A 144179-nucleotide genomic window follows, 5' to 3' on the forward strand; every position below is an offset into this window, starting at 1 on the left:
GGCCTCCCAAAGTGCTGGGATTACAGGCATGAGCCACCACGCCTGGCCGAGGTCTATATTCTTAAGAAGTTATCAGTACCATAAGTGCAATCATTCTAAAGCTTATAACATTGCCACGCTGCTCTGTAAAACATAATATTTTATCGTTTATTTTTTCCTTGATTCAAGTCTCATATATTTCATAATGAATTAAATAATCTTACCTGTTTTCACTTTTCTTTGTGTTCGGAGACAGTGACTAGGGCGCTCTGGCAGAATCAGTTGTTTCCCGTGGAGGTTTTGGGAAACAAGATTGGCAAGAAATGTGGGGTCAGATTATGGAAAGCCTTAAAATGCTTATGTTGGACTTTATCCTTCAGAAGTCATTTAGTGGTTGGTTAATTAACTAATTAACTAATTATTAATTGGGAGCACCATGAGGAAAACTGTTTCTGATGGCTTCTAAGCGGACAAAGACTCTGACAGGGAGACTACGTATAATGATGTAGCTTTTAGGATATAAGCTTGGACTAGACTGGCAATGGTGGGAATGATCTGGGGGGGAAAGGGACAGATGCAGCAAACATTTTAAAAGGAGAATTTGGCTTCTTTTTTTTCAGCCACTCAGGCTTGAGGCTGTTCAGTATTTTTGATTTATTTCTCTTTCCATTTATGCTTTTCTTCCTCCCCTGATAACCTACTTTTTCTTTCCCATTTTTTTCTCTCTCCTTTTCTTTGCTTGCAGTTAAGACATTTTCTTACTACCTTTCTATATGAGATGATGACTAAATCAGCCCAGCAGATATCAAATGGGAGATGTGGGTAGAAATTCACTAACCACACTTTGGGAGGCCGAGGCGGGCAGATCACGAGATCAGGAGATCAAGACTAGTGTGGCTAACATGGTGCAACCTTGCCTCTCCTAAAACTACAAAAAATTAGCAGGGCGTGGTGGCATGTGCCTGTAGTCCCAGCTACTCGGGAGGCTGAAGCAGGAGAGTCGGTTGAACCCGGGAGGCAGAGGTTGCAGTGAGCTGAGATTATGCCATTGCACCCCAGCCTGCGCAACAGAGCAAGACTCTGTCTCAAAGAAAAAAAGAGAAAAAAAAGAAATTCACTAACCATAAGATTTACTAAGTAATTAGAATATGTTGTGCTGGTTTTTTGTTTATTAGTTTTAAAAACTCTTTTGCCTTCCGTTAGAAAGGAGAGAAAAGAGAAAAAAAGGCATTAGGGGGAAAAAGCAGCATAGAAAATGCAGAGACAGAGACCTCCACTCATTCATTAGTTCAAGAAATGCCACGTTTCAAGACAGAAAGAACCAAAGGTACAAAGAGAATACAATATAACAAAATAACAAATTTTACTGTAATTGTATGAGATATTTTCCCTTCTAACACACTGGGATAGAGTAGAGATGCTAGGATGGGTAACAGAAGATGAGGTGTGATTGGTGGCCTACTTCCTTCCCTCTATGCACATCTTGTTTTTCATATCAAAAGGTGGAGTCTAAATCTCAACCCTTTGAAACTGAGTTGGCCTTCTGACTGGTTCAATCAGTGCATTGCTGTGGAAGTGACTTTCTGGGACTTCTGAGGCTACCTTGCAAGAAGCCTGGGTCTTTGGAACATTTATTCCTGGGACGCTTCCTTTTGGAACCCTGCCACCCTACTGTGGGAAGTGCAAGTCACATGGAGAGACCACACATAGGCACCCCAGCTGGCAGCCCCAAGTAAGACAAGAGCCCACATCTCTGCTAGCCATGTGAATGAGCTCTTTTGATGTCCAGCCCAACTGAGCTTTCAGATGACTGCAGCTCCAGCTGACATCTGACTGCTCTTCCAGGGAGACCTCAAGCAAGAAATGCCCAGCCAATTCTAGCCAACCCACAGAATCATAAGAGTTAAGAATAAATTACCTTCTTAAGCTGTCATGCTTGGTGTGATTTGTTATACAGTAATAGATAACTAAAACATTTTTGCTTATTTTACCCTTACACAAAACATAAAGAATACACACGCTTCATCAAATGTTTGAAAGACTCATAATGCAACCCAAAATGCATGTATATTTTTAATTAAAAAAATTACAAAGATCACTTTATTACTCTTTAGCCCTTGTTACTAGAATCTGATTTTACCTATTTTTTTTTTTATTGTTGTTGTTTTTGAGATGGCATTTTGCTCTTTGTTGCCCAGGCTAGAGTGCAGTGGCTCAATCATGGCTCACTGCAACCTTTGCCTCCTGGGTCCAAGCAATTCTCCTGTCTCAGTCTCCTGGGTAGCTGGGATTACAGGCACCTGCCACCATACCTGGCTAATTTTTGTATTTATTATTATTATTATTTTATTTTTATTTTTTTTTGAGACGGAGTTTCGCTCTTGTTACCCAGGCTGGAGTGCAATGGCGCGATCTTGGCTCACCGCAACCTCCGCCTCCTGGGTTCAAGCAATTCTCTTGCCTCAGCCTCCTGAGTAGCTGGGATTACAGGCACGTGCCACCATGCCCAGCTAATTTTTTTTTGTATTTTTAGTAGAGACGGGGTTTCACCATGTTGACCAGGATGGTCTTGATCTCTTGACCTCGTGATCCACCTGCCTCGGCCTCCCAAAGTGCTGGGATTACAGGCTTGAGCCACCGCGCCCGGCCTAATTTTTGTATTTTTAGTAGAGATGGGGTTTCAACAAGTTGGCCAGGCTGGTCTCAAACTCCTGACCTCAGGTGATCCACCCATCTTGGCCTCCCAAAGTGCTGGGATTACAGGTGTGAGCCACTGCGCCCAGCCAAATTATTCTTAACCAGAAATCCTAGGAAGGATTTAAGCAGAACTTTTTCCAACTTTAATTTTAGGTTTGAGGGCACATTTGCACTTTTGTTACATGGATAAATGGTGTGTCGTGGGGGTTTGGTGTACAGTTAATTTTGTCATCAGAGTAATCAACATAGTACCTGACAGGGTAGTTTTCAGTCCTCACCCTCCTCCCATCCTTCACCCTCAAGTGGGCACCAGTGTCTGTTGTTCTCTTCTTTGTGCCTATGTGTGCTCAATGTTTAACTCCCACTTGGGGTGACAACATGTAGTATTTGGTTTTCTCTTCCTATGTTAACTTGCTTAGGATAATGGCCTTCAGCTCCATCCATGTTGCTGCAAGGGTCATGATTTTGTGTTTACGGCTGCGCAGTATCCCATGGTGTATAGGTACCACAGTTTCTTTATCTGGTCCGCCATTGGTGGACATCTCGGTTGATTCCATGTGTTTGATATTATAAATAGTAATAAGCAAGTAATAAATAAGCAAATATTTTAATCACTATAATATTTTCAGTACTAGTCAGGATAAAGTGATGTAGATATGATAAGAATAATTGATGTGTAATTAGAGGATGGTTTTAAATATTAATTTTGTCATTTATCACTGTGTGACCTGAAGCAAATTATTTAACATCTCTGATTCCTTGTTTCCAATGATATCGTGTATAGTCACATGCTGTACAATGATGTTCTGGTCAACAGCAGACTGCATATACAGCAGTGGTACTGTAAGATTACAATGGAACTCTATACAGGTATACCATTTTTACCTTCTGTACAGTATTTTTAATGTGTTTTTAATGTTTATATATACAAATGCTTACCATGTGTTACAATTGCCTAAAGTATATGCTACAGTAAGATGCTACACAGGGTTGTAGACTAGAAACTTAGATAGCCTAGGTGTATAGTATGCTAAACTGTCTATGCTTATGTACATGCACTCTAAGATGTTCACACAATGATGAAATCACCTAATGATGCATTTCTCAGAATGTATTCCTGTTGTTAAGTGACACATGACTGTATTTGAAAGCGTTTAGTAATGCCTGACAAAACACATTCAATAAATTTTGCTTTCCTTCCTTGCTATCAAATCCTGCAATCATGAGTGCAACCATGTTGAAGCTTAACAGGGTTTTGTATGACTCCCTAAAGCTGAATATTTTTATTATTTATCAAATATCTCTCTTAATAAGCTCTTGATTAGTATTTCATGAGCTTCCATAGTGTTGCTTTTAGAGCAGATCTACCTTAGTTTTCCTATGGGGATGACTTAATAGATTTTTTTTTTTTTTGAGGACTCATTTTGTTGCTAGAATCTTACAAAGGCACTTTTGTGGCAACCTTCTTTGATTTTCAAGGACATGACCCTGTTTCACATCTTCAATGTGGTTCCCTTCCCCAGTACAAATGTTAATAAGTTAAGTGACTATCAAATAAGAATTTTAATTCAGTTCATCATATGTTTATGTATTTAAGAGTCAAATTGATATAATTGGTAACATTACACATTTGCTTTGATTTGAGATGCCAAGTGATTGAAAAAATTTTTAATTTAGAAGTGAATTACCTTGCTTATTTGAATTTATCATTTTTGCATAATTAGGACAAACTAATTTAATTTGCAGTTATCCTTTTAAATGACTTAAATGATGTCTGCTGAGATACTCAAGGCCACATGATTAGTGGAATCATCTTGAATATTTCTCTGTTTTACAGGGCTGGGAAGTATTCACGTGCAACTTGTGAAACTCAGAAATAGAGTCAGAAGCTTATGCCTTTCTCCATTAATATACATATTATTTTATTTTATTTTATTGCCCTTGCCTCATTGTAGGTTGTTTTATGTTTTCCAGAAGGATAACACTTTGCATTTAGTAATGGAGTGCTTTCCTTTTTCAATTCTGTTTTTTTGTGTGTGTAATTTTCACTTCATGTTTAGCTCACATCTCAGTTCTGCGAAGGGAAAGCTGGGTATTCATTTAGTGAGTGATGGTGAGACTCTCCAAGACAATGCTCTTGATGGGGACTGAGGTTTCTTCAGCAAATATGGCTTTTTGATGACTCATTATAATGAGCTTTAAAAAATTTGGAAACCTGACTACTGGATAGAGTAGCTGGAATCTATAATCTTAGAATAGTGTTTTTCAAACTTCAGGTCCTGGATCAGAAAATAATTCCGGGAATTGTGACAAGCAGTTAAGAAACAACAAAGCAAACTGGAATAGATAGTATTAGATATCTTACATGTAACAAAGGAAAGGAAAATTTCATGAAACATTAGTATTAGTGTTGTGTGTATATGTATTAGTTTATGATCAGAATTATTTTACTTATTTTTTGTGAGTTGCTGTCCAAAGAGTTTGAAAGCCAGAGTCTCGGATTTAAAGCTATCTGATGCAATTTGATAATTTAGCAGTTTAAAATGACAATATACTTGAAACATAAAAGTGTAGATTGCTTTTAGTTACATATTTTAAAGAAATTAGTATGTTGCTTTTACCTGGGAAGCCTCTCCCTTGCACGATTGGCCATTTTCCAAAGGACAGGGACACAGTCATCCACATGTAACTGGGTCCTGTAGGAGTCCACATGGTATCTCTCTGGGAGGCTCTGAGGCATCATGTTATTCACGTAGCCTGTGATTTTGCTGCTGCCCTGCTGATGTTGTCTGTTGGCGGTATGATACCTTACTCTACCGGGATCAGACTTCTCTAGGTCTCAGTCTGCTGGTAAGACGGCAGCACACTTGTTCCTCATTAATGGGACCTGTACTTTGTTTGGAGAGCTGGCAAATTCTAATCCTGAACCCCTTTCTTTACTACAGAACTTCTCCTTTCTTTCCCACTGGATCTTAAGAAGATAGGAGGCAGCATGGGAGGTTATTTCTCTCTTATTCATAACATGTGAGTTGGGGCTTTTGTGTAAAGGCCTACTCATTTGAGGAAACTTCCATTCCTGGAATTAGAAAATTAATCCTTAATCAGAGTAATGCAGTATCACAATTTCAATCTGCTAATGACCTTTGGAGAGAGACCGCCATCTCTCCAATTGATGGATTTCCCTTTTAGAGGATAAACGACATCCTCCCAGGCTTCTCTCAGCTGGTCCAATACACTTCAGAATCCAAAGAATCCTTTGAGCAGGAAGTGATCCCTTACATTTCTGACACTAGCCATTTAGGTTTCCCCAGCTACTCCCAATTTTGCAATTTACTTTCTCTCCCATTAAAGTGGCTTCCTATTGAACTCATTCGTGGAATTTGCCTTATTGTGTCACTTAACTTTTCCCACTGCTTATTGTATTTAATTTTTTTGCAAAAAGTAGCCATAATCTAATTTTTAAATTCTTCGTTTATAATGCTTTCATTTTCAAGTTATTACTGCTGAAAATCAACTAAACTTCGTTATTACTTCTCCCTGTCCCTGCTCCCTAATCTCTCTATCAACCTTTACCTGTTTTCCAGGTTTTTTTTTTTTTGTTTTTTTTTTTTTTTTTTTTGAGAGGCTCTGTCACCCAGGCTGGAGTGCAGTGCTGCTCACTGCAACCTCTGCCTCCTGGGTTCAAGTGATTCTCCTGCCTCAGCCTCCCGAGTAGCTGGGACTACAGGTGCCCATCACCATGCCCAGCTAATTTTTGTATTTTTAGTAGAGATGGGGTTTCACCATATTGGCCAGGCTGGTCTTGAACTGCTGACCTAGTGATCTGCCTGCCTCGGCCTTCCACAAGTGCTAGAATTACAGGTGTGAGCCACCGCACTCAGCCAATCCAGGTTTTAAAAATATGCACTCTAGACAGCAGTCAACAAAGATTGACTGAATCTTTATCTAAGATTTTTTTTTGAGATGAAGTTTCACTTTTGTTGCCCAGGCTGGAGTGCAATGGTGTAATCTTGGCTCACTGCAATCTCTGCCTCCTGGGTTCAAGTGATTCTTCTGCCTCAGCCTCCTGAGTAGCTGAGATTACAGGCATGCGCCACCACGCCTGGCTAATTTTGTATTTTTAGTAGAGATGGGGTTTTTCCATGTTGGTCAGGCTGGTCTTGAACTCCTGGCCTCAGGTGATCCGCCCAGCTGGGTCTCCCAACCATAGTGCTGGGATTACAGGCATAAGCCACCGTGCCCAGGATAAGATTTTTTCCCCCTCTGCATAGGACATTTTCATGAATAGCTATAACCCCTTTTCTTAAGAACTTTAGATGGATTAAGGAAACAAAATAAGCAAATTTATTAACAGCATTAGAATTTCATTGTGAAATCTTTTCTACAAGTTGAAATGTGGCAGAAGGCAGGTGTCTATTTAAGAAGAAAGACCTTGCTACAAGTTATCTTGGAGACTCTTAGATTGTCCTTAAGAGCAGTGTTATGCTTGAAGATCCAAGGCACAGTTTTGGTCACCACAGTGTTTAATTTAATGGGGAAAGTGAAATGATCTCTCAAAGCACCGGAACTGACTTTCCCTCAGCCTTTCCTTGGTTATACATTCTTACAGTTACAGGATACAGGAAGAAAGAAACTTGGCATTCATTTTATCTGTCTTAATCTACGCACTAGGAAATTGAGGCTCGGAGACGGGAAGTCATTAAAATAATTCATTATTTGGTTACTTGACTAGATTGTTTCAGAAAGGATGCAGGAAAGTAGAAATATTTGAAAGGCATTTAGGAACTGTAATAGTCAACACTGACTGGGCATGGTGGTGTGCGCTTGTCGTCCCAGCTACTTGGGAGGCTGAGGTGGGAGGATCATCTGAGCCTGAGAAATTGAGGCTGCAGTGAGCCAATTGAGGTCGATTGTGCCACTACACTCCAGCCAGGGTGATGGGGGTGATGGGAGTGAGACCATGTCTGAGGAAAAAAAAAGTCAATACTGATGAACTGGTTGGTGGTGGGCCAGGGGATTGGGTGCTGAGGGAGGGGGAAGATTGCAGGATGCTGCTTGGGGCTTTAGCTTTTAGTATCCATACAAATAGGATGAGTTCGTTTTGAAAGAGGATGCTGGAGGAAAGGTATATCTGCAAAGAAAGATGGTGAGTTTAGTTTGGGAGTGTTGCATCGTGGGCGGCTTTGTGAATCCAAGACAACATATTATAATGGAACATATACAGAAGGAAAACCACGAGAATATTGAGTCCTGAAAGTTTAGTGAAGAGAGTTTTTCCAAGAGGGAGTTATTCTCATCTGTAGCCTCTGTGAAGCCAATAATTAAGATACAGATGGAAATGTGTTGGTTAGGTCTAGCTATAAGGAAGTTGTTGGTGACCTTGGCAAGTCGTGTTTCAATGGAGCATGGGGTTAGAAGCCAAAGCAGTGAGCTGAGAAATGAGTGGGAGGAGAGGAAGTGGCAAAAGGGAATGTAAACAACTATCAGAAAGTTTGGGACGGTCAGGGAAAGGGGGAAAGTCAGGTCATACCTGCCCGAGAAGATGCAGAGAAATGGCTTTATTTGATACAAGAGCGAGTTGGGCATGTTTTAGTGCTGATGGGAGAGGGCCAATTTTTCTACAGAAGTAGTTGTTCTCTTTTCTGGCTCCTGCCTTCTGTCTAAAGGTCTGTGTATTTCCTGGAAATTGTGGAGCAGATCTTTTAGGAGCATCAGAATGATCTCTTATGGATCCATTATCAACTAACTTTTGACTACCAGCTCTTGTTATCAGTCCATGTCCCTACATTCCCTTGGGACTCCTTCCTGAATGCTCATACTCATGGTAGAAAAAAAGCATCTTTCAAATTCGTTAGTGGGAGTGAAGAGAGCAAAAGCAATTTATCCACTTTTCAAATTGGCCTGGATGTGAGTTCAAACTGAGAAATTATCATTTTTAGATCAGTTTTTCAAGAAGATTTGAATAACGTTATTTATTATTAATATTAGTCACACATCTAACAACTGGCTGTATATTTACCTCACATATACTGGCTGTGTGTGTGTGTGTGTGTGTGTGTGTGTGTGTGTGTATCTGTCTATATCTATCTATATCTATTTGTTTATCTATATATCTATATATCTATATCTATATGTATGTATCTTTTTATTTTTATTTTTTTGAGACAGAGTCTAACTCTATCACCCAGGCTGAAGTGCAGTGGTGCAGTCACGGCTTACTGCAACCTCCATCTCCCAGGTTCGAGTGATTCTCATCCCTCAGACTCCCAAGTAGCTGAGATTACAGGTGTGTGCCACCACACTCGGCTAATTTTATATTTTCAGTAGACATGGATTTTCACCATGTTGGCCAGGCTGGTCTTGAACTCCTGACCTCAGGTGATCCACCCCCCACTCAGCCTTCCAAAGTGCTAGGATTACAGACATGAGCCACCGAGCCCAGCTGGGTAAACATATTTATTTATTCATTACCTGCTATATAGCAGATACCTGTCATGAACTACTTAAGGATGATATGAAAATCTTGATTTTTAAAGTCATTTTATATTTTGAATGTAAATTTCTGTAGTTTATGATGATTTTCTACACTTTTGATACAATATTCTCTGCTATGTCAAAACGGTGTTAAGTTATAGCTGAAACTTTTTTTTGGACACTTGGCATCCAAATTCCCTTTCTGTTTCTAAAATAGGCCCTGCAATGTAATTTTTAGTAGAAATAAGGGCCCTACTTTCTTCTGTGTAACTTGAAGGAAAGTTAACCTGGATTAGCAGATGGGTTCTCTCACCAAGGGTGTGACACCCTGAGGAGTGATGCACAGTCCCGGGGATGGCTGACAATCACCCTGGTCGTGGCAGCCCTGTAAGTGTCCGTGGCATCAACCTAACCAGGCTGCTCCTGGGCTGGCCTTGGCTATGTCTGCAACTGCCCAGCCTCTCTTGGTTCCTGCCTCTGTATGGAGCCTGCTTCCTGTTTTTTCACTGCACTCTCTAAGACCCTTCCAAGAACTTTCTCTTCTGCTTAGATTACCTGGAGGAAGTTTATGCTGTTTGGCATTGAGAACTCTGACGGTCACTGTGGAATAATAAAACAACCAACAAAAACATCTGGTTTTCACTAACGTTTGTAGACTACAGGTATTTTGCTGAATGCTTGAAATAAATGATGTTACTAAATCTTCAAAATTCCAGGGTGAGGCAGGCACATGGGTCTGTTGCTTCAAGAAGCACCTCAAGGCCTCCTGTTGTGTGAAGGCTTTTCTGACCTTTTCTCCCTCTTGCAAGTACACTTGATTCTTTTGTATCTATTCTTTGTCTTATAAAGAGGGGAGAATGTATATACATATACACACTATATATACATAAAGACATATATATAGTATACATTATTTTGTCATATGTAACATTATCATATAAAGATAAATATAAAATGTAATATAAGTAATATATAATATAATGGAATACATATTAAGTATAACTACTGAAGATATAAATTTTTTGTTTGGTTGTTTTTGAGATGGAGTCTCACTCTGTCATCCAGGTTGGAGTGCAGTGACAAAATCTCTGCTCACTGCAAACTCCACCTCCTAGGTTCAAGCAATTCTCCTGCCTTAGCCTCCCAAGCAGCTGGGATTACAAGCGTGCACCACGATGCCTGGCTAATTTTTGTATTTTTAGTAGAGACAGGGTCTCACCATGTTGGTGAGGCTGGTCTCAAACTCCTGGCCTCAAGCGATTTACCCGCCTTGACCTCCCAAAGTGCTCAGATTATCGGCATGAGCCACTGCGCCCAGCCTTGTAGATGTAAGTTTTATTTCCTTACCACTTATTAAGCTCTTCCTATGTGTTAGACACTGTGCTTAGTACTTGACTCACACTATCTCATGCCATTCCGACTGGAAGTCTATGAATTAGATTTATTATCTATTCTACAGAAGAGGAAATGAGAACAAGCAAGATTAAATAACTTCTTTCAAGATGTGTCTATGAATTGCAGTGTTGAGATTTGAACATGCTTTGTTTTGTTTTGTTTTTAATTCCAATGCCTCTGCTCTTAACGCTCCACACACTGCCTGCATCTGTCATTGTACTTCCATGGGTAATGCTTTCCTCTTGCACTGGACTGAGGCAGAGTCTACATTTTACTTGTCTTTTTCACTGCCTCTCAATTGTCCAGGAGGAAAGGCAAATCTGTCACTTACAGCCACTTCACTCATAGCTCTGTCAACGGCAGACATTACTAGTCAATGATTATTTCACTTTGTCCCAGTAAGCCATCTTGAGAATTCATCTCCCACTGTTCTACAAGAAGTCATTCCCAATTGGTTACAGATCAATCCAGTTAGCTGTTCCTGGTCTAGAACAATGCCTCTTACACAAATGTGCTTAGTAAATTGGTAGTGTGTTGTAATTTTCTTCATTTTACAGATGAAGAAATAATGATTAGAGAATTAAATAATGAGCCATTTACCTGAAGATATTAGGGCCCACCTCATTGGGTTTTTGTGAGGATTAATTGAATCTGAGCATATAAAACCCTTCAAATGATGTCTTGGCACGAGTGTGTTAACTATTATTACTACTTCTCAAAACACACAGGTTGTATCGGAATAAGTAAATCCATTGAGACAGAAAGGTTGTTGCTGGGTGTCAGGGGCTAGGTGGGGAGTGGGAGGGAGAATGGGAGTAACTGCTCACTAGGTGTGATTTTTTTTGTGTGTGTGGTGATAAAAGCATTTTGGAACTAGATAGGTGATTGTGCAACATTGTGACTATGGCAGTTGCAATACCAAATGAATGGTGTACTTCAAAATGGTTAATTTTGTGTTATGTGAATTCCACGTCAATTTTAAAAAGTCACAAATGTTGTAATGGACACCCTGGGAGTGAGTGCTGCCCTAAATTTGGCACCCTAGTTTCCTCAATCGACTTACTCTAGTCCCAGTCCTGGTAATGTAGTCAGAGGTCAGACCTAAGCCTTTGGTCCTCTAAATAAAGGGCCCTTTTTACTTTAATATGTTGCTTCAGACGTCATGGGAAGTCCTTCTTCACTGGTGGATAATGATGTTAAGTGTGTGTTGAGAATTGCAGTGGGAGGCCGGAAAACAAGTGAATTTTTAAAGTCCTTCATAGTTTACAAAGCCATTTAAGAGAACAATGGGTGGCAAACAATAGGAACTTACTGTACATTTAGTAACCTATCCGGTATGCATAATAAACATGACTCAAGAGGAGGGCTTGGCCAGAAGGGAAGTCTTAAACATTCACAGACAGAAACTTCTCTTCCTGTACTTTGAGTCTCTCTTTACTGACTGCAAAGGAAACTCAAGACTTCAGAACCGGGTCTGTGAAAAGCTGGGCGACACCAGTTCACCTCTCTGGTCTGCAAGCAGCAAGTTCCGCCAAGCTTGCTGCGGCGTTTATGGGGCTGATGACTGCCGCAGAGAAGGCTTAAGGAGACTTTAAGGTGTGGTGGGAAGCAACTGGCAGAGTCCTCGTGAGAACAAATAAAACCTCAGCTCTTCCACGGCTAATCTCTTTGCAGTTTGCTTTATTTATAACTGTGTAAATGTGTTGTAGCAACAACCCAGTTTGTAAACACAGCCACCTCAGTGCTCATTAATAAACAGGAAGATATTAATAAACAGCCACCTCTCATTTCAAGGCAACTTGACATACAGAATTTAGCTAAGAAACAAGGGTTGCAGAAGGTTTTATTACATGCTGTTCCTTGTGTTTGTTTTAAAGGAATTTGGAGGTGGCCTCAACCCAATTTCTGGGTCCTTGCCAGAGTCAAAGTGGGAAGCCCAGAAGTCAGCCAGCCCCTGTCGTCCAGGCTCTAAGGAACAAGTGAGCAGAGGAGAGGGCTCAGGGTGATGTCCAGTGCTTACAAAACCTTAAAGATAGCTGGAAAACCTTTTCAGATTTATTTTCTTTCTTTTAGCAGACATTATAACCTTCTCCCTCTGCCACTGGGGATATAAAAATAAATGGCACAGTTTCTGCCTCCAAAAGCTCACAGTCTCATGAGGAAGATGGTCCTATAAACAGCAACTGTCATGTAGGTGATAAGGACCATTCTAAAGCTTGTGGACTAAGTACTAGGTGAGCAGAGAACAGGAGATGTTTGATTATGTTGGTCAGACTGGGGATGGGGGGGTGCAGTATGGGGTAGGACTTGTGAGAGTTTGAGAAAAGAGATGACTTTTAAGCTGGATCTTGATAGTAAGGGTTATGGAAGGTGTTCATATGTGGGCGGGGTCAGGGAAGAAAGTTGTCCAGAGAACACAGAGCTCTGAGTTTCACTAAGTTTAGAGAGCCTTTCATGGTTGGAATGTGGGAACCAGTTGGAAGGGCAGGTTGGGGCAAGAGTTTAATCGACCGTATCTCATGTCCCTATTGCATCAGTGAGAAAAAACAAAGGAGTAGAACACTTAGGGGAACGACTTTGCCTTCACAAAAATGAGAGTGCAAAGAGTCAGGGAAAAATGGCGCGGAGGAGATGATCTTCTGAGATGCTAAGAAGGACAAAGCTTCGTGTTTTCCTTGGAGAATAGATGATCGGGAGATGTCAGAAAACATACTACTGAAGGCCCGTTACAGAAAAACGTTGTTGAGGGCAGGACTTTAATGGTAGATGCCGAGTCACTGGTGTGGGGTGAAATGGGTGCCCGGCTTCTGGCCTACATTTGCAGTCTTACATAGGATCGCGATTTCTTCACTTTCCATTTTCAGCAATTTTGTTTTGAGGTTTTGTTTTGGTGATTATTTTCTATCATATATTTATCCATATTCACTTTACATTTTAGGCTAAGAATATTTTTGTTCAAATACATTTTCTACACTTTGCAGGCTGATTTCATGACCTGAGGTTAACTTTTCTTTCCTTGGGGAATATAGCTCCATTCTTGCCAAGGGACTCAATAGAAAAATCCTACAATTCTACTTTATTCTACAAATTCCTACCAGGTTCAAGTAATTTGAGTATTTCATATATCAATTGAAATTCCACTTGCCAGACTTCAGAAATTGAAATATATGATTTATTACATTTTTTTTAAGAGACGGGGTTTTACTCTGTCATCCAAGCTGAAGTGCAGTGGCAGGATCACAGCTCACTGAAGCCTCCAACTTCCAGGCTCAAGTGATCCTCCCACCTCAGCCTCCCAAGTAGCTGGGATCACAGGCTCACACCACCACCCTGGCTAATTTTTTTTATATTTTATTTTTTTTGTTTTTGTAGAGATGAGATGTCCCTATATTGCACAGGTTGGTCTTGAACTCCTGGTCTCAAGTGAGCCTCCCATCTGCACCTCCCAAAGTGCTGAGATCACAGGTAGGAACCATCATTCCCAGATTAAAATATATGTGCTAAATAGTCACCATTTGCCAATTGAAATGAGCTGTTTATCTCTCTGTCTTCTGCTCTGTGCCCAGTATCTCCTAGACTTTCCTTAACTGCTGATGGCCAAAGCACAGTGAGGCAACCACTCGCTCCAGCCCCCACCCCACCCATCCCCACCCCACTGATCCCCCTAGGCAAACCAACCAAAGATGGTGGGAGCCCCTAGTCTAAGCGAGCCAGGGCTCCTGCTGTCTTTGGTTTGCTAATTCCTTAAGAGCCCCACCCACATCTTTGTAAACAGTCTCTCCATTGAACTCTCCTTAATGGCTCTCTTTGAAAGCCTGGTTTCTTACAGACCCAACTGCTGCATTATTTAGGTGTGCTCACAAAGTAGATTGAAATACATATATGATGCTTTGCATTTATAAGGTAAGCTTATCAAATAAACTGAATTTAGTAGGGTACAATTAGGAAACTGCATTTTTCCTTACATAAAAAAATGTAATGTATTGCTTGATGACTTGTGATATGGAAATTTAAAATAGTAATGTAAAACTTGAAAAAATGTTCCCACAACTAAGGTAAAAAGGACATTAATGCAAAATAATGTCCTTTTGGACTTTTCTTTCTCACTTCTAGAAAACAGCTTTATCAAAGTTTTGTGGCTTTTTTTACTTTTCTTTCTTTTTTTTTTTTGAGACGGAGTCTCACTCTATCACCCAGGGTGTAGTGCAGTGGTGTTGTCTCAGCTCACTGCAACCTCTGCTTCCTGGGTTCCAGTGATTCTTATGCCTCAGCCTCCAAAATAGTTTGGACTATAGGCACACGCCACCATACCTGGCTAATTTTTTTGTATTTTTAGTAGAGATGGGGTTTCACCATGTTGACCAAGCTGGTCTCGAACTCTTGACATCAGGTGATCCGCCTGCCTTGGTCTCTCAAAGTGTTGGGATTATTGGCGTCAGCCACTAACCCAAAGCTTGGGTTCAGCAGTAGGAAGGATGGGCAATACCTGTTCTTTTACTATTTCTCTTCCTCTCCTGTTTCCCCTATACTCCAAGATCGTGGCTCTTGATAAATATCCAGTTTAAGAATAAGATACTAGCTTCTGACAAGTGCCAGCACTCTCTGAGTGATCCATTTAAAAGCCTTTTTCACTTGGCTCAGGGTGAGTGAGACCATCCATCTCTGATCTCTACATATAAATTCAGCTTTGAAAACTTTCTTCCTAATGAATCTCTACTTTTCTATTTTATAGGCTGCTGGAGAGAATTGCGATGGATAAGTATGGCCCCTTCTTAGTAACTGCTGGGAGGGTTTGTCTCATGCCTCTGTAGAGGACTCTGTCACCTGTGTCAACAGCTTTGAGACTTTAGCTAAACTTGTGAGAGATCAGAAAATGTCTAATCTTGTATCCTGTTATGTTTGCTTATATGAAAAAGCATATTAAGAGAAGCAAACAGGACTATAAATGGAAGGAAGAAAGTGAGAAAAAGAAAAAATTATCAACAGAATTGAGCAAAAGAAAAACAAGAGGGAATGGAGAGGGAAAAAGAATGAGAAAGACTCCTAACTTAGATGTCTTGAAATTCTTCCTAATATCTTGCCTTGCATTAGTTGACTCTTAGTTTATATTTCTCTTTGGTAGTTAAAGCATAATATTTTATTTGGAAAGAGTCTAATTTAGTGAAATAAGTTATAATTTTAAAATAAAAAAGGCATTTAGAAACACTGCACTAAGTTGCTAAAATTATTTTTTAATTGTTGCAGACTTTAAAATTTTTCTTCTACTATCCGTTTCCGTTCCCTTGAGTGGCAACCATGATGTTAGGAGGAGCAGACCTCATCTGCAGATCCAGAAGAGGGACCTGATTTTCTAGATCACTTAGAATAATTCCATTTCCCTGTCATAGGGATTGATACAGATTTAAGTCAATCAGAAGATGGCACTTCCCTACCTACAGAAATATGATCAAAATCTATGGCCATATCACCCTGCACATGCCTCATCTCAAGAGTTCACCAGGGTTGGGCCTGGGAAGTGCTTGGATGGGAGAAATTGGATCAGGGTAGTTCAGTCAGAGTGAAGCTTGGGGCTTTTGCATGGCGGTCCTACAAACTGGCGTTGGCGGTAGCTCCGTGTTGGATGTGAATGAGAAACCACCATCAATGCTGTTAGCAGTCATTTTATAAGGCCAGCCTGAGAACAAAGCCAACATTTAGAGGCAGGCGAAACTGAGAGGACTGGAGAAAAAATTGAGCCAGAGCCTGGACCAAACCATCCCTAGATCAAGCCAGGAAAAGTCCTGTGGACTTTTTAGTTACAGGAGCCAGTAAATTCTTTTAATTGTTTAAGCCAGTTGAATAGCTTTTCTGTTACTTGCCACAGAAATAATCTCAATCGATAACTCCTTTCTTGTGCTTGAGTAATTTAGACTTAATTGAAATAAACAGGCCTCATTAAAAGAGGATACATTTATAGCTTCAGAATATCAAATACATTTATTGTTTTCTTTATATGCACATTGTAAAGGATCAAAACGAAAATCCCAAAAGCCAAACCTCACTGCCTCATTCACAAAGAATATGGGCTATGAAATTTTAAGAAAAGCAAACTGTTATAATTAAAGTTGTCTGAAGATAAAGAAAAAATTATGGATGAGCCAAAGCTGAAGCAGTTTGAAAGAGCAACAGCTATTTTGACAAACTTCTGCCAAGCTAGGCGGAATAGAAATGAAGAAAAATGGATACCAGTTTAAGATCTGTGATTTACTAGTTACTTTCATTTATATCATCACACTGAATTCTTGCAATAATCCGTTGAGATTGCAATTGTCCCTTCCCCAACCCCACCACAATTTGTGGAAAGAGGCTCAGAGAGGAAAAGTAATTTTTTCAAGATCATATAGTTATTTACTATTAGAGGCAGGATTTGAGAGCAGATTATGCTCTTTCTACAAACTTGCTGTTTCCTTACGACATATAGCTGGAAACTATAGAGGTCCTTAATGCCAGCCAGGATTGGAACAACTTCACTGAAACTGTCATCCCCTGGTTTCAGATGCATTTAGCAGTTGCTCCATGTTCTAGAGATGCCTTATATTTCAGATTCTAAGCTTTAGCTATTTCGGATATTATTTAATTTACAAACAAGACTGGCCTGTTGCCTTGGGAACTTCAAATGCAAGGAAAGAATTGGACTCAGTAGTGTTTGCCTGCACATAACCTAACCAAACATAGGCTGCCTTATTCTGATGCATTGCCTCCTTCTTGTTTTTCTAAAAAGATTCACTAACCCTCTGCCAATATGATAAGTGTTGGGGGAAATGAGTTTCTGAATTGTCATTCTAGGAATTGCCTTTTGCAGCTGAAACTTCACCACTTAGTTAAGCCCTCCCCTGCCATCTGCTCGGCTCCAAAACTGCTGCAAAGGTTGAGAGGAACTGCTAAAATTACAAAAAACTGTATCTATGATAGAAATTCCATGGCATGAAATCTTCTCATTTTTACATCTTGTTGAACACTGGCTTTAGAGGACCATACTCTTAAGATCATCAAGGATACTATTGCAAGGTGTCAGGTCTTCAAAGGCAGTTCTTTCATCACTAGACGATTGTTCACATAAGTTCTTCTGAGCCAACCTCACAGTCCATGCTTGCTCCTCTCGCCCCCAGCTCTGGGACCAATCAAGTCTGAGAGAATGAGTTTTGACAGCTTACTATTATCTTAGTCTGTTGGTACATATGAAAGTAACTTACACAGTGCTGAGCACGCAGTAGGCATTGTTCCTCGCATCTAAACGGTAGATCTTCCCTCATGTTTGTGAGCAAATTCATTGTCTTATGCCCTTGTTCAAGAATCCACCTCATTATATTTTCTCTATGTCTTCAGTCTATAATTTGTCAAGAACTGAAGTATTTTTTGTTGTTGTTGTTGTTGTTTTGAGATGGAGTCTCACACTGTCATCTAGGCTGGAGTACAGTGGTAGGATCATGGCTCACTGCAACCTCCTCCTCTCAGGTTCAAGTGATTCTCCTGCCTGAGCCTCCTGAGTAGCCGGGATTACAGGCATCCACCATCACACACAGCTAATTTATGTATTTTTAGTAGCGATAGGATTTCACCATGTTGGCCAGGCTGATCTTGAACTCCTGACCTCAGGTGATCCACCCACCTCAGACTCCCAAAATGCTGGGATTACAGGTGTGAACCACCATGCCAGGCCAAGAACTAAACTTTCTTTTATGATCAGTTCAGTCCATTTAAAGGCCTGGCTAGGACTTTCTTACTCGCTTCCATGTTTTTCTAACATTTACTCACTCAATATGAGTGTTTATTAGATAATTTTTGCCAGTGTTAATGCTTATCAAGGAGATCCAAAGTGTCTTAGGTTATGTTCTCTAGAAGCAGATATTGAGATGGAAATTCTTTTTCTTTTTAAGATGAAGACTCGATCTTGTACTCCAGGCTGGATTGCAGTGGCGCAATCTTGGCTCACCGCAACCTCTGCCTCTTGAGTTCAGGCGATTCTCCTGCCTCAGCCTCTGGAGTAGCTGAGATTACAGGCACCTGCCATCACACCTGGCTAATTTTTGTATTTTTAGTAGAGATGGGGTTTCACCATGTTGGCCAGGCTGGTCTCGAACTCCTGACCTCAGGTCATCCACCTCAGGCCTCCCAAAGTGCTGGGATTACAGGCATGAGCCACTGCGCCTGGCTGAGTTGGGAATTCTTCGGCAAGGGATTTAGTGAGGGAATGCTGCAAAGGTAGGAGGGAAACAGGTAGGGGAAGAAGCAAGGCAATGATGTGATTTCATAGGGCACTATGGAGAGTGAATTGTACCCATACAGGTTATTCTCCCATCAGCAAGGGTGCTGGGCTGTGATGCCCCTGCCATCACCAGTCATTGGTTATGGACCACTCCAAGAGCAAGGATGAATGGAAGCCCATGCAGACTCTCCAGCTTCTTCAGGCCAAGTGTATGAGCCAGTGAGTATTAGTGAATACATACTAGGCCAATGCGTATTAGTGAACACAGCTGTGTGATGACTTTTGTGTGCTCTGGGCACTTTTGCCTTTTAAGGGCTCCTTCTGCATTAAACAATATATTAAAAATTAGGGTCGGTGCCTCACATCTGCAATCCCAGCACTTTGGGAGGCTGAGGCAGGGGGAATCGCCTGAGGTCAGGAGTTCAAGACCAGCCTGGCCAACATGGTGAAACCCCATGTCTACTAAAAATATAAAATTAGCCAGGTGTAGTGATGCGTGCCTGTATTCTCAGCTACTCTCAGGAGGCTGAGGCAGGAGAATCATTTGAACCTGGGAGGTGGAGGTTGCAGCGAGCTGAGATTAGTGTAACTGCTCTCCAGCCTGGGCAAGAAGAGTGAAACTCCGTCTCAGACAAACAAAAAATTAGGATGGTGATGACCCCAACATGTCATCTGAATGCCTGTGCTGAAACCCAGGGGCTGTTTCTGAACCACTGCAGATAATAGCTTTAAAATTAAATTTTATGACTGCATCAATATACATATGAATATAATCTGGGATGGATTATATTTATTAATATATTTTTAGATTTTGAAAGAGATTAAAACATTTTCATGATTTTCTAAAAGTATCATGGGACCTTGGCATTGCACCTACTGTGTGTAACGGGTAAACTGGCCCTGTCAGTGAAGGTGGAATCATGTGGAGAGCCAGCCCTGTGTAATTTAGGGATGCTGGAATGCCAGGTGTGCAGCTGGTTCTATGTCTGGTCTATGCTCCCATTTCCTACCTGCCTAATTCCAACTAACCCTATTACTTTTGTTTTCTAAAGTCCATGCTCTACTGAGACTGTACTGGGTTGAACAGTGTCCCCCCAAAATTTATGTCCTCTGGAACCTCAGGATGTGTCTTATTTAGAAATAGGATCCTTGTAGATATAATTAGTTAAGTTTAGGTGAACGTTCTGAATTAAGGTTTTCCATAAATTAAATGACTGGCGTCCTTGGAAGTGGAGAGAACACAGAGGGAGCGCAGAGTCACAGCCATTGACGATGGAGGCAGAGGTTGGAGTGACACAGCCAGAAGCCAAGGAAAGCCAACTTTCCCAGCAACTACCAGAAGCTAGAAGAAAGTCATGGAACAGTTTCTTCCTTAGAGCCTTCAGAGGCGGCATGGGCCTGCTCACATTTTGATGTAGGATTTCTAGCTTCCAGAATGATGAGATAAAAAAATTTTGCTGTTTTAAGCCACCTAGCTTGTGGAACTTTGATATGGCAGCCCTAAAAACTAATACAGAGTATCTCTGCAAAATGTCTTATATGAATCTCAGGCCTCTCTGGCTTTGACTATCTAGGCACAGTTGGGCCCAGACTCCTAAACTCTTTGCCCATTACTTTCTAGAGCTTGCCGTCCACTTTCCAGCACAGATATTTAGTCCTGCAGTACTGAAGAGCAAGCAGAGAATTGTACAGTTCAGAGAAGTTGCCAAGGCAGCGTTCACCCTACCAGAGCATCTCCCTTTCTTCATTGCATCACACTTACTGTCAGCAGTGCTGGATGCCAGAAGAAAATGGAAAAATCTCTTCAAAGTTCCAAAGAAAATTATTTGCTTTTGAAGACAGGAAGAGGAGAGGAAGCGAGGTGCACTTGTTTAATGTCTTTCTCTTATCCCCAATTCAGAAGGAATAGCCATAAATACCCTGTCCGTAAAGCAAGTCTTTTCTAGTTTTCTAGCTATTTAACAACAGCAACAAAATTGGTTGAGAAATACATGCAGATATGAAGATGATATGCTGCAATAGCTCATAGGCTATGTGCTACTTGAGGAGAAGTACCATATCTTTATACTCGATGCTCAGCATCTAGTACAGTACCTGGAACATCATAATTTTCCAGTAAATGTTCGCTTAATGAATTTATCTGCTATTGTGTTGATTGCCATGCTTATTTAGCTCATGCAGGTCACTGGGCAGATGTCTGGTGCTACAGCACACACACAAACCCTGAAGCTGCATCATTTGAATAGGATCTTGGTTTCTTTGGTGAGATGTATGAATGAATGTTATGTTCCAGGTAGTACCTCTTGGTTTGATCTTGAAAACTCTTAACAAGTCTTCAAGATCAAATACTCTCCACTTATCTGTTGATATACTTGTCCTAAACAAGTAACTAAAGATATAGCAATAATTCAGGAATATCAATACAAAGTCAAATTTTGACAAGGGATATTTTTTATAAGTGATTTAACACACTTGGTTTCTAGTAAGTTTTTGGATATGAAAAGAGATTTTAACATTTACTGAGCACTTAGTATAAACCGGGACTATGCTAAGCACTATTTATGCAGCATGTCACTTAATCATCGTAACTAGCCCATGAGTTTTTAAATTATCATTGCTTTATTGGTGAAAAAAACTGAAATATAGATGGATTAATAAATATGCCCTTATGTGGCAAAGCTGTGATTCAAATGGTTGATTTCCTAATTGAAAAACGCTGTGCCGATGAAGCTGAAGCTTTAGTGTACTGAAAATCATCTAAGGGAGTTTAACAAAAATGCAGATTGTTAGGTTTCACTCCTAGAGAATCAGTGAATCTAAGACAGGCTCAAGAATCTATCTACATCTTTGACTATAACCCAGGGACTTGGATCAAGTGGTCCAGGAGCCACACTTTGAAAAGCACTGTTCTGTACTCGGAGATGCCAAATACACAGTGTGAATTATTTTGTATCCAGCAATATTTTATTCAACACAAGTTTTGCCCTTGTGGATATCTAGCTGTTCCAGCACCATTTATTGTAATAACCATTCTTCCTTCACTGCTTGTAGTTTCATTTCTGTCATAAATCAAGTGCCCATATGTACTCAAGTTCTAGACATGACTCTCCTATTTTATTCTCTCTGTGTAATTCCTATCATCATCCATTGTAAACACACTTTGAGAAATTCTTCTGTGGATCAAAGGACAAGAAACCTTGGAACACCCCATGAATCATTTTATGAGTGGGCATAATATCAGTAAAATTTAAGACAGTCATTTAGAAAGCAATGCCCAACATTTCCTAGAATCCTCATTTAAATACATCTGTATGATCTACCAAGTACAATTTCCGACGTTTTCAGAAATCTGTGTATAGTTCAGTAACACCCAGGAATTACTCTTTTTCCCCTCTCCGTTTTCATTGCTTTTCTTCCCCAAAACCTCTTTTGCCAAATCAGTAGTACAACATTTTGGAAAACAAGTCCTCTTTTACTAAGAGCACCTTATCTGACATTCAAACATCGTTAGGAAAGAAAGATAAAATATAGACTTATAGTATTTATCTCTCAGCTGTTCTACTTTTGAACAAATGTTTCACCTCCCAGCAATTTGCTGTTGTCTCATATAGGGTGCCTGTTGCAAATGTAGTTTGATTCAGTTCAATTTAAAAAAGAGAAACAAACCCCCAACACATTATACATATTTGCCCACTGGAAAAAGAAGCTTCTATTTATATATGGTTTAATACCAGCAAAGTAATTTTGCTCAAGCAAGCTCTTTAAAACAACTTTTATTTTCATAATATTATATGAAACAAGTTAAAAATATTGCATTTGTGATGAATTGCAGGTGAGGAAACTGAGGCACAGAGCTGTGAAATTACTAATCTAATACCATGAAATTTCACTGCATTGCTTTTCAGGGAGTTTTGAGGTTGGAGGCAGTCACCCAGCTGGATTCCCAGGGAAGGCAGAAGCTTTCCATTATAAATGGTTCAGGTTGGCAATACCAGGTTTCCATTTATATCTGTAGTTGTGGATAGTGAAGCGGCGACCAAGCTGGTCACAGGAAAGTGTGTGGGCTAAATGAAGGGTTGCTATTCAGATGATTACAGTATCACCACCTCCAATTCTGAACACTAATATCTCAATAGCATAGAACAAAACTTTTTGTTTTGTTTTATTCTTCAGTATAGGGGATGTGATGGCCTTAGAATAAGCCATGTTATGTGGTATATATCATTTCTCCATTCTCTGTCAGTAAGAAGCCCAACAACTAAGTGTTGAAAGAATTTCAATTATTCTGTAGCCAACTGCCCAACACGTGGGACTTCAACAGACAAGTTGATGATCAACTGGAAAGAAGTGAGTAGGTTTGCAGATGTAAAAAGTCACCCATAGCTACCACACTAATGGCAGAAGTGCATGAGTGTTCCTCTGCTCAGACAGCCTGGGTTCTCTACCTTTTTTTATTTTGAGACAGAGTCTTACTCTGTCATCCAGTCTCAAGTGCAGTGGCACTATCTCGGCTCACTGCAAACTCTACTTTCTGGCCTTAAACAATCCACCCACCTCAGCCTCCCGAGTGGCTGGGATTACAGGCAGGCAGTATCATGTCCAGCTAATTTTTGTATTTTTAGTAGAGATGTGGTTTCACCATGTCATTCAGGCTGGTCTCAAACTCCTGGGCTCAAATGATCCACTCACCTCGGTCTCCCAAGTGTTGGGATTACAGGTGTCAGCCACTGTGCCCAGCTTCTCTACCTTTTGAGCATAATTAGCTGAAATTTTCCTCCAGTAGTGTGCATAATCATTTTAATGACCTGTACTTTCTCTGTGCTAGTCTAGTCATATTTTATTGTTATATTGGAAATAAAGGTCATTATGTTGATGGTTGAAGTGGATGTTTTGGGTAGCTATCATCCCTAACAGGGGAGTGAACAGTGCTGGGGAGCAGGATGGTGAGACATATCTGTAAGAGAAAAGGGAATTCCCTTTGAACATATTTCTCAAGCTTCCCTGATAACATGAGTTAGCTGCAGTGTTGGTTAAACATATTGATTTCCAGGCTTTTCCTTTAAGGATGCTGATTCAGTAAGATTGAGATATGTCCCTGGAATATGTATTTTTAACAACCATGTGACTTTTGTCACTAGAGAAGTGTGGGAAGCACTACTCTATGAAGTATGATTTTGAAAAAGTGGTCAGAGACTGGGGGGGGGGGTCCCTGATTCGCAAATATCCACCATCATTGTCTTGGAGTATTTCTCTCTTTCTTACCACTTTCTCAAACCTCTATTGTGTACCTCCCACTAATTACCATTCAGTCCCACCTGGTTGTCTAATTCTTACCTCAAATTTATCGTGTCCTCATCATTTCACCTCTGTTAACAAGTTCCTTTCCATTTCAGGTCATTCCCATTCTACACACTGAGTCACAGTGGTACCAAGTGATTTGCTATTCCACCCTACATCATACTCTTCAAACCTTTTTATGTTTCCTCATTGCATTTTTTTTGGATAGACTGCCTTCTCTCACTATTCAGCCCATTGCACTACTCTTTCTTTTTCAAGAGTTCACACATCATTTCCTTAGGGAAAGCTGGCTAACCATATGCAGAAAAATGAAACTGGACTCCTACCTATCACCATAGACAAAAATTAAGATAGATTAAAGACAAATATAAGAGCTCAAACTATAAAGATTCTAGAATAAAATCTAAGAAATCCCCTCTAGACATAAGCCTTGGCAAAGAATTTATGACCAAGTCCTCAAAAGCAATTGTAATAAAAATAAAAATTGGCATTTGAGACCTAATTAAAGAGCTTCTGCACAGAAAACAAAACAAAAACAACTATTAAAAGAGTAAACAGACAACCAACAGAATGGGAGAAAATTCTCAAACTTTGCATCTGATAAAGGACTAATATCCAGAATCTACAAGGAACTTAAATCAACACACAAAAAAACCACAACTCCATTGAAAAGTAAGCAAAGGACGTGGACAGATACTTCTTAAAAGAAGACATACAAACAGCCAAGAAAAATATGAAAAAATGCTCAGCATCACTAATCATCAGAGAGATGCAAATCAAAACCACAATGAGATACTTTCTCACATCAGGCAGAATGGCTGTTACTAAAAAGTAAAAACGTAACAGATGCTGTCAAGACTGTGGGAAAAGGGGATGCTTATACACTGCTGGTGGGAGTATAAATTATAGGTTAGTGCAAAAGTAACTGTGGTTTTTGCCATTCAAAGCAATAACAAAAACCTCAGTTACTTTTGCACTAACCTAATAGTTAAGCCACTGTGGAATCAATTTGGAGATTTGTCAAAAAACTAGAAGTAGAGCTGTCATTTGACCCAGCAATCCCATTACCAGAGGTAAATAAATCATACTATTAAAAAGACACATGCATTCATGTATTCATTGCAGCACTATTTGTAGAAACAAAAACATGGAGTCAACCTGGGTGTCCATCAATGGTGGATTGAATAAAGAAAATGTGGGACATATACATCATGGAATACTATGCAGCCATAAAAGGAACAAAGTCAGGGTCTTTGCAGCAATATGGATGCAGCTGGAGGCCATTATCCTAAGTGAATTAACATAGAAACAGAAATCCAATTGCTGCAGTTTCTCCAGACTGCTTTATTTGTCGCGTTGCTCAATAAATTCCTAGTTTTTGGAAGGGAGATGAATGGGGAGAGCCCCTCTTGAGGTTTTGGGGTGAGAGTAGATTTTCCAGATTATTCCATGATAATTTGAAATTTTCACTCTCTGCATGATGGGGGCACATTTCCACTGTATGCTTTTCATGATAATTTTTCTTATTTCCCTCCAAAGTTTTCTCCACTCTGCCTTGTGGATTTCTACAATATTACCTTCAGATTTGGCAATTGTGCCTCAATGAATCAACTGGCAACATTCCAAGTCTTGTATTAAAAATAGTTTTTAAATGAATAAAACCATTCTATTAGTAAATGTAACTATTTTATTTTCTCACAGATTCACCGGAGATGTCATAGATCTTATTTGGGATTTCAATAAATTAAAAAATCACCATGTATGTATAAATATGTCATTATTCAAGCCACCACACTAACCAAAAACTGATATGCCCATTTTTTAACCTCTTACCCTGAGAGATGCCAAGTTCTGTGATTCACTGAATAGAGTCCACATCAGGGGTCAGCAAGCAATAGTTCAAATCCGGCTAGCAGAATTTCTCTGTAAATACATTTTTATTAGAAATTAGCCATGCCATTTGTTTAAGGACTGGCTGTGGCTGCTTTTATGCAACAGCATCAGAGCTGAGTAGTTGCCACTGAGTCTGTATGACCCTCAGCACTGACAGCTTTTATTATCTGGCCCTTTACAGAAAAAATTTGCTGATCTTGGACTAAGGTATGTTTCTATATAATCTGTGGCCATTAATTAGGCTTGAACTCCTTGAAAGCACAGACTATCTCTTATTTCTCTTTGTGTCTTCAGTGCATATCATACTGTGTCTTGTTGGAAAGAAGAGCTCAGGTTCAAATGAAGGAAAGTAACCTAATCGAGCTGTATAAATAATTATGGGTCCCTCTCTCAAAATCTTAAATAATATAAGGAAAAATCATTGAAAACTAGCCATTGGGTGATTTTTAAATAAAAAAAATTTTTTTTTGAGATGGTCTAGCTCTGCTGCCCAGTCTGGCATGCGGTGGCGTGATCTCAGCTAACTGCCACCTCTGTCTCCTGTGCTTAAGTGATCCTCCCACCTCAGCCTCCCAAGTAGCTGGGACTACAGGCACACGCCACCACACCCAGGTAATTTTTGTATTTTTATTAGAGACAAGGTCTTGCCATGTTGCACAGGCTGGTCTCTAACTCCTGACCTCAAGTGATCCAACTGCCTCAGACTCTCAAAGTGCTGGGATTATAGGTGTGAGCCATCGTGCCTGGCTGACTGATTTTTTTTTAATGAGGACAATTTTAGATTGATTCTGAGAAATATCTGTGGCAGAAGGGCAGACTCTGATCTTGGTTCCCTGCAAAGGGTTGCCTGTGTTTTCATTCCAGCAATCCAGGGATGGGAAGAGACCAATGCAACTTTTGCTTTATGAAGAGAATTTTCATACCTTATCCCCCAAAAGTATTTCTTTTTTTTTTTTTTTTTTTTTTTTTGAGATGGAGTTTTTTGCTCTTGTTACCCCCCCAAAAGTATTTCTAAGGATGCCCCTGTGTCAGGTTCTGGGCAGCATGATCAAGAAATAGTTAAGCTAGGATGCTGGGGATATCTGTAGTCTCCACTCACTTTTCCAGCAAGCAAATTTGTTTTGCAATTTGTTATGACATGAAAAAAAGGAAGTGTTTGGGAAGCAATGTGGCCTATACTCTGTACTCTTCCTGTCCTTGTTTGAATGCTCTTGGTTGGCTTTACCTACATTTGTAAATTTGAGAAATGATTGGAATGTGATTTTTAAAAAACTGATGTATTTAATACCTTGTTTGAGTAAGCATTGGGAAGGGCTCGGAAAAAATAATCTTGAGTAATTTCCTTAATATCCAAGCCAAAGGTCGGAAATATGTAGTAGGTTTATTTTCAGTCTTACCCCTTTCTTCCCTTCTATCAGATGTCATTAACAGATCACTGCATTTTTTTTTTCAGACAGATCCTCAGAATCCTTAAAATGTGCCAGATAGCCATCATTAATTAGAATTGACATATGAGGGGAACTTACCTTCCAAAGCTGATTTTACATGTTTCCAGATGTGAGAATCTTGTTCTATCCTTTATCTCTTCCTTCTCTCCTTATATAGTAATTGACCCAAGCCTTGAAGATAGGAACTGGGAGGCCTGGCAGACCAAGGCATTCTCAGCAAATGGCAGAGCACACACAAAGGTGTACAGAATCCAGACTGAGCAATTCAGATGGCACTGGTTAGTTCCATGAAATAAACCTGAAATGGAGGGGGAAGCCAGATTAAGGAGGGCATTGGCATCCAGGTCATGACATTTAAGGAACCGGCTGATGTGATTGTGGAAGCTGACAAATTCAAAAAAGTCTGCAGTGAAGGCTGGCAGGCTGGAAATTCCGACAGGAGATGGTGTTGCAGTCTTGAATCTGAAAGCAGCCTGGAGGGCAGAACTCCTTCCTCTTGGAGGGCCTTGATTTTTTCTCTTAAGTCTCTCAGCTGATTGAATGAGGCCTACCTCTTCTCTAAAAGGTAATCTGCTCCACTCAGGTCTACTGATTTAGTAGTCACATTTATTAATAAAAATTACCTTTGAAGCAACATCTAGACCATTATTTGAGCAAACAACTGGGGAACATAGCCTACCCAAATTGACACATAAAAACAGTCAGCACACATGATTTTTAAGTGGCAGACTAATTGGTGTTTTAGAATTTTTATTATATATAATTTATATAAAATAATATAATTGTATCATAGAAAACTTCTGATATCACAGGAATTATTGGTTAGAACAAGGGTAAACTTATTTAATGAAAGATGATTTAAGAAAGATGATATAAAGAAAATTATTCAGTAAATATTGAGTATAAGTAGAATATGGTACTTTAATGAAGGGTGTACTGAAATGATTGAGATTAGAGAAGCTTTGGGAAGTGACAGAGAATCACTATATTGCTGTAAAAAGGAAATGCCCTAATAGAAATGAGTGTTAGAACAAAGGTCAGGGACAGAAAAAAGTCTTCAACAGTAAATGTAAAAATATTCTGTCTTGCTATAGTAATAAAATCATGTATATCACAAACTTTTAAACCATATTTTCTCAATGTAATTTTTCCAATTGGCTGTTCCATTTGTAAAAAAATTGTTGATTCTATTTTCAAATACAAGTTTTAAGTTTTTTTTTTTTTTTTTTTTTTTTTTTTTTTTTTTTTTGAGACGGAGTTTCGCTCTTGTTACCCAGGCTGGAGTGCAATGGCGCGATCTCGGCTCACCGCAACCTCCGCCTCCTGGGTTCAAGCAATTCTCCAGCCTCAGCCTCCTGAGTAGCTGGGATTACAGGCACGTGCCACCATGCCCAGCTAATTTTTTGCACTTTTAGTAGAGACGGGGTTTCACCATGTTGACCAGGATGGTCTCGATCTCTCGACCTCGTGATCCACCCGCCTCGGCCTCCCAAAGTGCTGGGATTACAGGCTTGAGCCACCGCGCCCGGCCACAAGTTTTAAGTTTTATATAATCTGAGCAGTTCATTTTTTGCTGTATGATTTCCATATAATCATACAGCAAAAAATGATATAAACTCATAAAGCAAAAATAAAATATATCCTACTGGATAAAATCTCCCTCTCATATAGAAAAGGATAGAGACCAGCAGAAACAGCACTTAGAGTTGGTGGTGCCAATGTTGAAGGTTATGGTAGCCACATTAATGTAACAACTGCTACATTGCTGGCCCCCAAGAGTTCACATCTCCCAATATTTCCTTTTGTAGTCCTCTCCCTTTGAATGCGGGTTGAGATTGTGACTTTTTCTAAACAACAGAAAGTAGCATAAGTGAAGCTGTATCAGTTCTTGGTCTAAACTTTAAGAAGTTCTGCTTTTGTGCTTTTGGGACCCTGGAGCTACCATAAAAGAATTTTGTTACCTTGTTGAAGAAGCTGTGTGGTGAGGCCATGGGAAAAGTAACATAAGAGGAAAAGGCCCTGAGACGACAGAGGAAGAGAGAAAAGCCTCTACCATTTCAGTGTCTCAGCCAAGCCCAGAACCTTCCTGGCCTACTCAGCTAGGTGAATCCACATTAGTTACTACTGGCAAGATCAGCAGAAAGATTCACCTGGCTAAGCCCAGCCCAGACTATAAAATTGTGTGTGAATAAACTGATAACTGTTTAAAGCCACTAGGTTTGAGGATGGTTTGTAATAGAGCAAAAGATAACCATTGGTATGATAATGCAGAAAGGCAGGGATCAAGACCTAGTGACTATTCTCTGAGACAGCACGGTGCAGAGTGAAGATGAAGGCTTGGCACCATGGGAAGCTTGGGGGAGTTATTTAATCTTTCTAACAGTCTTCTTATCTGTTACATGAGAAAAATATTTCCTCCCTCAAAGATTAGTTAGAAAATGAAATGAGTGGAAGTTTTGGGCACACATTAAGAACTCACCTGGCCAGGCGCGGTGGTTCATGCCTGTGATCCCAGCACTTTCTTCTTTATTAGTCTGGCTAGCAGTCTATCTATTTTGTTAATCTTTTCAAAAAGCCTGCTCCTGGCTTCATTGATTTTTTGAAGGGGTTTTCATGTTTCTGTCTCCTTCAGTTCAGCTCTGATCTTGATCATTTCTTGTTTTCTGCTAGCTGTGGAGTTTGTTTGCTCTTAGTTCTCCGGTTCTTTTAGTTGTGATGTTAGATTGTTAACTTCAGATCTTTTTAGCTTTTGGATGTGGCCATTTAGTGCTGTAAGTTTTCCTCTTAATACTGTTTTATCTGTGTCCCAGAGATTCTGGCACATTGTATCTTTGTGCTCATTAGTTTCAAAGAACTTGATTTTTGCCCTAACTTCTTTACTCAAAAGTCATTCAGGAGCACATTGTTCGATTTCTGTGTAGTTATGTGGTTTTGAGTGGGATTTCTTAATCTTGAGTTCTAATTTGATTACACTGTTGTACAAGAGACTGTTATGATTTCAGTCTCTTGTTATGATTTTGCATTTGCTGAGGAGTGTTTTACTTCTGATTATTTTATCAATTTTAGAGTAAGTGTCATATAGTGATGAGAAGAATGTACATTCTATCGTTTTTGAGTGATGAATTCTGTAGATACCTATCAGGCCCACTTGATCCAGAGCTGAGTTCGGGTCCTGAATATCTTTGTTAATTTTCTGTCTCAGTGATCTAATATTGTCAGTGGGGTGTTAACATCTCCCACTATTTTGAGTGGGAGTCTAAGTCTCTTTGAAGGTCTCTAAGAACTTGCTTTATGAATCTGGGTGCTCCTGTATTGGGTGCATACAAGCTCTGCTTGTTGAATTGAACCTTTGACCATTATGTAACATCCTTCTTTGTGTTTTTTGATCTTTGTTAGTTTGAAGTCTGTCAGCAACTAGAATTAAAACTCATTTTTCCCCCTCTCATTTGTTTGGTAAATTTTCCTCCATCTTTTTATTTGGAACCTATGTGTGGCTTTGCATGTGAGATGAATCTCTTGAAGATAGCATTCTGATAGGTCTTGGTTCTTATCCAGCTTGCCATTCTGTGTCTTTTAATTGGACATTTAGCCCGCTTACATTGAAGGTTAGTATTGTTATGTGTGGATTTGATCCTGTCTTCATGATACTAGCCAATTATTTTAGAAACTTTAAACTACTTTAACTTTTCAGGAGAGTCCTGTGACCTGCTAAAGGCAGTTTTATCATAGATCAAATGGGCACTGTGTGTGTATTTGATAAACAATTGCTGTGTTTATATGAAGAAGTAAACTACCAAAATAAAAAAGACAGATTTTCTTTTTAAGTGATGGCAGGTTTGGGACATAGTCGCCACTGGAGCATCACAATTCTTTAATAACTTTCATCATCAAGGAATGTTGAAGTTACAATTAGCTTGTTTTATTGCAGAAGGCATGAAGTCATATTTCAGTTGGATTTGCACAAATTTTCAGCCAGATTTTACTTAGAGTTTCACAAAAAAATTCCTATCTTGTTTATGAAGTTCACTTAGGCAAAAACGATGTATTTCAAGGCAACACTAGATAAAATTTGGTGCTTTTTGAGCCCTTGTCTTGGTGCTGGTAGGTGATTTAGGGCTTTGGAAAGGAAGAAATCTCATATTCTGTGTCTAAATTATGTTAAAATTGTGCATACATCCAGTTTCCAAGATTCCTGAGAGAAAACACATGTATACACGCACACAGACATGTGTATGTAACAATGAATTAAGGAGAAAGGAATTAAACCTGCCTTGGCCTCAGTTTCCAATTAGGAAAATGAGAAAACAAACTAGATTTCTCAGTCAGACTGGAAAGTTCTCCAAGGTCACTTCCAAGAGTGTTGCAGACATGTCACCTCAAGTTGCCTGTATTAGCCCTTCATGGACAGTGAGATTAAAAACACAGGTTGGCCGGGCGCAGTGGCTCACGCCTGTAATCCCAGCACTTTGGGAGGCCGAGGTGGGTGGATCACGAGGTCAAGAGATTGAGGCCATCCTGGTCAACATGGTGAAACCCCATCTCTACTAAAAATACAAAACATTAGCTGGGCATGGTAGCGCATGCCTGTAATCCCAGCTACTCAGGAGGCTGAGGCAGGAGAATTGCCTGAACCCAGGAGGCGGAGGTTGCGGTGAGCCGAGATAGCGCCATTGCCCTCCAGCCTGGGTAACAAGAGTGAAACTCCATGTAAAAAAACAAAACAAAACAAAACAAAACAAAAAAAAACACACAGGTTGCTCTCCAGTGAAACTTTATTTGCAGAGCTTTAATTAGAAAAAGAAAAAAAATCCTTAGATTTTTAAAAAATTTGATCTTTAATTTTTAGTTTCCATTTTATTTCAACAGAGAAATGAAAACCTCAAGTTTCCAAAGAGCTGCATACATTTCTTCCCCATACAAATGCCCTAGCAAGTTAACCTAAAACGATTCCTGAAACCATACTTTTAATGAGAAACTCCAATCTCTGAAATTTGTCTTGAACATTTTTTTTTTCTTCTGACCTCTTATAGGACTCTGGAGTTTCCATACCTCAGTGCCAAGAGCATAGCAAAGGAATTTGACTCAATTTAGTAATTACCTCATGTTATTCTAGCTCAAAGTTGTTTTGCTCTTAATGGTTTAAGAGAGTCATTTGGATACTTTGATTCTAGCAAAAAAGTTCCAATGGGGAAGGTGGGTGAATGCCCATGTAATGTTTAGCTTATTATAATGGCCATAGCCAAAGCTTTTGCAGAATAAATTTTTACTAGACTCTGAATAAGGGTGGGTCACTGTGGAGGAAAGCAAGAGAAAATAGGAGGGAAAAAATAAGTCTAGGAGAGTTCTTTCTCCAAATTAGGCCCCAGGATTATGGTGGACATTTGTTTTAGTCCTTTCTCATAACCAGAGGGAAAGGTTACCTCAGCATTCTCCCCACGTGCCTCCAGGATGCTAACTCACTCTCACTGTATTAGTCAGTGTTCTCCAGAAAAACAGAACCAGTAAGATATATATAAACTATGGTCTGAGAACCAACGAGGCCCATGGTGTCAGTCTCAGTCTGAGGGCAGGAGAAGATTGATGCCCCAGCTCAGGCAGGAAGGTAGAAAAAAGGGGCAAATTCTTCTTTCCCTTATCTTTTGGGTTCTATTCAGGCCTTCAAGGGATTGATTGATGCCTGCCCATACTAGAGAAGGTCATTTACTGTATTGACTCCATGGATTCAAAGGCTAATCTCATTCACCTTTACATATAAACCCGGAAATAACATTTAGCCAAACATATGGGCATTCCATATTCCAATCATGTTAACTCATAAAATTAGCCATACACCAAGGCTTCACTGTGGAGAATGTACATTAAACCACTGATTCTAAAACTATCTGTGATGAAGGACTCCCTGCCCCTGCATCTACTATGGATTGATACTTGCATAAACTACAACAAAAAGGAATCATTGAAAAAAATGACACACAAAACAGATATACAGAATACATGCCTCAATTTTTTTATTATTAGATTGAATTACTCTGAATTACCCTGTCAAATTGCGGTAAAATGGTTAACCACTCTCGATTTCTATATTCATTTTGTCGCACACAGTCACAAAATGTGTGGACAGGGACTGGTCCACAGATCACTCTTTGAGTAGAATGCCATGACAGTAGATTCTCCTTTCTCCTGGCTGGATGCCATCTTTGGCCACCAAATATGTGGCCTGAGAATGAGTGAATACTGAGAAGGCAGATCCAAGGGAGGATAAATGAGAATCTGGATCTACTCCTGTATTGTGGAGAAATGCAAACCTGTAAGTTAACGTTTTTGCATAAACTAGAATTCATCTGGTTTTATATCATTGGCAGAAGAAAGAGTCTTACGTGATACAGTAATTGTTTTGTATATTTCCTCATGAACTCTCACCAGCTTCTGTTTGCCAGTCATCTTTCCAAAACACAGAGCTGAGTGTGCTGTTCTTATAGTAAGAAAAAGCTGGCTTCCCACTGCCCTCAGTACAAAGGTCAAGCTTCTTAAATTGTCATTCAAAGTCTTTCACAATTGGATCCCCTTCTACTTTTTCAGCCTAATTTTTTGATAGTCTCATTCTTAGGCACATATCTTATGCTGTAGATTGACCAGAGATGAACTTTTGCAGATATTGTAGATTTGTTCATGTTCTCTGCATGGATTGCATTTCCCCTTTCCACACTCTTTTCTGACTTACTAAGAATAAAACCTCAAAAATATAAGATGTTCATTACTCTTAAATGTTAATTATTACACATCATCACTGTTGCTGATTTCAAGGGCTATGTTTGAGAATGTTGGCAGGAAGGCAGAGTGAGATACTTAGAGACTTGATGAAAAGGGCTTTTAGACCCCAGTGCTCTCATTTCATAGAGATTCAAATATGATTGTACTACAAAAATCCTAGAGAGCAACAAGCTTAGACAAAATATGACTTTATTGCCATCTATACTGAGAATCCTCAAATGGTAGTATATCACTTTAGTAGATCTTTTGGAAAAGACTCCTCCTAGGAGACAATATAATCAAGTGTAGTGTGAAATCCAAGACCAGACTTCTGAGTGGTGATGTAGGTAAATTGGGAAGATGTCATGGGGTAGTGTTGAGATAGTCTCACTCTACCAGAAGCCACCTCTGCCAGCTCCCAAAGGCTGCCTAAAATGCTTTGATAAGAGCTTATTACAAGACTTGGAGTTAGGTATATGTAGAATGTATGAAATGTTTTCCTGGGAGGGATGACATTTTAAACTTTTATTTTATATATTACTGGGAGTCATATGTCATACGGTTCTTGAAATCAAGTTTTAAGAAGGGGATAGGAAAAAAAAATACCCTATAAAGACGCTGATGCTGAGTGGAAAGGAAAAGTTACCTAAGAGGTGACAGAGTACCAAAAATAGCTTTTCATTACTTCCCAGATGTCTCAGCATTTAATGGACAAAGTGAATATTCTTAGCTATACAATTGCTTTAATTTTAGGATTAGGGCATACTTTTAATTTTATGAAATTACATATTAATATTTTTAAAAGTAGAAGCATTGAGAATGTAGGGAATTCATTTATTAGTGCTCTAATACTTACTGTCTGATTTAGAGAAGTCACTTACCCTCTCTGAGCTTTGGTTTCATTCATAATAAAATAGCCACAATACTCAGAGAAAGAGCTAAGTGCCTGTTACAGTAAAAACAAATTTAAAAAGAAAAAAAATGCATAATACTTGACCTGGTAACCTCATAGGTTGTGAAAATGCACTGAGATGGCTGGAAGTAGAATTCTTTATAAAGTGGGCAAATTTATTATTTATAGTTGGTGCTAGTGCAGAAAGGATAAGTGCTGTGAAGCACTGCCACTCAGTGTCAATGGAATTTACTGTTGGTGGTACAAAAAAGAAAATATATCTCTAGTCTCTTGTTCCTTAAATTTTGAAGGAGCTTCAACCAGGTTCAGAAAGGGAATCTTATTAGCATTTGGGGAAAGCCTTTTTACTGAAACTTCTTGAAGGTTTCAACTGTAGGCACACATATGTTTGTAAAGATAACTAGCCAATGAATGACATCTTTGACCATCTTCTCAAAGAATTATTCATATCAGAAAATTGGAGAGAGTAGACAGACATGCAGGAATATTTTGATAAAGGGCATGATGTGTCTGAGGAGTTGACCCACAGTATCTGATCTGTTCCAGAGATGGCTTGGCAATTGTAAATGCTGGTGGTGGGGGAACCTCTCCTCTATGTTTGTATAGTTTTTGAGCTGTGTAGAACTAATGTCTCCAAATGTATCATGAGGTCAAGGGCAGAGCCTGTGGCTTACAGATGCTTGTGTTTCCTAGTTTCCAGTGGTAAATATTTATTAAATGAAAACTTGGCTAAGGCTATATATCAAAGAGAGAAGGAAGTGGTATCTCCTGGCAGATTTTATCCTCAAGGCAGTTTACCTGCTCCTGCATAATTGAAAGGAGACCTGGCCTGCCTTGAAGGCTGTCTTACCCTTTCAAAGAAATCAAGTAACAGTGCCATGGGTGTCGAACAAATCAAGACAGCCCATGGGTGTCAAATAAAGGGCTTCATAGTTTAGGGAAGACATCAGCAATTAAGAGACAGTTCAGAGGACAGCTGTCATGATAAAGACTTTAGAAAAGAACGTGCAGGAAGATGGGTCAGGGGTGGGGGATATTGGGATTATTTAAACCTGATGAGAAGAGCCTGAATAAAGTGTGACAGGTAGTTGGTATTTGGGCATTTGCAGGGGTGATTATATAGAATATAGAGCAGATGATCTCATGTTTTTTTTTTGTTGTTGTTGTTGCCAAGGCGCTCAGGAAAAGATCATATTTACATGGCCACAGTGTAATTAGGTGAGGTTACTTAAGAGTAGATTCTGCCCTAAGGTTTTGACATACCTAGGTCCTCCTCTACTACCAAGTATTAAGGGGATCAATAGTATCATCCAAAAGACCACCAGGGTGGCTAAATGGTAGAAAGGAGAACCTCATTGCTTTTCTCAGTTTGTAAGCCAGGAAGGGAAAGCATCAGTGTGGACTGAAGGTGTTCTCTGTTGGAATAGGGGAAGGACAGGTTGGGTTTTATATTCATACTCATACATATTCAATGAGTTTTGGGGAAGAGTTATACATATATGTGGGAGCTGAACATATGTAACATACATCCCTTATTCAGTTTGGAGTGAGGTTTTAGCACTAAAATGAGGTAGAGTTTTGCTCTTTACATCAAAAGGTGAACTACAGGACACAAAGGTGGTTTGTGTGCAGCCTCTATAAGCTGGCAGAAACTGGCAATCTGTAATATTAATAGTTTATCAGAAAGGAATGTTTGTAAGGCTGATCCTCTGTCTAACCAGAGCTGATAGCTGGTATGGTTAGAGGGAGCTGAGTTATAGAAAGGTAGAAGTTTGTCATGCCATCCAGGCCCTGACCCATAGTAACTTTGTCTCCTCAACCCTAGGGTCTGCCTTAGTTGATAAAGGGGCATCTATTTTGATCTCTTAGATCATAATAGCTTAGTGCATTGTAACCAATTCTTGGTTTAAGGGAGTCACATACATTTTACAAAATTGATGTAAAGGACTGGTAGTGTCTGTATTTAAGGTAGAGTTAGAAAATATGGGGTCAAAATGACAAATATGAGATTGAAATGAAAGGAGAAAATAATTGATTCTGGATTTAAAAATACTGATTGATTTGTCAAAGGATAGGTGTGTGGTTGTGTTTGTAAAGAAAAGAACTTTCATCTGAGGACTGTGAGTCCTCTTAAATGATCAGTCCTAGAGAGACATTAAAATGAGACAGCAATCATGGCCCTACTTCCTCATTGAGCTGTGTATTCATCTCTTGAAACTGCTTGCTATTGCCACATGTAGCTACACATTAACCCAATAACCCCACACCTGACACCACAATCCAGACCCTATAGCTTAGCAGTGTATGGCCAAACACTAATCAATGCCACTTCTGTAAAGCAATGAGAATTCCTGATAACAACTTTGTATCAGCCCACTCCTTGTACCCTTTTTTGACTTTAAAATCCCACTTGTAACTGCTGCTAATTAGAGTGTATATTTAGGGTGACTTGCATCTGTGTTCCCAGGTTGCAGTCCTCAAGCTTGACCCAAATGAACTCTCTACTTTGATAAAAGAAAAACTTCAGCTAAATTAAATTTAAAGGAGTTTAATTGAGAAAAATGAATGATTCATGAATCGGGCAGCCTCCATGATCACAGCAGATTCATAGAGACTCCAGGGGTGCCTTGTGGTCAGAAGAAATTTATAGATACGAAAGGTAAAGTGAAATACAGGAATTGGAAGTGAGGTATAGAAACAGTGAGATTGGTTACAGCTTGGCATTTACCTTATTTATATGTAGTTTGAACATTCAGCAGTCTATGAGTGGTGGAAGTATGGCTGCTGGGATTGGCCAACACTCAGCTGTTGTTACAGGTACATACTATTGAGGTAGGTTTTCAATTTTGTCTGACTGATAAGCTAGTTTACAGTTCATCTATGAGGATTCAAATATAGAAGTGCAGAGTTCTTCTCAGGACATATTTAGTTTGCTTCAGCAATTCCCCCTTTTGATCATTTTCTCAGTTTTGAGAGATTGACCATAACCTTAGTCATTGATGTTACTATCACTATTATAAATGTATTTACATGCTTTTGAAACTCACTGGGAAAGAGTAGAACAGTGGGTTTTGCAAGGAGAGAGTAAGGACTGAGTAGAGGGTACCTCCTTATGCTGGAGCATCCTGTTTACAGGAGAAAAGCAAAACCTGGTCTGTTATAGGATAAATATATATTTTAGTTTGATTCTGTCACATTTAGCATGAGTGACTTCATTTTAGTTTGGTTTGGTTTGTTGGGGCCAAGTGCATGAGCTTAGTCCAAAGTAATGGCCTCCCATAATTTAGTTAAAAAAAAATCACCCTTTTTGGCCAGGTTCTCACTTAGGTGAGAATGTGACCAAAACTTAGGGCCATAGTGCCACTCTCAGGTATCATCATTTAGGGTTTCTGGTCTCAGCATGTCATTCATGGGTTATGGTGTCTTTGTAGTCATGTATTTTTTTCAGTTTTTGCCATTCCAGCTGAAGAGAGATCATTTGATGTTCTAGAGATGACTGCATGCAAACATTTAAAACCTTTGAGAGAATACAGCATACCAGGGAGACTGTTATGACTATTGGGAGGATAATACCAAGAGTTTGGAGTATGCTCCTTACCCAGGGCCCCCATAAATCAAACCACATAAAATTAAATAAAGAATTTGCTAAAAAGTCTACTCACATGATGAAGTAAATTTTTCATATATCCCCTACAACTGAATTTTAAAAATATATATTTGATGTGTTTCCCCATAGGCCACAAATGTCAGCAGCTGTAGAGGTACTTTTCCATTTAGCCAATTCTATTACTTAGCATAACTTTCACGAGAGAATTTAAAGTCTGTTGTGTAATGATGGCATTAAAGTAGAATTTGCTGTAGAGCCTATTATGAGGGAGGTATTTCTAATTATTGCCTCTTTTATTCTAAATCACGGAAAAAGGACCTAACAAATGATGACCTTCTAGAATAGTGAAGGCCTGGGATTGGCAATGTTCTCTTTAATCCATTCTTTGTGTTAAGAGGAGTTTTGACTGATAATAAAGCAATGTATGAACCACTAAAGTTTTCTATCTGCATTGGGCCTTTATCTTTTATCTATTAAAGCATAAGGTTATTCATGTATAAGGCTGGCTGCAAAATCCTTCACAAATAAATATATATCTTGTAAGTGCACATAAGAGTCCTCCTTTTTTTTTTCTATTGTTCACAGAGGCATAAACATGGAAAAAATATTCAAAGATAAGAGTCTCATGATAGTAGAAGTCTTGATCCACGATCTTGGGAAAAGCTGTTCACATCAAGGATGCCATCTTCTTCTGGAGAGAAACTTTCCTGGTTAGTTTTACCTTACGGGTTCCAATGGATGTACAGTTCCAGGAGTGTGGAGGGACCCTTCTCAGTTGTAAGATTATAAACCCAAGGTCAAGGCTCCAGTTTTGCTATAGTGTGGATGGCAAGGACAGTCTTTCTCCGATGTTCTCAAAAGAGCTAATCTTCAGGTTCTAGATTGTGAAGGGATTGTCCTCAGTGAACCATAAAAAAGCTTTCTTTACCTGATGAAAGTAAATTGTAGTGTAATAACCTACTGTTATAACATCAGCCCTCTTGCATGGGAAAGCTTTTTTTTTTTTTTTTTTTTTTTTTGAGACGGAGTTTTGCTCTTGTTACCCAGGCTGGAGTGCAATGGCGCGATCTCGGCTCACCGCAACCTCCGCCTCCTGGGTTCAGGCAATTCTCCTGCCTCAGCCTCCTGAGTAGCTGGGATTACAGGCACGTGCCACCATGCCCAGCTAATTTTTTGTATTTTTAGTAGAGACAGGGTTTCACTGTGTTGATCAGGATGGTCTCGATCTCTCGACCTCGTGATCCACCTGCCTCGGCCTCCCAAAGTGCTGGGATTACAGGCTTGAGCCACCGCGCCTGGCCACATGGGAAAGCTTTTATACAACCAGAAAACATGGACTGAAAATGACAGTTGAATGAAATCTCCTTATAAATATTTATATGGCCCATCAGGTAGCCAGATGTACCTGCAGCTTTGATTGTCTTCCCAAGAATATGGAACCAAACATTGGTTATAAGCAATTTATAAGTCACCACATCAATATATTCAATTTGAATTTTTTAATCTCTTCCCTGATGAGTCATGGAATGCAGAGCCTTTAATAACTAAAACTTTAAGGACTCAAGAAGGACAAGGTGGCTGTCCTGGTTCTCTATGAGTTCATTCTTAACACTGGACTTACGTCTTCTTGAATATCAGTTGTTTCTCCAATTTGGGTGCATAGCACTGATAACTAATGGGTTATCATGGATAATTCGACTTAGACCATGGAGTTCATTCAAATTGTATATTTTAAAAATTTTAGTATTGGCTGATTTAGCATGATAACCTAGAGCTTGATTTTGAAAGGTTTGTTAAATACCAAAGATTTAAAACATTGGATATGACAAAATAGAATCGTAGGTTACCATAAGTCATTCATTTAGCCAAAATGATAACTCAAAACTTTTTTAAAAGAAAAAACATCATTCTGATAGAGAGGAGACTCAGCTTCCCAAACAAGAACCAATGAAGATAGCATGAGGCCAACTGACTCTGTCTCCTTTCTTTCCTTTCACCCTCTTTTTCTTTTGTAGTTCATTTAAAAGGTAAACAAAAATCTTTCATTATCTTTTAATATTACATAAAAATTCTTTTTAAAAGAGAAAACCCAAATTTTAGGTTTCTATTAGTGTATTTTTAATGTCAAAGCTAGTTTTTAATAATTTAAAAAATCTATTCAGTTTTAAATAAAATTTGACCAAAAAGTACGATTTTTATAGGTCTTTTAAAATCCTTTACAATTTTTTTCCTCAGAGCAGCACAATGTTCTAAGAAAATTCTGTTGTGTCTCTATTCCAATGTCCAATTTATGGGAAAAAAACTGAATAATGCCATTTTAACTTCAGCCAATTTTTTCACACATAGAATCTCTTACAATCAATTTTTTATAAATCTTCCATAACTTGTTCAAACCTTTAGCATTATTTAATTTAAAACAATCCTTTAACCTTCTAACCTAGGCAAAAATTTACATCCTCATACCTCCGTATAATTGCATAGAAAAAACACATTTCATTCTCCTTGCACACCTTGCATTTTAACCTATTTTTTCAGTAGTCTCAATTACAAATTACAATGCTAACTCTTAGCAACTTTTACTTTTGGCAAAAACCTTATTAAGAATGAGATTATGTGCTAGGTGTGGAGTCTAGCACCCAGACAGAAATGTAGATAAGGCCTGACTCTTTCCAACATCTAACTCCACATGCTCCAGGCCTTACCTAGCTGTAAATCAGGCAAGCTGTACAGTTAAGAGTCAGAGTGGCATTTTATGAAGCATTAGGCATTTAGGGGGCCTAATCACCTTTAAATTGTACGACGTTTCTGGCATAAATTCTTTTTATAAATTCTTGCATGATTTACACAGACCATGTACAACATATTTAGACTTTCTGACCTGCCCTAAACATTCTCTCTCTTTTTTTCTTTATTGTACTTTAAGTTCTAGGGTATATGTGCAGAACATGCAGGTTTGTTACATAGGTGTACATGTGCTCTGGTGGTTGGCTGCATCCGTCACTCCATCATCTACATTAGGTATTTCTCCTAATGCTATCCCTTCCCTATCCCCTCAACCCCCAACAGTCCCTGGTGTGTGATGTTCCCCTCCTTGTGTCCATGGGTTCTCATTGTTCAACTCCCACTATGAGTGAGAACATGTGGTGTTTGGTTTTCTGTCTTGTATTAGTTTGCTGAAAATGATGGTTTCCAGCATTATCTATGTCCCTGAAAAGGACATGAACTCATTCTTTTTTATGGCTGCATAGTATTCCATGGTGTATATGTGCCACATTTTCTTTATCCAGTCTATCATTGATGGGAATTTGGGCAAGTATCTGCTATTGTGAAGAGTGCCACAATAAACATACGTGTGCATGTGTCTTTACAATAGAATAATTTATAATTCTTTGGGTATTACCCAGTAATGGGATTGCTGGGTCAAATGGTATTTCTATTTCTGGGTGCTTGAGGAATCGCCACACTGTCTTCCACAATGGTTGAACTAATTTACACTCCCACCAACAGGGTAAAAGTGTTCCTATTTCTCTACATCCTCTCCAGCATCTGTTGTCTTCTGAATTTTTAATGATCACCATTCTAACTGGTGTGAGATGGTATCTCAATGTGGTTTTAATTTGCATTTCTCTAATGACCAGTGATGCTGAGCTTTTTTTCATATGTTTGCTGGCTGCATAAATGTCTCCTTTTGAGAAGTGTCTGTTCATATCCTTCACCCACTTTTTGATGGGGTTGTTTCTTTTTTCCTGTAAATTTGTTTAAGTTCTTTGTAGATTCTGGATATTAGCTCTTTGTCAGATGGATAGATTGCAAAAATTTTCTCCCATTTTGTAGGTTGCCTGTTCACTCTGATGATAGTTTCTTTTGCTGTACAGAAGCTCTTTAGTTTAATTAGATCTCATTTGTCTATTTTGGCTTTTGTTTCCATTGTTTTTGGTGTTTTAATCATGAAGTCTTTGCCCGTGCCTATGTCCTGAATGGTATTGTCTAGGTTTTCTTCTAGGGTTTTTACGGTTTTAGGTCTTATGTTTAAATATTTAATCCATCTTGAGTTAATTTTTGTATAAAGTGTAAGGAAGGGAACATCCCTCTTTTTAAACAACCAGTCATTATACTTCAGGACAAGAATTTACCATACAGCATTCTTTTTTTTAATATAAAATCTCTCTTCTTTATAACCTTCTTTGCATAGCTAGGAGGCATAGCTAATTCCATAAATCTCCAGGCCTTATGTAGAATTTAATATTTCCTGAATAATTGAACAATTTACAAAAGTCAAAGGAGTTTATGACCTTAAAGCATTTAGCTAACCTAATATCTGACCTACAAATTTAGACAAAATGCCTTTATTTTATCAATAATTTTTAAAGCTGTTTTTAGTTCCCAAAGATTACAAAAGTTACATGAACTAAAAGGCATTATAGTTGCTATTTTGCTTTCTAAATATTTAAGTGCTTATTTTTGTTTAAGCCAATTAATTAGAGCTCTTTTATATAAACATTACATACAACACATGTATAATTACACAGACAGATTACTACATTAGTTGTAAGATTTTTCATTTGCCAGTGTTTAAGTTTCTTAATTGGTTATTGGCTTTATGGTGGAGTCCTTGAAGAACCAGGAAGGAGGTCTCTGATGCCTCCTATTTTTCCCAAGGAGTCTAGGCTTTTAGAGCTTGAATATCCACTTTTAAGTTAGCTGAATTTTAACCATACTACTCTTTAATAAAGTCCTTTAAAATTTCTTATTACCTGATTTTAGCCAGGCCAAATAGCTGACATTTCTGGCTTTTGAACTTTACCAAAAGTAACCTCCCAGGTGCTCAGAGAAAGGAAAATTTAAAATAGTCTGTGGAGGAGAAGAGACTACATGAGGTCATGCAAATATTAAACCAGAAAGAATTTACTTTCTAAGCAGGGAATTGAACCTGATAGCCAGTGTGAAAGGGCAATATCTTAGCTACTGAGCTATAGCACAGGGCGTATCACAATAGCTTTAGCACGTTGTAACGTACATCTGGTTTAATGGAGTCACAGGCTTGTTATGAAATTGATGAAGAGGGCTGGGACTATCTTTTTTGTGGCTTGTCCAAATGACAAATAAAAGATTGAAATAAAAGGAGGAAATAATTGATTCTGGATTTGAAAATACTGATTGATTTGTGAAAGCATGGGTGTGTGAGTGTGTTTATAAAGAAAAGAACTTTTATCTGAAGAATATGAGTCTTTTCTAGTTATCAGGCCTAGAGAGACATTACAATGAGACAGCTGTACTTTCTCCTTGAGCTGTGTATTCATCTCTTGAAACTGCTTGCTATTGCCACATGTAGCTATACATTAACCCAATAAACCCCACACCTGACACTACAATCCATGCCCTATAGCTTAACAATGTATAGCCAAACACTAATCAATATCACTTCTGTAAACCAATAATTTCTGATAACAACTTTGTATCAGCCCACTCCTTGTCCCCTTTTTTGACTTTAAAAATCTACTTGTAACTACTGCTAATTGAAGCATATACTTAGGGTGATTTTGAGTCTGTTTTCCCAGGTTTCAATCCTCAAGCTTGACCCAGATTAATTATCTATTTATATTACATTTGCCTTAACTTCTTCCTTTTAGGTCAATGTATATGTATGTTTGTGTATGGAGCATGTTCCAAAAGTCTTTAAACAGTTGAAACTTCACTAACATCAGAAAAATAAGTGCTATAAATTCACCCCCAAGGTCTTTTGAAGTTTTAATTATACACATTTATTTTATACTTGTTTTAGTTTTGTAGATGTTAAATAATGAATTATTAGTGAAACCATGCTCTAGAGAGTTAAATAAACAAATGACTAACAAATATCATCTGTTTACAGAATAGCAGATTTTTAAAAAAAACAACTTGCTAAAATGCCAAAACTGCCTCTTCTTGTGAAATTAAAAAACTGGCTAAAATGGATTAAAATTAATAAGACTAACTGGAGTTTGCACAGAAAAGAAGGTTGCTGAAGTCATAGACCAAATTTCTACCACATTTCAAACCAACTCCCCACAAATGTGCACATGCAATCCATGAGGTAGCACTAAAAACAACTGTGCATGCCTGAGGACTTTACTGACCTCCTCTTTTCTTCCACCGATCACCTACTAATCCAAGAGGCCACTCCCTAAACCTTTTCTAACAAAATGACTGCATGAAAGCCAGCACATGGGACAGATTTGAGCTGGGCACCTGTCTCGTTGCGGTTAATTTACCATAAAAATCTGCTTTTCTCAAAAACCCAAATTGGGCAGTGAGCTCCTTTTCTTTGATAATATTAGTTTTAATCATTTGAGTCAGTCCCTCTGATTGGAAATAGTTAAGGCTGACTTTAAAGTAAAAAATTTACTGTTTGACACTCACAAAACAAAGTAAGTATAAAGGCACGTTAAGTTTCATATCTGGGTTAATGTAAGGCAAAAACATTCTGTAGATAAGAGGGATTGGAGGACATTTGTGATCCTGAGAGTGCCAATGCCTGGGTACAACAAAAATTCCAGGCAGTATTTCAGGTTTTCAAGGCTGTGGTGTTGGTGGGGTTGAAGTTAAGAGCTCCAAACAGCAAAGCAGGACTTGGGTAATACCTGGTTTACTGTTGGAGCAAACAGAAAATTCCACTTGGGTAAATATATGACATGAAGAAAGGACAGAGTTGGGAAATGGAGTGGGAGGGCAGGGCAGAGGGACCTGGAGGGCACAGGAGGGGTGGGGTCGGCTGGGCTGGTGGGGTCAGGGCTGTGGACACACCCTCCTCTTATTGCCCCCTCCACCCTTAAAAACCCTTTGTGACTTCCATGATGCTCTATGATGCAGGCCTGGGCTTATAGTTAAGCCTGGGCAAATTCAGGGCTCAGTTTCTTCAGGCAGCCATGCTATTCAGATCATGGAGAATATCCTCTGTTTTCTGAACAGTTATACTGAGTCAGGGCTCAGCCCTGGCTTGGCGCATTGCTTGGATATTGACCCCAACTTCATCTGCTTGAGTGGGTTGGGGTTGTTTATGCTTTACTTGTTCTACATGCTATTGACCCTGTATTTGTCACCCCCTGGGAAAAATGATGACATCCAAATGGTAAGAAACCATGGGTGAACACCCAAGGGAGATTCCCTGTTGTTGTTTCCCAATCCTACTCCCACATTTCTAATAAGTTTGGTTGGTACAGAGAGATGGTCTTAGATGGGAAGTCTGAAGAGAGGATAGAATTTCACTCTTTGGAAGAGGCTGGGTAGACTTAGGGCTTCAGGAGAACTAAGGTTTCCATCTGAATCTCTTAGACCACCTATCTGGCTGTGGTGGAGAGCTCCAGATAAAATTCCAAACACAGTAATTCTGTGGTCCCTGATTGGACTATATAGAGTGTGTGGTCTCTCTGAAGAAGAACAATTTCTGCTGAAATTTGATCATGAGTCACATTCCCCTGTCACCCTGATTCAACCAAGCCTTCCTTCATATTGGGTTGACCTGGGGAGCAATGCTGAGAGTCTCTGAGCAGACGCTGGAGCCAGAGCTCTGTCTCTGGGACACTTTTCCTATGAGGGAGCACAGATGTGACTGTTGGCCTGTGAGTCTGTGCCCTCCTTGAGGACTGCTAACTGGGCATATCAAGTGTGGCTTTCTCTGACAAAATTCCCTTTGAATTTTTCAGAGAAGGAAAAATTAGAACTATTTGATTACCTTTAATGATTGTTAACAGGAACATATTAGCATTAATTAGGGAGTCATATTATTCTTGTGTAATCAGTGAGTGAGTGAATGAAGGAGCTTCATAGAGAGTGAGATAAATGAGTCCCAGCCTCTCATTGTCTTTCTTTTGTTCTCAGCATCAGGGCAGAGCCAGGAGGAGAAAGAAAGGTGGGACATTCAAAGGTAAGGTCAGCCTGCTGTATCTGAGCTTCAAGGGTGACCCTTCCTGTTTCTGTCAGGAGGACTCAGGCTCATGATTTCTTAGAAAGTCAGTTACTAGATACCGTCTCAGAAAACAGAGCACTCAGCAGAGAGGTTTACAGAAAAGCGATCAGACCTGAGACATTGCTCATAGGCCCTGCTCTGCCCATTCATAGGCATGGTAGAGTGATAGTCCTGGACACTGGGTGTTGCCTAATAGGTGGGCAAGTTAGATATTGAGGAATGACTACCGGCTGGCTTGGAGTCAGAGCTTCTGCCTCATATCTTAGCATACGTACTTTGACATCCTCGATGCTCGGATTCCCCTTGTAGGTAACCACTGACATCTGTGTTTCTGGTGGTGGTTTGGAGCATCACATGGGGTAATGTATGTGAAGGAATTTTATAAATGATGCCACATACACATGTGAACTTGTTACTATATCAATGACTATTTGCCCTTTCCCAATGATACTTGGGGCTATCAGAGTTGAATATCATAAGTATCTTCCACAGAGCAACTTCTGTGAGATCCCTGTGCCTCTACCTTCATTAAATATAACATACTGTTATGGTTTCCCAGACCAGATAACCTTCCAGAAAGAAGCAGAAGAGGAAAGGAAGCTGGTTTCTTTTCTGAAAAGGTGATTAATTGTTCCCTTCTGTCCTATTCCCACCCCAGCCCCCCCCCCCCTTTTTTTTTTTAGCAAATTCTGTTCACCTCAGGGATTTCTTGGAGCCTGTTGTAGTTGTGGGAGTGGGTAGCCATAGGAACGTGTATGTGAATGAATGTGTTGAGAGGCCCTAGAGTGCATGTTGAGGTCATAGGCAGGGGGCAATGTGAAGCGGGTAGCGGGCACCAGTGTTCTGACCCCTGCCAGGCTAACAGACCCTCCTTTCCTTGTTCTGGTCCTGGCTGCAGCTTCAGACCTCCTGCTTCCTGCAGTCCCCTGGGCCAGCATCATGATACCACCCGCTTTCGTCGACTGTTATGCCCAGACCCCCTCTGTGTGGTATGTAACAGAACAACTGCTGAGGTCCAGCGACTGCTGTGTTGGGAGTCCTTGAAAGATGCTGCTCCCTCTGTGTCCTCTTTGGCTTCTGCAGCTTCTGTGACTGAGTCATCGTTTACTCTGGCTTCTGTTCCCTCAACAACCCCTCCAGAACACCTAATATTGTCCCCTTGTCCTGACTCTTCTCCCCCACCCGCCTTAATTCTCTCACCTGAACTGATCACCCCTTTGGCTGACTTATTTTCACCCTCACCACTGAGGGACCCTCTGCCACCAAAGCCTGTTTCTCCTCTGGATTCCAAGTTCCCTATAGACCATTCCCCACCCCAACGGCTTCCCTTTCCCCTTCTCCCACCACATCACATTCAGAGAGCAGAGCCCAATCTCCAACCTGAGGCCAGTTTGTCTCTGAACACCATCTTTTCATTTAACTATGCCCTATCCCAAGGTATGAACCCCTTACAAAATATTTCCCAGGAAATGAATCCCACTGATTCATGTGCTTGTCATCACGAACCACCAACCTCATCATCTTTACCACCACAAGACTGTACTGTGACTCAGTCTAAAGCAAGTCTCACCATATTCATGCCTTTTTCAGAGACGTTATCTCTATTTGGTTCTGGTGGGTCATCCACCTATTTCCCAACAATTGAAGACATTGACTATTCATGGCCTGCATCTGCAGAATTCTCCTGGTGGCAGCCTCATGCCAAGGACTCTTTTTCTTCCAATTTTGTACCATCTGATTTCATGCAAGAGCTCCTTAGCCTTCATTATTCTGAGGCCTCTTTAGGGAGGTACACTGTGGTCAACCTCATAGTGCCTGTTAGGCTCTCATTTGTCAGCCATGACATTGTGGCACTCCTGGAGAGACAAGTCAAAAAAAGGGGCGATTTCCTGATGTGTAAAGAAAATGGAAAGAAACCAGGAACTTCCCCAAAACATCTTAGGCCAAACTACCAACTAAATTCTTCAGGGAAAATGTTAGCCTCAATTGCTGATAAGCATGGCTTGGCAGCCTCTCTTCCTTTTAGGGCCAGTAATAGGAAAGTAGAGCGGCTGCACATCCATCAGCAGCCTCCATATTCTAAGTGCTCTGAGGATCATTTAGAGCAAAAATATGTTCAGTTCTTCTGGGGTCTCCCATCTCTGCACAGCGAGTCTCTGAATTCTAATGTTCTTCTCCAATGTGGCTGTTCCTCCATGTTTGTATTCTTCAATGAAATTGCGAGTATGTCTACATTCCAGGAACCCCCAGTCCTTCCTCATCTCCAACCTTTGTCCTTGCCTATTACGCAGCCTCTACCCTTGTCTCAAACCCTGCCCCAAGGTCAGTCCCTGTCTCAACATCCATCTCCACTCACAGTCCAACTACCTAGTCCTCTATTCCAGATTGGGATCTGTGGAGTGTGTTTTCATAAATCTCAGAATGAGGCACAGTCTCTTACGCCATCTGAAATTAACCATCTGGAGTGGAATGTGTTGCAGAAATTACTGGAAAGTGTGTGGGGTTTACCCTCTGTGGTTCAAAAATCCCAGGAAGACTTTTGTTCTCCAGCTCCCAGTCTTGGATTGGTCAAATCCTTTAAGGCTTGTTGTCCCATCTCCATCATTCCTGGAGATTTTCCACTCAGTGCTGAGTTTAGGAAGAAACTAGAGCACCACATTCAAAAGAGGCTTATCCAGCACAGATGGGGTCTGCCCCGCAGAATCCATGAGTCTCTGTCACTGCTACGTCCTCAGAGCCCAATTTCAGAAATATCTGAGTCAGAAAACAGTGAGGGACCCTTACATAAGTCTTTGGTTGAGGGTCAGAGCCACAATGATCTCAAGAATTTTAAATCAAGGAAACCTAGAAGCTTCCACAAGAGAAGTTCAAATATGCTTTCCTTGGAGAATGTGGGGAAGTTTCAGGGATACAGCCAGGAGAATGGCCCAAAAGATCATCTGTTGCATGAACCAGAAACATCTTCAGAAAAGGATCTGAGTTCTAACTCTGAGAGCAACCTAGAAGGTCATATGATGCATCTGCCAGGGAATGATTTAGGGGTGAGCCTAGGTCAGAAACAACTTGCAAATGCCCTGACAGTACATTTGAGCAAGAAATTTGAGGAAATCAGTAAGGGTCAAGTGCCTTGGAGTGTGCGTAGTTCATGGCATTCAGTCAAGCAGACAATATCTCTTCCTGAGAAATCCCACAGCCAAGCAAACCATCAAAATTTGGCAGCATTGGTGGGTGAGGACTACTGCATTGATACTTCCCAGGAGATGTCCTTCCTTGGTTCTAACAAACAAAAGATGTTGGAAGCCCATATTAAATCTTTCCATATGAGGATGCTGTGGGGTCTTCCCAGCAAGGTCCTTGAATCCATAGAAATCTGTAAATTGCAAGAGGACCTTTCCAGTTCCTTTTCCCATCTTTACTTCCCCTCCTTAGCCACCTTCATTCCTCAGGAAGATTCCAAAGATGGGTTCTCCAAGTCTCTTAGACAAAGCACTCTTCAAGAAGAAAAGTTGGGAACAACAAGCTCCATCCCCATTTTGGATCATCCTGACCCTGTTTCTGATATTGAACACAACCTTACAGAGATGGATTCCAAAGATGGTGCCTCCAATCCCCTTAGAGGAAGCACTACAGATTTTCAAGGAAAAAAGATAGAAACAACAAGTTTATCCTACATCCTGGATCATCCACATCCGGTCATCTCACCTGTTGACAAAGAACGGCAGGAGACCCTGAGAAGAGACTTATTTGATACTGATAATCAGCTTATAGAAACTGTCCAGAAACCTGACAATGGCAGACAGACTTTTCTGCCCCCAACACATGGCATCATAGAGGAAGTCAGTCAGAAACAGAATGTAGTAGCCAGTAGGAGCAGCCCAGAGCTGCCCATAATGCAAACTGGGGCTGGTGGTGAGTCAATGGATGAAAAAGAGAGTTGCAGCAATAATGTAGAAAGAATTCAGAGCAGTAGAAAGACCTATCCTGTCACCAGTGGGCCTAAGGAAATGTTCAAGGAAGATGAGCTCAGTTTTCTTCAATCACAAACTAGGAACAACTCGACAACCAGCAAGTCAGGAAGTTCCTCAGTGATAAAGGGGAAAATAAGCACTCTTGAAACTGAAAATTTCTCACCAAAAATATCAGTTCCCCAAGATCCTAAATCATCATCCCTTAAACATCAGATGTTTAGTGAGTTAAAGTTGGCCCAGGGGGAGCATAGCCAAGCTCAAACTCATTTCACTGACATGCCCCTTGCTTTAGATAACTTGACTTCCAAGGGCTTACTGACTCATGTCCAGGGCATCTCCAGTGGGAACATGGCAACTTCCCAGGTGCTGAATGTCCACATGGAGGACAGAAGGATCCATGTGGAACAGCAGCAAGAGCCCACGGTCCCTAAGCATGTCTTACAGAATTGCCAAGTTAAGAATTTCCCACCAGCTACAAAGAGAGTGAGATCCAAAGGAGGAGAGCTTGGTGGAGGGGATGCAGGGTTGGGAACACCCCAACCCAGGAGAAAGAGCCATCCTCTTCAAAAGAAGACATCAGGGGAGGTGCTTAGGAGAAAATCTTCCCCAACCTTGACAACACAGCCTCCTCCTGAAAACCTTTTCAGAAAATGGATGAAGACCTTTTTTCAGAGGTTTAAGAAACCCAGCATAATATGTGAGGAACAGGAACATTCCCAGGAAAAGGGTAGCTCCCTGTCATCATTTGTGCAGGACAGAGGTCCAGCTAAGATTAGAGCTGCCTTTACTGGGACTACTGAAGCTCAGAAAGTTAAGAGAGACATTGGAAAGTTCCCAGAGGAGAAGCTGGAGCATAGGGATGGGATAGATATCACCTGTCCCCAAGAGCCCCTTTCCTCCCCCGTGGAGCTTACAAAAGCTCAGCACAAGCCAGTACTGCAGGCCAGAGCACAGCGTGTCCAGGGCTATCCCTGCAGCTACATGGCTGCCTCCTGCAAAGTGACATGTAGCAAATCTTGCAGCCAACAAGCTATCTTAGTTGGCCAGAATCATCCGACAAGGATTAGACAGATCATAGACAAGAACAGACAGCCTCAGAAAGTTGAGGCATTTAAGGGCAAGATATTGTGTCAAAGGCATCCCCAATCCATGCTCCACAGGAAGGCTGTGCCCCAACCAAATCCCACTTGCCAGTGTCAGGTTGACCCAGTGCCTCCAGCCGTCCCGACTACTGCTAAAAGCGCTGTGCTTAGTGATGTGCCTTTAGTAATTACACAGACAATGCTTCTAAAGCATTTCCAGGGAGGAAAATTTCCCCCGACAAAATAATTCACTCCTAGTTGAGAATATTGATTCTCCCCAATAAATGTTCTAATAAGACTGATGTCTTTTCTGTGTATTGTGTTGTGGAGTATAGGTTTTGGGTAACCCAAGCTTGTGCTTAGGGAAAGGTAGGAGTTAGTTCAGTTCTTACTGACTCCTTTGACTTCTAAAAGGTGACCAATCTCCTGGAGCTCTTGTGGAGGAATGAGTATCATGTGTCTCCAAAAGCCCCTTCCGTCCCTGATGAAGTCTGAGGAGTTAGGCTCTTTTCTACCTCTTTGCTTGAGACTTACTAATATGGGATGGCAGCTTGTACCTTCTTCCCCATTCACTGCTTCATATTCTTTAGAGCAGTGAATAAGACAGGCCTTCTGTATGCAAAGAGAGGGTCAAGGACAGGTATATTTTTCAGAAATAGTGGTTTAATCACTATTTTAAAATGTTGTCAGTGACCAGAGGATCATGTAAGTTGGTGAAAGTGTTGGGCGTACTGCTGGTTGGGGTAGGGTGTCAGGAACACCGTGGATGCTGCTTAAGATTATGACAAGCAGGACGTGCTCATGATTTGGGGAAATGTATTTTGACCTCAACATTAAGGTTTTTCCACTAAAAAGTCACTTTGGGCAACTAGTTCCACTCCCTGGGTATTTCCTGGATTGATGACATTTTTAATGAGCAAAAAGATCACCTAGCTGTTTGTGGCAGCAACGTTGACCAGGCAACCACCTACCTTATAGCATAAAATAAAGGCGAGAGTAAGGAAAAGATGTCTTAGAATGAATGAGAAAGTAAGAAAAAAGTGAAGATAGGAAAAGATGACCCTGCTGGTGAAAAAAGGTTTGTGCCCCATTATGTCCATATTATGACCCTTTCACAATCTGGATCTAGGCACCACCCCCTTGAGGTTTACCAGGGCACCGCAGAGCTTACAGATGCCATTTCGGCAGAAGTGTACATGGGGCTGTTCTTTAAGTACTACAACAGTAACTACAGGACTGTTGTCAAGCATGGCATCTCTCTCTTTAGGGAAGGTGATCTTTGTGCCTTCTCTCCAGCCATGTTGATGGCAACATACAAGATCTTCCCTTAGTGTGTATGGTTCACCTGTTAGGATAGAGGTGTCACCTATGCTCTTCACGAGCTTAGGGGAATATAATGGATATTGTCTAGAACACCCGCAACTCATGATCCAGAGGTGAGTCCTGGACTACTGAACTATGCATCAGGGTTACAGATATTTGGGGGTTCACTATGGACCTTTACAGAATGCTCCCTATGGCCAAGGTTAGTACATAAGCACCCTTAAAACATTAGGGGTTTGAAGAGACAGCAACTCCACTTATACAGACTGGGATTAAAAAATGAGATGAGTTTTCTAGAGGGCACTTGAGGTAGGTTTCCTAGAAAAATTTGTGAATCCTTGGTGTCAAAACGAAACAAAACAGCAAAGATGTCCACTACAGCTCCCTCACTCAACCATCCTTCTCTTTTTCTGTCCATGCTTATGCACTGAATCTGCCATGTCTGAAGCTTAGGATTGCAGAAATAGTTCAAGTACCATGAAGGCCTTAAGAAGGGAAAAATTGGGATGAAGCCCAGGGTAAAGAACTGAGCAGGTGAAGAATCAATGGAGGACCCAAACATCCATGTGGATAGACTTGCCAATAACCTGGCCTCTTAATTCCTCTGTCATTCCAACTTCGGGTTCTTAAACTCCATTCCGGTTCAGTTACTGCCAAACCCAGAAGCTATCATCAGAAACATCTAAGTTATCATCAGAAACACCCATGTTTTGTGGAGGTAGAGTCTTGCTCAATTGCCCTGGCTGGTGTGCAGTGGTATATTCTTGGCTCACTGCAACCGACTACTGGGTTTAAGCGATTCTCCTGCCCCAGCCTCCTGAATAGCTGAGATTAAAGACACATGCCAAGTGCCTGGATTTTTTTTTTTAATAGAGACAAAGTTTTACTGTGTAGGCCAGGCTGGTCTAGAACTCCTGACCTCAAGTGATCCACCTGCCTTGGCCTCCCAAAGTGCTAGAATTATAGGCATGAGCCACCATGCCCGGCCTCATCAAAACCACCTCTACATCTGTAATAATACAGCCTGACATTCTACCCTTTGACCTCATCCTCCTACCCTTCCAGCTTAGGGTCTCAATTTGTCAAATTTTCACACTGGGTCATTAATTTTTCTACTGATCTATCTACTATGTTTTTGTCTTAATTTTCTCCCTCTTCAATGTAGACTTCATGGTCTATCCTATAACCAATATTTTAAAAGCTCTACTTGAAATATGCCTCATCCAATTCCCTTTAATCTTTTCTGTCTGACAAAATCCTATCTCTCTGCCTTTTCCAGAAATGTCTTCCTATAAATGACCAATCACTATTGGATTAAATCTCACAATCAAGCCTACTGACACCATGATAAATGCACGGTCAGCCTTAGCACTACCTGGGAATAATTCACTCATTCATCCAAAAAATACTTATCCTGTGCTTACTAACAGAAAGCAATACAAATGGAGCTTTGGTCATTTTTCCTTAGTCCACTTTCTCACTCCTGCTATTCAAATGTATTTCAAACCTTCTGTACTTTTCTCAAGTTTAGGCCATCTCCACTTGCTCAGCAGATGCGCTGACCTCACCATGTACAGAGAAACTAGAATTCATTGGATGGAAATGTGCCATGAAAAATTCTTCCAAAAACTGTATCAATCCCTCATTTGTTTCCTTCCTAGGTTTCTTTTTTTTCTTTTTTTTTTTTTTGAGACAGACTCTCGCTCTGTTGCCCAGGCTAGAGTGCGGAGGTGTGATCTCGGCTCACTGCAATCTCCACCTCCTGGATTCAAGCAATTCTCTTAACTCAGGCTCCTGAGTAGCTGGGATTATAGGCATGTGTCACCAAACCTGGCTAAATTTTGTATTTTTAGTAGAGATGTGGTTTCGCCATGTTGGCCAGGCTGGTCTTGAACTCCTGACCTCAGGTGATCTGCCTGACTCAGCCTCTCAGAGTGTTGGGATTACAGGTGTGAACCACCACACTAGGCCACCTTCCAAGGTTTCTATCTTCAGAAAAATTATACTTCCTGAAATGTCTTTATTGTGTGGTAAAGTCTAGTCTTGATGGACTGATCTATTCTTCTCTTGTAATAGGTAAAGAAGTACATGCTTTAAATGGATGAATTTTGTGTTATGTATACTATATTTCAGTAAAACTTAAAGGATTTAAGAAGAATAAGTGCTTGAGGATAACAAGAATATGAGAGCATACACCAAAAAGAGTTAACACATTTTTGGAAGATGAAAACCTGGTGTAGGAGAGATAACTGATTTAGCAAAGTAGACAAAGCACCAGCTATCCTTATTGCTGCTTCCTCCTCTTCATGAGGCACTGAACATGTTTTATTTCTTAAATCCTTTCATTGAAAAGGTGATTAAACATATGCAAGAGCAGCCAGAATGATATAACTCCCCATGTACCCACCACCTAACTTTCACAATTATCATTTGGTACAGATTCATCCCATCTTTTACACTATGATTAAAGTGAAAACGTCCATTTAAACATTTTGCTATCCATCTCTTAGAAGATGTACCATGTGCCATATGTCAATGCTGTCACATTCCTTTGATACTTATCACGTGAGAAACACACTTATGTACAACAGATGTACACAGCATTGATGACAAACACATTGAGCTTTACTGGCTTTGGCAGTGAATTCTCCTTCGACTTTAAGTCAACCTCAAGGAGTCATTTGAATTCCTACCCTGAGTCCACACAAGAAGCAATCACACAGAGGTAAATTCAGTGCCCAACATTTCAGTCCCTTAATCACAAAGTAACTATAACATGAAAAAATATATAACAGTAGAAAACTACATATTGCTAAAAACTTGAGATTGCCACATAAATATTTTCAAATATTTAAAAGAAATTTTTTTTCTATCACATATTTAAAATGAGTTTTCGTGTTTCTGCTTAAATAAGTAGATCAAATATAGTTGTCTATCTCCCCTCCTTCCCCAAATCCCATTTAGAATAAAGGATTACATTAAAAGATATGCAACATCATTAGTCATCAGAGAAATGCAAATAAAAATCACTATGAGATACTACTTCACAACTACTAGGATGGCTGGAATAAAAAAGATGAGTGTTTGAGATAATTGGGAGAAATTGGAAGCCTAATACATTGAGAGTGGGAATGTAAAATGATGCAACTGCTTTGGAAAACAGGCAGCTACTCAAAATGTTGGCATATAACCTAGCAAATCCATTCTTAAGTATATACCAAGAGAAATGAAAACATGTGCCTGCAAAGAAACTTGTACACAAAGGTTCATAGCAGCATTACTCACAGAGCCAAAAGGTGGAAACAACTAAAATGTCCATCAACTGTTGAATATATAAACACAATGTGGTATGTCCATACAACAGAATATTATCCAGCCATAAAAAGGAGTAAAGCATTAACACATGGTACAACATATATAAACCTTGAAAATTTTATGCTAAGTGAAAGAAGCCAGTCACAAATGATTTCATTCTGACGTCCAGAAAAGAGACATTTACAGAGAGAGAAAGTAGACTTAGAACTAGGTGAATGAGGTACAAGAAGTGTAATAGCTAGAGGATATACGGTTTCTTTTTGAAGTCATATAAATGTTTTTAAAATGACTGGTGGTGGATGTACAACTCAGTGAATATAAAAATCACTAATTATACACTTCAAATAGGTGACTTACACAGTATGTCAGTTGTATTTCAATAAAACTGTTTTAAAAACTGAAGGATTTAAAAAATAAATGTGTCTGGGTGCAGTGGCTCACGCCTGTAATCCCAGCACTTTGGGAGGCCGAGACAGGTGGATTACCTGAGGTCAGGAGTTTGAGACAAATCTGACCAACATGGTGAAAGCCCGTCTCAAAATAAATAAATAAATAAATAAATAAATAAATACTTGATGTGACGAGGACAGGAGAGGATACAACATAAGGGATCAGTCCATTTTTAGAAGCTGGAAACCTGGTAGGGGACATGTAATTGACTTAGTGCCTGAAAACCAATTCACATCATATATCAGTCCATTCTCACACTGCTATAAAGAACTACCCGAAACTGGGTAATTTATAAAGAAAAGAGGTTTAATTGGCTCATACTTCCACAAGTTGTTTAGGAGGCATGTCTGGGGAGGCCTCAGGAAACTTACAATCATGTCAGAAGTCAAGGAGGAAGCAAGCACATCTTCACATGGCACAAAAGAAAGAAAGCTAAGAGGAAGTACTATACACTTTCAGACAACCAGATCTTGTGAGAACTCACTATCACAAGAACAGCAAGGGGAAAACCTGCCCCCATGATCTAATCACCTCCCACTGGGTCTCTCCCCCAACACTGGAGATTACAATTTAACATGAAACTGGGGAGGGGACACAGAGCCAAACCACATCACACCACAAAACTACAGAATACAAATGACATGGTGGAACCAAACAAGAAATTAGGAGTTACATGCTGTAAACACGGTTCATGAAAATTCTGGTTCTTTTTTGTTTTACATTGTGTATTAGTCTATTCTCATACTGCTGATAAAGATATACATGAGACTTGATAATTTATAAAGAAAAAGAAGTTTAATGGACTCACAGTTCCACATGGCTGGGGAGGCCTCATGATCATGGCAAAAGCTGAAAGGCACATCTTGACTGGAAATGGACAAGAGAGAATGACAGCTAAGTAAAAGGGGAAATCCCTTATAAAGCAGTCAGATATTGTGAGACTTATTAATACCATGAGAACAGTATGGGAAAACTGCCTGCATGATTCAGTGATCTCCCACCAGGTCCCTTTCACAACACATAGGAAATATGAGAGCTACAATTCAATATGAGATTTGGGTGGGGACACAGCCAAACCATATTATTCCTCTCCTGGCCCCTCCTAAATCTAATGTACTCACATTTCAAAACTATCATTCCTTCCTAACAGTCCCCCAAAAGTCTTAACCTACTTCAGCATTAACTCAAATGTCTACACTTTGATGACTCGTCTGAGACAAAGCAAGTACCTTCAACTTACAAACCTGTAAAATCAAAAGGAAGTTTGTTACTTCCTAGATACAATGGGGATACAGTCATTGCCTATATACAGCCATTTCAAATGGGAGAAATTGGCCAAAGCAAAGGGGCTTCAGGTCCCCTGCAAGTCTAAAATCTAGCAAGGCAGTCAAATCTTCAAAATTATCTCCTTTCATTCCATGTCTCATATCCAGGTCACACTGATGCAAGAGGTGAGTTCCCGTGGTCTTGGCATTTCTCTTCCACATTTCCCTAGCAGAAGTTCTCCATGAAGGCTCTGCCCCTGCAGCAAGCTTGCGGACAACACATAGTTGGGTCTTATTTTTTAATCCACTCTGACAGTTTGTCTTTTAATTGGTGAATTTAGGCCATTTACATTCAAATTTTTAAATATATCTGGATTAATAGCTACCATTTCTGCAACTGTTTACTATTCATAGTACCAGTTCTTTTCTTTTTTTCCTCCCACTTTTTTTTTTTAGCCAGTCTTAGTTCACTTTCAAATAACACTATACTGCTTCACAATGTAGTAGCACAGGTACCTTATAAAAAATGTTTCCAACTCTTTCTTCCTGTCACTTAAACAATTATTGTCATTCATTTTACTCATCCATAATACTATAATTACCAAAATGTTGTTTTTGATGTTGCTTTTATTATGTCAATTAAGAATAAGAAAAATAAAAGTTTTATTTACCTTCATTTATTCCTTTGTTGGTATCCTTCCTTTTTAAAAAGATAGATAGATAGATAGATAGATAGATAGATAGATAGATAGAGAGATTGATCTGAGTGATCATTTTCCTTCTAGGGCAGATTTGATGGTAATTAATTCCTCGTGGTTTTTAATTTTTTTAATTTTTTTTTTGGCCAGGGAGTTTTAATTTCTTCTTCACCTTTGGAGAATAATTTTGCTGGATACAGAATTTTGGTGATAGGGGATGGGGTGAAGGGGGTGGGTTTCTAGCAACACTTTAATTTTACTCTATTCTTTTACCTTGCATTGTTTATCATGAGAAATCCATAATTCTTATTCTTGTTTCTCTAGAGGTAAGGGTGGTTTTTTTTTCCCCCCTCTGGAATCTTTTAAGAGTTTTTTCACTGTGTTTTCTGCAGTTTGAATATGATATGCCCTGTAGATTTATTTATTTATTTATTTATTTTAGATGGAGTCTCACTCTGTAGCTCAGGCTGGAGTGCAGTGGCACAATCTTGGCTCACTGCAACCTTCGCCTCCTGGGTTCAAGCTGTTCTCCTGCCTCAGCCTCCCAAGTAGCTGGGATTATAGGCACATACCACCACACCTGGCTTATTTTTGTATTTTTAGTAGAGATGGCGTTTCACCATTTTGGCCAGGCTGATCTTGAACTTCTGATTTCAGGTGATCTGCCTGCCTCAGCCTCCCAAAGTGCTAGGTCTACAGGCGTTAAGTCACGGCACCCATACCCAGCAGGAGATTTTTAAGGTATTTATCCTGCTTGGTGTTATCTGAGCTTCTACGATCTAAGATTAGTCTGTCATCTATTTTGGAAAATCCTGTCATTATTACTTTAAATATTTCTTCTCCTTCATCCTCTCTTCTCCTTCTGGTATTCCAATGATATGTATATTTTGAAACTATCTCACAATTTTTGGGTAATTTGGGTTTTAAAATGTATTTATTTCTCTCTTTGAATTCAGTTTGGGAAGTATCTATTGACATATATTCAAACTCACTCATTCTTTCCTTGGCCAAATATAGTCTCCTGATGACCCATCAAAGGCATTCATCATGTCTATTGTGTTTTATTTCTAACTACCTAGTAAAGGGCGTGAGCACTGTCTCTGAGACAAAATGTAAGTGGGTAAGTCACTCAAGGAATGAATTACTAAGTGAATCAAGGAGGAACTTAGACAAGAATCAAGTGAAAAACATTCTTAGATTACATTTGAACAGGAAGTTTTGTCAGGTCACTTCGGCTAGGATTCCTATCAGAGTTTGTCATTCATGGCAGAGACTTCAGAACATTTTTCTATGTCCAATGTGTCCAGGGAGATAGAGGAGCTCTGTGCTCTTCAACAACAATCTAACGATATCTTGACAACAAGTGAGTTGGGAAGCTCCTCAATGATGAACACCAATACAAGTAAACAAGAAACTACTCTGACCACCAAATACTCCCCATTAAGAATATGGATTGCTGAAGATCCTAAATCATCAGATGTTAAAGGACAGCTTGCTAGTGAAAGTTTAGATTGGAGAGTTGGGAGCATAGTCAGGCTCAAGGCTGTCCCAGAGACATGTTTACCTCTGATAGCTTGACTTCTGATTCCACACTGGCTTATTCCCAGAGTGTCTCCAGTGAGGACAGGGCAGCTTCCCAGGTACTGCATATCCACCCAAACGATGGAGGGATCAGCATGCAGCAGTTGCAACAACCCAAGTCATAAGTATGTCTTATGGAAGTGCCAGGATAAGAATTTCCCATCAGACAAGAAGGGACCCAGAGCAAGAGTCTTTTGGGACCCAAAGCAAGAGAATGTAGAAGCGAGGACTTGGGATTAGGGATATCCAAAGCCACAAGGAAGAGCCATCTTCCTGAGGACAGGATTAGATGAGACTTCAAAGTCTCTGAAACAGAAAGAACCATTTCCTCCTGAAAGTTACTTCAGAAAAAAGATGAGGCAATTTTTTCAGTGGATTGATTTCAAGAGAAAAAGTGCAGGGCAGTAAAGTCCCATGCAAAAAGACAAGTTAATGCCAGCCTTTGCATAGTGCCAAGACCTAGTTGAAAGTAGACCTGTCTTTATGAGGCCTCTTCAAGCTCTTGAGCTCCTGACAGCCACTGGGAAGATAGTAGAGAAGAAACCGGCATGTAGGCAGGAACCTGAGGACTGGGAATTAAGTCAGCAGAAAGAAGAGCTGAAGACTCAGACAGAGCCTGACAACAGACAACCCTCCAACTATGGGTTCCCTCTGACCAGCAGCAAGGAGAAGGGTCAAGTACTAACCCCCACAACCAAGAAGCTGTCTCTGCTGGCCCAAGTTACCTTTCAAGTGTTAGATGGATCAGGACTAGGATCAGTTATCCCCAGAAAGTTGTGACATTTAAAGAGCAGCTATTATGCCAGAGTAATCTTCCTTCCTTGCCCTCTAGTGAGCCTGGGTCCATCCAAGCCCCACCTGCATGCAAGTATGCCCGGTGCCCCTGGCTGACATCTCACCCGTTGAAGGCCCTGAGTTCAGAGATTTCTCTTCTATGCAAACAGAAAATGCTTCTCCAGCACTTACAGGAAGCAAAAATTTCCCTAAAGAACAATCCAGTTCTTGTAGAAAGAGCCTTTCAGTTTTCATGATAGTATATCCTCTGATAAGGGCAATCTCTTTTTAGCACAACTAAGAATATTGATCCTCCCCAATAAATGTTTCTTCTAATATAGAGTGGTGTTCTCCATGTACTGCTCTGGAGGTGTGGATTTTGAGTATCCCAGAACTTGTGCTCAGGGAAAGGAAGGAACTAGTTTAGGTCTTACTGTTTTCCTCTTTTGGCTTCTAAAAAATGACCACTCCCTTGTAGAGAGCCTGATAATGGCCTTCTCAGTCTCATCCTAAGGTCTTTTATTTGACACTTTTCAGCTGTCCTGTAATTATAACACTGTATTATTTCATAAAAAGTACAAAAAGTTTACTCTTAAACCTTTCAAGCCTTTTTAAAGCGAGAAAAACCCTTTGAAAAACCAAAAGTCCAGAACTTGGCTCAAATCATCCTTTTACCTGCTACCTGGCTATCTTAAACTATATACAGCTGTAGAGCACAGTGAGTTACTTTGACATAATAAAGCCAGAAATTCCCCTTGCTTCATCAAAGCCAGGAAAGGAGAGAGTCTTCTAACCAAACAGAAGTTACATCTTTTGTAAACTAAAAATTAAAATGATATCCTATCATCTGCCCCTTTTTTCTTCTGGTTAGATGCAAATCACAAAGCCCAAAGCCCAGCCTACATTTAAGGGGAGAGATAATTACACGTGGGTCTATACCATGAGGTAGAGTCATTGGAGACTTAGAAGAATTCTTAACACAAAGGTCTCTTCTTGGCCATCCCATTGAGTTCACTGAAGCCAAAGGGCCAAAGGTGCCAAATAGGTCATCATCCATATACAGGTTATCAAGGTAGAAGTTGTTTAACAGCTGAGTGGAGTGGTGGCTGGTTAAAAAAAATTTTAAAACCCATAAATATCAAAGAAGTTGGACCATCCAAAGAAAAGAGAAAGTTGGTATGAAGGTAAAAGTGGTATGGGGTCATTATGAATGGCAAAGTGAAAGGATCCCTTAGAACCATCTGAAATATCACTGCCAGTATTCAGACTTAAAGGAGAAATTAGGTGCAAAACGTCTGGAAGTAAGATTGGCCCTAGGCAGGAGGGTTCATATGGGGGCTCAATTAATTTCCTCAGGATTCATTTCTATCCATGTCTTGGCTCTGTGCTATGTGCTGGTTTCATTAAGAATCTGTATCAGTCAAGTCCATAGCTATATTCTCCAAGCTTCAAGTGCAGCTAAAAATAGGTTGCCTCTGGCATTAGTTCCTTCAAAAGTTCCATTGGAACACTACTGGCTCCAAGTGGGTCACATGCCCATTCCTAACCAATCACTGTCACCAAAAACATGGAATGATATTTTTGGCCAGGTCTGAGTTACATACCATCCACAAAATAGGAGTCTTCGGAAAGATAACTCCATCTGCACATGGATTGAAACTGAGAATGGGGTTAGTTCCCCATAAGACAATATTGGAAATATTTCCAGAAGGTGAGTAAATTCTGGGTGACAAAGATAAAATGGATGTTTCCTAAAGCTCTCTTCCTTACTGCTCCATTTCTTCCTTCTTGTTCAGAGTGATGTCATTGACCAAAGCCTGGAGATGCAGGAAGAATGGTGATTCTGTGGATGACTTGGGTGGGGTGGGGGGTGGGGGAGGAAAGTGGGATAGGTTTAGGGTAAGGAGCTAAATGTGAAGGAAATCGGTTGAATGCCTCAGCATCCATGTGGATAGACCATCTAGTAACCTGGCCTCTTACTGTCCACCCTTTTTCATCTTAAAGTCCTTTACCTTCATTCCAGTTCAGTTACTGCCATACCCTAAAACTACCAGGAATATCTCTGCTTTTTGAAAAAATACAGCCTGACATTCCACCCTTTATCCTTCGCACTTATGCCATCAGTAAGCCAATTCTTCAACCAATTCAGGAATTACAAGCCACTTTAAACTCTCTCCTTGTCAATCTGATAACCTTTTAATTTCCTTCTTCTCCAAGAAAAACTTCATGATCCACACTTAATCACAAACCTGGTTAAGATCTGGACTTTATGGTCTACTAGAAACAACCTATCCCAGTGTCCTTTCATTTTTCCTGCCTGAAAAAACCTAACTTGCTACCTTTACTAGACCTGCCTTCTAAAAGCAAGCTGATTTGGAGTCTCACTCTGTTGCCAAGCTGGAGGGCAGTGGTGTGATCTTGGCTGACTGCAACCTCTGCTTCCCGGGTTCAAGTGATTCTCCTGCCTCAGCCTCCCGAGCAGCTGGGACTATAGGAGCGCCACCACACCCAGCTAATTTTTGTATTTTTAGTAGAGATGGAGTTTCACCATGTTGGCCAGGCTGGTGTCGAACTCCTGACCTCAGGTGATCCACCCGCCTAGGACTCCCAAAGTGCAGGGATTACAGGCATGAGCCGCCACTCCTGACATTTTTTTTTTTTTTTTTTTTTTTTTTTTTTTTTGAGAACACAGTCTCACTCTGTGGTCAGGCTGAACTGCAGTGACACCATCTCGGCTCACTGCAACCTCTGCCTCCCGGGTTCAAGGGATTCTTCTGCCTCAGCCTCCCGAGTAGCTGGGACTACAGAATCACAGCACCATGCCCAGCTATTTTTTTGGGGGGGGGGTATTTTTAGTAGAGGCAGGGTTTCGCCTTGTTGGCCAGGATGGTCTCTATCCCTTGATGTTGTAATGCACTTGCCTCCGCTTCCCAAAGTGCTGGGATTATAGGCGCGAGCCACAGTGCCAAGCCCAAGCTAATTCTTTTTGGATAAAATCACACGATTAGGTGTTTAGTAACACCATTAATTTATTATCTACAACTAATGGCCCGCTTCCAACACTGCCTGAAAAAAATCCATTCGTCCCCCAAGTGAGTACTTTGTGCTAGGCAGTCTTTAAGCACTTGGGACACACCAATGGGAGAACAAAGCTCTCTTTCTTGCGGAGTTTGTATTTTTATTTTCTTAATAAATTTCCTTGCTTATCGACTCAAAATTGCAATTTCACTTTCCTAATTTTCTCCACCCTACTCACCCATTGAACATATGTGCTGGACCACATATGTTAAAAGGAATGAGAAGCCAACAGATGGAAACCTTTCATCATAAAACTTAAAAATATCCCAAACGCCTTGAACTCCCATCAAATAACTTTGTTCTTTCCTTCCATTATACTGAAAGAGGTTTCCCTCAGATACCTGCCTTGATCCTCCCAAGCTGTGTGGTCTGTCCTGCGTTTCCAATTCACAACACTCTCCACAGTGTATGGGAATGTTTGGCTCCATAGTCTGTCTTCCAGACTGAGGTCATGTCTCCCTCCACACGGCTCTGTGCCCAGCATTTGGTAATTAGCATCTAGTGGAGCTCAGAAACTTAGGGAGGAACGAAAGAGCAATAGGAAAGGTTTCAGACGGGAGGCACCGCCCGGCGTCCTTCGCCTTGCCTGGGGGCGGGGCCACGCCCGGGGGCGAGGCTTTATCCGGGATCCGGCCTGACTGGAAGCTCTGTTGGGCTGCCTGACGGCGGCGGCGTAGGCCACGAATCTCACCTCAGGCTTCTGGATGCTGTCTCCATCGTTTCCCGAAGAGAAGAGCTGAGATTTGCTTCAACGTTATGGTCCTGGAAAAGGTTTCTGGTCCCCGAGTGCCTTTCCTCCCTAGCCTGACTGAAGTCTCCTTCCCTTCGTCCGCCATTTTCATCCTAACGGCCCGCGCGTCTCGCGACCTGGGATCCCCCAGCCCCAGTGCCACGCCTCCGCCTGGGCGCGAGGCCTCGGCAACCGCTCGGAGCCCTGAGGGCGGCGCTGCACCTGCCACGGATCCTCGACGGAACTCGATGGAGATCGAGTCACCACATCGACAGCGAACGAAGGCTTCGCTTGGCGTTGGCGGCCTGGCTTTGTACGAGTCTCAGACTGAATCTCAGATTCCTCGGAGTTTGTGGGGAGATCCTGAGCTCCGCTAGTGGGGTCGGCCCTGAGTACTGCGAGGAGCAAGTGAAGAGCTTCGTTCGGTTGCGGGTCGAAGTGAAGGAGCGGGCCAAGGTCTCGGATGCAGTGACAGCGTGGGCCGGGTCGGACACCAGAGAGCCCCGTGCAGACGCCTGCGCCGGACAGGAGGACACGCTAAAATGCCAAATGCCGGTCCCTACACAACATGAGGAGACCCTCATCCCTCTCTAGGATCCGAAACCGGAAGAAGGATGCTCTCGCGACATTTGTTGTTTTTCAGAGGCGTCAAGTGCTTTCATCCCCTTGGCCCAGGGACCCCGAAGTGAGTCCATTAGGAACAGTGGGTGGGAACCCCCGGAAAGGACGTCCAAGGCGCAGTGCCAGTGGACGGAGATGAAGGCAACCGTTCGTCATGCCTTTCAAGATCCAGGACAGGAAGACAGGAGGTTCTTCAGCAGAGAGGACTGCAGGCTTTTGCAGGACAGAACATCTCAGGTAACTGTCTTTAATTACACAAATATTGATATATTCATGCATTTATTGAGAGCCTACTGCGTGTCTTTGTTTCTTGTTAGATAGGAATATCGCCATGTTTGCCTTCATAAGAGGTGGGAAAGAATCCTTTCTGTGAATGTTTGCCTTTTTCGAAAGTAGTATGCCGACAGCCCCTGACTTGATGGTTCTATTTATGGTATTTTTAACTTATGATGGGTTTAATCACATGTGATCCCTTGTAAGTCAAGAAGCATCTGTATAGCAAATTTGAAAGATACGGAAAAGTAGAAGGAAGAACCCCATAGATTTCCATCCTTAAAACAATTATTCTTAGCATTTTGATGTTTATTTCCAGATTTTGCTATGAAAATTGTTTTACATAGCTTTAATAAATACTTAAAAAGAAAAACACGCAATCATATACATTTTTGTGATTATAAACGTTCATAATCTTTTTATATCATAAATGGTAGACTATTAATTTTACTTTTTAAAGTAAAATGGTAGAAATATTTTTACTTGATGTTTGACTAGTTTCTAGTTTTTTTAAAATATAATTTCGCCGGGCGCGGTGGCTCAAGCCTGTAATCCCAGCACTTTGGGAGGCTGAGGCGGGTGGATCACGAGGTCAGGAGATCGAGACCATCCTGGTCAACATGGTGAAACCCCATCTCTACTAAAAATACAAAAAATTAGCTGGGCATGGTGGCACGTGCCTGTAATCCCAGGTACTCAGGAGGCTGAGGCAGGAGAATTGCCTGAACCCAGGAGGCGGAGGTTGCGGTGAGCCAAGATTGCGCCATTGCACTCCAGCCTGGGTAACAAGAGCGAAACTCCGTCTCAAAAAAAAAAAAAAAAAAAAAAAAAAAAAAAAAAAAAATTCTACTTTTATTTTAGATTCAGGGGGTACATATGCAGGTTTCTTACTTGGGTATATTGCGTGATGCCAAGGTGTTGGATACAAATGATCCTGTCACGCAAAAACTGAACATGATACTCAGTAGTTTTTCAACGCTTTTCACCTCCTGCCCCCCTCTAGCAGTCCCTAGTGTCTATTGTTGCCATCTTTATGTCCATGAGTACCCAACGTTTAATTCCCACTATATGTGAGAACATGCAACATTTGATTTTCTGTTCCTGCTTTAATTTGCCAAATATAATGGCTTCCAGCTGCACCCATATTGCTGCAGAGGACATGATTTCCTTGTTTTTTATGGATGCATAGGGTTCCGTGGTATATATGTACCACAATGACTTTATTCACTACCATTGATGCGCACCTCGGTTGATTCTATGTGTTTGCTATTGTGAATAGTGCTGCAATGACCATAGGAGTGCATGTGTCTTTTTGGGAGAGTGATTAATTTTGGGTATATACCTAGTATGAGATTGCTGGGTAGAATGGTGATTCTGTTTTAAGTTCTTTGAGAAATTTCCGAATTGCTTTCCACAGTGGCTGAAGTTATTTACATTCCCAACAGCAGTGTGTAAGCATTTCTTTTTTACTGCAGCATCACCAGCATCTGTTGTTTTTTGACTTCTTAGTTGCCATTCTGACTGGTATGAGATGGTGTCTCATTGTGGCATCGATTTGCATTTCTCTGATGATTAGTAATATTTTTCATGTTTGGCAGCTTGTATGTCTTCTTTTGAGAAATATCTGTTAACTTTACTTTTTGTTGACATTTGAGTAATTGCTAATTAAAACATTTAACAAATATTTTGCCTTACCATGTTTGTTCATCATTGTACTTGCTTATAACTATACTATTACAAACAGCAGAAAGATTTTTTCTAAATGTTTATGTTCTTACGGCCCTTGGCCTACTACTTTTCTTTTTTCAGTTTCCTTAGGTAAGTTATTCCCTCATGTAGTTAACTATTTTAGCACTAAATTAATTCTTTGAATTTTAAGACAGTGAAACCAACTGGTTGCTAAATATCCTCAAGGTAAAATCTTACAAACTGAAACATTGTCGTCTTCTGTCACCAAGTTGCTCTTCTTCTGATATTCCTATTATCAATTAGTAGCACCAGGACACCCAAGCTAGAAACAGAACGGCCGTTCTATACGTCTCTCTGCATTTTCTCCAGAGCTAGTCTACTAATATGTGGATGAGGTGAAAATATATGCTGGGCCGAGAAATCCTAGCATTCTCACTGTTCACTATACTTCCCCCAAATAAACTTTAAGATCTTTCAAGTCTTCAGCTGTACTTTGAAGTACATTTTTAATTACATTAGTAATATATGTTCACAATCTGAGTCAAAATTAAAATATTCTTAAGGCTAAATATCCCATTCAAAAATAAAAACAAATATGCAATTCCACATAAAATTTTCTATTGACTTACTTTATATCAATATAGATTCTTGTTTTCTTACTGAATCCAATTTAGTCTGTTACTATCAATATTTATTTTGGTGCCCAAATTGTCATAGATTTAGCTAGTTACTTCAATTTGACTTCTGTATTCTTTTTATATATCTCTGTTATTTCTTACTTTCTGATACAAAAAGTGTTTCAGGCTCATTGTATACTTTTGCTGCACCAGTCCTAGATTCAGCTGTTTCTCTTAGTACCCCTTGTTCCTTTATTGGAGAATGGTATTTAGAAGTCAAGGTCTCGGTGCTACTTATGTTCATTATTATTAATATTAGGGTGGTGTTGGTTTTAGGCCTTCTCAATGGACAGAGCTAGTAAACACATATGTTCACACATTTAAATCCTAATCTATTTCTCTACATATCTATGTATCTTGGAAATAAAAAATTTACATCAGTACCTCTAGTTGTAATTTAACACTACAGGGTTTATTCTAGTTTTCTTCCTTTCCACGTTGGTGACTTATTTCTCCAACGATGAGAAATCTGGTTCCCATTATCTTCAATATATTTGCTTTTTCAATTAGTCCTCCTATCTGTAAGCAATCTCTCATCACCACCACAGTTTTTCAGGTATGGCTGTCCTCTTCTATCCACTTGGGCTTAGACCTCAATGTGCCCAGCAGCTGTGTTATGTAGACAACCTCCTCAACCCACTGGCTATCCAAAACCTGGAACCAGGCAACCTTTCTATGATAAACCCCTGTTCACCCTGGTTGGGCTCTTACACTCTGCTCTAGGACACTGGAACAGCTCCTAGTTAGCTGTTCCCTCCTCCTCTTTAGGTTTAAATGACTATTTTGCTAGGCTTAACTAATGGCTATAAGATTTAATTATTTGGAAAGGGAAGAGGAAGAGACATACTGTATTCCCTCCCAAATACCCCACCCCTTATTTTATTGAGGAGTAACTGACATGCAAAAAATGCATGTGAAGTGTACAGTTTGAAGAGTTTTGATATATGTATATGTACCTGTTAAATCATTACACTCGAGTTAGCAAACACACCCATATCCCCCCATTCATTCTGAGTTTTTTATATTAAACTTTTTATTTTGAGATAAATATACATTCATGTGTAGTTGTAAGAAATAATGGAGAGATCTCATGTACAGTTAACCCAGTTTCCTCCAATAGTAACATCTTACAAAATTGTAGTATGATATCACAACCATTGACATTGATATAGTCAAGACATAGAACATTTCTCTCACCATGAGAACCTCTCATGTTGCCATTTTGTAGACATACCCACTTCCCAGCTTCCTTCACTTCATCTAATCTGTTTTCCAATGTTACATTTTTGCCATTTCAGTAATGTTTTTTACATATATGGAATCATATAGTACATGATTTGGGGGGAGTTATTTTCCCTCAGCTTAATTATTTTGAGTTTCATTTAGGCTGTTGCATTTATCAGTAGTTTATTCCTGGGCATGGGTGTACTGCAGTTTGCTTTACCACTCAGTAAATGACAGTTGGGTTGTTTCCAGTGTTGGGCTGCTCTGAATAAAGCTTTCATAAACATTTCTGTACAGATTTTGTGTAACATTAACTCTTCATTTCTTTATGATAAATGACCAGGAGTATGATTGCTGAGTTGTGTGGTAGCTGCATGTTTAGTTTTTGACGAAGTTGTCAAACTGTGGCAGTACCATTTTATATTTCCATCAGCAATGTATGAGTGATCCAGTTTCACCTATTCTTTGTCAGCATTTGGTGTTGTCACTATTTTTGATTAAAAAAAAATTCGCTGCTCTGACAAGTGTGTAGTGATATCTCACTGTGGTTTTAATTTGCATTTTCTGAATGGCTAATGATAGTGAACATTTTTCATGTGCTTATTTTCCATCTGTGTATATTTTCTGGTAAAATGTCTCTTCAAGTCTTTTGCCCATGTTCTAGTTGGATTGTTTGCTTTTTTTTTATTATTGAGTTGTCAGAGTTCTTAATATATTCTAGATACTAATCCTGTGTTGGAGAGATGATTTGTTAAGAGTTTCTCCCAGTCTGTAGCTTCTTTTCAGTCTTTTACAGAGCAATATTTTTAAAGCTTGATAAAATTCAACTTAGCCATTTTTCCTTTTATGAAAAGAAGCTTTTATTGTCATGTCTAAGAACTCTTTTCCTGGCCTTTGATCCTAAAGACTCTTTTTCTTCCTAAAGAAAGAATGTATTTACATGCAAGTCCGTGATTCATTTGGAGTTAATTTTTGCATAAGGTGTGAGACTTAGGCAGAGGATTTTTTTTCTCCCCATGGATGTCTATATATTCAACACTACTGAATTGAATTGAATATGTTTACGTCATTGAATTGTTTTTTGTACTTTGTCAAAAATTCATCCAGCATATTTGTGTGGGTCTATTTCTGGGTTTTCCATTCTGTTTTACTTGTCTGTGTATCTCTCTGTTAACACTACAGAGTCTTGATTCCTGTGGTTACATTGCAAGTCTTAAAATTAGATAGACTGATTTCTTCTATTTTATTCTTCTTTTCAAAATTTGAGCTATTCCTGTTCCTTGGCTTTTCTGTGTAATTTGTAGAATAATCTTGTGTATAAAAAACATGCTGAGATTTTGATAGCAGCTGTATTAAACATTTGTATCTGGGGAGAACTGACATCTTAATATGTTAAATCTTCCAACCCATGAACATGTTATACTATAGCTTTCCATTTATTTAGGTCTTTTGCATTTCCTTCATTGGCATTGTGTAGTTTTTAGCATACAAGTCTTGTACATGTTTCATTAGACTTACACTTAAGTATTTTTTTTTTAGTTATTGCATATGACATTGCATTTTTAAATTTCTTGCCTATGTACTCATTGATAATATAGAGAAACAATAGATTTTTGTCTTTATTTTTGTATCCTTTGACTAGGAGTATTTTTTGCAGGTCTCTCGATCTGCAAAAGGAAGGGGATCCACCCCCATTAGCATCCTAAAGTGCTGGGATAAAACTACTATTTAAAAATACAATTATAAAGGATTTTGCCTTAAAAACCTGTTGTTCAGGCTTTTGGGGATCCTGAAAACCTGTGGCTTATCGCAGGGACAGTGGTCAGGATGTGAGGGCATGAGCATTGAGGAAATTTCCTAGAAAATTGAGAACATATGAAAGTCCTAAACTAATAGTTTATCTGTGCTGAGCATCCTCAAATGGTAGCATATTACTCTAAGAGCATTTGAAAAAGATTCCTCCTGGAGATAATAAAACCAAGTGCAGTGTGAAATCTAAGACCAGACTTCTGGGTGGCGATGTAGGTAAATTGGGAAGATGTAATGGGGCCTGTGGTGAGACAGTCTCACCCTACCAGAAGCCACCTCTGCCACCTCCCAAAGGCTGCCTAAAATGCTTTGGTAAGAGCTTATTACAAGGCTTGGAGTTGGATGTATGTAGAATGTGTGAAATGTTTTCCTGGGAGGGATGACATTTTAAACTTTTACATTACATGACTGGGAGTCATATACAATATAGTAGTTGAAAGCAGATTTTAAGAGGGGGATAGAAAAAAAAAAACTATGAAGACACTGATGCTAAGAGTGGAAAGGAAAAGTATCTAAGAGCTCATAGAATACCAAAAAATAGCTTTTGTTACTTCTCAAATTTGCCAGCATTTAATGGACAAAATGAATATTCTTAACCATACAAGTAATTTTAATATTAGGGCATGATTTTTACTTTAAGAAATTCATATTAATATTGTATAAAGTAGAAGCATCATGAATATAGGGAATTTATTCATTAGGGCTCTAATATTTACTACTGTCTGATGTAGAGAAGTCTCCTACCCTCTCTGGGCTTTGGTTTCATTCATTGATAAAGTAGGCACAATATTCACAGGAAAATCTAAGTGCCTGTTACGATAAAAATAGAAAAAGAAAAAGAATAGGCACAGTACCTGACCTGCTAACCTTATAGGTTGTGAAAATGCACTGAGATGGCTGGAAGTAGAATTCTTTATAAAGTGGGCAAATTTATTGTTTATAGTTGGTGCTAGTGCAGAAAGGATAAGTGCTGTGAAGCACTGTCACTCAGTGTCAATGGAATTTACTCTTGGTGGTACAAAAAAGAAAATATATCTCTAGTCTCTTGTTTCTTTAAATTTTGAAGGAGCTTCAACCATATTCAGAAAGGGAATCTTATTAGCATTTGGGGGAAAACCTTTTTACTGAAACTTCCTGAAGGTTTTAACTGTAGGCACGCATATGTTTGTAAAGATATCTAGCCAATGAATGACATTTTAAAAGAGAGAAGCTGTTCTTTGAACATCTCCTCAAAGAATCATTAATTCATATCAGGAAATTGGAGAGAGTGCACATGCAGGTATTTTTTTGCTAAAGACCATGATGTGTCTGAGGAGTTATGACCCACAGTATCTATTCTGGAGATCGCTTGGCAATTGTAAATGCGGGGTAGGGGGGACCTCTCTTCTATGTTTGTGTAGCTCTTGAGCTGTGTAGAAACTGATTGCTCCAACCACACCATGAGGTCAAGGGCAGAATCCATTCCTTACAGATGATTCTGTCTCCTAGTTTGCAGCAGTAAATATTTATTAGATGAAAACTTGGCTGAGGCTCCATATTAAAAAGATAAGGAAGTGGCATCTCTTGGCAGATTTTATCCTCAAGGCAGGTTACCTACTCCTGCATAATGGAAAGGAGACCTGTCCTGGCTTGAAGGCTGTCTTACCCTTTCAAAGAGATCAAGTAACAGTGGTGGCCCATGGGTGTCAAATAAAGAGCTTTATAGTGTTAAAAGAAACTTCAGCCAAATTAAATTTAAAAGAGTGTAACTGAGCAATGAATGATTAGCAACTTGGGCAGCCCCCAGAATCACAGCAGATTCACAGACACTACAGGGGTGCCTCGTATTTAGAACAAATTTATAGACAAAAAGGGTAAAGTGATGTACAGGAATTGAAAGTGAGATACAGAAAGAGTGAGATTGGTTACAGCTCAGCCTTTGCCTTATTTGAATGCAGTTTGAACATTCAGCAGTCTATGAGTTGTTGAAGTATGGCTGCTGAAATTGGCCAAAACTCAGATATTGTTACAGGTGCATACTTTTGAGTTTTCAAGTTGTCTGGCTATTAAGCTAGGTTACTGTTCATCTGCCAGGACTCAAATATAGAAGTAAAGAGTCCTTCTGAGGCCATATTTATTTTGCTCTAACAATAGTTTAAGAAAGACATGAGAAATTAAGAGATAGTTCAGAGGACAGCTGTCATGCTAAAGAATTTAGAAAAGGATGTGTAGGAAGATGGGTCAGGGGTGGGGGATATTGGGATTATTTAAGCCTGGCAAGAGGACCCTGAATAAAGTATAACAGGTAGTGGGTATTTGGACATTTGCAGGGATGATTATATAAAATATAGAGCAGATGTTCTCAAGGTTTTTTTTTGGTGCCAAGGCACTCAGGAAAAGATTACATTTACATGGTCCATAGTGTAATCAGGTGAGGTTGGTTAAGACTACTTTCTGCCCTAAGGTTTTGTTATGCCTGGGTCCCCCTTTGCTAGGAAAGACTGCTGAGATCAGTAGTATCATCCAAAAGACCACTAGGATGGCTTAATAGTAGAAAGGACAGCCTCATTGCTTTTCTTAGTTTGCAACCCAGGAAGGGAAAGGATCCAGTGTGGAATGAAGGTACTGCTCTCTGTTGGAATAGGGGAAGGACAGATTGCAATTTATATTCATATTCATACATATTCAACACGTTTGGGAAAAAAGGTATACATATTTATATGGGAGCTAAGCACAGCATAATGAGTAAACATATGTAACATACATCCCATGTTCACTTGGAATGGGGTTTTAGCACTAAAATAAGATAGAATTTGGCCCTTTACATCAAAAGGTGAACTATGGGACACAAAGGTGGTTTGTGTGCAGCCTCTTACAAGCTGGCAGAAACTGGCAATCTGTAATTTTAATAGTTTATCAGAAAAGAATATTTGTAAGGCCAGTCCTCTATCCAATCAGAGCTGAGAGCTGGTATGGTTAAAGGGATTTTAGTTATAGAAAGTTAGAAATTTGCCATGACATCCAGGCTCTGAACCCTTGACCTATAGGGAACATTGTTTCCTTAATGCTAAGGTCTGTCTTAGTTAATAAAGGGGCATCTATTTTGGTCTATTAGATCACAAAGCTTAGTGTACTGTAATCTATTCCTGGTTTAAGGGAGTTGCTTACTTGTTATGAAATAATTAAAAAAAAAAAGAAAAAAAAAGAAATTGATGTTGAGGGCTGGGACTCTGTATTTGAGGTAGAGTTAGAAAATGTGGGGTCAAAATGACAAATATGAGATTGAAATAAAAGAAGGAAATAATCGATTCTGGATTTGAAAATACTGCTGGATGTGTCACAGGATGGGTGTGTAGGGATGTTTTTAAAGAAAAGAACTTTTATCTGAGGAATGTGAGTCCTTTTAAGTTACCAGGCCTAGATAGACATTAAAATGAGACAGAAATCACGGCCCTACTTTCTCCTTGAGCTGTGTATTCACCTCTTGAAACTGCTTACTATTGCCACATGTAGCTATACATTAACCCAATAACCCCACACCTGACACTATAACCCACACCCTATAACTTAACAATGTATAGCCAAACACTAATCAATTCACTTCATAAACCAATGAGAATTCCTGATAACAACTTTTTATCAGCCCACTTATAGTCCCATTTTTTGACTTTAAAAACCCACTAATTACTGCTGCTAATTGGAGTGTATATTTAGAGTGACTTTCATCTGTGTTCCCAGGTTGCAATCCTCAAGCTTAACCCAGATGAACTCTCTATTTATGATAATTTTGCCTCAACTTCTTCCTTTTAGGTCGATGTGTATGTGTGTTTGTGTATAGAGTATGTTCCAAAAGTGCTTGAAAAGTTTAAACTTAACTAACTTCAGAAAAATAAGTGCTATAATGTACCCCCAAGTTTAGTTACATACATTTATTGTACACTTACTTTCACTTTGTAGATGTTAAAAATGAATTATTAGTGAAACCATGCCCCAGAGTTAAAGAAAACAATGACCAACACAGATCATTAGTTTACAGGATAGCAGATTAAACAACAACAGCAACAACAACAATAACTTGGCTAAAATGCCAAAACTCTCCCTGCTTGTGAGATTAAAAAACTGGCTAAAATGGATTAAAGTTGATATTGCCGACTGAAGTTTGCACAGAATAAGCTGGCTGACATCACAGCCCAAATTCCTGCCACGTTTTCAACTAACTCCACACAAATGTGCACATGCAATCCATGAGGTAGCATTAAAAACAACTGTGCGTGCCTGAGGACTTTACTGACCTCCTCTTTTCTTCCACTGATCACCTATTAATCCCAGAGACCACTCCCTAAACCTTTTCTAACAAAATGACTGCATGAAAGCCAGCACATGAGACAGATTTGAGCTGGACTCCTGTCTCGTTGTGGTTAATTTACCATAAAAACCTGCTTTTCTCAAAAACCCAAATTGGGCAGTGAGCTCCTTTTCTTTGATAATATTAGTTTTAATCATTTGAGTCAGTCCCTCTGATTGGAAATAGTTAAGGCTGACTTTAAAGTAAAAAAATTACTGTTTGACACTCACAAAACAAAGTAAGTATAAAGGCACATTAAGTTTCATATCTGGGTTAATGCAAGGCAAAAACATTCCGTAGATAAGAGGGACTGGAGGACATTTGTGATCCTGAGAGTGCCAATGCCTGGGTACAACAAAAATTCCAGGCAGTATATCAGGCTTTCAAGGCTGTGGTGTTGGTGGGGTTGAAGTTAAGGGCTCCAAACAGCAAAGCAGGACTTGGGTAATACCTGGTTTACTGTTGGAGCAAACAGAAAATTCCACTTGGGTAAATATATGACATGAAGAAAGGACAGAGTTGGGAAATGGAGTGGGAGGGTAGGGCAGAGGGACCTGGAGGGCACAGGAGGGGTGGGGTCGGCTGGGCTGGTGGGGTCAGGGCTGTGGACACACCCTCCTCTTATTGCTCCCTCTACCCTTAGAAACCCTTTGTGACTTCCATGATGCTCTATGATGCAGGCCTGGGCTTATAGTTAAGCCTGGGCAAACTCAGGGCTCAGTTTCTTCAGGCAGCCATGCTATTCAGATCATGGAGAATATCCTCTGTTTTCTGAACAGTTATACTGAGTCAGGGCTCAGCCCTGGATTGGTACATTGCTTGGATATTGACCCCAACTTCATCTGCTTGAGTGGGTTGGGGTTGTTTATGCTGTACTTGTTCTACGTGTTATTGACCCTGTATTTGTCACCCCCTGGGAAAAATGATGACATCCAAATGGTAAGAAACCATGGGTGAACACCCAAGGGAGATTCCCTGTTGTTGTTTCCCAATCCTATTCCCACATTTCTAAGTAAGTTTGGTTGGTACAGAGAGATGGTCTCAGATGGGAAGTCTGAAGAGAGGATAGAATTTCGCTTTTCTTTGGAAGAGGCTGGGTAGACTTAGGGCTTCAGGAGAACTAAGGTTTCCATCTGAAGCTCATAGACTACCTATCTGGCTGTGGCGGAGAGTTCCAGATAAAATTCCAAATACAGTAATTCTGTGGTCCCTGATTGGACTATATAGAGTGTGTGGTCTCTCTGAAGAAGAACAATTTCTGCTGAAATTTGATCATGAGTCACATTCCCCTGTTACCTTGATTCAACCAAGCCTTCCTTCATATTGGGTTGACCTGGGGAGCAATGCTGAGAGTCTCTGGAGAGACTCTGGAGCCAGAGCTCTGTCTCTGGGACACTTTTCCTATGAGGGAGCACAGATGTGACTGTTGGCCTGTGAGTCTGTGCCCTCCTTGAGGACTGCTAACTGGGCATATCAAGTGTGGCTTTCTCTGACAAAATTCCCTTTGAATTTTTCAGAGAAGGAAAAATTAGAACTATTTGATTACCTTTAATGATTGTTAACAGGAACATATTAGCATTAATTAGGGAGTCATATTATTCTTGTGTAATCAGTGAGTGAGTGAATGAAGGAGCTTCATAGAGAGTGAGATAAATGAGTCCCAGCCTCTCATTGTCTTTCTTTTGTTCTCAGCATCAGGGCAGAGCCAGGAGGAGAAAGAAAGGTGGGACATTCAAAGGTAAGGTCAGCCTGCTGTATCTGAGCTTCAAGGGTGACCCTTCCTGTTTCTGTCAGGAGGACTCAGGCTCATGATTTCTTAGAAAGTCAGTTACTGGATACCGTCTCAGAAAACAGAGCACTCAGCAGAGAGGTTTACAGAAAAGCGATCAGACCTGAGACATTGCTCATAGGCACTGCTCTGCCCATTCATAGGCATGATAGAGTGAATGACCTGGGCACTGGGTGTTGCCTAATAGGTGGGCAAGTTGGATATTGAGGAATGACTACTGGCTGGCTTGGAGTCAGAGCTTCTTTCTCATATCTTAGCATACGTACTTTGACATCCTCGATGCTCGGATTCCCTTTGGAGGTAACCACTGACATCTGTGTTTCTGGTGGTGGTTTGGAGCATCACATGGGATAATGTATGTGAAGGAATTTTATAAATGATGCCACATACACATGTGAACTTGTTACTAGTATCAATGGCTATTTGCCCTTTCCCACTGATACTTGGGGCTATCAGAGTTGAATATCATAAGTATCTTCCACAGAGCAACTTCTGTGTGATCCCTGTGCCTCTACCTTCATTAAATATAACATACTGTTATGGTTTCCCAGACCGGATAACCTTCCAGAAAGAAGCAGAAGAGGAAAGGAAGCTGGTTTCTTTTCTGAAAAGGTGATTAATTGTTCCCTTCTGTCCTATTCCCACCCCAGTCCTTTTTTTTTTCTTTTTTCTTTTTTTTTTTTTTTTTGGCAAATTCTGTTCACCTCAGGGATTTCTTGGAGACTGCTGTAGTTGTGGGAGTGGGTAGCCATAGGAACGTGTATGTGAATGAATGTGTTGAGAGGCCCTAGAGTGCGTGTTGAGGTCATAGGCAGGGGGCAATGTGAAGCAGGTAGCGGGCACCAGTGTTCTGACCCCTGCCAGGCTAACAGACCCTCCTTTCCTTGTTCTGGTCCTGGCTGCAGCTTCAGACCTCCTGCTTCCTGCAGTCCCCTGGGCCAACATCATGATACCACCCGCTTTCGTCGACTGTTATGCCCAGACCCCCTCTGTGTGGTGTGTAACAGAACAACTGCTGAGGTCCAGCGACTGCTGTGTTGGGAGTCCCTGAAAGATACTGCTCCCTCTGTGTCCTCTTTGGCTTCTGCAGCTTCTGTGACTGATTCATCATTCACTCTGGCTTCTGCTCCCTCAACAACCCCTCCAGAACACCTAATATTGTCCCCTTGCCCTGACGCTTCTCTCCCACCCCCATTAATTCTCTCATCTGACCTGATCACCCCTTTAACTGACTTATTTTCACCCTCACCACTGAGGGACCCTCTGCCACCAAAGCCTGTTTCTCCTCTGGATTCTAAGTTCCCTATAGACCATTCCCCACCCCAACGGCTTCCCTTTCCCCTTCTCCCACCACATCACATTCAGAGAGCAGAGCCCATTCTCCAGCCTGAGGCCAGTTTGTCTCTGAACACCATCTTTTCATTTGACTCTACTCTATCCCAAGATATGAACTCTTTGCCAAACATTTGCCAGGCCATGAATCCCTGTGATTCATGTACTTTTCATGACAAGCCACCAAACTCTTCTGCTTTACGAATGCAAGACTGCACTGTGACTCAGTCTAAAGCAAGTCTCATCATACTGAAGCCTCTGGAAAAAGAGACGTTATCTGTAGATGGCTCTGGTGGGTCAACCACCTCTGCCTCTACAATCGGAGACATTGACCATTCATGGCCTGCATCTGCAGAATTCTCCTGGTGGCAGCCTCATGTCAAGGATTCTTTTTCTTCCAATTTTGTACCATCTGATTTCATGCAAGAGCTCCTTAGCCTTCATTCTTCTGAAGCCTCTTTAGGGAGGTACTCTGTGGTCAACCTCATAGTGCCTGTTAACCTCTCATTTGTCAGCCATGACATTGTGGCACTCCTGGAGAGACAAGTCAAAAAAAGGGGTGATTTCCTGATGTGTAAAGAAAATGGAAAGAAACCAGGAACTTCCCCAAAACATCTTAGGCCAAACTACCAACTAAATTCTTCAGGGAAAATGTTATCTTCAATTGCTGGTAAGCACAGCTTGGCAGCCTCCCTTCCTTTTTGGGCCAGTAATAGGAAAGTAGAGCAGCTGCACATTCATCAGCAGCCCCCATATTCTAAATGCTTTGAGGACTATTTAGAGCAAAAATGTGTTTGGCTCTTCTGGGGTCTCCCATCTCTGCACAGCGAGTCTCTGAATCCTAATGTTCCTCTCCAATGTGGCCGTTCCTCCATGTTTGTATTCTTCAATGAAATTGCGAGTATGTCTACATTCCAGGAACCCCCAGTCCTTCCTCATCTCCAACCTTTGTCCTTGCCTATTACGCAGCCTCTACCCTTGTGTCAAACCCTGCCCCAAGGTCAGTCCCTGTCTCAACATCCATCTCCACTCACAGCCCAACTACCTAGTCCTCTATTCCAGATTGGGATCTGTGGAGTGTGTTTTCATAAATCTCAGAATGAGGCACAGTCTCTTACGTCATCTGAAATTAACCACCTGGAGTGGAACGTGTTGCAGAAAGATCAGGAAAGTGTGTGGGGTTTACCCTCTGTGGTTCAAAAATCCCAGGAAGACTTTTGTTCACCAGTTCCTAGTCTTGCATTGGTCAAGTCCTTTAAGGCTTGTTGTCCCATCTCCATCATTCCTGGAGATTTTCCACTTAGTACTGAACTTAGGAAGAAACTAGAGCACCACCTTCGAAAGAGGCTCATCCAGCACAGATGGGGTCTGCCTCGCCGAGTCCATGAGTCTCTGTCACTGCTACGTCCTCAGAGCCCAATTTCAGAAATATCTGAGTCAGAAAACAGTAAGGGACCCTTAAATAGGTCTTTGATCGAGGGTCAGAGCCACAATGATCTCAAGAATTTTAAATCAAGGAAACCTAGAAGCTTCCACAAGAGAAGTTCAAATATGCTTTCCCTAGAGAATGTTGGGATGTCTCAGGGATACAGCCAGGAGAATGGCCCAAAAGATCATTTGTTGCATGAACCAGAGACATCTTCAGAAGAGGATCTGAGTTCTAATTCTGAGAGCGACCTAGAAGGTCATATGATGCATCTGCCAGGGAATGATTTAGGGGTGAGCCTAGGTCAGAAACAACTTGCAAATGCCCTGATAGTACATTTGAGCAAGAAATTTGAGGAAATCAATGAAGGTCGAGTGCCTGGGAGTGTGCGTAGTTCATGGCATTCAATCAAGCAGACAATGTCTCTTCCTGAAAAATCCCATAGCCAAATAAACCATCGAGATTTGGCAGCATTGGTGGGTGAGGACCTCTGCATTGATACTTCCCAGGAGATGTCCTTTCTTGGTTCCAACAAACAAAAGATGTTGGAAGCCCATATTAAATCTTTCCATGTGAGGATGCTATGGGGTCTTCCCAGCAAGGTCCTTGAATCCATAGAAATCTGTAAATCGAAAGAGGACCTTTCCAGCTCCTTTTCCCATTTTGACCTTCCCTCCTCAGCCACATTCATTTCTCAGAGAGATTCCAAAAATGGGATCTACAAGTCTCTTATATGCAGTACTTTTCAAGGAGAAAAGTTGAGAACAAGCTCAGTCCTTATTCTGGATCGTCCTGACCCTGTCACCTCACCTGTGGGCAAAGAACGACAGGGGACCCTGAGAAGACAGTTTTCTTATACTGACCATAACCTTACAGAGATGGATTCCAATGTTGGGGCCTCCAAGCTCTTTGGAAGAAACACTACAGATTTTCAAGCAGAAAAGATAGAAACAACCAGCTTATTTTCCATCCTGAATCATCCACACTGCATCACCTCACCTGTTGACAAGGAAAGGCATGGGATCCTGAGAACAGAATTCTCTGATCCTGATCATGAGCTTACAGAAAGTATCCAGACAACTGACAATGGCAGACAGAGTTTTCTGCCCCTCACGCACAGCATCATAGATGAAGTCAGTCAGAAACAGACTGTACTAGCTAGTAGAAGCAACCCAGAGCTGCCCATAATGCAACCTGGGGTTGGCAGTGAGTCAATGGATAAAAAAGTGAGTTTCAGTAATAACATGGAAAGGCTTCAGGGCAGTAGAAAGACCTTTCCTGTCACCAGTGCGTCTAAGGAGATGTTCAAGGAAGAGAAGCTTAAACATCAGATGCTGAGTGAGTTAAAGTTGGCCCAGGGGAAGCATAGCCAAGCTGAAACCCATTTCACTGACATGCCCCTGGCTTTAGATAACTTGACTTCCAAGTGCTTACTGACTCATGCCCAGGGCATCTCCAGTGGGAACATGGCAACTTCCCAGGTGCTGAATGTCCACATGGAGGACAGAGGGATCCATGTGTTACAGCAGCAGGAGCCCTCGGTCCCTAAGCATGTCTTACAGAATTGCCAAGTTAAGAATTTCCCACCAGCTACAAAGAGAGTGAGCCCTCCGAGACTCAAAGGAGGAGAGCTTGGTGGAGGGAATGCAGGGTTGGGGACATTCCAACCCAGGAGAAAGAGCCATCCTGTTCAAAAGAAGACATCAGTGGAGGTGCTTGGGAGAAAATCTTCCCCAACCTTGATAACACAGCCTCCTCCTGAAAACCTTTTCAGAAAATGTTTGAAGACCTTTTTTCAGAGGTTTAAGAAACTAAGCATAACATGTGAGGAACAAGACAGTTCCCAGGCAAAGGGTAGCTCCCTGTCATCATCTGTACAGAATAGAGGTCGAGTTAAGAGTAGAGCTGCCTTTAGTGGGACTACTGAAGCTCAGAAAATTAAGACTGACATTGTAAAGTTCCTAAAGGAGAAGCTAGGGCATAGGAATGGGATAGATATCACCTGTCCACAAGAGCCCCTTTCCTCTCCAGTAGAGCTTGGGAAAGCTCAGCATGAGCCAGAACTGCAGGTCAGAGCAGACCCTGTCCAGGGCTATCCCTGCAGCTACATGGCTCCCTCCTGCAAAGTGACATGTAGCGAATCTTGCAGCCAACAAGCTATCTTAGTTGGCCAGAATCATCCAACAAGGATTAGACAGATCATAGATAAGAACAGACAGCCCCAGAAAGTTGAGACATTTAAGGGCAAGATATTGTGCCAAAGGCATCCCCAGTCCATACCCCACAGGAAGCCTGTGCCCCAACCAAATCCCACTTGCCAGTGTCAGGTTGACCCAGTGCCTCCAGCCATCCCGACCACAGCTAAAAGCACTGTGTTCAGTGATTTGTCATTATTAATTACACAGAAAATTTTTTCGAAGCATTTCCAGGGAGGAAAATTCCCCCCCACAAAATAATTCACTCCCTATGGAGAATATTGGTTTTCCCCAATAAATGTTCTAATAAGAATGATGTCTTTTCTGTGTATTGTGTTGTGGGGTATAGATTTTGGGTAACCCAAGCTTGTGTATAGTGAAAGGTAGGAGTTAGTTCAGCTCGTACTGACTGCTTCCTTTGACTTCTAAAAGGTGACCAATCTCCTGGAGCTCTTGTGGAGGAATGAGTATCATGTGTCTCCAAAAACCCCTTCTCTCCCTGATGAAGTCTGAGGAGATGGGTTTTTTCCTGCCTCTTTGCTGTCAGACTTCCTGATACGGTTTGGCAGCCTGCACCTTCCTCTCCATTCACTGCTTCATATTTAGAGCAATGAGGAAGACAGGCCTTCCGTTTGTGAAGAGAGGGCTAAGGACAGGTATATTTTTCAGAAATAATAGTTTAGTCATTATTTAAAAAGAGTTGTCAGTGACCAGAGGATCATGTAAGTTGGTGGAGTGTTGAGAGTATTGCTGGTTGGGGTAGGGTGTCAGGAACATTGTGGGTACTGCTTAAGAATCTGAGAAACAGGGCATGCTTATAATTTACAGAAGCATATTTTGACCTCAGTGTTGAGGCTTTTCTACTAAAAAGTCACCTTGGGGAAGTAGTTCCCCTCCTTGTGTATTTTTCCAGGCTGCCTGGATTGATGATTTTTTTTTTTTTTTTGAGACAGGGTCTCACTCTGTCTCCCAAACTGTAATGCAGTGATGTGATCTCAGCTCACTGCAACCTCCACCTTCCAGGCTCAAATGATTCTTCTGCCTCAGCCTCCCAAGTAGCTGGAATTACAGGCATGCCCCTGTAATTCCACACCTGGCTAATTTTTGTATATTTAGTAGAGACAGAGTTTCACCATGTTGTCCAGGCTGCTCTCCAACTGCTGATCTCAAATGATACTCTTTCTTCGGCCTCCAAAAGTGCTGGGATTATAGTTGCGAGCCACCATGCCTGGCTGATTGATGACATTTTTACAGAGCAAAACGATCCCTTATCTGTTGCAGCAATGTTGACCAGGAAACCACCTACCTCATAGGGTAAAATTAAGCTGAGAGTAAAGAAAAAGTACTTTAGAATGAATGAGAAAGTAAGAAAAAAGTGATGATAGGAGAGGATGACCCTGCTGGTGGAAATAGGTTTGTGCCGCATCATGTCCATATCACGACCCTTTCTCAGTCTAGATATAGGCACCACCCCCTTGAGGTTTACCAGGGCACTGCAGAGATTAGAGATGCCATTTTGCCAGAAGTGTACACGGTTCTGTTTTTACTGTAATAGTATTTGCAGGACTGTTTTCAAGCATGACCTCCCTCTCTTTAGAGAAGATGATCTTTGTGCCTTCTCTCCAGCCATGTTGATGGCAACATACAAGATCTTCCCTTAGTGTATATGGTGCACCTATCAGGATGGAGGTGTCACCTATGATCTTCATGGGCTTGGTGGAATATAATTGATATTGTCTAGAACACCTGCAGCTCATGATCCAGAGATGAGTCCTGGACTATGCATGAGCATTACAGATATTTTGGAGCTCACTATGGAGCATTACAGAATACTCCTTATGGCCAAGAGTGTGCACATACCCACCCTTAAAATATTAGGGGTCTGAAGAGAAGGCAACTCTATTTACATAGACTGGGACTAACAAACGAGGTGAGTTTTTTCTTTCTTTCTTTCTTTTTTTTTTTTTGAGACGAAGTTTTGCTCTTGTTGCATACACTGGAGTGCAATGGCATGATCTCAGCTAACTGTAACCCCAGCCTCCTGGGTTCAAGCGATTTTCCTGACTCAATCTCCCAGGTAGCTGAGATTACGGGTGCCCGCCGGCATGTCCGGCTAATTTTTGTATATTTACTAAAGACAAGTTTTCACCATGTTGACCAGATTGGTCTTGAACTCTTGACTTCAGGTGATCCACCTGCCTTGGCCTCCCAAAGTGCTGGGATTACAGGTGTAAGCCACCTTGCCTGACCGTGAGGTTTGTTTTCTAGAGGACACTTGAGGTAGGTTTTCCAGAAAAATTTGTGAATGCTTGGTGTCAAAACAAAACAAAACAAAACAACAGATGTCCACTACAGCTCCCTCACACAACCATCCTTTTGTTTTCCTGTTCATGCTTATGCCACTGACCTGCAGGGTCTGAGCCTTAGGATTGCAGAAATAATTCAGATTCCATGAAGGCCTTAAGAATGACAAACTTGGGATGAAGCTCAGGTTAAAGAACTTGTGGAGGTGGAGAATCAATGGAGGACCCAAACATCCATGTGGATAGACTTGCCAATAACCTGGCCTCTTAATTCCTCTGTCATTCCAACTTTGAGTTCTTGAACTCATTCCAGTTCAGTTACTGCCAAACCCAGAAGCTATCATCAGAAACATCTAAATTATCATCAGAAACACCTCTTTTTTTGGAGGTGAAGTTTTACTTAGTCACCCTGGTTGGCGTGCAGTGACATGTTCTTGGCTCACTGCAAACTCTTGCCTATTAGGTTTAAGCAATTCTCCTGCCCCAGCCTCCTGAATAGCTGAGATTAAAGGCATGTGCCACAATACCCAGCTATTTATTTATTTATTAGAGACAAGTTTTTACCATGTAGGCCAGGTTGGTCTCGAATTCCTGACCTCAAGTGATCCACCTGCCTTGGCCTCCTAAAGTGCTGGGATTACAGGCATGAGCCGCCATGCCCGGCCTCATCAAAACCACCTCTACATCTGTAATAACACAGCCTGACATTCTACCCTTTGACCTCATCCTCCTACCCTTCCAGCTTAGGCCCTCAAATTTGTCAAATTTTCATACGGGGTCATTAATTTTTCTACTGATCTATCTACTATGTTCTTGCCTTATTTTCCTCCCTCTTCAATGCAGACTTCATGGTCTATCCTATAACCAATATTTAAAAAGCTCTACTTGAAATATGCCTCATCCAATTCCCTTTAATCCTTCCTGTCTAACAAAATCTCATCTCTCTGCCTTTTCCAGAAGTGTCTTCCTACAAATGACCAGTCAGTATTGGATTAAATCTCACAATCAAGTCTATTGACACCATGATAAATGCATGGTTAGCCTTAGCACTACCTGGAAATAATTCACTCATTCATCCAAAAATACTTATCCTGTGCTTACTAACAGAAAGCAATACAAATGGAGCTTTGGTCATTTTTCCTTAGTCTACTTTCTTACCCCTGCTACTCAAATGTATTTCAAACCTTCTGTACTTTTCTCAAGTTTAGGCCATCTCCACTTGCTCAGCAGATGTGCTGGCCTCACCATTCACAGGGAAACTAGAATCCGTTGGATAGGAACACTTCATAAAATATTCTTCAAAAAACTGTATTCATCTGTCCTTTGTTTCCTTCCAAGGTTTCTTTCTTTTTTTTTTTTTTGAGGTAGAGTCTTGTTCTGTTGCCTAGGCTGGAGTGCCGTGGCATGATCTAGGCTCACTGCAACCTCCACTTCCTGAGTTCAAGTGATTATCCTGCCTCAGCCTCCCAAGTAGCTGGGATTACAAGCACGCACTGCCACGCCCAGCTAGTATCTGTATTTTTAGTGGAGATGGGGTTTCACCATGTTGGCCAGGATGGTCTGGATCTCTTAACCTTATGATCCACCCCCATCAGCCTCCCAAAGTGCTGGGATTGCAGGCATGAGCCACCACACCTGGCCTACAGTCTGTCTTTAATATATCACTTCCCATTGTGTTTCTTTTATGTTTACTTGGCTTATTCTAATGAAAATACCTGTTTAAGTATATGTCTCCCTAGATTTGTTAGAACTCTTTTGAATGCAAGTTGGTAGAATTTCAACCCAAAGTAGCTTAACAGAAAACAATGATCTGATGGCCTTGTATTGAGTATTTGATAATCCCTGAAACAAAAAATGTGGCCATACGGTTAGAGATGTTGATGGGCCAGATTGGGTTGTGTACTTATCTCTAGGATAAGAAGGGCACTGGGTTGAATGCCCCCCAAAACAACATGAATTAGGGATATAACTTCTGGAAGTTCAGGGTAGTTGGATGGAAAAGTATGTTTGAGAGAGAAATGCTAGAGTTCTTATTGTCCAGATAGTCCTGAAATCAGTTTCTTTAGAACAGGTGTTATTTTCTTTTAATTATTTTTTTTATGTAAGTAATGCATCATTATATTTATCTGATTTAAAAAAACAGTCTCTGTAAGTGTAAATACCTCCATTGATCATTGCTTTCTAGGAGGTAAACTATTAATATGATTTTCATTATGGTGTGCGTTGCATTCTGGGTTGTGTGTTGACCTAGAATATTTATAGTTTATTCATTTTACATTAAAAAAGATCACTATGCATATTAATTTACAGCATGGTTCTTTTATTCAACAAATACCGTGTCATTCTAAAATACTGCATATAGAAGTACCTCATGCTTTTTAACTGCTGTGTAGTATTTCTTTAAATGAATAGTCCATATTTTTTAGATTGTTAAATATTTATTTCCTATTTTTTTATTATTAATGCTGCCGTGAACATCCTTCTATATGTTTTATTGTGCATACTTTTAGGTGCTTCTCTTGAGTATACCTATGCCTAGAAATGAAATTTGCGTCAGATTGTTTATATTTAAGAAACGTGTATTATTATCTATTTAAAAATTGTAGCATATATAGTTTGAATAGAAAACAAATGCACATGGTAAAAAAAAAAGAACTGAAAAATTATATAATGAAAAGTATTCTCTCTCAGTCTTGAACAGACTCAGTTGTTGCTTTACTTTTTTTGCTTGTTCATTTTTTGTGTATATTTAAAATTTTTAAAACAAAGAATTAGAGTAAAATTAATAATAGAAAATCCATATAGAAATGTTCACAATCTGCTCAGTGAGAAATGGGAAATCAACTTCCCTACCTTACTGCCAACCTAAAGTTTGAGGAGCCAGAAGTTGACATTAAGTTGGAAGGTCACCTTTTCCAGCAAAACCCCACTCCATAGCTATGTGCATTTTTATTCAAAGGCTCCTTGACCAGAGGGAAGAGTGAGAACTGAGAACTAACATACTGTTATTGGCGAGGGTTTGGCCAAAGGGTCTGAGATGTGAAAGCACCAAGAAGGGAAAGGGAGATTGAGCAACATAAGAAAAAGGGGCTGTAGGAACAAGCACAGAGAAAACAAGTAAATAAGAACCTACTTCGACCCAGAGCAAAATGACGGCACACAGTGCACATACATTCATCCCCTCAAGTGTGGGCTACACTGCACAGTGACTCAACTATCTCAGAAAGATTCGAGTCCCCTAAGGGCGCTCGGCGTAAGACCACAGTGACATGGTAACAGACATACACAAGCATGCTGTGACCCTAAAGCTACAACACACTTTAGATAATAATTGTTCAGAAAAAATCCTCTCCCAGAGCTGACGTTAGAAATTCCAAGTTAGCTATAAACATTCTTTGGGAATTCCTTTAAAGGTATGAGTTAAAACAAAAATCAACAGTTGGTGCTTTACTTTCATTGAATGTTAAATATTACATGCCAGCTGTTAATATTTTAAATACGCCTTTCAATTTGTGTATGTCTGATATTTCCTCATGTTTAGTTTCATGATATATGCCTTTGGTATAAATAGCATACCAGTTAGTCTAACTTCTTCTCATTTTACACTATCAGGTGATACATAATTTATAATGCTATTTCTGATGTTTTTCAGTTTAATTGCTTGTTAAGTGTTGTCTGCTAGACTTTTAACATTGTCGAGTTTTCTCATCTTTTTTGTAATTACTGTTTTGCATACTTAGAGACTATAAATATTTTGTTATTCAGCAAACCTTTCATTTATTCATTTATTTATATTCATATAGACTCATGGTTTTCAATTTTATTTAGTTAATTATAATCTGTTACTGTAATTATTTATTTTGATGTTCATATTGTTATATGTTTGAATAGTAGGATCCCCTTCAAATTGACATCTGGGTCCTTTTGACACATCTCCATCATTGTTTGAACATTTTCTTACTTGGTTATCCAGCAATATGTGTTCGGGCCATCTTGTATTTTTCCTGCACAAATCCTAGAATTAGCCATTTCTCTAAGATACCCTACTTTCATTTGCTGGAGAATGATATTTAGAAGCCAATATATGGATACTAATTGTGTTCATTGCTATTAGGGTATCAGTGCTCTCATGCTTTCTCAGTGTACAGATCTATCTATCTATCTATCTATCTATCTATCTATCTATCTATCTATCTATCAATCATATGTATTATCTATATTTCTGTACTTATCTATATGCATTGAAAACTATGAATTCACACTCATACCTAAAATTACTACCAAATATCCAACACCACTGTGTTCATTTTAGTTTTCTTTCTTTCTTCTCTTCTCTTTTTTTTCCAGCAGTGAGAAATCTAGCTCTTATTCTTCTTAAAACAAGGAACACTTGAGACATTTGATAGACTGATATTAATTCTTTCTCTCACTTGGGGTATACTAGTGGCAGTAATCATGCAACATGAAAGCATGAATGGTAGAGCTTTATTTGACAGTTGAATCTGAAGGTATCCTCTTATATCAGAAGGAGTAAAATCTCTAATTTCACATTTGTATATATTTATACTGTATTATCCCTACCAAGAGAAGCAGAATCCTAATTTGATATCTCAGGAGATATATTATTATGCTTTTAAAGCATAATGATAAAAATGAATTACATGATATGGAACTTTATAAAATATCTTAGTGACATTACATCTTTAATGACAGTAATAGGAACTGATTTCAAGGTTCAACTATGAGCAACTCTGAGGGTTTATTTTAAGCATGTATTTAAAACATTTTCTTTTTCGTTGGAAAGTCTTTTTCATAATTGTTTAAGTGACCATCTACCATTTTAGTTTCCAAGATTTATGATTAACGTTAAAATAAGATATAAAATGTTATACACTTTTCAGATTTATATATTTTAATTAAATAATCTTTAAAGGTGATATTTGATTCATTGATTATCTTATATTTCTTCCTGATAACTGCAGATATTTTAAATGCAATATCAACTATTCTTTTTCATATTTTTGGCCTGACATTTCTCCATTCACACAATTGCCTTTTCTATGTTTGTAAATACTACATACTAACATATGCCGACGAGGCTGAATGTCTCTGAACTGAACTCCAACTTTGTATCAAACAGTGTACTTCTGTATTCATTTTAGATGTCAAAAAGGCAGCTAACTTAATATGTACGAAACCAAACCCTTGTTTTTGTTTCTTTTTAAGATCAAATCTTATCCTCTCACATTTTCTCCTATCTCAATAAGTGGCAACATCTTTCTTTGAGTTTCTCAGGCAAGAAACTCTGGAGTCAACTTTGACTTCTTTGTCTTATACTCTGTAATTGGTCCATCATCAAATCCTTTATAATATATCCAGGATCTGTCCAATTCACTTTCCTTGTCATCTATTTTAATTGATCAAGCCACCATCATCTCTTGCCTGAATGCTTGTAGCAGCATCTTAATTGTTCTCCTGGTTCCATGCTTGCACCTTGAAGCCAGAGTGATCTTTTTCAAATATATCTTATGCCACTTCTCTGCTCAAACTTTCAGAAGCTTCTTTTTCAACTCAGAAAAAAAGCCCAATAGCCTTTGCGTACCTTCTATATGATCTAACTTCCCTCTATTTCTGTAGACCCATTTCCAGAATCTTCCCTTTACTTATTCTACTCTAGTATCACTACTAGCCTTCTTGCTATTCTTTTAAAGTACCAAGCATTTGCCTACCTCAGGGCCTTTGCCATTGTTATTCTCTGAGGCCAGCATGCTCTATACCATGATATCTGCCTGGCTAGATCCTTCCATATTGTTCAGATTTCTATGCAAGCATCACCTTATCAGAGAAAGCTTTCCTGACCACCTTAAGTAAAATAGCACTTACCTTTTCATACTCCTTATTTCTTTTATCTGGTTTAATTTTTCTCCATAGTACTTGCTGCTGTCTAATGTATTTTAAATATAATATATTACACACACACACACACAAACACACACACACACACACACACAGTATGCTTACTTATGGCCCCTACTAGATTATAAACTCCATGCAGTCAGGAACTTTGATTTTCTTATTATGTGCCTCCTGTGTTTAGAACAGTGCCTAGAAAGTGATTGGTGTCTCATTAATATTTGTGGGATAAATAAATTAAAACCCTTTCTGAGAGAAATAATCTGTTATGTTCAGGTTCTAATACTGTCAATCAAATTAAGACATTTCCTGATACTTCCTTCTCCTCTCTTTGCCTGACTCCATCCTAGATGAAAGCATGGATATGCCAATGAAAAAATTTATTTTTAATAAAAAATTCTTGGGTTGTTTCATTTGCATAGTGAAAGCAACTGAAGTGTAAATCCTGTTTGAACAATGCAAGCACTGGGCTGACAATGAAGTGAAGTAAACAAATTTGTGTGTGGAGATGGGGTTGGATGGGTAAGAAATTGCAAGGTGGGCAAATGGAGGAAAAGGTCATATCCTCTCCTCTTCAACTCTAGGTCTCCCTGCCTAAAAGCACTACCATTTTGGCAGAAGGAAGACATTTTAACTTAAAGTGAAATTGGTGTTTTGATGAATACATCTTACAGGACATTTTAATTACTGAGCTAGATTATTTGTGGCACTACGAATGACTTAAAAAAAGAATGGTTAAGAACATTTTGGGACCTTCCCTCACCTAGTATTTCCTTCAAAGGGCAAGAGAAAAATAAAACTCCAGATTGGTTATAAGGGGTCTGTGAGGGGAACGAATGAAAATTCCCCCCCCCCACCCGCCACATGCTATGGAATCCAGCTTATTTGTTCAATCTAATGATTATCCTTCTTCTATGTGGTCTTTATCACAGTGCTTAGTAATCTACTGTTTACCTCTGTCTGCCTTACTAGACAGAGAGCTCAAGAAGACAGGGGCTTTTGCAGACAGGTACGGAAAAAACAAAAAGAAGATAGGGGCAGCATTTTTATTAATCCTGTTAATCCAAGACCAACTATAGTACTTGGCATATAGTGACCATTTAGTGTTTGTTGAATAACCTCCCTCCCATCATCTTGATGCAAGAATTACTTGAATGTCAAAAGTACTTTGAGTATGAGAAATTCAGTATTTCATGATACAAAGGAGGCAGAATGCTTAAGTGTATAAAGAGATATTGTGTTCTAAGACTTAGATCCATTTACCATCACTCCATTCAATGGGAAAACACTTTACTTTTGAACTGTATCACAGGATTGGTTTTATTCTTCCCTTTTTATTCAAGCTCTCAGCCACCTAATCTCTCTCCCCTGTTGCAGCAGGGCATGAATGTCGCTTTCATGAAGCCCAGTGTTTGGAATAAATTCTAAAAATAATCCCCTTCTCTCTATGTCTTACACTGCTGTGATTCTTCTTTAAAAGCAGAGTCTGAATCCTTATTGTTTAAAAGTCAACATCTACTGTATTCTTGCGGCAAATGCAAAAAATCTGACAATGTTTTGAAAGACTGTGGAGAGGGTTTGTTTCAGTATAAAAACTACAGCATTGCTATCACTGTGATCCAGAGATGAAAAGTTATAAAACATTTTGACTCAAATAGATGCCACATGAATTTAATAATTTTCATGTGGATGATCATTTTTCAAACAAAATGTAGCCATGACTTAATCCCTCCTAGAAAGACAGGAGTGTATCTTCAAACAAACTGCCTAAGCTATTTGTTCACAGTTTGCTTTTTGATTCAGCAAGATGGATTATGAGGGGTACAACCAGAGCTGTGACAGCTCTGGCAAAATCCCACCTTCAATCCGTCTCTCCTTTAAAAATCTCTCCAAGTTTATAATTCTATGAAAGGCTTAATGGTAGTCACTGGAGGAGTGCCTTGGCTTGTGAGTAGGGGTAGGGAGTGGGAATTAATATGCCAACTAAAAAATTTATTATTAGTAAAAAGTTATTTGGTAGTTTCATTTGCATAGTGAAAGCCACCCAAGTGTAAATCCTGTTTGAACAATGTAAGCACTGGGCTGACAATGAAGTGAAGTAAACACTTAGGGCCTATCCCTAAGTGTTTCAGTGACTAGTGAAACTTTCCTGGTCAGTGACAGCCCGGTGAACTTTCTTGAGGCACGGTGAAACTGCCATTTTTCTGACCTCTAGACATGGTTTTGTAGCAGACATCCACAATCATATTGCACGGTGAAACTGCCATTTTTCTGACCTCTAGACATGGTTTTGTAGCAGACATCCACAATCATATTGCTTATACAATACATATATGAAACTTCCTTCTTGTTATTATTCATAAGTCTGTCTCCTTTCTACTGTGATTACCATCAACTTCATTTCCCTCACCATGGCTAAAACTGTCAGCATGGAGGAAAGAAAAATTATGATAATGTTTTAATACCTTTTGTCACATGTATTAGAAGAGTTCCAGAGAGAAGAGTTCTCAAATAGGGGATGAAATGGCTACTATGTATTCTATCACTTCTGTGACATCATACAAGATACTTTATATTCTTTTGCCTAGAATCGGCAAGTTAGTTATTGTTTAAGGCCAGCAACTGTCTCCTTCGGACTGTCAACATATTGATCAGTCTTCATCACTTATGAACTGTGTAGCAGATAGTTTGCCATTAATAATTAAAATACTGATGTTTAAGATTAAATTTTAATTTTAAAAATGAGAGCTCAATCAAAGCTAGCATTACAGTAAAATCATCTTCATTTACTTGAATTGAAGCAGCAGAAAAGAGGGTAGGGTAAACATGGAGAATCCCATATTTCCATGAGCGTATGATGCTTCTGGGAGTATAAAAAACTGATTTAGTCCAAAAGGCCTCCCAAAGTACAATCAATAGATGGCAATATTAATATGGACTCCCTCATTCCTTGTCATCATTCCCTGAATGGGAAGGCAATTCCGTATTTCATACTTTCTTCTTGAAGTTATCTTTGAGGCTTGGTTTCTAATATGTAAGTACTTAGCATATATTCAATCACATATGCTAACAAGAAAGGGACACTAACCAGTAAAAAACTATAAATCAAATCCTGCTTTGAGAATGAACTTTGGATTTCAGCCTACTCTGTAAGCCTTTATTCCTGTGTTGTTATTAAGTGCCAATATTTTTACATCTAACTTTCTTTCCCTTTGTCACACACTTATGATGGAAGTGCTAAGCAGGGGTACTGGGGAACAAGGTTTGGTAACCTATGGGGGGAAAAAAAATCTGGCATTTGGTTCCTGGACCATTCAAGAGTAGCACTCTATCTAAATATTGATGTTTGTATATAATATCATCTGTTCAGGATATTTCATTAACAGCCTGTCTTTGAAACTTAGTGGGCTTCATATTTAAGAAAAGCATAAAATGAGAATATGGAATTATACAAATCTTTTTCTTTCTTTAGATCTTTGATCGGTGTATGCAATAAACTTAAAGCCTTTTTTGTCCTTTGATTATTCAATTATTATATTCCATTGTTTTAATATTTTTCTGTGGCTTCTATAGTTTGCATATTTCACACCATTACTGAGATTCAGGTACAAGTTGTTGAAACTGTTAAATTTTTAACAGTGCTTTAGGCATATATAGGAATCTGTTATAATCTTATTTATTAATTTCTGTTTGTGTATTTATTAATGTGAATAAGAAATTAAAGCTTACATATACCATTATCTCTATGTAACACCATAAGTGCATTTATTAATATACATATCAAAAGCATATTTCTAGCACATATAAATGCCTATTTTTTAGTCTATACACATATGAAACCCATTTTAAGTGTACATATAGTCACACATGTTTTCTATTGGCATTAGAAAATGAAATATTAATTTCCATTATGTTTTTTTAAAAAACCGATCAATATAATTGATTAATCAGCTTTCATCTTTTTGTGTAAGAAATGAATGTTTTCTGCTTTTTAGAGTAGTTAGATAATGTCTTTTTAGAGTAGTTAGAGTTTGGGGAAGCGGGGGAAGCAGCAGGGAGTTCTTGGAATAAAAGTGTTAATTCCCTGAAGAGAAAGAACTGAGAAGCATTGTAGTGACAATTGTTTGGCACTAGTCTAACAGAAGCAAGTTTTAACATGCAAATCCTATTTTGTTACTCTTGTTTTCCTGGTACCCAAACAAAAGCAAGATAATCATTTTCACCCCACCCACAGCTACTCAAAATGGGCTCTAATTCAGTAAGAAAGTAAAGACACTTTTCTATTTGCTTTTGGGAGTCTGAATTCTTTGGAAAGGGGCTGAAAACAGGGAGGAAAACAAATATTTGTTAAGGGATAAGCGTGTGTCTGAATTATGCTAAATGATATCAGATACGAAAGAAAAATGCTAACATTTCTATAAACAGGGACCCACAAACAAGGCACATAGAGGAGACAGTTAATAAACAAGGCATCACTTATCTATAAGACTGGTATTGTATAAAATTTGGGTTCATAGAACCTTGTTAATATATTGAAAGAATAATACACAGTCACACATGATTTGTATACAGTTTTGGCAGGGGAATATCCAAGGAAAATCCCTAATGGAGAGAACAGGAGTATAATTTTAGGTCACCATTTCTTCATTATTTATTCAGAGAAGTCCTAGATAAGGATATTTACAACTCTTACGTTCTTTCTTACATTTTTATTGTTATAAATTAGTATCTATTTGAATGATTATTTGCTAAAGCCTATACACTTAACTCGACTATAAGCTCCATGGGGGCAGAAATATCCTCACTTATCGTTTAATTCCTCAGGATGAACACAGTTCTTGGTACATGGTAATCACACAAATATTGGTTGAATGAAATAATGAACAAGCATGGATTTGACATGAAATATGGAAGAAGTTAGAGAAGACAGCATTATGTGTGCTAGAGTTGTCAGTAAGTTCATGGAGGATGAGTCACCAGTGCAATCCATGATTCTTCAGGACCTAACATGGGCATGCCCTTGACCTATGCATGGGGTAGTGGGATATCTAGAGCTTGTTTTTGAAAGGTGGGAAGTATGGACGGTCTCAGAGGCAGAGAAGAGGCACCTTGGGTTGGGGGAAATAGTCTAAAAGAGTAGTGTGAAATAAGCATAGGTCATGAGGAAACTAGTTTTTCTGGTGGATGATGAATAATTGTAGAAAACTTGGTGGGACCATGCACTGTTTTGATAAAGGTGCTGTGTTAGCTTGGATTCTTCATAAGCAGATCCTGTGGTGAGTATTTGTGAGCAAGTGATTTCTTAAGTAAGTGCTTTCAGAAGAGATTTATAAAAGAATGGAGGGAAGGGGAAGAAGCCAAGCAAGGGTGTGTGTATGTTTAGGCAAGGTCTTAGTCTCTCAGCCTGATCATGCCAGGGAGTTCTTAAGTATAAATTACACCTCAGAGTATATGCAGACCCAGGCAAGGGAGCCAGGTGTTCACACTGCCACTTTAGGTATTAACTAAGGGCTATTCCAAGGCCTGGTAAACTTCCAGGGATAAAGAAGCTCAGAAGAAAGTATCAGGTGCCGTGGACCATTAGAAGCAAAACACAGTGATGCCAGGGGATGGACACGCAGAAAGGTCAAAGGGGGGATGGGAAGGAATCTGAGCAGAGCACTGGCAGGGTCTGCTACAGGAATTCTAGCCTGATATGATAGGCAACAGAGATTTGTCACAGGTTTGCAAACCTGGCTGCACATTAGAAGCACCTGAGGAGCTTTTAAAGAATAATTAGTGACTGAGCTCCAGCGCAGATGAATTAAATCAGAACCGCTTCAGGTACAGCTTAGGTGTCAATGGTTTTAAAAATCTTCTCCTATGGAATCAAATAATTGCCTGGATTATAAGACTCTTGGGTAAGGATGTGGCAGGATGTAAATAGTACTTCGGGGAGATCTGTGGGTATGAACTTTTAGATTGGATTGAAGGGAGAAGAAACTGGAGGAGACAATGGAGTTTTGGCTAATGGTGACGACTTAGACTGTGATGGTGGCAGAGCAAACGGACATAAAGAAATACATGTGATGGATAGTTTAAGAAAAAATTCAAGAGACTTGACAACTGATGAATGGGAGGGCTTGAAGGGATGGAGGAGTCAAAGATGGCTTGAAAATGTCTAGGCTGGGAGTCTGGCTTTGAAGCAATGTCTTTGAAGTACTATGACTCTTAGGCCATGTGGAAAATTACATCAGCATAGCCCTTTGACATTTTCAGTTGGAAAAGGGAAGATGCCATTATTAATGAGGAAGCTTTTCTCAGGGACTAGATTATTCTTTGGTCATGAATTAGACATTCTTTTTTTTTTTTTTTAACATTTTTAGGGTAAAATTGACTGTTTAAATCATGTAATTCTTAATATAACAAAACTAAATATACCTTATGTGGCCTGAAATAATTGTTCTCAAGGAACTTGGACCTTGGGTGTTCATAAAACGGTGTTTATAATTCTGTCATACTGTGCTAGTGTCAATATTCCAGTTGAAACTAATGGCATTGGTTAGTTCTGCTATTAATTTGGCTAAATATACAAGCTTACAGCTATCTATCTATACATGGTAAGACTGTACCACTACATTTCATAGGTGGCAGAGGGAGACTGTCTTAAAAAACAACCACCACCACAACAAAACAAACAAATATGTATTGAAGCCATACTCTTCAAATAGCTTTCTTATGTGTATGTTTAATGTTTTACTTAGAAGGATTTCTCTTTAGTTTCTATTCCTGTGATGTTTAGAATAAATTTTTCTACTTCCCCTGAGACTCCCATTATTTTTTAAAGTATGAATATCATTAGATAATGAGGTAATATTTATGACCAGTTGTGGACAACTGTGGCTGCAGGTTATATCTGTCATTTATGTATATTGTTGTAGCTTTCTTCTTACAATACCTTCCAGGAACTTCCTCTTTAACACCTTGTATTTTCACCATTGAGATATAAACGTGATCCAGTTTGGCCAATCAGATTATTTGGTTAATGAAACCTTAATGATTTATTTTTTTAGGGATACATAAGTAGGGCTGTGTAATAAAGAATTTGGCCTCAGCTCAAACAGGGGTCTGGCCTTTGATTCCAATTCCTGAGAGGAAACTTCTAATCCTTTGTGTTTCCTGCTTAGATTTTCTTTATTATTCATGGTGCACATCTTGGACCTTAACTGGTAGTATATGTTAGCAAGTGACTTCTGTAGGTCTTTCAGACCATGTGATGTCAGACTGACATCTGGAGAGTGTGGAGGGCTGGAAATTAAATTAAACGTTGTGGATGATTATTTAGTCAATCAGGCATATATTGTGAAAGTCCAATAAAAACTTAGGACTCAAAAGTTTGGGTTTTGTCATATATTAGTGCTGTTGGGGTAATGCACCTTTAAGGATGGTGGAAGCTTCACATCTGGATCCCTCCCAGACTTCATTCACCCTGTGCATCTTTTCTGTTAGTTGGTTCTTACTTGTATCCTTTTATTATAATAAGAATGTAATTGTAAATGTAATACTTTTTGGAGTATTGTGAGGTGTTGTAACAAATTATTGAACCTGAGGGTGGTCATCGGATCTACCAAATTTGTAGACAGATGGTCTAAAGTGAGGGTCGCCCTGGGGACCCCCAAACTTGTCGCTGATGTCCAAAATGAGATCAGTCTTGTAAGAACTGTTTCTTCTGAGTTTGCACTTGGGTAGACTCATCACAGTTGGTGTCATGATAGACTTGGTAGTCTGGAGGACTGCACTCTTAACCTTGAATTGACCAACAATGGGTAAGGGCCAAGCAGACTATTCCATAGAATTGATCAGAGTATTCCATGTTGACTTAGAGAGGGAAATTCTGTTTCTGGAAATAATGAGCTGGAGATTTTAAGCTGGAAAGGTGTGGTTGATTTTCTGGTAGCCATCTTGACTATCACATGATGATACCCTGTGTGTAGATTGTAGCTAAGTAGAGTAACAATCATGAAATGGAGAGAAAAACATCCCTTGTGATATTGTCTGAGCCCTTGATTTCACTGTGCCAGAAGCTGTATGTATCTGTGGTTTCCTGATTCAGTAAATCATTAAGTATCCTTTGTGCTTACACTAGTTTAGCCTCCACCATTGCAATCAGAGGGTTTTGTCAATAGCTGTTGTTTGGACCTAATGTTTCTCTTGGAGGATCCCATGTATTAGTGAATAAAATTTTGATTGTGAATCTTCTTATTTTTATGTAATTGATATAGTTTACATATTTCTCCCTGCCAAATCTCCTGTTGAATTATAATCCACAGTGTTGGAGGTGGGGCCTGGTGGGAGACGTTTGAATCACGGGGTGTATCTCTTATGGCTTGGTGCTATCTTTGTGATAGTGAGATCTGGTCATTTAAAAGTGTGTGGCAGGCACCCCCCCCTTTCCCCTGGCCCACCACACACCTGACTTTCTCTCTCATGCTCCTGCTTTGGCCACATGACGTGCCTGCTCCCTCTTTGTCTTTTGCCATAATTTTAAGCTTTCTGAGACTTCCCCAGAAGCTGAGGAGATGCCAGAACCATGCTTTCTGCAAAACCTGCAGAACCATGAATGAATTAAAACTCTTTTCTTAGTAAATTACCCAATCTCAGGTATTTCTTTATAGCAATACAAGAACAGTCTAATACAGTAATCCTGATAATCATGTAGAGCATCATTTTAAATATATTTTCAATATTTATTTATAAAACAAAAATCTGTATCTCTGTGAAAACATTTCTTTAATAAATGCCCAAGTTTATTTCTCTGAAATACATTACCTATCTACTTACCTAACTGTTTGCTTGGTGTGCAAATGAAGAGTAATGGGGAAAATATAAAATCAAAAAGATTCAGGAAATAGACATATTTCCTAAATATTCTTTGTTGAGCCAAGGAAATAACTAATAAAACTCTGATATTCTAGGTGTACAGGTTTGAATTCAGAAGGAAAATATTTTGAATTAGAATTATGTCTAAATTCTCATATGCAGGAATTAGCCCATTTACAAATGAGTGGATAGAATTTATTCAAGTATAGATTACACACACACACACACACACACACACACAAACACACAAACACACACTTTTTAATAATGATGAAATTTGTCCTATTAGAATATAATCATTTTAGAAAATGAAAAAAGAAAAATGTTCATTAATTAAGTTGTATTTATTTAACACATTATATATGAGGCATGCTCAGAATATAGCAGTGAACAAGACAGATGTGCTTTTTGCTCTCACGGAGATTAAACTTTAGTGGTATAACAAAAAAACAAAGATTAGCCATAATTCTGCCTCTCTCAAATAACATGGTTAATATTTCAGTGCATTTTCTTCCAGAGTGTGTGTTTGAGTATGGTGTATGTGTATGTAACACAGTTGGATTCATGTCTGCATACAGTTTTGGATTATTTTTTCTTTTAGCTTTTTATCTTGCATCTAACCTTAAGCCATGTTTCATCAAAACATAATTCTTAATGGTCATTAATATAAGTTATATTTCTGTACCTCAATTTTTTTTATTACAATACTATGATGAGTAGTTTTGGCAATAAATATTTTTCTAGACCTTAGTTATTTCATTAAGATACATTCTTGCCAATAAAGTGAATGGTCAAAGAGATAGGAACATGTTAAATGTGGTTTGAAATAAATATCAATTTTTTTTTTCCAGAAAGAGAGTATTATAGTGGATTTCTCTTTCCCTCCTTTCCACCCTCCCTCCCTCCCTTCCTTCTTTCCTTCTTTCCTTCCTGGGTCTTGATCTGTCATCCATGCTGGAGCACAGTGGCATGGTCATGGCTCCCTGTAGCCTTGACCTGGGCTCCAGTGATCATCCCACCCCAGGCTCCCCACTGGCTGGGACCACAGGCACACACCAGCACACCCTGGTAGTTAATTTTTTTTTTCTTTTGTAGTGATGAGGTCTCCCTATGTTGCCCAGGCTGGTCTCAAACTCCTGGACTCGAAGGATCCTCTTGCCTCAGCTTCCCAAAGTGTTGGGATTATAAGGTGTGAACCTGCCAAAGAAGAGTTAGAAAATGCTTATCTCTCTTCACCTTTGTCATCATTAAATATTGATGTACATTTCTTGCTAGCATTGTTTTATAATTTTGTTTGTGTTAAAGGATATTCTTTTCCAATATACCTTCTAATTGATTATGTCAGGAATATAAGAAATCAGTTGATATTTTCTGTGTAATGCCCATTCTACAGCAGTGGTCTTGGGTTTGGAACAACAATCAAACTCACAAAACACAATAGGCTTCACTCAGCTTTCAGTTAATTTAGCATTAGGAATAGATACTGATGGAGAAGAAAGCAGCATGCACAATAATACAGAAAAGGTTTTGTGATTTCCAGGCACAGATTTGAATTTGACAATAACAACATAGAAAAAGTTTTTTCCAGGCACAGATTGGAATTTGTCAGTTACTTCACACTTAATACATGCATGATAATGAGAGATGAAGCTGGATGGATAGACCATCTCCAATTAGGGAATCCATCAGCTCCAGGATTCAAGTTTTACATAGCTTATCAAGTAGCCTCTTCAGGGATACAGGAGAAGCCCCTCTTCTCTTGTGCAACTGCATCTTATCAACATAGATTCCTCATTTCTTGATAAATAATTTAAAGAATTTTAATGATGAGGTATAAGTCTTGGTCTAGTACAAATCCTTGGCTAGAAATTCTTATTTATCATAGAACCGTTGTAGATATACTCCTAACTATTCTTTGAGTTAGTCATAGGCATCAGTGAAGCTAGAGGAAAGGATCCAATTGTTAACCCTTTTTTTAATCCTGTATATAAAATTTTCATTATTCTTTGTAATTCTAAGACTTTTAGAGTTTATTATCTTGTGTATGTGTGTGTGTGTTGTAGGTAAATATTTATTTCATGTACTAGTTATGAAGGAGACTGTGTATATTGAGATTATAGGTCTCTGGAATCAGTCTGTGTCTGGGCGCAAATCTCGATTCCTGCCCTTACTTAGGTTACTTGAACTTACCTTGCCTTACCTGCAAAATGAAGGTAATAATAGCACTTATAGAGTTGTTTTGTAGAGTAAATGAATTTTAACGTGTGTAAGGTGATTAATTCCAGGTACCTAATAATTGTATTGTATCCAGTTTTATATTATTGCTACATGAAACAATGTTATATATTTTATTTTTTGAGACAGAGTCTCACTTTGTCACCCAGGCTAGAGTGTAGTGACATGATTTCGGCTTATTGCAGCCTCAACCTCACAGACTCAAGCAGTCTTCCCACCTTTGCCTCCCCAGTAGCAGGGACTATAGCCTGCATCACCATTCCTGGCTAATTTTTTGTACTTTTTGTAGAGATGGGTTTTGCCATGTTACCCAGGCTGGTCTCAAACTCCTGAGCTCAAGCTATCCACCTGCCCCAGTCTCCCAAAATGCTGGGATCACACGCATGAGCCATTGCACCTAACCTATAAATTTTTTTCAACTATCAAACTTAGTTTAGAAGACTCAAGAGAAGAAGGAAAGTCAATTGTATTTACCCATGTTGTTGCTTACTCTTTTCTCTTTTCCTTCCTGGTATTCCATGATTCCTCGTTATCATTTGATTTCTGTTTAGAGAACTTCTTTAGCCATTTTCTTTTGTTAAGGATATATCTGCTGGCAACAAATTCCCTTAGTTTTCCTTCAACTGAGAATGTACTGATTTTCCCTTCAATCTTGAAGGATATTTTCACTGAATATAAGATAATACTTTCAGAAATATTTTATTTCAATATTTGAAAAATGTCATACCACTTCCTTCTGGTCTTCATGAGTTCTGATGAGAAATCAACTATCTTGGACTTGTTTTTCTTCTAAAGGTAAAGTGTCATTTCTTTAACTGCTTTGAATAATATTTTTTCTTTGTTGTTAAGTTTTCAGAAGTTTGTCCATAATTTGTCCAGATGATGGGTTTCTTTTCTTTGAGATAGTGTCTTTCTCTGCTGCCCTTGCTGGAGTGCATTGGCACAGTTACTGCTCACTGCAGCCTCGACCTCGTGGGCTCGTGATCTTTTCACCTCAGCCCCATGAGTAGCTGGGACCACAGGGGCATGTCACCTTGCTTGGGTGATTTTCTTTTATTTTTTTGCAGAGGCAGGGTCTCACTGTGTTGCCCTGGCTGGTCTTGCACTTCTGGGCTCAAGTGATTCTCCTGCCTCAGTCTCCCAGACTTCTAGGATTATATGCATGAGCTACTATGCCTAGTCTTGATGTGGGTTTCTTTTTTATTTACTCTGTTTGGGTTTTTCTCACTTTCTTAAGTCTATAAATTTGTGTCTTTTGCCACATTTGGGAAGATTTAGCTGTTGTGTCTGTAAGTTCTTTTTCAGCCTCACCTTTTTTTCTCCTCTTCTTTGGGACTTTTATTAGGCAAATAATAGTTTTTTTTTTTTTTTGAGACGGAGTTTCTCTCTTGTTACCCAGGCTGGAGTGCAATGGCGCAATCTCGGCTCACCGCAACCTCCGCCTCCTGGGTTCAGGCAATTCTCCTGCCTTAGCCTCCTGAGTAGCTGGGATTACAGGCATGCACCACCATGCCCAGCTAATTTTTTTGTATTTTTAGTAGAGACGGGGTTTCACCATGTTGACCAGGTTGGTCTCGATCTCTCGACCTTGTGATCCACCCGCCTCGGCCTCCCAAAGTGCTGGAATTACAGGCTTGAGCCACCGCGCCCGGCGATTTTTTTTTTTTAAACAGTCCCACACATCCCTGAGGCTCTGTTTACTTTTTTTAATTTTAAGTCTATTTTGACTGTTGTTCAGTTTGGATAATTTCTACTGTATTATTTTCAGGTTCACTGATTCTTTCCTCTGTCACCTACATTCTAATGTTGAACCCATACCTTGAGTTTTTTGTTTTGGTTATTGTATTTTTCAGTTCTTGATTCTTCTGTATATTTTCTATATCTTTGTTGAGATTTTCTGTTTCTTTGCTGAGAGTCTCAATGTTTTTATTTGTTTCAAGTGCATTTGTAGTTACTTACTGAAGTATTTTTATGATGACATTTTCAATTTTTGTGAAATAATCCTATCATGTCTGTCATCTTGGCATTGGCATGTATTAGGCATTTTTTATTTTTATTTAATTTGAGTTTTCTGCTGCTTGGCATGTTGTGTTTGGCTGTAGTAAAGGTAATATTATATATGTTTTCTGTCTTGCTGGGCTACTCCTTCCTTTCCTGGTACTTTAACTAGAGAGAGTAGGTTTTGAAGAAGTCCTTTTTTTTGCCAGGCATCCTTTGGCATTTTCTGGTTTTCCGTTTTTTCAGCTGCAAACTTGGGGTATATGAGGCAATAGGAAAACAAAGGGAACACTCCATTTGTTTTTTCCCTTGGGTCTTAAGGTGTTTAGCTAGTCTCTCTTTTTTTCTCCATTTCTCAGAGAACAGAGAAAAGGTTGGATGTAGTGGCTCGCACCTGTAATCTCAGCACTTTGGGAGGCTGAGGCAGGGAGATTGCTTGAGCTTAAGAATTTGAGACCAGACTGGGCAATATAGTAAGATCCTGTCTCTACACAAAATATTAATAATAGTCTTCTTACATTTGTTTAATAGAAAATACCCAGGGATTTTAAATTGTACTAAGCAGGAGACATAGGGAAAAGTACAACTACTTTAGTTTCTAGTAGTGGAAGTCCACTGGCTCTAATTTTTTTTTTTTTTCTTTTTGAGATGAAGTCTTGCTCTGTCACCTAGGCTGGAGTGCAGTGGAACACTGCAACCTCTGCCTCCCAGGTTCAAGTGATTCTCCCTGCCTCAGCTGCCTGAGTAGCTGGGATTACAGGCACTTACCATTAAGCCCAGGTAATTTTTTTTTTTTTTCTTAGTAAAGATGAGGTTTCACAGTGTTGACCAGGCTGGTCTTGAACTCCTGACACCTTAGGTGATCCACCCACCTTGGCCTCCCAATGGGCTGGGATTACAGGCTTGAGCTACCATGCCCAGCCCACTGGCTCTATTTTGATAATTATTTTCTTTATGCCTTCTTGAAAGATAATAGCTATATTTGACCTACTTCTTGCCAAATTGTATATGTAAAGATAGTGTATTCTGTTGTCTGCTTGAGAATGGATTGAGCCCATTTCTATCTGAAAGGTAGGTAGATGTACTTAGTTCCCAGCATAAATTCTAGTAATTAATATATATAGGCATTTACAAAGTTGATTCTTCTAGCTAATTCATGATAGTATCCCTTCTTAGCCTCAAGTCTGATTCTTTGGTAGTCTGAGTTAAGGGAGTACAGATTGGTCTCCTAAAATGAACTTTTAAAGGCTCTTCTAGTGTGTTTTCCTTACCTTATGAAATTATGGGATCATTCTACCTAGGATGCAGTATATGAATTCTGATCCCCATGTACTCTTTGACTACACTGTCTTATTTTTGGGGACTTGGAGGATATAAAAAGATCTTAGGGACTCAGAGAAGGAGAAGTATTAACTATTGTGGCAGTCTCATATCACCTTCTTTCAGTTGAGAAATGACTAATTATTTTTTTCTGATTGGATATAAGCCTGTTTCTCTAAGTCAAAAGGGGCAGAGAATGAGTGAAAAAGACAATGCTGTAGCCTTCAACTAGGCCATCATCATTTTCATAGTGATGCATGGATCAGCCTTTGCTTGCCAATGAACAAACTCATTTCAGCTCCATTGCTTCAACAGTTGAAGGAAATTCCTTCCAGATTTAGACAATAGTCAATTTTTGGCATTGCTGTTTTTAATCTCTTTTTCTGGGTCCTCATAGGTATTTTAGGATAAGGGAGCAGCAGCCAGCCAGATGTCATTTAAAACTAGAATCTCCCATAAGCTAAGCTAGTCTTAAGGGAAATTTGAAAGTGAGTCTAAGTGAAAGCAAATTTTTTCAAAATTGAATTGAACAATTAAGTTGCTAAAATAATCTCTTCATTTAAAAATCAATGACATACAAAAATAATTTTATTGTTTGAGTTTTTAAACTTTTTCAAATATGCGAATCAGGCTTCTCTTGGTGCTTGAATAGGTGCCATCTGCTGAGTTGTAACTGAGCCAGTTCTTGCATTTGGGCCTAAATTTAATATTTAGTTCTGATAGATGAAACATGCATCTTTAAAAGCAGTGAGCCATTTGTAGATTTTTAGTTTAATACTTTCCTAAAACTTAGATTTACTTCTTAGTACTAACTTACATAGATAAACTTCTGTTGTTTTTTTTTTAAATTGCATTTTATGTTTTGGGGTACATGTGAAGAACATGCAAGATTGTTGCATAGGTACACACATGGCAGTGTGATTTGCTGCCTTCCTCCCTGTCACCTATATCTGGCATTTCTCTCCATGCTATCTCTCCCCAACTTCCCACCCCCTGCTGTCCCTCCCCTATTTCCCCCTTACAGACCCCAGTGTGTGATGCTCCCCTCCCTGTGTCCATGTGTTCTTATTGTTCAACACCCACTTATGAGTGAGAACATGCAGTGTTTGATTTTCTGTTCTTGTGTAAGTTTGCTGAGAATGATGGTTTCCAGGTTTGTCCATGTCCCTACAAAGGACATGAACTCATCATTTTCGATGGCTGCATAATATTCCATAGTGTATATGTGCCACATTTTCCCTGTCCAGTCTATCATCGATGGGCATTTGGGTTGGTTCCAGGTCTTTGCTTTTGTAAACAGTGCTACAATGAACATTCGTGTGCATGTGTCCTTGTAGTAGAACGATTTATAATTCTTTGGATATATACCCAGTAATGGGCTTGCTGGGTCAAATGGAATTTCTATTTCTAGGTCCTTGAGGAATCACCACACTGTCTTTCACAATGGTTGAATTACACTCCCACCAACAGTGTAAAAGTGTTTCTATTTCTCCACACCCTCTCCAGCATCTGTTGTCTCCTGATTTTTTAATGATCGCCATTCTAACTGGTGTGAGATGGTATAGCAATGTAGTTTTGATTTGCATTTCTCTAATGACCAGTGATGATGAGCATTTTTTCATGTTTGTTGGCCTCCTGTATGTCTTCTTTTGTAAAGTGCCTGTTCATGTCCTTCGCCCACTTTTGAATGGGTTTGTTTGTTTTTTTTTCCTTGTAAATCTGTTTTAGTTCTTTGTAGATTCTGGATATCAGCCCTTTGTCAGATGAGTAGACTGCAAATTTTTTTTTCCCATTCTGTTGGTTGCCGATTCACTCTAATGACTGTTTCTTTTGCTGTGCAGAAGCTGTGGAGTTTGATTAAGTCCCATTTGTCTATTTTGGCTTTTGTTGCCAATGCTTTTGGTGTTTTAGTCATGAAGTCCTTGCCTATGCCTATGTCCTGAATGGTTTTGCCTAGATTTTCTTCCAGGGTTTTTATGGTGTTAGGTCTTATGTTTAAGTCTTGAATCCATCTGGAGTTAATTTTAGTGTAAGGTGTCAGGAATGGGTCCAGCTTCTGCTTTCTGCACATGGCTAGCCAATTTTCCCAACACCATTTGTTAAACAGGGACTCCTTTCCCCATTCTTTGTTTTTGTCAGTTTTGTCAAAGATTGGATAGTTGTAGATGTGTTGTGTTGCCTCTGAGGCCTCTGTTCTGTTCCATTGGTCTATATCTCTGTTTCGGTACCAGTACCATGCTGTTTTGATTACTGTAACCTTGTAGTATAGTTTGAAGTCCGGTAGTATGATGCCTCTCACTTTTGTTCTTTTTGCTTAGAATTGACTTGGCTATGCGGGCTCTCTTTTGGTTCCATATGAATTTTAAGGTGGTTTTTTTCCAGTTCGGTGAAGAAGGTCATTGGTAGCTTGATGGGGATAGTGTTGAATCCGTAAATTACTTTGGGCAGTATGGCCATTTTCATGATATTGATTCTTCCTAACCATGAACATGAACTGTTTCTCCATCTGTTTGTGTCCTCTCTTATTTTGTTGAGCAGTGGTTTGTAGTTCTCCTTGAAGAGGTCCTTTACATTCCTTGTTAGTTGTACTTCTAGGTATTTTATTCTCTTTGTAGCAATTGTGAATGGCAGTTCGTTCTTGATTTGGCTCTCTTTAAGTCTGTTATTGGTGTATAGGAATGCTTGTGATTTTTGCACATTGATTTTGTAACCTGAGACTTTGCTGAAGTTGCTTATCAGTTTCAAGAGATTTTGGGCTGAGACGATGGAGTCTTCTAGATATACAATCATGTCGTCTGCAAATAGAGAGAATTTGACTTCCTCCTTTCCTATTTGAATACCCTTTATTTCTTTTTCTTGCTTGATTGCTCTGGCTAGAACTTCCAATACTATATTGAATAGGAGTGGTGAGAGAGGGCATCCTTGTCTAGTGCCCGATTTCAAAGGGAATGCTTCCAGTTTTTGCCTATTCAGTATGATATTGGCTGTAGGTTTGTCGTAAATAACTTTTATTATTTTGAGATACGTTCCATCAATACCTAGTTTATTGAGGGTTTTTAGCATAAAGCACTGTTGAATTTTGTCAAAGGTCTTCTCTGCATCAATTGAGATAATCGTGTGGTTTTTGTCTTTGGTTCTGTTTATGTGGTGAATTACGTTTATAGACTTGGGTGTGTTGAACCAGCCTTGCATCCTCAGGATGAAGCATATTTGATCATGGTGGATAAGCTTTTTGATGTGCTGTTGCAATCAGTTTGCTAGTATTTTATTGAAGATTTTTGCATCTACATTCATCATAGATATTGGCCTGATGTTTTCTTTTCTTGCTGAGTTTCTGCTGGGTTTTGGTATGAGGATAATGTTGGTCTCATAAAATGATTTGGGAAGGATTCCCTCTTTTTGGATTTTTTGGAATCGTTTCAGAAGGAATGGTACCAGCTCCTCTTTGTATGTCTAGTAGAATTCGGCTGTGAACCCATCTGAACCTGGGCTTTTTTTTTTGGGTAGTAGGCCTTTAATTGCTGCCTCAACTTCAGACTTTGTTATTGGTCTATTCAGGGTTTCGACTTCTTCCTGGTTTAGGCTTGAGAGGGTGCAAGTGTCCAGGAATTTATCCATTTCTTCCAGGTTTACTAGTTTATGTGCATAGAGTTTTTTGTAATAATCTCTGATGATGGTTTATATTTCTGTGGAATCTGTGGTGATATCCCCTTTATCATTTTTTATTGCATCTATTTGATTCTTCTCTCTTTTCTTTTTAATTTGGGTAGTGGTCTGTCTATTTTGTTGATCTGTTTGAAAAACCAGCTCATGGATTTATTGATTTTTTTTGAAGGGTTTTTTTGTGTCTCTATCTCTTTCAGTTCTGCTTTGATATTAGTTATTTCTTGTCTTCTGCTAGTTTTTGTGTCTTTTTTTGATCTTGCTCTTCTAGCTCTTTCAATTTTGATGATTGGGTGTTGATTTTAGATCTTTCCTTGCTTCTCATGTGGGCATTTATTGCTATGTATTTTCCCCTAGAGACTGCTTTAAATGTGTCCTAGAGATTCTGGTATGTTGTGTCTTCATTCTCATTGGTTTCGAAGAACATCTTTATTTCTGCCTTTATTTCATTATTTATCCAGTCAACATTCAAGAGCCAGTCATTCAGTTTCCATGAAGCTGTTTGGTTCTGAGTTAGTTTCTCAATTCTGAGTTCTAACTTGATTGCACTGTGGTCTGGGAGACTGTTTGTTATGACTTCTGTTCTTTTGCTTTTGCTGAGGAGTGATTTACTTCCAATTTTGTGGTCAGTTTTAGAGTAGGTGCAATGTGGTACCAAGAAGAATGTATATTCTGTGGATTTGATGTGGAGAGTTCTGTAAATGTCTATTAGGTTTGCTTGGTCCAGGTCTGAGTTCAAGTCCTGGATATCCTTGTTAATTTTCTGTCTCGTAGATCTGTCTTAATATTGACAATGGGGTGTTAAAATCTCCCACTATTATTGTGTGGGAGTCTAAGTCTCTTTGTAAGTCATTAAGAACTTGCCTTATGTATCTCGGTGCTCCTGTATTGGGTGCGTATATATTTAGTATCATTAACTCTTCTTGTCGCGTTGATCCTTTTACATCCATTATGTAATGTCCTTCTTTGTCTCTTTTGATCTTTGTTGGTTTCAAGTCTATTTTATCAGAGATGAGAATTGCAACTCCTGCATTTTTGTGCTCTCCATTTGCTTGGTAAATCTTCCTCCATCCCTTTATTTTGAGCCTTTATGTATCCTTGCATGCGAGATGGGTTTCCTGGTTATAGCACACTGATGGGTTTTGGCTTTTATACAGTTTGCCAGTCTGTGTCTTTTGATTGGGGCATTTAGTCCATTTAAATTTAGGGTTAATATTGTTATGTGTGAATTTGATCCTGCCATTTTGATGCTAGCTGGCTATTTTGCCCGTTAGTTGATGCAGTTTCTTCCTTGTGTTGATGCTCTGTACCATTTGGTATGTTTTTGGAGTGGCTGGTACTGGTTGTTCCTTTCTATGTTTAGTACCTCTTTCAGGAGCTCTTGTAAAGCAGGCCTGGTGGTGATGAGATCTCTTGAGTACTTGCTTGTTTGTAAAGGATTTTATTTTTTCCTTCACTTATGAAGCATAGTTTGGCTGGATATGTAATTCTTAGTTGAAAGTTCTTTTCTTTAAGGATGTTGAATATTGGTCCCCATTCTCTTCTGGCTTGTAGGGTTTCTGCTGAGAGATCTGCTGTGAGTCTGATGGACTCCCCTTTGTGGGTAACCCAACCTTTCTCTCTGGCTGCCCTTAGCATTTTCTCCTTCATTTCAGCTCTGGTGAATCTGATGATTATGTGCCTTGTGGTTGCTCTTTCTGAGGAATAACTTTGTGGTGTTCTCTATATTTCCTGGACTTGAATATTGGTCTGCCTTGCTAGGTTGGGGAAGTTTTCCTGGATAATATCCTGAAGAATGTTTTCCAGCTTGAATTCATTCTCTCCGTCACATTCAGGTATACCTATGAGATGTAGATTAGGTCTTTTCACATAGTCTCATATTTCTTGGAGACTTTGTTCATTCCTTTTTATCCTTTTTTCTCTAATCTTGCCTTCTGTTTTTATTTCACTGAGTTGATCTTCAACCTCTGATATCCTTTCTTCTGCTTGGTCAATTCAGCTTGAAACTTGTGTATGCTTTGTGAAGTTCTCTTGTTGTGTTTTTCAGCTCCATCAATTCACGTATATTCCTCTCTAAGTTGTTTATTCTTGTTAGCATTTCATCAAATCTTTTTTCAAGGTTCTTAGTTTCTTTGCATTGGGTTAGAACATGTTCTTTTAGCTCACAGAAGTTTCTTATTACCTACCTTCTGAAGCCTGATTCTGTCAATTCATCACACTCATTCTCCATCTAGCCTTCTTCCCTTGCTGGTGAGGAGTTCTGATCCCTTGTAGGAGGAGAGGTGTTCTGGTTTCAGGTGTTTTCATCCTTTTTGCACTGGTTTCTTCCCATCTTTGTGGATTTATCCCCCTGTCATCTTTGTAGTTGCTGACTTTCAGATTGAGTCTCTTGAGTGGGCATCCAGTTTCATGATGATGAAGTTATTTCTTTCTGTTTCTTAGTTTTCCTTCTAACAGTCTGGCCCCTCTGCTGTAGGACTGCTGAAGTCCACTCCAAGCCCTGCTTGCCTGGGGATCACCTGCAGTGGCTGCAGAACAGTAAGGGTTGCTTCCAGTTTTTTCTTCTGCTATCTTTGTCCCAGAAGGATACTCACCAGATGTCAGTCTGCGCTATCCTTTATGAGGTGACTCTTTGGATATATGGGGGTCAGGTAGCTGTTTGAGGAGATGGTCTGTCCTTTATAGGAGCTCAGGTGCTGAGCTGTGAGCTCCGTTGTTCATTCAGAGCTGCTGGGCAGGTACGTTTAAGTCTGCTGCAGCAGAACTCATAAAACTCTTTTTTTTTTTTTTCCAGGTGTTCTGTCCCAGGGAGTTAGGGCTTTATTTATGAGTGTCTGTTGGGCTGCTGCCTTTTTTCAGGGCTGCCCTGCCCAGCAAGGAGGCAGCCTAATCACTGTTTGCCTGCAGAGGCTTTGCTGAGCTGCCGTGGGCTCCGCCTAGCTACCGTGTGAACTTTCCTGCAGTCCTGTTTATACGGGTGTAGTTAGTACTGCCTCTGCAATCGCAGCTCACCTCTATAATGACAGACTCTCTCTGTAATGGTGGGCTGCCTTGGCAGTGGTGGGCTGCCTGGGCAATGGTGGGCTGTCTCAGCAATGGCAAACTACCTCTGTAGTGTTGGACTGCCTCGGTAATGGTGGATGCCCCTCCCCCACAGAGCTGGACCGTCCTGGGTTCAGCTGTGCTCTCTGTGAAACTCTCAATCCAGAGCATTTCTGATTGCTGTTTTTTGTGGGGGTGGGACCAGCTTAGCCTGATCACCTGGCTCCCTGCCTCAGAGCCCTTTTTTTTTAAGGTCGACTCCATCTCCCAGGTGTTCCAGTTGCCTGTTGAAAACGTGCTGGGATCTGTGTGATTTCCCGTGCCACCCTACTGTGCCAGCTGAAACAGCTGCACTGAGATTTGTGGCGCTTTTTTGCCCGGGAATCTCCTGGCCTGGCTCCCTGTTTCAGTCCCCTTTTTAATCAGTTGAATGGGCGACTCTGTCTGCCAGGAGCTCCAATCTCCAGCTAAAACGGCGCCTGGATCCATGTATTTTGTACTGAAAACGATCACGCCAGGGCGCCGGCAAAACAGCTGCACTGGCAAAAACAGTCATGCCAGCCAAACCAGCCGTGCTGGCAACCCATGGGGCTCCTCTGCCTGGGAATCTCCTGGTCTGTGGGCGATAAAAATCCGTCTAGAAATGTGGCATCCACTCACCCTCCACACTTTCACTGGGAGCTGCAATCCTGAGCTGCCCCTAATTGGCCATCTTGGATTGGTCACCCATAGATCAACTTCTTAAAGACGCAAATGCTTCTCAACTTATGATGAGGTTCCATCCTGATAAACCTATTGTAAGTTGACTGGTGGGGCTCATGATTTTTAAAATTTATAATGATACAAAAACGATACACATTCAGTAGAAACTGTACTTCAAGTACTCATACAAGCAGTTTTTCACTTTCAGTGTAATATTCAATAAATTACATGAGATATTCAATAATTTATTATAAAATAGGCTTTGTGTTATATGATTTTGCCCAAATATAGGCTAATATCAGTGTTCAGAGCATGTTTATGGCTAGGCTAAGCTATGATGTTTGATAGGTTAGGTGTATTAAGTGCATTTTTTACTTACTTTTTCAGCTTATAGAGGGTTATAAGTATTTTCAGCTTATAGAGGGCTAATTGGGATGTAACCTTATTGTAAGTTGAGGATCATCTATACTTGCTTATATATAACCTATCCTAGGTATCAGTTAACTATTATTATATTGTTTTTTTAAAGCTTGGAACAATAACCAGATGCTTAGAACAGTTGAATCCGTGATTCAACTGGGTGATTTCTGCTGACTTGGACTGGGTTTGGCAAAGCTCACTCATGTTTCTCTGGTCAGCTGTGGATTGACTAGGTGACTTTGCTAATCTTGGCTATACTTTATGATTTGTCTGGAGCTTTGCCTGAGACACTGGACTGACTCACCTCTGTTCCATATGTCTTTCCTTCAGCAGGCTAGTCCAGGCATGTTCTTGTGATGAAGGCAGTGGGGAGAGGGGAAGAAGAAAGAGAATGAATAAGAGAGTACAAGTGGACACAGAAAATGCACCATGCACCTTGAGTCCTAAGCTTGGAACTGACAAAATGCCATTTCCTTCACATTTTATTGGCTAAGCAGGTTGTAAGGGTTGATGAAATAGACTCCAGCTCTTGATGGAATGAACTGCAAAGTAACATTTGAAAGGTTGCAGATATAGGGAGGGGTGAATAATTATAGTCATTTCTGGAATCAATACACTATTTTAGGAAAGGATGGAATGGGACTGGAACCCTATTTTATGCCTCTAGACCAGATTTCCTTTTATTGCATCAGCTTTTCTTCCTACTTACGTGTACCATGAATTTGAATGTTTCTGAGGAAAATAAAATGCATTTATGTTTTCAACATAGAGAATCTATATTGAAATGTTATCAATATAGAGAATCATTTGAAAGTTAAAAAGGAGTTTTTACATTGCTGTAGCAGTTTCTTTCTTTTGACTGTAAGTCTCAGGAAACTAGATTGATAATATTAGGGTCATATAGCCCTAGTTATCAGGGTTTTAAAAAGTTCACACCTTATATTTAAAAAAAATGATTAGTATTTGTGACAGATTCTTTTTGGAAATCAAGTTACAGGATAAGATATAAAACTTCAGGGTGGGTTTTTCCTCTCATTGACATTTTTATCATAGCCCACTCACCCCTTGTTATTACCCTTGCCTTTGTAGACCTGAAGATGGATGAAAAAGATAAAATTGTTATTGAGTTGTAGCAGCTTCAAGCTGTCCTGTTTGTTTGTCCCCAGATCTTTCTATGTCAGTTCCAAATTCCCTCTTGCCAAAATTAGGTTTGGGAAAATAACCTATTTCATATATGACATATGTTTGAAATTAACGGGAAATGCAGCCAAGATTTGGAAATTAACAAGGAAAAAGTTATTTCTGAAAATAGTTGGGAGCCAAAGAAGAGTGTTTGGCTTAAAACATTAGGGCATTTCATTGTTAGTAAATTAAATAATTCAAAAAAAATCCAAGAAGGAATAACACAGTATTTTTTTCTTTCAATATATACAAAAAGTTCTTACTTAAAAACCTTTTAGTCAGAAATTAAATGAGGAATCTAAATGTACCATGTACAGGATATATAATCTTCTAATATCTAGTAAATCATATTCTTTATGAATTTTTTTGGGAATTAAGTCACGTACTTCTTTTTGCCCATATGTGGAAGAGATTTACTATTATAGATAGTATTTTATTACAAGACAAACAGAAATAGTTGAGGGGACCCAGAACAAGAATCAGATCTTCCCTTTCTACTATGAAGGTCTATTTGGACCTGACTTCTTGATAAACACATTATCATTTCTGTAATAAATCTTTAAGTGTCTTCTCTACTAATTTATATCTTTGAATTAATTTAATTCAAGGTAAGGAATGTTTACTAGGCATTGTCTATAAAAGGGACTAAGATGGTAAGGAGGCATATAGAAGATTGGTAAACTGGGTCCTTAACCACAGGAGACTTAAAGTCTAATTGACGAGAACAGGATTATTTAATGAGAGCTATTGTTCTTGCCAGGGCCCCATTTATAGAAACATGCATTCCTTCAGAGTCCAGGAGCAATTTATAAGAAGGTAAAGGCCTGTCTGGGCTAAGAATCTCAGAGTTGTTGATTTCATGATTCCTGGCTGAATTCATGAAAATGAAGCCTGTGTATTTTCAACCTAAATCAAAATAATAAATTTTGAATACACTTTTATAAATCAGAGAAAAACCTGTTTTGTTATTACAGTGTTTTGCAGTGTCTTCCTAGTTTATTTATTTGCATGATTATAAGATGGGGCATTATCAAGGAAGTGTCAGCCTGGCATTACGACCTTTGCCTCTAAAATAGAGATATTGGTTTTGAGCAGTTATCTCCTATATGTTATTAGTTTGTAGCATTCTGTGTCATTTAGATAAAATCCAGCATTAATAGATCAGGCAAATTGTTAGAATTATGTAGACATTAAATGTCAACTAGAGGAATGATGAGTTGGTCTCAGGCAACAAGATTTCAGAGTATGGCTTGTTGATAGACAAAGAAATTCAAGATAGTAAAGACTGTAATACTGTCTAATTCTGGAGCACAATAAAGAAGAAATATTGACCGCTTGGCATTGCCTACGACATTAGAAAGTAAGTACTCCCTGTTTTTATTGATGATACCATCAGCAAGAAGCAGTGACTATGATTTACAAACTGGATCAACTAGCTACCATTGTTTGACATTCATCAGGCCCCTTGACTCTCTCCTTTCTTTTATCTGTAAAATAGAGCTAATAAAAATACTGACCCCTCAGAATCCTTCTGAGGACTAAATGAGAAAATACATTAAAACATGTCTTTAAATACAAAGCATTATAGATATGTCAGTTGTTTTTATAGTATAAGGAATAACTAGAGCCATTTTGCAAAAAGTTGAAGAACCTGAAGGCCGAAGGCCTACTTGAGCCAGTGTTTCCTCTGAAATGGCTATGTACAATGTACCTTGTGCTCCTAAATACTGTGACTCTCAAAGAGCTTGTTGTCTTATAGGAAAAGTACTAGAATAATATGAATAACTGAACTTCAGATGGAAAGTGACAAATGAGATGAGGAAATTATTAACAAAGATTTCAACAGTACAGAAAATCCAGGGATCACTTTTTGCCGAGGCCATTTTTGAAAGGCTTCTTTGTCAGGCAAAATTTTGTTAGGCAGTTAAGGTGAGTCTCAAAGGACAAGGTGGATTTCAACAGGTGAAGATAGTAAGGGGAAGTAGAAGGGCATTCCATACATGGGAATGGATGTGAATAGCGTTAAGTAGATGAAGGTGTTGAATACAGATTCTGTTAAAGGTCAAAAGAAAGAAAGCAATGTTTTGTGATGGTAGCAATCCTGAGATCCCTTATTTGGGAAATGTAGGAATGGAGTATAGGTAGGAGAGAAGGAAAGAATGAAGCCGTGAAAAAGGAAGCAAAATGGGATAAGAAGTGAGAGGAGAGGGGGACCAAGAACATGGGTAAGGAGTATCAAACAATAAAACAAACATCAAAGGAACTTTAAGATATAAAGCTGAGTCTATTTGTCAGGCATGGAATATATACTAGTCAAGAAATTCACTGAGAGGACACGGAGTGGGAAATGTGTTATAAAGGGGGTCTCATGATGGCTGTTAATTAAAAATTGAAAACTAGTACTCTGGGTAGAATAGAAAAGTTCTTTAGTCTGTATGTGACTGATTCAAATAAATCCTGTTATTCATTGGTCAGCAAAGAGTCTTTCATTAGTCTAGAAGAGTCTGGCATCTCAGGGTCATTCAGAGTTCATGGTCATTTATCAGCTTCAGTTCTTTGGAATCAGTTGTGATAAAACACAATGTTCAATTTAACATCACTTAGGCAAGTGTTTCTGTAAGCAGAAAATTTTCTTTGACCTAGTTAGCCATAGAAAAGATGAGTGAGGTAACTTGATATGGAGAGAAGCAATATTTTTGACTTGTTGTCTTTGCCTTCTTTTACCTCATGATACGTCTACTCCAATTCCACACCATTATCTCAGTGACCATTATTAAATTATATGCTCCATGCATTCTTTTTTTCTAAATAGATTTTTCGAGATATAATTAACATACTGTACAATTCACCCATTTAATGTGTTCAATTCAATAGTTTTAGTATATCCACAGATACGTGAAACCAAAAGCAGTCAATTTTGTAACATTTTTATCACCTCAAAAACCTCATACTCTTTAGCTGTCATACTCTAATCTCATTAACCCTTTTACCCCCAGGTCTAAGCAACCGTGAATCTACTTTCTTTTTTTGAGACAGAGTCTCATTCTGTCACCCAGACTGGAGTGCAGTGGTATGATCTCGGCTCACTGCAACCTCTGCCACCGAGTTCGATTGATTTTCTTGCCTCAGTCTCCTGAATAGCTGGGATTACAGGTGTGTGCCACCATGCCTGGCTAATGTTTGTATTTTTAGTAGAGATGGGGCTTCACCAAGCTGGCCAGGCTGGTCTCAAACTCTTGTCAGGTGATCCACCTGCCATGGCTTCCAATGTCTGGGATTACAGGTGTGAGCCACTGCACCTGTTCTCTACTTTCTTTCTCTGTAGATCTCTTTGCTTTGGACTTTCATATGAATAGAATTACATAATATCTGGTCTTTTGTGACTAGTTTCTTTTACTTAGCATAATGTTTTTAAGGTTTATCCATGTTATAGCATGTATCAGTACTTTATATGGCCAAATAATATTTGATTGTCCAAATATGCTATAGTTTGTCTATTCAAATATTTCAGTTCTTTCCACCTTTTAGGCATTATGAATAATGCTGCTATAAAAATTTGTGTACAAGTTTCTATGTGAACATACTTTTTTAAAATCTTGGGTGTATATCTAGAAGTGTAATTGCTGGGTCATGTGGTAGCTATGTGGTAACTATGTTTAATTGTGTGAGGACCTACCAGGCTGTTTTCCAAAGTGGTTGTGCCATTTTACATTCTCACCAGTAGTGTACGGAGCTCCCAATTTCTCTAATTCTCGACAAAACTTGTTATTATCTGACTTTTTGATTCTAGCCATCCTGGTGGGTTTGAAGTAGTATCTCATTGTGGTTTTGATTTACATTTCCCTAATGGCTAATGAGGTTGAGCATCTTTTCATGTGCTTATTCATCATTTGAATATCTTCCTTAGAGGAATGTTTATTCTAATCCTTTGCTCATTTTTAAGTTGAATTTTTTTTAATTACTGAATTCTAAATAGTTCTTTATATATTTTGTTACATATATATTTTTATGAGATATGCAATTTGCAAGTACAATTAATTCTCATTATTTGTGAATTCCATATTTGCAAATTTACCTACTCGCTAAATGTATTTGTAACTTTCAAATCAGTACCGGTGGCATTTTGCGGTCATTCAAGGACATGTAAATGTGCAAATTGGCAAAAAGTTTGAGTCATCTGATATGTTTTCAGCTGAGGTGGAATAAGTCAATGGTCTGTTTTCTTATTCCTAGCATTCTTACTGTAAACAAATTTTCTCTTTTTCAGTCTATTTAGTGTTATAGTTTTCATATTTATGTACTCTTTATTAATCATTTTACAGTTTAAAATAGCTCTCAAGTGGAGCACAAAAGTGCTGTCTGGTGTTCCAAAGCACCTGGAAGCTGTGATGTGCCTTTTGGAGAAAATACATGTGTTAGATAAGCTTTTATTTGGGTGTGAGCTATAGTGCTGCTGGTCATGGGTTCATTGTTAATGAATCAACAATATATATTAAATAAGGTGTCTTTAAACAGAAACACACATAAAACACGGTTATATGTATGGATTGGTTGACAAAATTGTGTGACCAGATGCACATAGGACCCTAATCCTGTATTTCCCCTAGGGGGAAACAATTCAATATTTGATAAATCAGTGTTTGTAGTGAATTTATAGAACATAATTACTGTGAATAATGAGAATTGACTGTATTTTCTCCCATTAGGTGGGCTGCCTTTTCCCTTTCCTGATGGGTCCTTTAAAGCACAGAGTTTTACATTGTTGTAAAGTCCATTTTATTTAGTTTTTCTTTTGATGCTCAAGTTTTTGGTGTTCTGAGAATCCTTTGCTAAATCCAGGTTGTAAAGATTTGGCCCTCTCTTTTCATCTAAGAGTTTTATAATTTTAGCTCTTACATTATTTGATCCATTTTGAGTTAATTTTAAAATATGGTGTGAAGTAAGGGCTCAACTTGATTCTTTTGCATGTGGCTATCCAGTTGTCTCAATACCACAGACAAAAAAAAACTATTGAAAAGATTGTTCTTTCCTCATTGAATGGTCTTGTTACTATTGTTGAAAATCAGTTGACCATATATGTAAGGCTTTATTTCTGTACTTTCAGTTCTATTCCATTGATCTGTAGGTCTGTTCTTATGCCAGTGCCAGAATGTCTTGATGACAGTTGCTTTGTTAGTAAGTTTTGAAACTGGGAAGTAAGAGTTCTTCTACTTGGTCCTTCTTTTTAGTTTTGGCTATTCTAACTCCTTGGAATTGCATATGAATTTTAGAATCAGTTTGTCAATTTCTGTCAGCTGAGATTCTGATGGGATTGTATTGAATCTATAGATTTAGTGAATATTGCCATCTTAAAAATGTGAAGTCTTCTGATCCATGAATGTGGTATTTTTTTTTTCCAATTATTTAGATCTTCTTTAATTTCTTTGAGCAACGTTATGTAGTTTTTGGAGTGTAAGTTTTATACTTATTTTCTTAAATGTGTTTGTAAATATTTTATTCTTTTTGATATTATTGTAAATGGAATTTAAATATTCATTTTCTTAGTTTAATGCAACTCATCCATTATTAATTGTTTATCATCTCTCAAACATGCTCTGTTGTTTGAGCATGTTTGAGAATACTTCTAGACCCTCATAAATTCTGTTTCTTCTGCCTAGAAAGTCTTCCCATTCCAAGTCTCATTGTTGAATTTTTTTCATTGTTGAATTCTTACACACTTTTGATGAGAATGTAAATTGGTATAGCCACCATGGAAAATAGTATGGAGATTCCTCAAAAAATTAAAAATAGAACTACAAAGTGATCCAGCCATCCCACTTCTGGGTATATATCCAAAGAGAGTGAAATCAGTATCTCCAAGAAATATCTGCCCTCCTAGTTTGTTGTAGCATTACTCACAATAGCCAACATGTAGAAACAACCTAAGTGTCCATTGATGGATGAGTGGATAAAGAAAATGTGACCACACACACACACACACACACATACACACAGAGAATATTAATCAGCCTTAAAAAAGAAATCCTGTTAATTGTGACAGCATGGATGAACCTGGAAGACATTATGCTAAGTAAAATAAACCAGGCACAGAATGACAAATCCTGCATAACCTCACTTATTTCTGGAATCTAAAAAATTTGAGCTCAAAGGAACAGAGTAGAATGGTGGTTACTAGGCACTGGAAGGTGGGAAAAATGGGGAGATGTTGATTATAGGGTGAAAAGTTTATTCAGGATGAATAAGTTATGAAGATCTAATGTAGAGAATAGTGACTATAGTTATAGATATGTTAATTAGCTCAATTGTGGTAATCATCTCACAATGTATACATATATCAAAACGTTATGTTGAACACCTTAAATATATATGACATTTTTGTCAATTATGCCTCAATAAAGCTGGAGAAAAAAAGACTCAGTTGTTCTTCTATAAAGCATTTTATGGCTCTTTTTGCAACCTTTCCTAAAAACAGACAAACAAATAAATAAAAGACAGAAGAATTAGAAGTTGATCACAGTTTCCTTTATTAAGTTTCACATTAAGGTAGCCTAACTCAGTGATTAAGAGCATGGATGTTTTAACTGGAAAAACTGGGTCAAAATTCCTGTTCTACTATCACCTTTGACATGAGTTTTGATTTTGAGCAAGTTAGTTGACTTCTCTCAATTTCAATTTTATTATCATAGGGTGAGGTTAAGGTGTATAACTTTTTGCATTTAATTTCTTATTTCATAGACTTTTTGAGAGGATTATGTTTGTTAACATGGGTAAAGCACTTAGAAGAGTTTTTGACCCATAGTTAAGCTTTACCATTTTTGTGTACTCAGTTTTAAAATCCTGCTATTTTCACCAATTCATACTGCTCATGTAAGCTGTGCTTGATAAATATTTGTTTCTGGGAAGATGTTTCTGGGAAGACTATGGTGATGGTGGTGGTGGCAGTTAGTATGGCAGCTGTTTCAGCTGGAACTCAGTCCTGAAGGGAAACATCAAATGCCTTTCTTTTCTAATGAAAGTATCAGGATAAGATCCAATTACTTGATCATAAGCCAAATGTCAAGCTTTTCCATCCATCCTCTGAGAGCTACCTTATTGGAAATGACTGCTCTTTTATTAAATACACTTTAATGCTACAATTTCTTGATTTAAAAAAATTGTCAGCTGTACTGAGAATTCAAATGGCTATTACAAGTCACTAAAATCTGCATACCATAAATGCTTTAAGGTCTAGTTCTGAGTATTATTCACTTTCTATGAATACTTTAGCACCTAGTAGTACCATGGACACAATGAGATTAAAACGTGTGATGATGATTTAAGTAAATAACTCTAAATACAGAAGTCTTAGAATATTCTCAAGAGTGTATGATTAGAGAGTACATAGGGACTTGGAAAATATACCTTTTCATAAAGGAAATCAAATTTCTTTCATGGTTTTGATAATGATTTCATTTTTCAAAAAACCTGGGACCTCAGAAGATGTTCTGTGTCCCTGTTCAAATGAGCAAGTTGTTGCAAAAATTATAACTGATTATGCTCATTTGTAAAATGTATTTGATTTATACTGACCATGCATGATTTATACCTAAAGCTATCGCAAATGACTTTGCCTAGTCTTTGGAGAGAAAACCACAAGAATGTGCCAAAATTGGTCTTATTATTATGTGCTACAAATGTTGTGGAAAACTTACTATAGAAATAATCTAAAACAACATTGACCTTGGAATCAAATTTCAATATATTATCTCCCGTGTGTTCGTAAATCCAATAAATAAGTTTAGGTAAACCTTTGTCCACTATTTTATTAAAACTAGGGTACTATTATTATATCTCTGTGGTTGGCTAGAGTCTGGTGGACTGTAGAAGATGGATTACATTTGTGCAAATATGTTTCTTGAGTATCATATCACTGGGACCTTGAATTTTGTGAGTGCTATAAGCAATGTAAGCATCTTTTCCTCCTTTGAGATGCATTGATTTCCTCCCCTGGTACTCACTTCCACTGTTGTACACATTTGCCAATTTAGGTCTTTATTCTTCTTCCTCTCAAAATGTTCTTATACACCTGGATATCATACCTTGTGACATTTTATCTGTTCTTTTTTTGTTTAAAAGGTCATTTTGTAATGATTAGATTTGGAAAACCAAGGTCACTTTTCAAGTTAAATGTTTGTGTACCTAATTCAGTTTCTCACAAGAGTGTTAAGTGCAGTGAGAACTTTGTTTACTTCTACCTTACAATTATTCTTGCACCCTGGAACAATGAGGGAGTTTCTGTGATGCGAATTTCATTATTCACTCATTCTTTCATTCAATGATTCTTAAATCAAAATAGTTATTGTTGCATACCCTGTTAGGCATTCTGCATAGCTCTTAATATACACTGATAAATGAGAGAGAAAACCTGTTTTGTTTAGTTATTTTCCTCTAAGCCTCTGTCTCCCCGCTAGACCATAAACATTACAAAGTCAGAGACCACATTTGTTCTGTTTCTTCTCATATGTCCTACACCTGATAGAATCACTTAATAATTTGCTGATTGAATGATTTGAGGTTTCATGGAGATGTGTTAAGGAACTGAAGGGAATTTTGGGCCTAACATGAAAATAATTCTATTTATACTCACCTGTTAAACTCCACAGTTATTTTCAGTAAAAAACAGAAAATAATATTAGAATATCAGCTGATTATCAGTAATCAATGAATAAAATTCCTCCCTCCCATTTTAGTGAGGCTAGAAAAATTAAAGGGATCAACCAAGTTCCCGCAATTGTCATACAACAGATCTGGGACTTTAATCTGGTTTTAAGAGTGTCAGATCTTAGATCATCTTTCTACACTGTGACATTACGTGAGGATTACCTGAAGGTCGTGATTCTGTGTTTTACACTCAAGGCTTCAGACACCAAGTTGAAATTATATCAACCTAGATAAAGATCTTAACCCTGGAGAGAGTTACTTAAGCAAATCAAGATAATCAAATGAGGCAGATGTTAGTTGGCATCACATTTCAGGAAAAAATAACTTGAGTTGGCTGAGTCCTAAAGCTTATCCTTGTCTCTTGCATGAAAATGTTGCATGAAAATGTGTTGGGGCTTTGACATGTGTGGCAACCAATCCTCAAAAGAGTGAGTCACACCTCCTCCTACTCTGCAACTGTCAGTGCTGGCTTCCGGCAAAAGGTTGGAAACACTGCAGTCACGTGGCTTGGCTTGCTGGGAGAGAAGAGGCCATGAGCCAAGAGAAGACAGCACTAGAGGAAAGTCAGGATGAATATGGGACCAAATGAGTGTAAAAATGGAGCCCCCAGAGAAGGGGTCTGAGCATTGGATCTAGAATCTAAAAAGGAATGAGGCTAATCTGGTACATTTTATAAGATCAGCCAGCTTCAGTTCCTGCAAAGAGGAAAAAGAGATACAATTTTGAAGATGCTAAGATATAGGATTTCTGAGTGGGTTGCATTACAAAGGCAGATAAGGGAGACCAAAAAGGGAGAATGGGTCAGGCAAACAGGCTCTGGACAGAAAGCTGAGAAACAAGGTAGAGCTTCTCTTAGGAAATAGTGCTTAGGATAGGCTTTCACTGGAGGGGATCTTGGGAGTGCCTGGCTACCACTCTGCCAGCCATAGGCAGTGAATTCATTTTACTCTTGCTGTGGGGCATACTGTTAGGCTATTGCTGCCAGGTTTCTCACTGGTTCTAGAGTAGGATTGTGGCAGAGGTATTTATGCCAAACAGCTGAGATACGGCTCGGGTATTATGGGAACTGACTGTAGCTCAAATAAGAATCCTGGAATATTTTGGAGTGAGGGAGGATTCCATGACTCCTGATTTATGAGGTCCTCTAAGTTGTGATCTTTATGGAAGGTAAGAGTTTTTGAAAATGTAAAAGCTGTGTGCAAAGAAAGTTTATACACATACACACACACACACACACACACACACACAGAGAGAGAGAGAGAGAGAGAGAGAGAGAGATAGGAGCAAGTAGTAATAGCATCTTAATTGACATGAAGTATGGATGGGGGTAATGGAAGAGGAGTAAGCAATCAAAAGGAAGCCACTATACATATGCAGAGTAAACTGAGTTCTGACTCAGGCAGGAGCATATATTTCTGAGAAGAAGTGGTACATACATATGACTTCCTATATGGAGAAGGAGGCAGAATTATGATGCTGGCCACATAATGTAAAAGTAATAATTCATTTCATTTGTGTAGGCTTTTAGTGTTTGAAATTGCTTTCACATGCTTTTTTTTGTTTATTTTTTCTTATACAAAATGCATGAACAGGTGTTATTTTATTCTTATTTCACAGATGAGGACATTGAGCCTCAGAGTCTCATATAATTGCCCCAAATCATGCAAATAGTGAATCAGGAACTAACCTCAGATCTTCTGATCCCCATTTCTGACTTTTTCCTCCTGGATTGTATGGCTTAATTGCAGTGAAATATGTACATTGCACTGGATGATCTTGGCTAGGTCCATGGCTCTTTTGGTCACCACCGTATCCACAGTACCTAGTCGATGCCTGGCATGCAGTAGGCACTCAGTATATATATTTAAGGGAAGAATAAACAAAAAATGGATTAATAAAAACAGATGATGTTTAGTGATGATGTGAATTTTATAATGATGTATTAGACATTTACCCCAGCAAACCACTCCTAGATATAGTGCCTTTTCATCTACACCAGTGTTAACTACTTGAGCCTCTCCTTCTCAATTACGGTGAGAAATATAACACAAGAAGGGGTATGGGAAATTAACCCAGAGTTCAACTAGTAACTGTGTAAAATTTTGGGTTAAATATTACTCCATTTTAAACGACATCATGGATCAATATCATCCATCCTACATTAAATACTGCTGGTATAGCACACCAACACAGCCCATAGTATTTTTGTTGTTTTCCTCCTGCCCTCATCTTCTTTCCAGTGAAATAGAGTGATAGCTTTTACTAATACCTTTCCACTACTTTGGACTGAGTATTCCTTAATATTATTATATAATAATATGTATATTTTTGGCATTTTAAAGTTGTTCCAACAGTATTGAAATCTCCCTGGGAGAAGGCAGGCTGTTTTATACTTTTCCCATTTCTCCCATAATTCTGAGTGCATTGCTGAGTATTTAATTGACTCTTAATAAGCACTTGCTGATAGAGTAACTTTCTGAAAAGAAAGTCATTATTCTCCTTAATTTTACTCATCTGTCACTGCATGGTAAAAGTTGTACATGTCATACAGGTATGATTTTTCCTTGTCGTGGTAAGAATCTGGTTTTGGTATCAGAAACAACTAGGTTTTTATCCTTGCCCAGCATTTAAATAGCTGTGAGACTTCTGGTAAATTTTATAACGTTTCACGCCTCAGTGTTGTAATTTCTGAATGAGAATAAAGAATTTTTATCTCATAAGGTTATCATGATAATCATGCGAGCTAGGAACTCCCTATAATGTTATATAACATATAGCAGGCAATTCTTCTTCCTTCTATTTTTAAATAATATTCTGTGGGAATGGCCAGTGTTAACCTTGGCTCCCACATTTATAAGATCTATAATTCTGGACAAATGACTCAACCTCTCCAAATTCAGATTTCTGCAAAACGAGGTAAAGAAAGAGGATCAAACATAATGAGAATCAATTTTGTGAACTATAAATTTTTATACAATAAAAACTATTTATTGTCATCCAAGGTTTTATTGACCACAGCAGTCTAATTTTGATGGAATACTGGTTGTTATATACATTATTCAATAGAAATGTTTAATATAATTTTCTTCAGTTTGCAGCTTATGCCAGCCTTTTTTGCTGTTAGATATGCTTGTCAATCTACTGACATCATTCTAGAACCACTTTTTCTCTCCCTTGCACCATATTTTCTAAAAATGGTTGTTTATAGTTGATCATAGTAATAAACACATTATAAAAGCTAGTAGACATCAAACACATTATCAAACACATGCATTTGTAAGCTTTGACTTCAGGAATGGAATGAGCAACACTCTGAACAGTCATTCATAGGAAACATGGAAAGAAGGTGGATACACAATGCATCTTTCTTAAGGCATTACAGGTAAGGCTTGTCAAGGATGCAAATCAAGGTTAGTATTAGGCTTAACTCTCTTTGTGAACTACAGTGGCAACGTGACTATTTGGCTTCCATTCACTGAACTTCCAGAATCTCCTTAGTAAGATTTATCTTTTTACATGGGAGCATTAATCAAGACAAATTCCACCATAACTGTTGTCACACATTTCTTGCCATGCGCTATGTAGTTAGTTTACCCAGAGCCTACTTCAAAGGACTATAATTTCTGTATTTCATCATTTCAGCATTTCATCTGTCATTCTGGCAATATTTGATGCCTCTTTTATCCTTCAGTTTTTTTTCCATATGAACTATTAATATATATGAAAATGCATGTGTCTCTTCTTAGGCTCTCATTACCATCTTTCCTGCGCTGCTAGTTTTGCATGCATATTGCAGTAAATTTGAGGTGGATGGTCTAAGTAAGTTATGGGAAAGCCAAATGTTATTGGACAGATTCATAAAATGTAGTCAGATCAAACACTACTGAATATATATTTCTTCTTTCTCTAAACCCACACAGTAGGCAGCATGGCTGCATATATACATGGTCTAGGAACAAGTCTTGGCCACACATAAGCAAATTGATGAAGTCAAGGAGTCACATAGCACTTACCAGACACTGAATTGCAGCTCATGAATCAGCTAGAGTTAACTATAAATAAACGGCATGGGCTCATTACTGAACTGGTTATGGGCCTTTTCCAGTGATTGGTTTTTAACCTAAAAATAGGGACCAGTGGGCTGTTTCAAGTATTTCGTGTCAAGGGAGTAAATGCCCATAATCAGACGCTCCCTTTTTTTCCCTTCTTGAATCAGGACTCATTGTTAATACATGATGGCTAGGGAAAGCGGTTGGCTACAGGATTTCTAGGTTGTAATTTCACCTCAGATGCCAGAGAAGAAAACCTATGTGACCCTTTATTAGTGATTTGTCATCCCTTTGTTCCTGTTTACCAATTTTCTGAAAGGAATTTAAAATCATGTCATAAAATTAATCTCAGCTAATTAGCTGATTGGTTTACTTTCTGGGCATCTGTTGCATTTTTCAGCATTCTTAGTTTCTTCTTTCTTGTGCAGTGTTGTTTGTGAGAACTCTTTTGGTTGCAAGGGACAGAAATACAATTTGAATTGGTTTAAGCAAAAAGATAACTAGTTGTGCTACCTGACCTTATGGTGCTATAACTAAGAACAGGGCTTTGAAGAACAGACATGTGACCTTTCTTTCTTGTTGCAAAGGAGAATTTTACCTATTCTTCTTGAAATTTCCCCTTTCTAGACTTTGCCAGTTCTTCTGGTGGGTTCTCCAGAGCTTTTATCCCAGAATACCCAGGGTGTCTAAGCCCTTCATATGAGAACTTTCAGCCAGAAAAAACAGATGGCAGTGGGAGAAAGATTTTCCTTGCTTCCTTCTGTGGGAGGAAAGGAACCATCCTTCCATGTTATATCAAAGGCCTTGTTGAGCTTAATCAGTTAAAGCTTATTAGGCATGGTCTGTAAGGGACTAAAATGTGGTACTTCTCTCCCCACTCCTGCCTTTAAAAACATGATATAATCAGAATTCTAAAGGTTATGCCAGTTCTACAAGACTATGTTGTTACACTTGATTTTACACCTCTCAGAATTGTGTTTCCTGCTTGCTTTGTTTCCAGGACAGTTCTAAAAGCCCCTGATATATATCATTTGATGAAAACAGTGGTTTTGGTAACTGATATATATTTATACTCCCTAATACTCTCTTTCTCTTCCCAGATCATTTTCAGATTCTGTCACAATATTATCTGGTTTATGATGACAGATTGACAGATGGAAAACATGCCACATGCTTGTCTTCTTTGGGCTCAGCATCCTTTGCCAGCAAAAAAAAAAAAAAAAAAGGCCTTTGCCTCCTTCCAACCACTATCAGTATTAAGATGTCCTCAACAACTGCTCTCCCATTGTCTTTCTGGTCAGAGATCACCATCTGTATCCTCAACCTGGGAATCCTTCTAGTATTGATGGCTCTTCATAGAATTATTTTCTATTCACCCTTTACCCTACAGTTGCTTCTGGTTTGGACTTCTGTATATCAGAGACCAGATGGTCTTGGGTTTGATTTGCTTAATTTCAAGTTTCCTTGTGTAGTGGGGCTTTAAATTAATTGAAGTAGGGACTCAGATTTATCTGGGGGATGTCTAATGAACTGGTGGGATAGACTGCTAGGAGATTATTTAGATGAACTAATTTGCATGGGAGTTCTCATTTTGTTTGTTTGTTTGTTTTCTTGGCTAGAGGAGGCTGGAGAAGTATATACTTGAGATGGGAGTAGGGAAGGAGGGAATGAGGATTATAGCACAAGTCTGTTTTTTTTTTTTTTTAAATTAACCTCTGGGTCTGGCCGCATCAATATTTATTTGTCTGAGCATCTCAGAGAGAAGTAGAGAATATATGTGAAAGCTGAGAAAGCCCTTTTCTTGAGAGGTTCTGTGAGATGCATGGGCACATACTTCACTACTTTAATCCTCTTGTAGTAAATGGTGTCAGAAGGTAGGGAAGAAATACAGCCTTCCCACTTCTGCATAGATGGCATGGCTGTTTCAGAGCACTGAGGTTTCTGGGGAAAATTAGTATAGTTTTTGTCTTAAGATTTTGCAAGCAGCTTTGCAAGCAACAGGAGGCTGTACCTTTCCACAACCATAGACATAGTTACACTGAGCTGCTGTTGTACTGAATTTAATAAATGCCTCATGTTATTTCTCCAGCTGCAGACATCACTGAAAGGGATTAGAATGGAAAGAACATGGTGGAACCCACTTGGTAATAGGGAGGACTGTTCATAAACTCCCATAAAACACACCTGAGGGACTTCTAGGAATTCCTGTGTAAGACTTGAGATTCTATGTGAATAATCTGAACTAATAGTTAGTGAAATAAGGTATTGTTTTTAATTGAGCTGCAATTATATTTGATGAGGACTGGCTAGTTTACTCTTGCAAAGAGATTGACTTCATGGTTCTCTTAAAGAGATATTTTAAGAATTGATATAAATATCTTGAGGGGAAAGACTTTAAATAAATGTGGAATTAGTGTTGCCACCTTATTTCTTAGATAAATTTTGTGACACACCAAAAGCATATATATCACAAATATATAAATATATAGTTGTACACACATATGTATGTATATATACATATATACATGCATATGTGTATGTATATGTGTATATATAAGTATATGTATATGTGTATATACATGTGTGTATATATGGAGAGAGAAGGAGGGAAAAGGAGAATGACAGACATTTTAAAGAATGGTTGACCATAGAATGGTGCCAAATGCAGACGATTTTAATGTATTTTCATTGCTTTATTTACTATTTCTTACACATAGTTTACATAATCACAGATGCTTAGAGATACTGCTGTTTACTGAGATTTGTATTGTAGTTGACTTTTTATTTTCTATAAAGGAAATAAGCTATGGGTGCACCAGGAAATATTCTCTAATTCTCTAATGAGTAGGAATACTTGGTGAGGTGAGCCACGTATGTAACATCTTCACATGACGGAGATTTGGAAAAGAGGAGCTTAGTTTTGCTATTTTTCCGTTGAGCTGAATTAAGGTGATTGTTTCGAACATCTACCTGAATAATTTTCTTTTTTTAGGGGAAAACCATTAATAAAAAACTGATGGCATCAGTGTACTCCATAGCTTCATTTGCTGTATCCAGTTGAGAATATTTAATTCTACTCCCTTGAAGTGCTTGATTTGTTTTTATAAACAAATCTGTACTAACCCATCTTGTAACAGCTCTTTCCAATACATTCTTGGGTTCTTGTTTACTCAGCCTATTAACTAAGTCACATTTGAAGCCTGACTGATGTTGTACAATCTAAGCATGCCATCTTCATTACTTATTTACTGTGGAAGGCCCATGAGAACATGATATATATATATTTTTTGTGGTTGCCTGGAGTTTGTATTTGGACACAGTGAACTAGTTTCTACTTCATTGGTTGTGACTTAAATTTATGTAAAAAAGTTTTTGGTCAAATATTTTAAAAATTTATATAAAGATTTATATAAACACAGCCAAGACAAAGCCTTCCTTTCTTGAAGGACATCCTTTAGGAATAGTAATATTTATGCTTTAGCTTATTCTCCTCTCTTCCTTAGTAGTATGCTGACAGCCATGAGAAATGTGTTTTCTTTAGAAGGATCAGATGTCATTCTTCTCAAGACATCAGAGCCACCTCCTGCAGAACTTTGGCTTCCTTGCTTACCTTGAATTTCCCATTGATATTTCATTTAACTATAATTAGGTCAAGCAAAGCTGACTGGGTCTAGACAGGACTTCATTTTTTCCCTCTTTTGGCATGCCTACTTTCAAAGTTTTCATTAAAGGTTATTTCTAACCCTTCTCTTGTCTCTTCAAGCTGCAAGATTATATGTATTCTTTAAGAGATGTAAAAACAAATAGGAAGGATGAAAAAAAAATAGTAAAGTTTGGAATCTATTCAGAGATGGAGAGTTTGACATAAGAAACCAAAAACCAGTCTTCTATTTTAAGACATTTTTGCTCATGATAAAATGTGACATCCTGTTAATCCTTTTTATAAAGCTAATCCAAGTTCTTGAAAATTTACTTGGTTATTGAGGGCTCTTGCCAAATTGGTTTTTAAATAATGTAAGTTCAAGTAGTTCAAAAATATGGCCACAGAAAGTCTTATTTAAATGTAGAACTGGGATATTAAAATATTTCTTGATGAGGCAGGACACGGTGGCTCATGCCTGTAATTCCACTTTGAGAGGCCGAGGTGGGCAGATTAACTGAGGTCAGGAGTTTGAGACCATCATGGCCAACATGATGAAACTCTGTCTCTACTAAAAACACAAAAATTAGCCAGGCATGGTGGTGTGCACCTGTGGTCCCAGCTCTCAGGAGACTGAGGGATGAGAATTGCTTGAACATAGGAGGTGGAGGTTGCAGTGAGCTGATATCTCATCACTATACTCCAGCCTAGGTGACAGAGTGAGATCACATCTCAAAAAAAAGAAAAAAAAAGAACTATTTCTTGATGAAATATACTTGAACAAACTGTTCTTATTGAAGCATACATCATTTTAGCAGACTTTAATAGATAATAAAAATATCAACACATTTTTAAAATTTTATTTTAAATACAATGAACACTAATTTTTTTCAGATTTATTACTTATGTGTTGAATAATTAAACTTTGGAAAGAGCAACTTCTATAATTGTTGATGGCAAATGCAGGTTTTGAAAGGTGTAAGCAGATTCTAAGTCTGCTTCTATGACATACTCAAAACAAATAACATAGGGCACATGTGTTTAACATTCTATATAGAAATCTTGTGTTTAATATAAAAAATTATAAATAAATGCTTTTAAAAGTATGTGATTGTTAATATCCATAAATTGACAAGTTCGGTTTTCCTGTGGAAATTTTATATGCATAAGTTGTAGTGATCACAGGGAAACCACATCCAATTGGCCTTTGGAAAATAGCATACTTAAGCATTTTACAGAAGGCAGATGACCTTCTGTGGGCAGGCAAAGGGCTCCTGGAATGTTGGGAGAGATACGTGTGTCAGGATAATCATGTGCATAGAGACATAGTGTAGTAACATCTGAGAGTCTGATTACCTTTGTACAGTTCCATACTTTTTAACGGGCTGGAATGAATTTCTGTTTATGGGACAGAGAGTAGGGCCCAAGAACAGCCAAGGCCATGGTAGTAGCAGTGGGAGTGAGGATGGGTGAGATTTTGTAGGCCCTTATTAGGGAGTAAATCTACTTTCTGCTTTAACCTTTTCTTACCCTGCCCCATTCACATCTCTTTCCTTTAATGTTTTATCCTTTTCAAGACTGTGGTAAACAGACTCATCAATTAAATAAAGATGGTCTATATTTCACTTCTAGAAGAAATGTGTTGTAAGAAAATGATATTTCAGGTAGTTGAAAAGGTAACTGTTGCAATATGACTTAGGTCAGTATAAATTCTTTTTTTTAAAAAACATACATATTGAGATATAATTAATATACCATAACATTAGCCCATTTAAAGTATACAATTCAGTGTTTTTTTATTTAGCATATTCACAGGGTTGTATAGCAATCATCAAAGTGTAATTTTAGAATATTTTCACCTTATTTTTCCTAAGGAAATTTTGTACTTATTAGCATTCACTCTCCATTCCCCAACCCACTCCTCACCATGCTTAAGCGATCATTAATCTACTTTCTGTCTCTATAGATTTGCTTATTCTGGACATTTCATATAAATGGAATAATATAATTTGTAGCCTTTTATGATGACTGGCTTCTTTCATTTATAGTATTTTTTTTCGATTTCGTATACATTTTCCGGGTTGTAGTATGTATTAATACTTCTTTTTTTTGCCAAATAATATTACATTGTATGATATACTGTATCTTGATTTTGTTTATTCATTCATCAGTTGATGGACATTGGGTTGTTTCTTCCTTTTAGATATTGTGAATCGCACTGCTGTAAAGTTTCTGTACAAATTTTCATTTGAACATCTGGCTTTACTTCTAACATCACTCATGTTTGTAAATAAAGTCTTATTGTAAACAGCCATACATTTAGGCATAAAGTTCTCTTTGTTCTAAATAAATCAGTCCCTTTGAGCAGAGCTATGGAGCATTTTGCCCTTGTGGTCTGTCTTTCCACTTGGTGTGAACCCATGAGCTGCTGCACTGGGTATAGGGACCAGGACTTGCTTGTCCACAGTGACCTGTTCACCCCTGCCCTATGTGTGTGTGAGGAGGGATGGCAACCACTGTTATTTTTTACATAGAATCTCTGTTTTATGAGTAAGCTGCAGTGTGGTAGTTGGGACCCCAGTTTTCTTGGCCTCCTGCTCCTGGGGTAGAGCTTCCACCCTAAGATTGGGGGCTAGTTGGGAAAGATCTGCTCTTCTTGACTATACCTGCCAGAGAACAATTTTGAAACACGGGGCTAAGGGATATGAGAAACCCTAGCAGACTGCATGGGATGAAACTGTAGCCCTAGGCTGGGGGAAAGGGCACATAATGGAGTGAGTCCTGGCTCAAACCCAATAGACGCTTGCAGTTGTTACTAAGATTTAGTATAGTTTCTTCAATTAATATGTCTCCATTTGCTTTATGCCCCTGTGACAATTAGCTGAAACTCTAAGGAATTACTTTTTATTATTTTCACTAGTTAAATTGTTGTTTTGTTAAGGAGTGGATCTCCTGAGCTAATTCACCATTGTAGATTCTCTGCCTCCTCCATTCACATTTAAGTTCAAAATTTGAGTAATCCTGATAAAATGATACTTTTACATTTCATTCGTCATTGCTTCCTGGATTTTAAAAGATTTTTTCTTTTTTTTTCTTCACAGGTCTTTTTGATATATGCAGCCCAAGGGTTTGTTATTTTTTAAAATTTATTTATTTATTTATCTTAAACTTTTTTCTAGCTGTTTTGAGGAATAACTGACCAAGAAAAATGTATGTACTTAAGGTATGCAATGAGATATTTTGATTATGTCTACACTGTGAAATGATTATTAACTCTATCAAGTGAATTAACATATCTATTAACTCACATAGTTATCATTTTGTGTGTGTTGAGATTATTAAGATCTACTCTCTTAGCAAATTTAAGCTGTTTAATACAGTATTATTAATTGTAGTCACTATACTGTACACTAGATATCTAAAACTTAACACATCCTGCATACCTGATACTTTGTTTCATTTGACCAATTTCTGTCTATTTCCCAAACCCCCAAGTCTGGCAACCAATAGTCTACCCTCTGCTTCTATGAGTTCAACTTTGTTAGATTCCACATATAAGTGAGATCATGTGGTATTTGTCTTTCTGTGCTTGGCTTATTTCACTTAGCATAATGCTCTCCAGATTCATCCATGTTGTTCCAAATAGCACAGTTTTTAAAGACAGAATAATATTTTATTGTTTATATATAAATTTTCTTTATTCATCCATCTACAGACATTTGGATAGTTTCCATATATTGGCCATTGTGATTGAAGCTGCAGTAAACATGGAGTCTAGATATCTCTTTGACATACTGATTTTATTTCCTTTGGATATATACCCAGAAGCAAGATTTCTGGATCATATGGTAGTTCTATTTATAGTATTTTGAGGTGTCTCTATACTGTTTCCTATAAGGGCTGTACCAATTTACGTTCTCATTAATAGTGTACAAGAACTTCTTTTTCTATACATCCTTGCCAACACTTGTCATTTTTTATATTTTTGATAATACCCATCCTAATGGGTATTATCATCTTAGATATGAGGTGATAGATACTTCATCATGGTATTCATTTGCATTTCACTGTTGATTAGTGACATTGAGCATTTTTTGTATACCTATTGACCATTTGTATGTTATCTTTTGAGAAATGTCTGTGCAGGTCCTTTGCTCTTTTAAAAATCAAGTTATTTGTTTTCCTGCTATTGAGTTATTTGAATTCTTTATGTATTTGGGATGTTAACCTCTTATCAAATGTGTGGTTTCCAAGTATTTTTTCTTGTCTTATAGGTTGTCTCTTCACTCTGTTGTTACCTTTTAGTTTGATGCAATCTCATTTGACTATTTTTGCTTTAGTTGCCTGTGCTTTTGGGGTCGTATCAAAATAATCAATTCCCAGGCAGTGTCAAGACATTTTTTACATGTGTTTTCTTCTAGTAGTTTTACAGTTTCAGGTCTTATGTTTGAGTCTGTAATCCATTTTGAATTGATTTTTGCATATGATATGAGATATGGGTCCAATTTCTTTCTTCTGCATGTGGGTATTCAGTTTTCCCAGCACCTTTTATTGAAGATACTGTTCTTTCTCCATTCTGTCTTCTTGGCACCTTTGTTGACAATCAGTTGACTGTAAATGTGTGGATTTATTTCTGGGCTCATTATTTTGTTTCATGAGTCTGCATGTCTGTAGTTATGACAGCACCATCCCATTTTCATCAGTACAGATTTTTAATATATTTGAAATCAGATAGTGTGATGCCTCTAGCTTTCTTCTTCTTGCTTAAGATTGCTTTGTTGATTCTGGGTCTTTTGTGATTTCATATACATTTTAGGATTTTTTTTTCTAATTTTGTGAAAAATGCCATTGGGATTTTGATAGGGATTGCACTGAATTTGTAGATCACTTTAGATAATATGGATATTTTTAAACAATGTTGATTCTTTCAATCTATGAACATGGATAACTTTCCATTTATTTGTCTTCTTCAATTTCTTTAATCAATGTTTTATAGTTTTCCATGTATAGATCTTTTCACCTGCTTGATTATATTTATTTCTAAGTATTTTATTTTTTGATGCTGTTAATAAATATGATATATTGGGATATATCACAATATATAAATGGGATATTTTCTTAATTTTTTGGGAGAGTTTATTTTTAGTGTATAGAAATGCAACTTATTTTTGTATGCTGATTTTGTATCTTACAACTTTCCTGAATTTATTGGTTCTAACAGTTTTTGTGTGGAGTCTTAGAGTTTTCTGTGTATAAGTCATGTCATCTGCAAACAGACACCATTTTGCTTCTTTTCCATGTTAGAATTCCTATTATTTCTTTTCCTTGTCTGATTCTCTCATTAGGACTTTTCATACTATGTTGAATAAGAGTGTTTAAAGCAGGTGGGCATCCTTGTCTTATTTCTGATCTTAGAAGAAAAGCTTTGAGCTTTTCACTGTGGAGCATTATATTAGTTGCGGATTTGTCATACATGACCTTTATTATATTGAAGTACCTTCTTCCTGTACCTAATTTGTTGTGAGTCTTTTTTTTTTTCATAAAAAGATTTTGGATTTGTTAAATGTCTTTTCTGCTTCTATTGAGATGGTCATGTCATTATTGTGGTACATTACATTTATTAATTTATGTTGAACCATCTTTGCATCCCAAGGATAAACTCCACTTGATCGTGATATATGATCCTTTAATTGTGCTGCTGAATTTAATTTGCTAGTATTTTGTTAAAGAGTTTTGCATATGAATTCATTAAGGATACTGGCCTGTATTTGTCTTTTTTCTTTTTTCTTTCTTTCTTTCTTTCTTTTTTTTTTTTTTTTTGAGATGGAGTTTTGCTCTTGTTACCCAGGCTGGAGTGCAATGGTGCGGTCTCAGCTCACTGCAACGTCCGCCTCCTGGGTTTAGGCAATTCTCCTGCCTCAGCCTCCTTAGTAGCTGGGATTACAGGCATGTGCCACCATGCCCAGCTAATTTTTTGTATTTTTAGTAGAGACGGGGTTTCACTGTGTTGACCAGGATGGTCTCGATCTCTTGACCTCGTGATCCACCTGCCTCGGCCTCCCAAAGTGCTGGGATTACAGGCTTGAACCACCGCGCCCGGCCTATTTGTCTATTCTTGTAGTGTCTGCCTGGCTCTGGTGTCGGGTAATGTAGACCTCATAAAATGGGTTTGGAAATATTCCCTGCTACTTAGTTTTTGGAAGAGTCTGAGAAGCATTGGTGTCAAGTATTCTTTAAACGTTTGCTAGAATTCAGTTGTGAAGCCATCAGATCCTAGGCTTTTCATTGTTGGGAGGTATTTTTTATTGATTCAGTCTCCTTACTTGTTATTGATCTGTTCTTTTTCTTTTTCTTTGTTATTGGTCTCCTTACTTGTTATTGGTCTGTTCAGATTTTCTTTTTCTTTGTTTTTCAGCCTTGTTAAGTTATGCGTTTCTATGAATTTATCCATTTCTTCTAAATTATCGATTTTGTTGGCATATAATTGTCCCTAGTGGTCTGTTATGCTCTTTTGTATTTCTGTATGTCAGTTACAATGCTGCCTCCTTCCTTCCTTCCTTCCTTCCTTCCTTCCTGATGGAGTCTCACTCTTGTTACTCAGGCTGGAGTGCTTTGGCATGATCTTGGCTCACTGCAACCTCTTCCTCCTGGATTCAAGAGATTTTCCTGCCTCAGCCACTGGAGTAGCTGGGATTACAGGACTGCACTACCATAAATAGCTACTTTGTTTTTTTGTATTTTTAGCAGAGACGGGGTTTTGACATGTTGTGCAGGGTGGTCACAAACTCCTGACCTCAAGTGATCTGACCCCACCTTGACCTCTCAAGGTTCTGGGATTATAGGCATGAGTTACTGTGCCTGATCTCCTCTTTCATTTGTAGTTTTGAGTTCTTTCTCTTTATTTCTTAGTTTAGCTAGAGGTTGTGTCGATTTTGTTTGTCATTTCAAAAAAATAAGTCTTAGTTTCATTGATCTTTTCTATTTTTATAGTCTCTATTTCTGGTCTTTTATTATTTGCTTCCTTCTGTTAAGTTTGGGATCAGTTTTTTTTTTCTTCTTTTTCTTGTTACTTGGAGAGTATAGTTAGGCTGATTATTTGATATCTCTCTTTTTTCTTTATAATATAGACACTTATTATTATAAATTTCCATCATAGAACTGTTTTTGCTGGATCTCCTAAGTTTGGTATCTTGTATTTCCCTTTTTATTTATTTCAATATATTTTTTCTTATTTCTCTTTTTGATTTTTCATTTGATCTATTAGTTGTTTAGGAATGTGTTTAATTTTCATATTTTGTGAAATTTTTCAATCTTCCTACTGTGATTGATTTCTAAGCTGCATGCTATTGTGGTTGAAAAAGATACTTGGTAAGATTTCAGTTTTCTTAAATTTGTTAAGAATTGTTCTGTGGGCTAACATATAACCTATCCTGGAGAATGATTCATGTGTGCTTGAAAAGAGTATGTATTCTGTTGTTGTTGGATGGAATGTTTAGTATATATCTTTTAGGATAATTTAGTCTGTAGTGTTCAAGTTGTTTCTTTATTGATTTTTTTTTTTTTTTTTGCTTGGGCAATCCGTCTATTGTTGAAAGTAAGATATTGAAGTTTCTTATTATATTCCTATGTATCCCTTCAGTTTTATTAATATTTACTTTATTTACACTGGTGGTTTGATGTTGGGTACATGTATATTTACTATTGTTATATCTTCTTGATAAACTGACCACTTTATCATTGTATAATGACCTTCTTTGTCTCTTGTGACAGTTTTTGACTGAAAGTTTATTTTGTGTGATATAAGTATAGCTACCCTGACTCTCCTAGTTACCATTTGTATTTTTCCCATTTCTTCACTTTTACCGCATGTGTGTCATTAAAACTAATGTGAGTCTCTTGTAGACTCTTCATTAGTTGGATCTTTTTTTTTAATCATTCAATCACTTTATGTCTTTTAATTGGAGAATTTAATTGATTTACATTTAAAGTGTTAATCAATAAGACCTGCCATTGCCATTTTGTTAATTGTTTTCTGACTATTTTGTAGATTCTTTATGCCTCTCTTCCTCTCCTGCTGTTTTTGGTTGTGATTTGACAGTTTTTTTTAATAGCGTTATGATTTGATATCTTTCTCTTTGCTTTTAGTGTACCTACTATACATATTTTCTTTGTTGTTACCATGAAGTGTCCAAAAAACAACTTATAACTGTCTATTTTAAGCTGATAACAACTTCAACTGCATATGAAATCTCTACACTTTTTCTCTCCCTGCATTTTATGTTATTGATGTCAGAATTTACATCTTTTTATACCATGTATTGCTTAAAAAATTTCTGTAGCTGTCATTATTTTAATATTTTTGTCTTTTAATCTTTATCCTAAAGTTAGCTGTGATTTATGCACCACCCTCACAATATTAGAGTATTCTGAGTTTGACTATATTCTTACGATTTTTTTTTTCTTTTGAGACAAGGTTTGCTCTGTTGTCCAGACTGGAGTGTACTGGTGTGATCATTGCAGCCTCCAGCTCCTGGGCTCAAGTGATCCTCTTGCCTCAGCCTCTTGAGTAGCTAGGTACACATTATCTGGCCCAGCTAATTTTAAAATTTTTTTGGAGAGACAGGATCTTGCTTTGTTGCTCAGGCTGATCTTGAACTCCTAACTTGAAGCAATTCTCCTGCCTTATCTTCTCAAAGTTCTGGGATTATACACATGAGCCACTGTACCTGGCCTATATTTTAGCCTTTACAGATAACTTTGTACTTTCATATGTTTTCATTTGTCAGTATTCTTTCATTTCAACTTGAAGGACTCCTTTTAACGTTTCTTTAAGGCATTTTGAAACCACAATTCCTTAAGGACCACTGTTTTTATGGATCTGAGTGTCTGTTCTTAAGTAGTCAATCAGCATTGTTTTCTCTGGTCTTACATTTGAGATTATTGTCCATTTATTTTACTGCATTGAAATTAGATATCTGCCAATGAACCTATTTTAGAATGAATGTTGTATCTCTTAGTACTTTTTACCCTTCTTATGAATAGTTTTCAAATATTTTATAAAAAGAGGACCTCATTTTATCCTTAAATGTTAACTTTTTTAAAGAGATAAAGCTATCCATGAACTTCAGAGGCAATTTGCAGATACCCATGGTTAGTTTTGCTAGTGACTACTGCAAGAAGTGTTCTGTAGACTCCCAGGCTCCTGGATTGAGAGGTGTTTAAGATTACAGAAGGTAATAGAAAGGGAAGTAGATGGAATTCTAACTATTGTTTTCTGATTGTGTTACTATACTGTCTTTATTGTCCTTTTCCAACCTGGGAATATCTATTTATTGAATAATTTCTATGTTCAAGATAGTCCATCCATATATATGTGCATCCTAGTATACTATTTAATTTATTTAATTCTGAAAGATAGCCAGAGAAGGAGGTGTTGCTTTTGTGTTGAGAGAAGCTAGCTTGAGCATGGCCACACAGAGCACAAGTAGCAAAGCTATTTAAACTCAGATGCCTTATTCCAAGTTGTTGCTCTTTGCATTGTACTGCAGAGCATGAATTTGGGAGACAGTAACATCTGCGGGATTTCAGGGAGACCAATAGGAGGAGAAAGATTGCACAGGTTTTAGGAAATGAGGGCAAGGTAACATAAGCATGAGGCAGAGGAGAAAGGGTCTTCCCCTTTCTTTTCTTTTTGATGTAAAATGTACCCCACTTAGGCCCCAAAATTTTAGTTTCTAAATTCCCTGTAAGCAAATGTTTAAATAGCTTACTAATTCTAATATTTCTTTGGTTTATGAATATGAAAATTTCACAGACTTAGTTTTTGTAAAACATTGTTTTTTTGACCTAAAGTACAATTGGTTTGGGAAATCTTTTTTTTTTTTTGGTGAGGGGAGAAGTTTTGTTTTCATTTTCATTGTATGTTTCTAACTTTTCTATAATAAACAAGTATTCCTTTCTTAGAGTGATTTTAATATTAATTAGGAAATATTTCAAATATTCAAAAATGCAGAAAAAAATAACATATGTGGGCCGGGTGCAGTGGCTCAAGTCTGTAATCCCAACACTTTGGTAGGCCAAGGCAGGTGGATCACGAGGTCAAGAGATCAAGACCATCCTGGTCAACATGGTGAAACCCCGTCTCTACTAAAAATACAAAAAAAATTAGCTGGGCATGGTGGTGCGTGCCTGTAATCCCAGCTACTCAGGAGGCTGAGGCAGGAGAATTGCCTGAACCCAGGAGGTGGAGGTTGTGGTGAGCCGCGATCGCACCATTGCACTTCAGCCTGGGTAACAAGAGCAAAACTCCGTCTCAAAAAAAAACATAAACAAAAACAAAAACGAAACATATGCATTAGGTTTCCACTCACACATTAAAAAAATAATCCCAGATTGATTATGGTACATAAATAATGGAGAAACTTCGATAACGGAATATAGAGGACCCTCTATAAGAAAAAACATTTTATTTTTCATTTTTTTTTTAAAATTGTACTTTAGGTTCTGAGGTACATGTGCAGATCATGCAGAATTGTTGCATAGGTACATGCATGGCAAGGTGGTTTGCTGCCTCCATCGGTTTGGGGAATCTTTTTGTCCCTTTTATAAAAAAGAAAAGTTATTAAAGTTATGTATATCTAGCTAACCGAACTAATACAATAAAAGAAATTTCATTGTTTCACCTTTTCCTATCCTGGCCTCTCTGCAGAGGCAACGTATGTTTCATGTTATATCTCTGAGTAAATATTTATAGCCCCAAAATTCTTGAATTTTACCTTTAAAATTTATTTGTATTTATATTCATCTTGCAGTGACAGAAAATAGATGCTGTGAGGATTGAGCTCCCTTACTGCATTTCCCATCTTTATTTCTCCACATCTTCTTAATTTTTTGATAACAATATTATAATTTCTCATCTTGTTACCTTTATAAATATATACATTTTCATATAACCTCTATTTCTTATTTTTTAATTCTAGACCTTATCTCTTGACTCCCCACTCTTTTTTCCACCTGTCCATTCCTCTTTCTGCCTCCCAGTTTCTTACAGATGCATTTTCACAAGACTCTTAACATTTTTTTTTTTTTTTTTTTTGGAGACGGAGTTTCGCTCTTGTTACCCAGGCTGGAGTGCAATGCCGCGATCTCGGCTCACCGCAACCTCCGCCTCCTGGGTTCAGGCAATTCTCCTGCTGTAGCCTCCTGAGTAGCTGGGATTACAGGCACGCACCACTATGCCCAGCTAATTTTTGTATTTTTAGTAGAGACGGGGTTTCACCTTGTTGACCAGGATGGTCTCGATCTCTTGACCTTGTGATCCACCCACCTCGGCCTCCCAAAGTGCTGGGATTACAGGCGTGAGCCACCGCGCCCGGCCCCCAACATTTTAATTTCATTCTGTAACTACAGTTAAGTCATCTATACCTTGTGGGTAATTTTCAGTGTTGAAAATTAATAAGTACCACTCACATTTTCTAATTTTAAATAATAGCTAATATTTATTGAGTACTTACAGTGTGCCAGGCACCATTCTAATTGCTGTACATGCCATAACTCAAATCCATTTACATATATTTACATATATTGTCTTCAAACAACACAATCAGGTAGATAGTATAGTTTACTCATTTATAGATTTATAGATTTGGAAACTGAGGCATTGAGAAGTTATGTATCTTGTTCAAAGTCACATAGTTTAAAATTATAGAGTCAGGATTTGAATGAATATAATCTTGCTCTGGAGCACCTATCTGTTTGAAATAGCTTTTGACATGTAGCTATCCACCCCCAAATTTCAGTGACTTAAAAACAGTAACAGTTTCTTTACTTCAAAATTTCCTGGGCCCAAAATTTGGGCTGGCCTTCACAGGGCAATTGTTTAAGTCTTGGCTGTGTTCATTCTAGCATCGCAGCATAGCTGCACAGTTCTGCTTCCAGATGGTAGGTGGATGTTGGTTGGGGTTAAGGAGGAGAATGGGCCATGTGTGTCTTATCACACAGCATGCTAGTTTGGTCTTGTTCACAAGGCTACTCACAGGATTTGAAGAAAGAGAGCAGAAACAGGCCAGGTCTCTTAAGGGCTGGGCTTGGAAATAACACACTGCTACTTCTGCTGCATTCCTTTGGTCAAAAGGACTCACAAAATTAGCCCAGATTCAAAAAGAAAGGAAGTAGACTCTATTCTTTTTGAGAATGGTTGTAAAATTACATTGTTACGGTGTGCTTTTAGAAGAAGGTGGAGAATTGTCATTTTGTATTCTATCACAATTCCCTTGAATTGCACATATTGCCCCTTTATTATGTAAATATTGCACTGGAGAGCCAATATGTGTTATGGTTACATTTCATTCTATACAGTTTTAATATCATCACTCAATATAAAATAATTAATAAAAAAGAGATCTCTTTCAGACTTCATCAATTGTTCCAAAGTTAGATTTTATTTTACTTTTATATTAGGCCATGGCTTTTTTGAAAGTTTTTTTTTTTTTTTTTTTTTTCCTGGATGTTATTATTGCCCTCTTGCTTTTTTGAGCAGAAATATGTGCTTTCTTTACAATACATATAATATTTTATGGCTCTTTATTTTCTTTACTAAATATATTTCATTCCATGTTCTTTTTCATAAAGTTATCCTGGATCCACATGACTTTGGTTATAATTTGCACAGATTGCTTTGTAGGCTGTCATCCTGGGATTTCTTTTCATGCATATTTTGGTTTGGTGCACAGTTCCTTATATCTTACATCTTTTCTTGATTTTTTACCCTTGTTTTGCTGGGGGATATCTTTATATCTTCTGACAAATATAAGTAAATTTTCTAAGGTTTTGAATATCAGAAAATAGATTTATTTTCCTTCTATGTTTACCAAAAATTTGTCTGGATATGGAATTCCAGGATCAGAATATTTTCCTTCAGTACCTAAAAAATCTTGCATAATCATCTTCTCATTTTTACCATTTCTGATGAAAAATTGTATAGAGCATGACTTTCTTGTTCCTTTGTAGATTCTGTATTTTGTAATCATCTTCTCATTTTTACCATTTCTGATGAAAAATTGTATAGAGCATGACTTTCTTGTTCCTTTGTAGATTCTGTATTTTGTTTATTCTCTCTCTTTCTAAGATCTAAGATTTCTCTATCCTTTTGTTTTGAAATTTCACAAAAATATCTTTAAGCACGGATCTTCTGTTGGTATCTCTTGTATCCTTTAAAGTTTCTGTCTCTCAAGCTTTGGGAAATTTTCCTTTATTGCTTTAATAGTAATATTCCTTTTTTTTCTATGTTCTTTCTAGAATTACTGTTAATTAGATGTTTTACTTCTTAGGTTGATGCTTGCTTGCTTTCTCTCTGTCTCTCTCTCTCTCTCTCTCTGTCTCTCTCTCTCTCTCTCTCTCTCTCTTTCTCTCTCTCTCTCCCTCCCTCCCTCCCTCCCTCCTTCCTCTTTCTCTTTCATTCTCTCTCATTCCACATTTTCGAAGATTTCCTCAGCTTTACTTTTTAAACTTCTGATAGAATTTAAAAAATTTATTATGGATTCAAGGGGGCATATATGCAAGTTTTTCACATGGATATGTTATTTAATAGTCAGGTTTGGGCTTCTGGTATACACATCACCAAAGTAGTGAATGTTGTTCCCAATAGGTAAGTTTTCAACCCTTTCCCCCATCTCTTCCCTGCTTTGGATCCCAGTGTCTATTATTTCCATCTTTATGCCCATGTGTACCCATTGTTTATCTCTCATTTGTAAGTGAGAACATATAGTATTTGATTTTGTGTTTCTGAGTTAATTCAGTTAGGATAATGGCCTTCAGCTACATCCATGTTGCTGCAAAAGACATAATTTCATTCTTTCTTTATGGCTGCATGGTTGAATTTTAGATTT

The 144179-nt window shown here is 38.7% G+C and overlaps 2 protein-coding genes and 1 non-coding gene across 3 annotated transcripts; all 3 read left to right on the plus strand.

Annotated features, from left to right (window-relative positions):
• Window positions 1-19435: 19435 nt before the first annotated feature.
• Window positions 19436-19503, plus strand: LOC120366483 (small nucleolar RNA SNORD95). Its single transcript, XR_005581137.1, has one exon. It is a non-coding gene; the product is annotated as a small nucleolar RNA SNORD95 (small nucleolar RNA).
• A 26115-nt stretch (window positions 19504-45618) lies between these two features.
• On the plus strand, window positions 45619-51941 carry LOC101052627 (spermatogenesis-associated protein 31D1-like). Its single transcript, XM_003940002.3, has 4 exons — window positions 45619-45807; window positions 46557-46601; window positions 47194-47264; window positions 47543-51941. Exons 1-4 carry the CDS (start codon window positions 45619-45621, stop codon window positions 51939-51941), a joined length of 4704 nt encoding a protein of 1567 aa, XP_003940051.3.
• A 24334-nt stretch (window positions 51942-76275) lies between these two features.
• Window positions 76276-82528, plus strand: LOC101052301 (spermatogenesis-associated protein 31D1-like). The gene is made up of 4 exons (XM_003940001.4): window positions 76276-76464; window positions 77218-77262; window positions 77856-77926; window positions 78220-82528. The coding sequence occupies exons 1-4, from the start codon at window positions 76276-76278 to the stop codon at window positions 82526-82528; spliced, it is 4614 nt and encodes a 1537-aa protein (XP_003940050.3).
• The last annotated feature ends 61651 nt before the right edge of the window (window positions 82529-144179 follow it).

This window comes from Saimiri boliviensis, chromosome 2 (genome assembly GCF_048565385.1).
Source record: "Saimiri boliviensis isolate mSaiBol1 chromosome 2, mSaiBol1.pri, whole genome shotgun sequence".
NCBI classification, from domain to species: domain Eukaryota; kingdom Metazoa; phylum Chordata; class Mammalia; order Primates; family Cebidae; genus Saimiri; species Saimiri boliviensis.

Coding starts and splice junctions, on each gene's coding strand:
- LOC101052627 (XM_003940002.3), top strand. CDS start 45,619: ATGGAGAATATCCTCTGTTTTCTGAACAGTTATACTGAGTCAGGGCTC. Junction 45,808..46,556: donor AAAATGATGACATCCAAATG/GTAAGAAACCAT, acceptor TTTTGTTCTCAG/CATCAGGGCAGAGCCAGGAG. Junction 46,602..47,193: donor AGAAAGGTGGGACATTCAAA/GGTAAGGTCAGC, acceptor ACATACTGTTAT/GGTTTCCCAGACCAGATAAC.
- LOC101052301 (XM_003940001.4), top strand. CDS start 76,276: ATGGAGAATATCCTCTGTTTTCTGAACAGTTATACTGAGTCAGGGCTC. Junction 76,465..77,217: donor AAAATGATGACATCCAAATG/GTAAGAAACCAT, acceptor TTTTGTTCTCAG/CATCAGGGCAGAGCCAGGAG. Junction 77,263..77,855: donor AGAAAGGTGGGACATTCAAA/GGTAAGGTCAGC, acceptor ACATACTGTTAT/GGTTTCCCAGACCGGATAAC.